The following is a 115375-nucleotide window of genomic DNA, read 5'->3' as shown; positions in this document are numbered from 1 at the left end:
ACATTTAGTGGCCGCTGCCAACTACTGACTCAACTCCAGCCACTTTAATAATGGGAATTTGATGGAAATTTATGTAAAAACGTACCACTAGCCATTAAAACAATGCACTTAATATAATGTTTACATACCCTACATTACTCATCTCATATGTATATACTGTACTCTATACCATCTACTGCATCTTGCCTATGCCGTTCTGTACCATCACTCATTCATATTATCTTTATGTACATATTCTTTATCCCTTTACACTTGTGTGTTAAGGTATTAGTTGTGGAATTGTTAGGTTAGATTACTGTTGGTTACTACTGTACTGCATTGTCGGAACTAGAAGCACAAGCATTTCGCTACACTCGCATTAACATCTGCTAACCATGTATATGTGTGACAAATAGAATTTGATTTGATTTGATTTGAAAAGTTAATTTGTGGAATTTATTTCCTTATTAATGCGTTTGAYCCAATCAGTCGTGTGACAAGGTAGGGGTGGTATACAGAAGATAGCCCTATTTGGTAAAAGACCCAAGTCCATATTATGGCAAGAACAGCTCAAATAAGCAAAGAGAAAAGACAGTCCATCATTACTTTAGGACATGAAGGTCAGTGAATGCGTCAAAAAATTTCAAGAACTTTTCAAATTTCTTCAAGTGCAGTCACAAAAACCATCAAGCACTATGGTGAAACTAGCTCTCATGAGGACCACCACAGGAAAGGAAYATGCAGAGTTACCTCTGCTGCAGAGAATAAGTTCATTAGAGTTACCAGCCTCAAATAAATGTCAAATAAATGTTTCACCCCAAATAAATGCTTCACCGAGGTCAAGTAACAGAAACATTTCAACATCAACTGTTCAGAGGAGACTGCGTGAATCAGGCCTTTATGGTCGAATTGCTACAAACAAACCACTGCTAAAGGAAACCAATAATAAGAAGAAACATGAGCAATGGACATTAGAGCGGTGGAAATCTATCCTTTGGTCTGATGAGTGTACCTTTGAGATTTTTGATTCCAACTYCCGTTGGAACCAAAAAAGAATGTCTGTTTGTTTGGTTACCAAGGCAACAACGGTAACTAATTAACTTGCTAACTACTTCAGTGGATGTTTAACACATTTCTACTGTCAAATTAACACATTTCAAGTGGAAAATMTGTTAAATTATAGCCAAAAGGGATTTGGTTTCTACTGACAATTGAGATGTACAAACTATGGCCTAAGGGGACAACGAGCCGATAAGAGGCAATCCGTAATTTAAATTAAGACATTAATGAGCGAGCTAGGACGGACAAAGTCAATATAATTATTTGTTCAGCACTTTTGAAATATACAGCGACAGAATTCAGAACATGGGCCGTTCTTACAGTATTCTCCCWGTACACCAAGTCAGAACCGTAGGATAAGTAAAGGGGGCAAATAAGCAGACAATGAAAGCTCTTACAATATTCGATGATTACATTTCTCTAAAACAGGTTATAGGCTACATGTGCACCATCAAATCACAACAGTAGGTGAAATTAAGAGAGGAAAGGGACCACATGATTAGGGTGAGGCGCATGGACTACTAACAGATTACTATACAACATACGCTTAGTATTCCTTTCTTAGCGACAGTATACATACAGTACCTTCGGAAAGTATTCATACCCCTTGACTTTTTACACATTTTGTTACGTTACAGCCTTATTCTAAAATTGATTTTWAAAAATCCTCAGCAATCTACACACAATACCCCATAATGACAAAGCGAAAACAGGTTAAAAAACGTATTTACATAAGTATTCAGTCCCTTTGCTATGAGACTCGAAATTGAGCTCAGGTGCATCCTGTTTCCATTCATCATCCTTGAGATGTTTCTACAACTTGATTGGAGTCCACTTGTGGTAAATTCAATTGATTGGACATGATTTGGAAAGACACACACCTGTCTATATAAGGTCCCACAGTTGACAGTGCATGTCAGAGCAAAAACCAATCCTTGAGGTCGAAGGAATTGTCCGTAGCACTCCGAGACAGGATTGTGTCGAGGCACAGATCTGGGGAWGGGTACCAAAACATTTCTGCAGCATTGAAGGTCCCCAAGAACACAGTGCCTCCATCATTTTTAAATGGAAGAAGTTTGGAACCACCAAGACTCTTCCTAGAGCAATCGTGGGAGAAGGGCCTTGGTCAGGGAGGTGACCAAGAACCCAATGGTCACTCTGACAGAGCTCCAGAGTTCCTCTGTGGAGATGGGAGAACCTTCCAGAAGGACAACCATCTCTGCAGCACTCCACCAATCAGGCCTTTATGGTATAGTGGCCAGACGGAAGCCACTCCTCAGTAAAAGGCACATGACAGCCCGGTTGGAGTTTTACAAAAGGCATCTAAAGATTCTCAGACCATGAGAATATTCTCTGATGGAACCAAGATTGAACTCTTTGGCCTGAATGCCAAGTGTCACGTCTGGAGGAAACCTGGCACCATCTCTACGGTGAAGCATGGTGGTGGCAGAATCATGCTGTGGGGATATTTTGTGCTACATTCATCGAGGCAAAGATGAACAATGAACGGAGCAAAGTACAGAGAGATCCTTGATAAAAACCTGCTCCAGAGCTCTCAGGACCTCAGACTGGGGCGAAGGTTCACCTTCCAACAGGACAACGACACTAAGCACACAGCCAAGACAACGCAGGAGTGGCTTCGGGACAAGTCTCTGAATGTACTTGASTGGCCCAGCCAGAACCCGGACTTAAACCTGATCAAACAGGAGAGACCTGAAAATAGCTGTGCAGCAACGCTCCCCATCCAACCTGACAGAGCTTGAGAGGATATGCAGAGAAGAATTGAAGAAACTCCCCAAATACAGGTGTGCCAAGCTTGTAGCGTCATACCCATGAAGACTCAAGGTTGTAATTGCTGCCAAAGGTGCATCAACAAATTACTGAGTAAAGGGTCTGAATACTTATGTAAATGTAATATTTCAGTTATTTATTTTTAATAAATTAGTAAAAATTTCTAAAAACATGTTTTTGCTTTGTCATTATGGGGTATTGTGTGTAGATTGATGAGGGTTAAAAAATATATTTTTTTTTTGAAAAGGCTGTAACCTAACAAAATGTGAAAAAGGTCAAGGGTTCTGAATACTTTCCGAAGGGACTGTATCTCCCTGGCATATTACATCATTTACGCAGCTGCATACAATACATTTTTGGACTCCTCTTATTGTGCTYTGCTCACTTGAACAAGAAGGTGGCGRGGTGGTCCTTTGTGGGCAAAAAACAAGGTTGAATCTTGATGACGTCAGTGATCTTCAGGTCGTAGCTCTAGAAAGAGGCCCGAGTTCCCTAGAAAGAGGCCCGAGTTCCAGATTTACAATTCCGAGTTGGATGAACGTTCAAAACGTATTTTCCCAGTCAGAGCTCGTGTTTCCCCTAGTTCCCAGTTGTCTTGAACTCACTGAAGTCAGAATTCCAGTTCCGAGTTTTCTGTTGTTTTGACCGCGCAGAAGTCATGCTGGATTGACAGCATAGCCAATGTTGATGTTTATCCTTTTAAGCTTGGAAAAGAGACCCTTAAACCCAGATTTGAGACCACCACACCCACTCCACGTAATAGCAGGCTTGTGATTGCTTTGCAATGCTTGCATTTAGCCACTAATTCCTTCCAAACCACTCAGTTGAATTTGCGATTTCCAACTTGTTGTGTAATGTTAATGTCCAATGGCCAATGAGCATCGATATGTTTTATCTATCTATAATTTCTCTTCATTATTCTCTTCTTATGACAAGGATTAAAAAGGATTTGCCACTTGATTCATGATGAATGACTGCCAACTAAGAGTTGAAAGCATGATGTTGACATGATCAGTCCAATCAAAGTTACTGTAGAATAACCTGATTTGACGTTATTTTATCTGTGGCCAACACATTGAGTCTTCTTGGATGGGCACTTCTAATGTAACTCTATGGCAGCACCAAGGGTCTTGAATTGTTGTGCTCTACCCTTAGATTTGGCGGTGACGTAGGTGTCCCCATGATTGACAGAACATTGAGCCAATCATGGTGCAACTAAAGAACATTACCACCCCCTACGTTCCGTGTTTTCCGCTGTCTGCCCCACCACCACAGAAAGCACTGAGCTAGTTGAAACACCTGCATTTTGGAGCGCCTTACTCAAAAAGCAAAAAAAAAAGAGATCAATTTTGTATGCGACTTTATTAACTCAATGATTTAGATATCTTTTTTTTTACATTGTTTGCAAACTGATATGGGACACTTATTATACCAAAATAAATGCAAAACAGGCAACCCCCCCAAAAATGTGGGGCTCAAAACATGAATGACAGGTCGCCACTGTTCTTACTACAAAATACATGTGTGTTGACTGTGATTGGGGTAGGTGTGTCTTGTCTGTTTAATGAACAAAATAATGAACTATTGATTTCATTAATTTGGACYTAACATACTGTAATTAAACTCAAAATATGCCATTCTATTGGTTGAAAACAATTGTTATTAGTCTTATAATGTTTTAGGACCTGCCTAAAATAATGAATAATAGATTTATTTTTGATGGTGTATATTCAATGGATTTATTAAAATAGARGCCTACCCACATCTGCACACCACTACTACCACTCATCACCAGTGATGCATGCGGGAGATATAAAAGGCATATGCAGGCAAGAATCTGGTCAAAATGGGCCTGTTTGTAAGGGGTCATATAAACATTGCCCAATTCTTTCTACAGGCAAAATACCATAAATCCAATGTGAAAGCAGCATTACTGCAATATCTACATTCCGAACATCTCTTTTGTCCTCCACAGAACTAAGGTTAAAGTTGAAGTTTGCCAAGATTAAGTTGATGTAGGTCAGCACTCTCATAACTGTGTTTTCAAGTGTAATACACTCAACCTTTCATTCACATTATCATCTCTTTCCAAATGGCTTCCACAGAACTCTAAGTTCTAAGAGGCAGATCATGTTGAGCCAATCAGCCTGTCTGTAGGAAGTAAAGGAAACAGTGTGACAGGAGAGGTAATGAGAACTAATAGACACTAATCACAGGCTGCATCCCAAATGGTACCTCATCCCTAATTAGTTCACAGAGTCCTATGGGCCCTGGTCAAAAGTGTGCATTAAATAGGGAATAGGGTGCCATTTGGAATGTAGACACTGTTCCTCACGCTGTACATGAAAAATGCATGCTTAWTAGCTTGCACAGTTGTGAAAACAATATTGAAAACTGTTGGCAATTGCGACATGGTGCCACAGTTTGAACATGTTTTTCTCCCCTGACAGTTTACAACCTCAGACATCTCTCTCGGATTGAATCCCAAAGAATTGTGGACTAAAAAACACCCTCCAGTGACACCTGATGAATACAGAAATAGTTGTCAGGTAAAGTAGATTGTGTGATCATGAAACCATGTAGAATATACTCACATTCTCCATGTCAGATCTTAAGAGTAGGGAAATCTTGTAGAGGTACATCTATTAGAACAATTCAGGGACATATGTTTTGCCATAAGAACATGACTCTCCGTCTTTCACACATTTGACTGACAGACATGCAGGCCYGGTGGGGCAGGGACTGAGTGAAGAATGCTTTTGACAGCACTCATGTTTGACAAGACCGTGTGAGACTCAAAGTACAGCATCCAGTCATGGCATGTCAGTCAAAAATGAAACAGGCTAACACAGAACTGAGACGTGCAAGTTAAGTCACTGTTACAAAGAAACTAATGCCCGTTAACTGCAACTAGGCACACATTTTGGCTCAACAGCCCCGCATGTCCCGAGGCTGGGATTGAATGCTTGCCAAAGAACATAAGCTCAAGATATAAAAATAATTACAAGGGGACAAATAAAACATGAGGATTATGTCAGTGTGAGAAATGGAGACTGGGTAATTCTCTGTGTGTACGTTCCTCTCCTGTTACAGTAGCTGCAGGCCTGCAGACTGGAGCCCCGAAGTCCTGCACCTGTGCTCCAAACATCCAGTGGGATTTAGAGACAGGCTTGGAGAGAGGATGACGCTTTGATGTGTGAGAGAAGAGAGGGGGAGGGGGGAGGGAGGATGATTGGGGGGAGGGAGTGAGAGAGAGAGAGAGAGAGAGAGAGAGGGAGAGAGAGAGAGAGAGAGAGAGAGAGAGAGAGAGAGAGAGAGAGAGAGAGAGAGAGAATACGCCAGTATAGGGCACTGAGATGTAAACTTTGCTTGCTTGGATTCCAAAACCCATGAATGTATTTTAAGCATACATTTGGGGAGATTAGCCTAATCTACATACATACAGATTTAGGATCTTAATTTGAGCCTGTTTGCTACAGCAGGAATAATCCTGCAGCAACAGGAAATGTGAATTATTATGTGGATTATAATTAATGCACATTTTTGTAGGGGTTGATATATTTTTCATTATGTCAAATCGAGTCAGAKATTTCAAAGTGGAAATTACAAACTTTAGAACCCTTTTAAAAACTAAAATATACAAAAAGTTTSCATTTCAGGAAAATTCTCATCAACAAAAGAGTGGTCAAATTAAGATCCTACATCTGTACATACATGCACAGAAATTGAATTGGTTAGGTTCAACTCGTACTTGGAGTATCAGTCAAATGCTCAGRCAATCATGTTTGATTATCTCTGAAGTTAATTTGGGTTTGAGGCCTCCTCTCTGCTATTTGCAGATAAGACCTGTCTTGAGTTATAAATGTCTGCACCGCTGCAAACTCCATTATAAGCATTTCATGGGGATGTGATGTTGCTTTCAATTACCACTAATTTAAATCTATTTTACCAGATGATAGAGTGAAAACTGACAATACAGAAGTTAGGATATTTACTAGAAATGTGTTAAGGCTTGACCCTCAAAACCTTTTATTGTATCTTTATGTATTGAGGGATGGGTGACCATTTTTTAATGAAATTATGTCAGGCCAAATCTTCAGAAMTGGAAAGTTTTTTTTCACATGACTTGAAGAGTCCATGTCCTTGACAAATATACACCTGTCATTGGGTCAAGTCACATCGCAATGTCAATGTCACACAAGCAAGGCTATGAAAGTGTGTGTGAGTTTGTTTGTGTGTCTTTTCTGGATAAATCTCTGTAAACATCAATGTTTWACTTTCCCAAGAAGTCTACACATTGAGAAATAGATCCTAACCCTTAGATGTGAGAATGTGTTATTTTGAGTTGGATACATTTATTACTTTAAGTTAGATTAAGTTGTTATTTTGAGTTGGATAAAATTATTACTTTAAATTAGAGGAATGTATTATTTAAAACGTATGACACAATGTCCTAAGAATGTCCTAAAAATGTCCCGGTAATACACTGAGATCCAGATAAAAAGCTCCAGCGGATCATGACACAATGCCCTGACGACTTCAGATGACCATTTCAGGAGGGTCTGAGGACGTCCTGAGGACTCATTTTAGTTTTAGTTTGCAGMGCTTCTGTGTGTCAGGCGGGTAGAATGGGTGTGGACTGGTCAAACCCTGTCTAGTTTTGACGAATTGGTCTGTCTGCCCCCCCCTATCTTCTCTCTCTTCTCTCTCTACGTCTCCCTTTCCTCTCTCTCTACCTCTCTCTCACTCACCCTTTCTTTCTCTCTGCAGTGGCAGATTTGGGGGAGTGGCTGGTTATGGGGACTGAGGGAGGGGGTGGGTGATGAGCTGCTGCAATAATAAGCAGATTTTAATGATTTGCTATAAATCAGCCACAGTGGCGTCTGCTGGAGCAGACTGAGGGGGATGACAGCTCCTGACTCACACACCTCGCAAATGCCTCACTGATGATGTGTGTGTGTTTCAGATCATCAAGCATTGGGCTTAGTGTGCAAGAGTGTTGTACACACACACACACACACACACACACACACACACACACACACACACACACACACACACACACACACACACACACACACACACACACACACACACACACACACACACACACACACACACACACACACACACACACACACACACACACACACACACACACGTACTGTATGCACGAGGCATCGCGCGCACACACACATAAACACATGTATGCACTCACCCACGCACACGCAAGCATGAACACACACCATGCCACATCATGTTTCCTTTCCTGTAATGTCTCCTCTGTTGAGACAGGGGACAAATCAATCATGGGTACATACATTCAAGGGGGTAAGAGATTGTCTGGTCGGTTTCTCACTTATTCTATTGATCCCATTTTACTGGCATCACCACCAAGCTGTCTATCAAACCCTGGGACAAGGATGGATTGAAAGTGGATGATTGAAAAAGGAGAGGAGGGTGACATTCACTGTAATCTCCCGTCTCACTTTGAATGACATCGAAAGTGCCAAGWGTTTTTGGGATGTTCAAACGCTAACACAACAGATTGAACCTAACCTGGCATACGGATGTATTTCAGTATCTGGTACTAAAGAGCTACACATAGTCTTTTTCCTGTCTCTCTGCATAGCTTCACTAGATGTCATGTATCTGACTGAAGGTGTTGGTGCCATCTCTTGTGCCATGGGTTGATGGGAAAAACGTTGAAGTGAACCCTTCTCGACAGCCCACCTATAAGTATTGATGGAGATGTGAGACAATATGTTACTTGTTGCAGTGGAGACAAGGATATTGATGTATGCTCTATTTCCCCCATCCATGTACTTATTGCCATCTTTCTTCTCTTTTCCGAACAAGTGAACGTGATGGTACACTCCTACAAAAAAAGGTGTGACAGTGKCTTCAGAAAGTTTTCACACCCCTTTTTTCATATTTTGTTGTGTTACAAACTGGGATTAAAATTGATTTAGTTATATWTTTTTTTACACAAAAATCTACACAAAATACTCTAATGTCAAAGTGACAGAAAAAATTCTAGCATACTGTATGTAAAAAAAGAAAAGAAAAATACAACACTAATGTATGTTGATTACATAAGTATTCAACRCCCTGAGTRAATACATGTTAGAATCACCTTTGGCAGCGATTACAGCTGTGAGTCTTTCTGGTTAAGTCTCTAAGAGATTTGAACACCTGGATTTGCWAATTATTCTTTAAAAAATMATTCAAACTCTGTCAAGTTGGTTGTTGATTGATTTTTGATTGTTGTTTTGTTTTGTTTGTTCATTGTTGATTGATTGTTGATTGATTACTAGACAGCCATTTTCAAGGTTTTCCATACATTTTCAAAAATGTAACTAGGCCACTCAGGAACATTCAAAGTCGTCATGGTAAGCAACTCCAGTGTATACAGCGCCTTCGGAAAGTACTCAGTCCGCTTGACTTTTTCCAAATCTTTTTACGTTACASRCTTATTCTAAAATGGATTAAATAAGAAAAAATCCTCAGCAATCTACACACAATACTCCATAAAGACAAAGCAAAATGTTTGCTAATTTACTATAAATAAAAAACAGAAATACAGTATTTTAAAAAGTATTCAGACCCTTTGCTATGAGACTCGAAATTGAGCTCAGGTGCATCCTGTTTCCATTGATCATCCTTGAGATGTTTCTACAACTTGATTGGAGTCCACCTGAGGTAAATTCAATTGATTGGACATGATTTGGTTGATTGATTGGACAATCAACTTTTTACGTTACAGCCTTATTCAATCAACTGGACAATCAACTAAATTTGAATTTACCAGCAAAAATCAAGCCATGAGGTCGAAGGAATTGTCCGTAGAGCTCCAAGACAGGATTGTGTCGAGGCACAGATCTGGGGAAGGGTACCAACAAATGTCTGCAGCATTGAAGGTCCCCAAGAACACAGTGGACTACATCATTCTTAAATGGAAGATGTTTGGAACCACCAAGACTCTTCCTAGAGCTGGCCGRCTGGCCAAACTGAGTAATCGGGGAGAAGGGCCTTGGTCAGGGAGGTGACCAAGAACCCGATAGTCATTCTAAGAGAGCTCTAGAGTTCCTCTGTGGAGATGAGAGAACCTTCCAGAAGGACAACCATCTCTGCAGCACTKCACCAGTCAGGCTTTGACATTATGGGGTATTGTGTGTAGGCCAGAGACACAAAATCTCAATTTAAATCATTTTAAATTCAGGCTGTAACACAACAAAATGTGTAAAAAGTCAAGGGGTGTGAATACTTTCTGAAGGCACTGTATCTAGAACCAAAGGGTTATTTGGCTGTCCCCCTTTGTAGAACCCTTGTTGGTACTGAATAGAACCCTTTTGGAACCCTTTTTTCTGAGAGAGTATATTCCCTTATATAATGGATACTCTTTAAAGCTGGAATCCTTAATGGTGAAACAGCCACGTCCATATGCAATATAACAACAATAAATAAGTAACTGCAAACAYCAAACACTGTTGTTTCCTCTCTGATGTCATTGCACGCAGGATAGAAGAGCACAATCTGCACTGCAATTCCATTATACACAGACCCGTTAGTACTTCCTGTAATGAGTATTATTACTGCCTGTTTTGGATTATTACTGTTGTACTTCTTCTTAGAGGTCAGGCTCGTCATTAGTTAAACTGAAATGAAAATATAATTTAATGTATTTATTTATCAGGTCATGAATGACATTAAATCTTAGATAAACAACTTTAATTACATATTGATTGATATGCTATTAATCTTGAGTGCAGTTGATGTAKTTAAAATGATCAAATGTCATATTTAATATAGGTGGGAGCTCATTTTTGTATTTTTCAATGTTCTCCTCTATTATAAACTGTGTGGTTTGAGCCCTAAATGATGATTGGCTGAAAGCCGTGGTATATCAGACCTTATATCACGGGTATGACAAAACATTTATTTTTACTAATTACGTTGGTAACCAGGATATAATAGCAAAAAGGCGCCTCCGGGGTTTGTGATATATGGCCAATATACCACGGCTAAGGGCTGCGTTGTGCTTAAGAACAGTCCCTAGGCGTGGTATATTGGCCTGATACCACACCTCCTCGGGCCTTATTGCTTAAGTCTATATACGTATATAAGTACATTTTGTCTGCATGATGGGTTGGTTCTCTGACTTTGCACCAACTGTAAATAATCTGTGCTTTGCTCTCTCCATAGAGGTCAGGGAGTTTGCACATCTCAATGGGATAAATGTTAACATAAAATAAACCACAAATCATAAAATAAATCTTCACTATTTGAAACCAGGGGATAAAAATCTATCTGAAGATAGATTTGAAAACATGCCKTGTGCATTGGACTGATTTTATCATCATCATGAACCTCATCATAATGTCTCTCTCATCTCTGTGTGGTATCATGGGATCCCTTGTAGTCTTCTCCATTGTGAAATATCTTCTTAATCACTGGCCAAGCATCACATAAAGCCCCGGCTCACACATCATGCATTGTTTATTGTGTTTTCATTGTTCCTTTGCAGTCCCCCAGTCTCAGAGTCACTCCTATAGGCTGGGTCAGTCTCAGGTCAGTCTCAGAGTCACTCCTATAGGCTGGGCCAGTCTCAGGTCAGTCCCAGCGTCACTCCTATAGGCTGGGTCAGTCCCAGCGTCACTCCTCTCTAACACACCATCAGCATCAGCTCTTCTCACTCACCTCCTGTCTCTGACCTGACACGTGTCCACTGTGTGTGTGTGTGTGTGTGTGTGTGTTTCTGTCTCTCTGTGTCTCTGTCTGTATCTACATATACAGTACAGTTTGTTCATTATGTCACTGAGGGGTCGATCAGTTTCACGTCCCAACCCCGGAGACTGGAAGACATTCCTAGTGAGAACAAACCTTTAATTGTTTGCCCTGTCTCCATGTAAGGGAAATGATGCGTTATATTGCATCATCACTCTCCCACCAGTCCCCCAGATGACCCCTGAATCAATGTTCCAACTTAATGGGGCTATTGTTGTATCAAGTTTTAATCTCAAACCTTCAGACAGTTAGCCTGAGTCCCAGATCTGTTTGTGCTGTCTAGCCAATCCCATGACAGCAATGAAGTTGTCAAACAGCACAAACAGATATGGGACTCAGGCAATCAGACAATCATTGTCAAACAGAAGCTACTTTGTCTTGTGTCTAAAYCACCTCCCTCCAATAAGATCTTCAGTTTGACAATCCATGAAGAAGTGTATCTGCTTTTGGGAATTTAGGGTGGACAATCAGAAAAACTTCAAATATCAGAGCTGTAGTACATCATGCTACACATGGTATACCGTCTATGAAGTACTGCATACASTCCACTTTCCTCTCACCTTCAACTCTAACTCAATTACTATTCAACCGCCCAAGAGAGTGCAAGTTTGGATCAGTTACTAGTGACATGCACATCCAGGGAGCTGTGGAATGGGGGTCGGAGAGAGGGTGTAGTGGTGGCATGTTAGTGGTGCTGCTGATTTGGTAGGTGCTATGGCATAGGGATAGATATACAGTACCAGTCAAAAGTTTGGAKATACCTACTCATTCAAGTTTTTTTTTATTTGTACAATTTTCTACATTGTGGAATAATAATGAAGAAATCAAAACAATGAAATAACACATATGGAATCATGTAGTAACCAAAAAAGTGTTAAACATATATTATATATATATTTTATATATATCTAAGTAGCCACCCTTTGCCTTGATGACAGCTTTGCATTCAACCAGCTTCAGGAGGTAGTCACCTGGAATGCCTTTCCAACAGTCTTGAAGGAGTTCCCACATATGTGACCCGTTTCAGTAAACTAGGCGTATGTCGCGGCTCACTACTTGAAAGGAGAGGCGTTTGAACGTAAACTTATTTTTTAAATCAAAATGCGTTTTTTGGCAGAAATGCCTTCTCGAACATGTGAACTTTCATGTGCCTTAATAACAAACTTGTATTCCATCTGTAAATACGAATAAAATTGTTAAATTACGAGCCTAGTTGGTTTAGCCAAAGAAAAAGTGGCAACCTTCCCGTTAGCCATGATTGGCTGAGATAATGAGTGGGCTGTACATGAGATTGGATTGGTCTGCCATATAGCAGGCTTCTGTCTATTTGAGCTGGTCAGTATGTCTAGGTAATCCTGTCTAATGCAGCTTTTTTTTTAAATGTATTGTGTATTAAAACTGCATAAGGGTTACTCTCCACTTTCTGGAGGACTGAGTTTTGAAATCAGTGGAATTCGCGTATGATAGCTTCCGGATTACATCTTCAAACTAAGTGCAACCATGGCATCCGACAGGAGACGCGTCCAACCTGAATGATGTATACAGGTACGATAGTCTGGCTAAATACATTATCAGATATGACATGTTTCTAATTTTGACAGAAAGAGCCATTTACTTGGCTAGCTATAGCACAATGTTAGCAAGCTAATATTGAACCTGGTTGGTTAGCTACCTGCAGATTCATACAGGGTAGTAACGTCATGAGTGGCGATTATGATTCATTGTTTACCTAGCTAGCTAGCTAACGTTAGCTGGCTGGCTCYCTAGCTAACGTTACGTGTATGACCTTGTTATTCATATCTCAGAGCTATTTGCTTAGCTAGCTATAGCCTTATGTTAGCTAGCTAACACTGAATCCGGTTGGTTAGCTTCCTGCAGATTCATGCAGGGTAGTAAAGTCAAGAGTTGTGATTTTGGTTCATTGTTTACCTAGCTAGCTAGCTACATGTCTTAACAAAAGACTCCACTATGCAAGTAACCATTTTGGGTGAGTTCGTAAATTCAGTCTGGCCATCTACTCTGATTTCAGAGCACTCTCGTCTGAGTGTGCCAGAGAGCGCAGAATAACTGATTAATTAACAAAACTCTCAACACCCGTTGAATATAGTGTCAGTAAACATCAGTAAACTCATCGGCCAGAGTGTCCACTGTGCGCTCTGAACGCGAAACGCTCTGAATTTACTAACGGACAATCTGACAGCACAGTTGCAGTCACCAACACTTTGGATAACATAACAGCCTAACCAGCTCTGCTAGGGCGAGTAATGTTCAGTGAGCTGTTCTCTCTCACTTAAAAGTCTGGAAGTAGCTAGCAAGTTAGCTTGGGTGCTTGACTGCTGTTGTTAGTACATTCAGATCAACCCTTGAAGAGATGGGTGGGGCTAAGTCTTAAGAGGGTGTGAACGATGCTGAATGGGTGTAGACAAAGAAGGGCTCTCCAATAGTAGTACCAAAARATTCAAAGGCCATTTTCTCAAAAGTGAGTTTACAAGTTCATCAACTTTCAAAGCAAATTACTTTCTCATTGTTCRTCAACTGTAATGTATGATATACCATTTTATAGCTCTGAGTCTCAACTTTTATCCAATGTAAAAAACACAATTTCAAAATGTTGCTACATAAGACCGATTTGAGCCGGTCGGTCACACATGCTGAGCACTTGTTGGCTGCTTTTCCTTCACTCTGCGGTCCAATTCATCCCAAGCCATCTCAATTGGGTTGAGGTCGGGTGATTGTGGAGGACGGGTCATCTGATGCGGCACTCCATCACTCTCCTTCTTGGTCAAATAGCTCTTACACAGCATGGAGGTGTGTTTTGGGTCATGTCCTGTTGAAAAACAAATGATAGCCCCACTAAGCGCAAACCAGCTGGGATGGCGTATCGCTGCAAAATGCTGTGGTAGCCATGCTGGTTAAGTGTGACTTGAATTGTAAATAAATAACAGGCAGTGTCACTAGCAAAGCACCCCCACACCATCACACCTCCTCCTCCATATTTCATGGTAGGAACCACACATGCGGAGATCATCCGTTCACCTCCTCTGCGTCTCACAAAGACACAGCGGTTGGACCAAAAATCTAAATTTTGGACTCTTTTCCACCGGTCTAATGTCCATTGCTCGTGTTTCTTGACCCAAGCAAATCTCTTKTTATTATTGGTGTCCTTTAGTYGTGGTTTCTTTGCAGCAATTCGATCATGAAGGTCTGATTCCCACAGTCTCCTCTGAACAGTTGATGTTGAGATGTGTCTGTTACCTGAACTCTGTGAGGTGCAATCTGAGGTGCAGTTAATTGCCGATTTCTGAGGCCGGTAACTCTAATGAACTTATCCTCTGCATCAGAGGTAACTCTGGGTCTTCCTTTCTTGTGGCAGTCCTCATGAGCGCCAGTTTCATCATAGTGCTTGATGGTTTTTGCGACTGCACTTAAAGAAACTTTCAAAGTTCTTGACATTTTCTGCCGGATTGACTGACCTTCATGTCTTAAGGTGATGATGGACTGTCYTTTCTCTTTACTTATTTGAGCTGTTCTTGCCATAATATGGACTTGGTATTTTACCAAATAGCCCTATCTTCTGTACCCCTACCTTGTCACAAAAACACAACTGATTGGCTCAAACGTATTAAGAAGGAAAGAAATTCCACAAATTAACTTTTAACAAGGCACACCTGTTAACGTAAATGCATTCCAGGTGACTACCTCATGAAGCTGGTTGAGAGAATGGCAAGAGTGTGTAAAGCTGTCATCAAGGCAAAGGGTGGCTACTTTGAAGAATCTCAAATATAAAATATATTTGGATTTGTTTAACACTTTTTTTGGTTACTACATGATTCCATATGTGTTATWTCATAGTTTTGATGTCTTGCCTATTATTCTATAATGTAGAAAATAGTAAAAATATAGAAAAACTCTTGAATGAGTAGGTGTGTCCAAACTTTTGACTGGTACTGTATACATAATGTTACATATAGTACAGAACAGTAGACATCTAGCACACCATAGGCTATTGGGATAATCTTAATTGAATCAAATAAAATCTAATCTAATGTGTCAGCCAATGACATACTGCCGTAGAGACAGACTATTTCCTCTCTCTTAACATGCTATACATTAGGACAGATATTGGAAGACTAATTAGGCATACAGAAAGACTACCCATTCTTTTCAGAACTCTGAGACATTGTTGAAAGGCAACAACGCGCCAGTGAGTGAAGACATTGCAACATTGCATTCTTCCAAAACAAAATACATTGTTTGGCCGACCTTATTGATTTCACGACCAAAGGCGGAGATCAATGAAAAGAAACAGGCTGAGACAAAGAATGGCATTTAAGGAGGGGGAGAAATAGCTGACATTTTCCCCATCACTGTCATAACCCTCCCCCATAAAGCAGCCGCAAATATTAAAACATTTCTCATCTGCGCGGGAGTATTGGCAGCAGAAATAGTTTTCTTCTCTGTGTGATACTGCGCCTGAACTCCCGGAGCGCTCCCTAGAGACGGCAGATTGGTGCCCGTGACATATCAGCGGCAGCATTTACACACACCTGCCACTCATCCTACTCATCCCTAACAGCTTTAGTTAGAGTCTGGAGAGTCTGTAGAGGGCAGATAGGAGGAGCACAGGATGTGTGTCTGTTGGATGTTGGACCGACTTCAAGATGGTTGGGTGTGGCTGTATTGTACTTGAACCAAGGTACTCTCTGAGGCCGACGTGAGTAAGTATTTTAAATGGGTCAACACTCGTAAGGCCGCAGGGCCAGGCGGTATTCCKGGGCGCGTCCTCAGAGCATGCGCAGAACAACTGGCTGGCATCCTCATGAAAATGTTCAACCTCTCCCTGTCTCTCTGTAATTCCCATGTTTCAAGCTGACTAACCATCATTCCTGTTCCCAAGAACTCTAAGGCAATGTGCCACATTGACTACCACCCTGTAGCATTCACATCAGTGATCATGAAGTGCTTTGAAAGGCTGATCATGGCACACATCAARCCTGGACCCACTTCAATTTGCATACTGCTCCAACAGATCCACAGAAGACACAATCTCAATTGCACTCCACTGCCCTCTCCCACCCAGACAAGAGGGATACATATTTGAGAATGCTGTTCATCGACTACAGCACAGCGTTCAACTGCCAGGTCGCAGTTGTAAATGAGAACTTGTTCTCAACTAGCTTACCTTGTTAAATAAAGGTGAAATAAAAAATAAATAAAAACAATAGTGCTCTCCAAGCTTGTCACCAAGCTCGGGGCCCTGGGACTGAACACATCCCTCTACAACCAGATCCTGGACTTTCTGACGGCTGACCCCAGGTGGTGAGGGTAGGCAACATCACCTCCGTCAAACTGACCCTCAACACGGGAGCCCCACAGGGGTGTGTGATTAGTCCCCCGATGAGACAGCCTACAGGGAGGAAGTCAGAGACCTGGCAGTGTGGTGCCAASACAACAATCTCTCCCTCAATGTCAACAAGACGAAGGAGGTGATCGTGGACTACAGGAGGCTGAAGAGATTTGGCARGGCCCCTCAAGTCCTCAGGAACTTTTACAGGTGCACCATCGAAGCATCCTGAATGGTTGTATCACCGCCTGGTATGYRACTGCTCCACGCTCGACTGCAAGTCCCTACATAGGGCAAGCTCCCAGACATCCAAGACAATCATGCCAGGCAGTGCCTGAGAAAGCCCCKAAAAATTGCCACCCAAGCCATGGAGTGTTCGCTCTGCTCCCGTCCGGTAGGCGGTATCGGAGCATCGGGTCTCAGACCAACAGGCTCTGTGACAGCTTCTTTCTCCAGGCCATAAGACTGTTGAATAGCTAACTACCCCTGCCGTCCTGCTCTCCCACAGACTATCTGCACTGACTACCTCCACGGACTCTATGCCCATCCTCGGGTCTCTACCACTCAGCCACACACACATACACTGACACACTTCACACTCACGCATGCCCACATACACATACACTCATGCACCCACACTCACTACTGACACCTCACACATAGACCCACACTCACTCATTACCATGCACACACAACATATGCTGCTGCTGTAATTGGTTGATTGGATTGATTAATGGGTTGTTCCACCAATTTGTGTAACTTGGTCCAAAAAAACCTCTGATATTACCCAAATTCACCATTCTGCCACAAAGACAACATGACTTCCTCCCTCCAGGCTGTCTCATTGGGGGCCTAAGCACACACTCCTGTGGGGCCCCAATGTTGATGGTCAGTGTGGCGGAGGTGATGTTGCAAACCCCCCCCCCCCAAAAAAAGGTTAAAACATTTCTAGCCTGTCTATCTTTGGGTAACYGGGTTGACGTGTTACACTATATATACAGAAGTATGTGGACACCCCTTCAAATCAGTGGATTCGTCAATTTCAGCCACACCCATGACKGGTGTGTAAAATTGAGCACACAGCCATGCAATCTCCATAGACAAACATTGTCCGTAGCTTGGATTTATTGTAGAGCTCAGTGACTTTCAACGTGGCACATTCATAGAATGCCACCTRTACAACAAGTCAGTTTGTCAAATTTCTGCCCTGCTTGAGCTGCCCCAGTCAACTGTAAGTGCTGTTATTGGGAAATGGAAACGTCTAGGAGCAACAACAGCTCAGCCACAAAGTGGTAGGCCACACAAGCTCACAGAATCGTCTGTCTTCGGTTGCAACACTCACTACCGAGTTCTGCTTCTGGAAGCAACGTCAGCACAATAACTGTTTGTCGGGAGCTTCATGAAATGGGTTTCCATGGCTGAGCAGCCGCACACATGCCTTCAGATCACAATGCGCATTGCCATGCGTCGGCTGYAGTAGTGTAAAGCTCGCCGCCATTGGCCTTTGGAGCAATGGAAARGCGTTCTCTGGAATGATGAATCATGCTTCCCCATCTGGCAGTTCGACGGACGAATCTGGGTTTGGCGGATGCCAGGAGAACACTACCTGCCCCAATGTACAGTGCCAACTGTAAAGTTGGTGAAGGAGGAGTAATGGTCTGGMGCTGRTTTTCATGGTGCAGTCTAGGTCCCTTAGTTCCAGTGAAGGGAAATCTTAACGCTACAGCATACTATGACATTCTAGATGATTCTGTGCTTCCAACTTTGTGGCAACAATTTGGGAAAGGGCCTTTCCTGTTTTAGCATGACAACAGCCCCATGCACAAAGCGAGGTCCATACAGAAATGGTTTGTCGAGATCAATGTGGAAGAACTTGACTGGCCTGCACAAAGCCCTGACCTCAACCCCACCTTTGGGATGAATTGGAACGCCAACTGTGAGCCAGGCCTAATCGCCCAACATCCGTGGTGGACCTCACTAATGCTCTTGTGGCTGAATGGAAGCAAGTCCTTGCAGCAATGTTCCAACATCTGGTGGAAAGCKTTCCCAGAAGAGTGGAGGTTGTTATAGCAGCAAAGGGGMACCAACTCCATATTAAGGGAAAGGGACCCAGTCAGTTGTCAGTTGTACAACTGAAATGTTTCTTCCGCATTTAACCCAACCCCTCTGAATCAGCCCATGATTTTGGAATGAGATGTTCGACGAGCAAAAGATGTCCACATACTTTTGGTCTTGTAGTGTATGCTCCACCACAAATTACCAGAAAATGGCCAAAAAGAGTATGACCAGCTCACCTGATTTTACAAAAAAAAATGTAATATTAGATTATTTAGAAAATATGAATTTAGTTCATGTAACAGGGCCGACCCAAAAATGACTGACAGACGTAAATGAATCACTAATGACATGAAATAAATAATAATCTCCAGAAATGACTTTGTCTAAGCAACAAAATATCTACAGCTTTACAATGATGGTGACATTTTGAGAAATTTGGGGATTAACCTTTTACTGCAGTGGCTGAATCAGGGTCACACAGAGTGATTCTTGGTAGTCTTAAACCAATCTTCTTTGAAACAACCATATACACCTCACACACATGGTTCTGGGCTTAAGAGAGTTGAAATGTATTACATTTTTAGTTTTCATCCCAATACTAAACTTAATATACATCACAGAAGACTGAAATATAACAAAACTGTTTCACATAGAAACACCGGATTTTCTTTTTTCTTATCATCTTTATTAATGATGAAATTAGGAAAAATATTACTAACATTCCAACCATGAGGCCAAAGAGGACGCTTTTGGTCATTGACTGCAGGAAAGGACTACGTGGGTTAAAATCTTACTAGACATGACAAAATGCTTAATTTGGGCACTTTAACAAACGTTTATTCATATTAAAAAATCAAATGTGTTTAATTTACCATGTAGTCTATATTAAAGGTCACTTAATTTAATATAACAGGCTTTAAAATGCAATATTGGTGCACAATTTCTACTTGAAATATCAAAGGGACTCAAAAGGCACTCATTTCATGGAACGACCATTACCCTTCGACCATTACCATTCGATGCTGCTATTTTGATTATTGCGATTATCATGAACATTATTATTACCAGCTACTTTTACCCCTGTTRACGTGTACATTCCTTCCTCAATCACTCCAGTACCCTTGCACATTGTAATAACAGCACTGCACTGACCTCTATATAACTGCATTCATACGTTTCTCTTCTTTTCTTTTTTTTCTTCTGTTGMACATCTTTTTTTCTCCTTATCTGAACAAACATATAAACGCAYCATGCAAGAATTTCAAAGATTTTACTAAGTTACAGTTCATATAAGGAAATCAGTCCATTGAAATAAGTTCATTAGGCCCTCCTAATCTATGGATTTCACGACTGGGAATACAGATATGCATCTGTTGGTAAAAAAAAGGTAGTGGCGTGGATCAGAAAACCAGTCAGTATCTGGTGTGACCACAATTTGCCTCATGCAGCGTGACAACTCCTTCACATAGAGTTGATCAGGCTGCTGATTGTGGCTTGTGGAATGTTATCCCACTCCTCTTCAATGGCTGTGCAAACTTGCTGGAAATTGGTGGGAACTGCAACGCGCTGTCGTACACATCGATCCAGAGTTTCCCAAACATGCTCAATGGGTGACATGTCTGGTGAGTATGCAGGCCATGGAAGAACTGGGACATTTTCAGCTTTCAGGAATTTTGTACAGATCCAGATGCATTATCATGCTGAAATATGAGGTTATGGCAGCGGATGAATGGCACGACAATAGGCCTCAGGATCAAACTGCCATTGATAAAGTGCAATTGTGTTTGTTGTACATAGCTTATGCCTGCCCATACCATAACCCCACCGCCACCATGGGGCCCTCTGTTCACAACGTTGACATCAGCAAACCGCTCGCACACGACGCCATACACGCTGTCTGCCTTCTGCCTGGTACAGTTTAAACCGAGATTCATCTGCGAAGAGCACACTTCTTCAGCATGCCAGTGGCCATCGAAGGTGAGCATTTGCCCACTGAAGTCAGTTACGACACATTTATTGCKCCCCCAGCACAAGGTGCACCTGTGTAATGATAATGCTGTTTAATCAGCTTCTTGATATGTCACACCTGTCAGGTGGATGGATTATCTTTGCAAAGGAGAAATGCTCACTAACAGGAATGTAAGCAAATTTGCCCACAACAGTTTAGAGAAATAAGCTTTTTGTGCCTATTGACATTTTCTGGGATCTTTAATATCAGCTCATGAAACATGAGACCAACACTTTCCATGTTGCGTTTATTTTGTTGTTCAGTGTATATTATTACCTTTATTGCACATTGTTGGGAAAGACCTTGCAAGCATTTCGATGTACTGTTTTACACCTGCTGTATCCTGTGCATGTAACAATAAAACTTGAAATGTGTMTGAACTCGTGCAAATGCCTACACGTGCACATGTGTGTGTGCACAATCCTCTCGTCCTGCACTCTGTCTTGAACTCTGCGTGACACAGGGGTATTGCAGGGTCATTATGTCTATTTGTGAGGATAAATGACGCTGCTCTGCTCTAAGAGAATTACATAGAGGATGTTCCCTGCAGTAGTCCCACTCAGTGATCACTCATAGTTACTCTGTGTTCTTTACAGGCCCTCCATGGCCATCTATGGCCAATTTCTGGTCTATAAGGTGTGTTTAATGGGTCCTAGTCACCATCTCCATTATGGGRCTTTCTTAGATACTGAGAGAAAGGGGAGGAAGGGAATAGGAGTGATGATAAGAGAAGAGAAAAGAGGAGAGGAGMTATATGACTGTTCARCTGGGTTGCAGTTTTTTCTCTCTGCTCTCTGTATCTCTTTCCCTATGTGTAAATGATCAGCCCTCTCTTCCTCTCCCTCCTTCCCTCCCCCTCTCCCTTTCTCTCTTGCCCCTCTCCTTCACTCCCTCCCTCTCCCTCCTTCCTTTCCACCCCTCCACCTCCCCCTATCTCTCAGTGATGTTTGTATAACTCAGGGTGGATGCAGGAGACCACACAGCAGGTGAACCCTGTCTAATACTCCACTGTACCATCTGCTGTTGGACCTCTCCGCCAACCCACTCTGCCTTCCATGACGCCCCATCAAAGTCTGACACACCCATCAGTCAAAACCAGGAGAGAGCAGTCAAAAGAAAAATAAGCATATTAAGGAAAAAATAAACAACTTTCCACCACCCTAASGTCTTGATAGGGAGCGAGGAACACGTTCAATTAGCACGCTGTTAACCACAGGAAATTATTTCTGTCAAAACTGTCCTTACTGCAATTAGGCTATGTTAATCATGTATTTCATTAAGCAAAGTGGATTAGGGGTTGTGTTGGTAAAATCATGCAGGGGCCTGCTGGAGGATCAGCTATAGAGGACAGAGAGGATGGCAGGCATGCAGGGCTGGACMGATGTCTCTGTCACTGGTCAGCCACACTGTTCTACACCCTGTCATGCGCTTACAAATACTGTGGTTTTACCCCATCCGGGGGTCATTGCACTCATTCATAGATACAATTGTTTGTTGTTTGTCTACCTTTTACTACATGATGCTACTGTACTGCAACTGTACTGTATGTACCTATATTGGACTAAATTGAATCGAGGTCAAATTAATTGAGGAGGACATACATCCAAGAGTGAGACGTTTCATGTACATATCCTCTTATTTCAGCCAGTCCAGTTCAGTACCAGGTGAAAACAACAGCACAGAATGCAGAGCATATTTCCCATCTCTATCTCCCAAACACTTTCTCTCCATCCCTTTCTCCCTCATCCCTCTCTCGCTCCATCCCTCTCTCCCCCTCTTTCTCTGATGTTTTATTTGATATCCCACAATAAAGCCTCCCTTTGAACTGCCATCAATTGTGTATGGATTTTCCCTCRAAGGAGGAGAAGCAGAGAGCTGTCTGAAAGGCCTCCAGTCCCCCAGGCTGCCTGCCCGCCTTCATATTGATGCAGAACACCACTGCCATCCTCATTGCTGGATCAATCAGTCACGTCACTGTTGTTTTATGGCAAGGGCCACTTCACAGAGGAGCAGTCTGAGAACATGACCACTGGGGTTACTGAGGGTTGCTGAAAACGCTAGAGGAGGAAAAGGAGGGGGGATTCAGATTCCAAACTTGTCAGTCATCAGCCATACAATTGTCGTCTGTCTCTGTCTGTCTGTCTGTCTGTCTGTCTGTCTGTCTGTCTGTCTGTCTGTCTGTCTGTCTGTCTGTCTGTCTGTCTGTCTGTCTGTCTGTCTGTCTGTCTGTCTCGCTCTCGCTCGCCCAGGCCTGGTTTAGCCTAGCCTACAGCTTGCAATGGTAAAGCACTAAGCGGTAACACATCAGACACCACAGGATGTCCTGACCTTACCTTGTGATACTGCCTACATACATACCCCCTCTCTTTGGTCACATCGCCTGGGGGACTGCAGGCACAGCTGTGGGGGGGCAGCGCACTCACTGTGTGTGTGTGTGCGTTTTCTTTGCCTGGGAGAGTTGCAGTAGAGTGAACATGGCAGAGGAGAGCAGACACCAGAGCCCCTCACTATAGCCATCACTCATCCTCTCTCACTGCTGAACTCTGCGTGACCTTCCCCTTCTCTCCTCTGGAAGGAACAGTTCACTGTTTGGCACCTCAGTGTTTCACCTTAAAGTGACAGAAACCTATTTTCTCTACACTRCCTTTTTTATCAGCTTGAACCCTGTTTAGGGATTGGGATTGAAACAACTACCTGTAAAGATGAACGAACAGTAATTTGGTTCCTTTGTCTAGCTATMTGTTGTCCTTTTCCCCAGTCCCTGTAATTCCTCTCCCTGACAGAAGGCAATAGTTGCCTGGAGTAGGGTCAGGACACCAGTTGGCATGAATAGACACATTTTTGTCCCAGCTCCAACTTTTTCTGCTCTGTGTGCCTGCCTCCCTCCACTCACTCACTGTAACATCTCACTTTCCCCCTCCCTGCTGCCCTCTAAGTCACAGCAGTCATTCTTTACATTTGCTGGCAGCTCTCTGTGACTCAACAATGAATAGAAGACATTATGCCAAAGCACAAACATGTATAAAGCTGTTCTTTAGAGTAACATTTAAAACAACAGATATGTCTATAGATCTATAATTGTATTGATTTGTAAACTCAGAATGACTGGATGCAATGACCTGAGAAAGTAGCTTGAAGCCGTTCTATCTTCATGTGGTCACTTCAGAATATATTACATTTCCATTGGGCTGAGTGAATAAAATTGGCTTATTCTGGTAATAGCTTGAGAAGATATATATATGAGAGAAAGAAAGAGAGAAAGAGAGAAAGAGAGAAAGAGAGAACGAGAGAGAGAGCAGAGAGAGAAGAGAGAGAGAGAGAGAGAGAGAGAGAGAGAGAGAGAGAGAGAGAGAGAGAGAGAGAGAGAGAGAGAGAGAGAGAGAGAGAGAGAGAGAGAGAGAGAGAGAGAGAGAGAGATGAGCAAACTTAACCTGAGGGGACAGAGTTGAATGGAAAACCGAGTCTGGACACATATCACTTTGAATCTGATTTGTATTGGTGAAAGTGACTCATGGCCAGCTGAAGTGTTATTAGGGATACTCAGAAGGAGAAAACAAAGACATTAAAGCAGAGAAGGGTGGAGGGAGAGTGACAAACTTGATCTCCTCTAAAGTTAAAAGCCTTGTCAACACAAACATTAAAATAAACAGTGCCTTCAGAAAGTATTCATACCCCTTGATTTATTCCACATTTTGTTGTGTTACAGCTTGAATTTGAAATTGATTCAATTTAGATATMTTATCACTGGCCTATACACAATACCCCTTTTTGTCAAAGTGGAATAATTTATTAAAGATTAAAAGCTGAAATGTCTTGAGTCAATAAGTATTCAACCTATTTGTTATGGCAGCCTAAATAAGTTCAGGAGTAAAAATGTGCTTAACAAGTCACATAAGTTGCATGGACTCACTCTGTGTGCAATAATAGTSTTTAACATGATTTTTGAATGCCTTCTTTATATAATTATACAATTATCTGTAAGGTCCCTCAGTCGAGCAGTGAATTTCAAACACAGATTCAACCACAAAGACCAATGCCTCGGAATGAAGGGCACCTATTGGAAAGACGGGAAAAATAAAAAATCAGACATTGACTATCCCTTTGAGCGTGGTAAAGTTATTAATTACACTTTGGATGGTGTATCAATACACAAAGATAGTGGCGTCTGTCCTAACTCAGTTGCCGGAGAGGAAGGAAACCGTTCAGGGTTTCACCATGAGGCCAATGGTGACTTTAAAATAGTTACAGAGTTTAATGGCTGAGGATGGGTCAACAGTGTAGTTATTCCACAATACTAACCTAATTGACAGAGTGAAAAGGAAGCTTTTCCAGAATACAAATATTCCAAAACATGCGTCCTGGTTGCAACAAGGCACTAAAGTAATACTGCAAAGAATTTGACAAAGCAATTCACTTTTTGTAATGATTACAAATCCAATACAACACATTATTGAGTACAACTCTCCATATTTTCAAGCATAGTGATGGCTGCATCATGTTATGGGTATGCTTCTAATAATTTAGGACTGGGAAGTTTTTCAGGGGAAAAAACAAACGACATGGAGCTAAGCAGAGGCAAAATCCTAGTGGAAAACCTGGTTCTGTCTGCTTTTCACCAGACACTGGGAGATTAATTCACCTTTCATCAGGACGATAACATAAAACACAGGGTCAAATCTACACTGAAGTTGCTTACCAAGAAGACAGTGAATGTTCCTGAGTGGACGAGTTACAGATTGACTTAAATCTACTTAAGAATATACGGCAAGACCTGAAAATTGTTGTCTAGCAATGATAAACGACCAATTTGACAGAGCTTGAAGAATTTTGAATAGAATAATCATTTAGTCATGACTAAAAAAATGTTTTCACTTCATGGGGGTATTGTGTGTAGATGGGTAAGGTAAATTCTAGCTGTAACACAACAAAATGTGGACTAAGTCAAGAGGTATTATAAGTGTACAAGGCGAGACCCAYATGCAGACACGGGAGGCAGATGGTTTGAGTCTTCAATATTTATTATAATCCGAAAAGGTAGGCAAGAGAATGTTAGTGGACAGGCAAAAGGTCAAAACCAGTTCAGACTCCAGGAGGTACAGTGTGGCAGGCAGGCTTGAGGTCAAAGCAGGCAGAATGGTCAGGCAGGCYGGTACAGAGTCCAGAAACAGGCAGGGGTCAAAACCGGGAGGACTAGCAAAAAGAGGATAYAAAAAGCAGGAGCACGGGAAAAACACGCTGGTTGACTTGAACATACAAGACGAACTGGCACAGAGAGACAGGAAACACAGTGATAAATACACCAGGGAAAATAAGTGACACATGGAGGGGGTGGAGACAATAACGAGGACAGGTGGAACAGATCAGGGCATGACAGTACCCCACCCCCTCTAGTGATGCCACCTGGCGTCCTACCTGGGCGCATACCTGGCTGACCGGGGTGTCGGCGGTGAAAATTGGCGATGAGGGCCGGGTCCAGGATGTCTTTAGTAGGAACCCAGCACCTCTCCTCCGGGCCATAACCCTCCCAGTCAACCAGGTACTGGGAACCCCTGCCCCGTGTTCGAACCCTCAGGAGGCGTCTCACTGTATACGCTGGCTGGCCATCGATGACACGGTGGGAGGGATGGGCCTAGAAACAGAAGACAGAGGACTGTGAGCCAAGSGAAAAYTCCTGGACACATGAAAAGTAGGTTGAACACGGAGGGTACGGGGCAACAGCATACGGACAGCAGTGGGACTAATGACTCTAGYAATGGGGAAAGGACCAATGAAACGGGGGGAAGTTTGCGGGATTCTACCCGGAGGGGTAGGTCCAGAGTGGACAACCATACCCTCTGCCCGACCGGATAGCGAGGAGCCAGAGTCCGGTGGTGGTCCGCTTGTTGACGATACCTGGAGGTGTCTTGAGAAGAGCCGCCRGAGCTCTTTTCCTGGTACGCCAACAGCGGTGGTRGAACATCTGGYCTGAAGGTATGTTGACCTCAACTTCTTGCTCTGGGAAGAGCGGGCGGGGGCTGATACCCCATGGAGCGTTCAAAGGGGGATAGTCCAGTAGCCGAGCAGGGGAGAGTGTTACTGGCATATTTCACCCAGACCAATAGCTGACTCCAGGTGGTGGGGTTACTGGCAACAAGACACCGGAGTGCCGTCTCCATATCTTGATTGGCTCGTCTGACTGGCCGTTAGATTGGGGATGAAACCCAGAGGACAGGCTGGCTGACGACCCGATAAGTGTGCAGAACGCCTTCCAGAATTGGGACGAGAACTGAGGACCTCGTTCCGAGACAATGTCAARCGGGAGTCCATGGATTCAGAAGACGTGCTGCAGCATAAGCTGGGCTGTCTCCTTGGCTGAAGGTATCTTCGGAAGAGGGATGAAATGGGCGGCCTTGGAGAATCTGTCAACCACGGTCAGGATGGTGGTGTTGCCATCTGACTGAGGAAGCCCAGTTACAAAATCCAGGGAAATATGGTGCCAGGGGCGATGAGGGACAGGGAGTGGGTGTAGGAGGCCAGACGGAGCTTGCCATGGAGTCTTGCTTTGCCCGCACACCATGCATGCGGCGACGAAGGCCGAGACATCAGGAAACATGGTGGGCCACCAGAAGCATTGACGGAGGAAAGCCAGGGTTCGACGAGTACCAGGATGACAGGTAAGCCTGGAGGAGTGAGCCCATTCCAGGACCTGAGACCAGACCAAATCAGGAACAAACAGCTGGTTAGCRGGGCCCCAGGGTCCAACTGGGAACGCTGTGCCTTGCGGACCACAGCCCCAAATCCCCAAACAACAGAAGCCGCAAAACAAGAGGCAGGGAGGATGGCCTCAGATTCAGAGGGAGKGGCAGTGGAACTGTACAGACGGAATAGAGAGTCCGGGTTCATGTTTTTTGATCCTGGGCGGTAGGAGATGGTGAAATTGAACCTGAATAACAGAGCCCAACTAGCTTGCCTTGGGTTGAGGTGCTTGGCAGTGCGGAGGTATTCTAAATTCTTATGATCCGTCCATACCAGAAATGGATGTTCCGCCCCTTCCAGCCAGTGTCTCCACTCCTCCAGAGCCATCTCGTGCCCAGAGTAAACTGCTTGCTACTCAGGCCCATAGGCTAGGATATGCATATTATTAGTAGATTTGGATAGAAAACACTCTGAAGTTTCTAAAACTTTTTGAATGATGTCTGTGAGTATAACATAACTCATATAGCAGGCGAAAACCTGAGAAACATCCAACCAGGAAGTGGGAAATCTGAGGTTTGTAGTTTTTCAAGTGATTGCCTATCCAATATACTGTGTCTATGGGGTCAGATTGCACTTCCTAAGGCTTCCACTAGATGTCAACAGTCTCTAGAACTTTGTTTCAGGCATCTACTATGAAGGGGGAGCGAATAAGAGCTGTTTGAACCAGTGGTCTGGTTGAAAGCCTTAAGTTTAGTCACGRGAGCGGCCGTGAGCACGAGTTCCGTTCCTTTTCATTTCTAAAGACAAAGGAATTGTCCGGTTGGAATATTATTGAAGATTTATGATTAAAACATCCTACAGATTGATTCTATACATCGTTTGACATGTTTCTACAAACTGTAATTMAACTTTTTAGACTTTTCGTCTAGACTTTGTGCTCGCGCCTTGTGCATTTTGGATTACTGGACTAAACGCATGAACAAAAAGGAGGTATTTGGACATAAATTATGGACTTTATCGAACAAAACAAACATTTGTTGTCTAACATGAAGTCCTATGAGTGCCATCTGATGAAGATCATCAAAGGTAAGTTATTAATTTAATCGCTATTTTTGACTTTTGTGAGCCCTCTCCTTGGCTGGAAAATGGCTGTATGGTTTTCTGTGACTAGGCGCTGACCTAACATAATCGCATGGTGTGCGCAGTAAAGCCTTTTTGAAATCGGACACTGTGGTTGGATTTACAAGAAGTGTATCTTTAAAATGGTGTATAATACTTGTATGTTTGAGGAATTTTAATTATGGGATTTCTGTTGTTTTGAATTTGGCGCCCTGCAATTTCACTGGCTGTTGTCGAGGTGGGACGCTACCGTCCCACTTGTACCAGAGAGGTTAACTGCTAGGAGTTCCCGGTTCCCAACATCATAGTTCCGCTCCGCAGAGTTGAGACGATGGGACATGAAGGCACAGGGATGAAGCTTTTGGTCCTGGACAGATCACTGGGAAAGTACGGCACCTACTCCCACGTCGAAAGCATCAACCTCAACCACAAATTGATGAGTCGGGTCCAGATGGATGAGGATGGGAGCAGTAGTAAATCGCTGCTTTAGATCCCCAAAAGCCTTGTCCACTGCTGGAGACCATGTGAACAGTACCTTGGGAGAGGTGAGTGCAGAGAGCTGAGCCGCCAGGTTGCTGCAGCCCCGAATGAAACGGCAGTAGAAATGTGCAAATCCCAGAAACCGTTGTAGCTGCACCCTGGCTGTGGGATGGGGCCAATCCACCACCGCTCTCACCTTCTCCGGATCCATCTGAACATACCCCTCAGCAATAATGTATCCCAGAAAGGAGATAGTGGAGRGGTGGAACTCACACTTCTCAGCCTTTACAAACAACTGATTCTCCAGGAGGCGCTGAAGAACCTGTCGAACATGGAGAATGTGTTCCTGGGCAGAACGAGAGAAAACCAGGATGTCGTCGAGATAGACAAAAACAAAACGATTCAACATGTCCCGGAGCACATCGTTGACCAGGGCCTGGAAGACAGCGGGCGTGTTGGTGAATCCAAACGGCATTACCAGGTACTCATAGTGTCCACTGGCAGTGTTGAAAGCTGTCTTCCACTCGTCTCCTTTGCGTATCCGCACAAGGTGGTAGGCATTTTGAAGGTCCAGTTTGGAAAAGATAGTAGCACCCCGGAGAGGGTTGAAAGCTGAGGAGAGGTGTGGTAGAGGGTACCGATTTTTAAACGTAATGTCATTGAGGCCCCGGTAATCAATGCAAGAACACATGGTCTTGTCCTTCTTCCCCACAAAGAAGAATCCTGTGCCGGCAGGAGAGGCAGAAGGGCGAATGCTCCCAACAGCCAGTGAGTCCTCGATGTTGTGACGAATACCACCGAAGGTGGCTCCCCTTCCTGTTCGGGTGGCGCTCGGCGGTCGTCGTCGCCGGTCTACTAGCTGCCACCGATCCCTTTTTCCTTTTCGTTTGTTTCTGTCTAATTGTTTTCACCTGTTCCTTGTTGGTTGTTACGTTTGGTGATGTATCGTGTTTTGTTTTGGGTTTTCGCTGTCCAGTGTTTGTAACAAGGTTTGGGGTTTGTTTAGCGCCAGTGTTTTGGGCATTCACCCATGTTTTGGACCTGTTACGTTTTGAAGGACATTAAAGCGTTTTCCCGTTCATTTCGCTCTCTGCATTTGACTCCTCACTCATTTCACTCACCCNCGCAGTAAAGCCTTTTTGAAATCGGACACTGTGGTTGGATTTACAAGAAGTGTATCTTTAAAATGGTGTATAATACTTGTATGTTTGAGGAATTTTAATTATGGGATTTCTGTTGTTTTGAATTTGGCGCCCTGCAATTTCACTGGCTGTTGTCGAGGTGGGACGCTACCGTCCCACTTGTACCAGAGAGGTTAACTGCTAGGAGTTCCCGGTTCCCAACATCATAGTTCCGCTCCGCAGAGTTGAGACGATGGGACATGAAGGCACAGGGATGAAGCTTTTGGTCCTGGACAGATCACTGGGAAAGTACGGCACCTACTCCCACGTCGAAAGCATCAACCTCAACCACAAATTGATGAGTCGGGTCCAGATGGATGAGGATGGGAGCAGTAGTAAATCGCTGCTTTAGATCCCCAAAAGCCTTGTCCACTGCTGGAGACCATGTGAACAGTACCTTGGGAGAGGTGAGTGCAGAGAGCTGAGCCGCCAGGTTGCTGCAGCCCCGAATGAAACGGCAGTAGAAATGTGCAAATCCCAGAAACCGTTGTAGCTGCACCCTGGCTGTGGGATGGGGCCAATCCACCACCGCTCTCACCTTCTCCGGATCCATCTGAACATACCCCTCAGCAATAATGTATCCCAGAAAGGAGATAGTGGAGRGGTGGAACTCACACTTCTCAGCCTTTACAAACAACTGATTCTCCAGGAGGCGCTGAAGAACCTGTCGAACATGGAGAATGTGTTCCTGGGCAGAACGAGAGAAAACCAGGATGTCGTCGAGATAGACAAAAACAAAACGATTCAACATGTCCCGGAGCACATCGTTGACCAGGGCCTGGAAGACAGCTGGTGAATCCAAACGGCATAACCAGGTACTCATAGTGTCCACTGGCAGTGTTGAAAGCTGTCTTCCACTCGTCTCCTTTGCGTATCCGCACAAGGTGGTAGGCATTTTGAAGCCACCGATCCCTTTTTCCTTTTCGTTTGTTTCTGTCTAATTGTTTTCACCTGTTCCTTGTTACGTTTGGTGATGTATCGTGTTTTGTTTTGGGTTTTCGCTGTCCAGTGTTTGTAACGAGGTTTGGGGTTTGTTTAGCGCCAGTGTTTTGGGCATTCACCCATGTTTTGGACCTGTTACGTTTTGAAGGACATTAAAGCGTTTTCCCGTTCATTTCGCTCTCTGCATTTGACTCCTCACTCATTTCACTCACCCGTCGTTACAGATGTACTCTTCCATGGCCTTGGTRTCAGGACCAGACAGAGAATYTAGCCAGCCTCAAGGCGGTGTGGTGCCAGGAAGGGGGTCAATAGCACAACCGTAAGGACGATGTGGAGGAAGGGTGGTAGCACGAGCCTTGCTGAAAACCTCAAGGAGGTCATGATACTCTGCAGGCATGGCAGAGAGATCRGAGGCCGTACTAAACCCTGGAGGCAGATGTTTCGGAGAAGGCTGTGCCGCCTTTAGGCAGTGTAAATGGCAGAACGAGCTCCAACCCAGCATSGAACCCAAGGTCCAGTRAATATCTGGGTTGTGCTTCTGGAGCCAAGAAAAACCCAAAACATGTATGTGAGGGGACTCAATGAGGAGGAGCTGAATTGACTCACTGTGATTTCAAGATACCTGCATATTAATGAGAACTGTGCTGTGTGTGACTCTACCAATGGAGCGGCCGTCTAGTGCCCTGGCATCCATGGGAACAGAGAGGAGTTGAGTAGGAATACTTAGTTCTGATACCAGGGTAGCGTCCATGAAACTATCATCTGCCCCAAAGTCAATAAGCACCAGGAGAGACTTAGACTGGTCTCCCCACAGCAAGCTCACATAAAAAGGAGTTTGGGTTCCCAGTCAGACTCACCAGAGTACTTGTACCTACTAAGGCTTCAGGTCTCTTTACTGGGCAGGTGGCTATTTAATGCCCTACAGCTCCACATACAGACAACAATTGGAGCATAGCCTGCGAGAACCATTCCCTAGGCGATAACCTAGATCCCTCGATAACCCTTCCCAGTTGCATAGGTTCTGGTGTATCAAGCTCACCCGCCATCAATGGTTCTCGAGGGAGCTCGAGTGGCTACGAATCCTCTCAGAAAAATAGCCTTCGGGGACTTCCGGATTCCTTCGAAGATGAGCAAACCCCTGCGGATGAACGAGTGTGACCTAGGCCAGACCGCCTCTCACTCCTGCGTTCCCTTAGACATCCATCAATTCTAATGGCGAGGGCAATGAGGGAATCGAGGTCCACCGGGTATTCCCGAGCAGGTAGCTCATCTTTTATCACCTCAGATAGTCCGTGAAGGAAGGTATCGAAAAGGGACTCCAGATTCCAGGCACTCTCAGCGGCCAATGTGCGAAAATCAACAACGTAGTCTGCCACACTACGGKAGTCTTGACGTAATTCAAGAGGATTTCGGGCCGCCTCTCTCCCGGGTACCGGAGAATCGAACACCTTCCTCACCTCTGTCATGAAATCCTCCAGATGACGASAAATGGCGGATTGTTGCTCCCAAACTGCCGTAGCCCAAGAGAGCGCCCTTCCCAACATTAGCATAATAATATACGCTATCTTCGATCGGTCCGAAGGAAACGAAGATGGCTGTAGCTCAAAAATCAGGGAGCACTGAGAAAGAAAACCCCGGCAGGTACCAGGATCCCCAGAATATTGCTCCGGAGGATGTAAGCAGGGTTCTCGGGGAGCCGGGGTAGGCTGTACAAACTCATCACTAATAGGGAAAAAGTTACCGAGTGGTTGGYGATTCTCAGATGTGGCAGGCTGCCTATGAGCTAACTCCCTGATTTGCTCCATAATAGCCTTAAACCCTTGGTCYTGGCATTCCGTCAGGGAACAKAGCCCTTCCAGAAGGTCCTGTAGTAGGCCCTCATGCCTCCCAATGTTGGCRCCCRGCAGGGAGACAGTGTGGCGGAGCTGGTKCAAGRCTGCTGGGTCTGTCATGGCCAGTTTGTACTATAACTGCACAAGGCGAGACCCAGATGCAGACACGGGAGGCAGATGGTTTGAGTCTTTGATACTTATAATAATCCAAAAGGGTAGGCAAGAGAATGTTAGTGGACAGGCAAAAGGTCAAAACCAGTTCAGAGTCCAGGAGGTACAGTGTGGCAGGCAGGCTTGAGGTCAAAGCAGGCAGAATGGTCAGGCAGGCGGGTACAGAGTCAGGCAGGGTCAAAACCGMGAGGATTYGCAAAAAGAGAAAAAGCAAAGCAGGAGCATGAGGAAAAACACGCTGGTTGACTTGAACATASAAGACGAACTGGCACAGAGAGACAGGAAACACAGAGATAAATACACCAGGGAAAATAAGCGACACCTGGAGGGGGTGGAGACAATCACAAGGACAGGTTGAACAGATCAGGGCGTGACAGGTATGAATACTTCTTAAGGCAGTCTATGTGTTCAATTTGCCAACTTAAAAGCTACGACCTACTCAGTTGGGCCTCTTGTTTATCTAAGAGGGGATCTGGGTACAAATACATAAAAAATACATTATTTGGTATGTAATTGAAAGGCAATGATGTGAGAGTCCTCCCTTTAATGACTCACTCTCATCTCTCAAATAAAGAGATAAATTAGGCCAAGTAGATAACATACAACCATGTCCAGATAATACACAATGACTGTGGAGGCATAAAATGGAGTTAACATGACAAATAAACAAGTATACATACATGCAGTATTCCCTTCACACTCTGATGATAAGTAGGCATTGGGTTCGTGTGAATGGCTTTTTCTAGCCATCTCTCTCACCCAGACAGGCCCTAGCCCTGGCACTGATCTTGACTGAATGGCTCTGCACTACAGTAATGACAGTCAGAAGGGATGGCTGGACGCGGAGACACATGTCTGTTCTGGGCTCTTCAAACGTCCAGTCTAAACTCCCAGTACGTGTGAATAAAGAGGACAGGAAGTGGCAGTTTGGCAGCTCCAACCAGGAGTGTCACTCTCAATTGCGTCCCCTGCCAACTTCAGACACGTCGCATGGCCGAGGAGGTCACGGCGCTGGCTCCGCTCGCTTGCTGCTTCTTTCAGGCGCTCCGTCTCCTCGAGAGGTTGGCAACGCCAGCTACACGACACCACGCATTCGGGAGGAGACAAACTGACATACGGAAGATGCAGAGGGAGACCGACGGCCCATTTTTGAAAGCTCTGATAAAACATGAGGATGTCTTGTTGGATTAGCCTGACGCACRGTGTCAAAATGTCTGCTGTGTCTAACCACTGTGTCTGGATTGCAGAGGAGAGGAAAGGATGTCCTGAGCTGGCCTTCTTACCTTCTCTGTCCAGAAGCTGAATCCTCATCCTAAAGGACGTTTAAGACGTTTTCAGATGGAAAAAATACATTCTCAGTTTAGCTTTAAGGAGTGACTTGACTTATCCAAATATTGGTCTCTGTATGCTCTCTCTGTCTCTGGTATACATTAATGTCAAGATACTGTAAATGTTAATTTTACAGAATTTGTAAGGCCTCTCTTGTTTATACATGTCTATCTTTGACACATATAAATCTTGTATGCATATGTGCAGTAGGATACAATGTATGTGTGGAGGGAATAAAAGCCACAACATATTGTAAACACATGCCAACAGCATCCCATTGTTGAACTGTGACCCAAACTGTTACCTGCTAAAATGATTCATAATACAGAGGCTCAAGAATGAGGATTTAAAATTCACAGCTCCATGTGTAAATAGTCTCAAACAGCATATGATTCTTGAACGTAATAATCCCTTGGCAAATAGAAGGCTTGATAAATTAAATTAACACTTTATTAGGATAGTCCATCTGTAGCTGCTCTACAGACTATCTACAGTAACATGTCAACTAACTATCTACGAACCCTAACCGTAGCCCTTAACCCTTCTCCTAACCCTAAACTTAACCCTAGTCCTAACCTTTATTTTAAACTTAACCCTAAATGTAACTTTAGCAAGCAGTTGCATATCAACAGATAGTTTGTTGATAGTATGACCATCTGCAGATGGATAATCCGGACTATCCAAATATCATGTGGCCTAAACTAATTTAGATGTGGTCCAAATCATTCATTTGCTTTCCCACTAATGTAACTTCATCAGAGCCTGTCCAAACCATAATGACAGTTGAGATTCATTTTGTCAGCCTTGTAATCATACCTTATTAATGTGGTTGCTCTGAAATGGCACATTGGAAAAAGCAGTCACCACTACAGGCAACAGTTTCATATAGTGGCCATGTCACTGGACATTCAATTCTATTCTGTAATGTGGACCTGTTGCAATAACTGTTTTACACACGCACAATCGCACACACACACACCCACACACAAACAGATGCGCTTGCATTAAGCTGATTTATGGAAGGGTAWTGCAATTATTCCTATGCCTTAGCTGGAGGGTATTTTTATCCACATAAACTCACCAGAAAAACATGATAACAAATCAAAAGTGATTTACCGGATAGTTTAATAAAGGTGGCATCAAAGAGGTATCTATCAGAGGGGTGGCAGAGTGTGGACGTGGTGCCATGTGGGCAGCGTGGTGCCAGCCAGGCGAGGTGCCAGTCGGTCCGAGATGCATCCTCCATGCCAGCGCCCTGAGGGGGTGTCCTCATCACAAGGACAGGGAGGTCGTTAGGACCAGCTGTACTAAATCACAAACACGCACGCACGCACGCACGCACGCACGCACGCACGCACGCACGCACGCACGCACGCACGCACGCACGAAGCAGCCACCACCACAACACACAACACACACAACACACACACACACACACACACACACACACACACACACAGACACCACACATCAGACACACACACACACACACCACAGGCCCACTGACTGTCATAGTCGACAGAGCAGGAGAACACAAAGACAGAGCCTGCATCCCAATAATCTGTAATTTCTCAGTGTTTACTTCCCTTCGTGGATTTGAAAAGAAATGACTGGTATAAGAAATATGGTGGAAAGTCCCTACTGTACCTATTTTTTTAATTGTGGTAAGGAGTGTACAAGAGGACGCTTCAGAAAGCACCGATTATTGGGATGTATGGAGGGAGGGAGAGCTACAGAGCAATGTGAGTCAGTGGACTCGTCAGAGGTTTTGCTCGCATACCTTTGGTTTCTGTTAATCATATTAACTAATCTGACAGGAGACTCTAATATATGATGGTGTCATGACACCTCTCCAAATTTGAAAGCTCATAGTATCAACAAAGATTTAAATCGAGTGACGTATATGCCTTAAATGCATTCTAGGCTTTCGCACATGGTTTACRTTCCAGTGCGAAGTAAACAATGCCAGCCATTATATAGATGTATTGTTCATGTTTCTTCCAGTGCCTCTCTAAAAAAGACAGCATGGTGAGCTGAGGTAGATTTTCCATTCAGTCAGCACTTCTGTACCGCTGGAGAGATTTCTTAAGGTACCACTTAATGTGCTAGGAGACAGGATCTAATGGATTGATACACAGGTTTTGACATGCTATTTGAGCATGGAGCTCACTATAATTGGTAATGTCATTGTGCATTAAACTAACGATATAAAGAGTAGTGCCCTGAGAAGAGTGTCTTTAGTAAATCTGTCAGATATCAGAGCAAAACGCTTCTGACAGCTATCTCAGGATGGAGGTGTCATGCCGGGCCTCACTGCAACTCAGCAGCATGAAACCCTTCCCGCCAGTCACAGGAAATTTGTTACATCTGATTTTTTTTCACCTCTTTGTCTCTTTTCAGCATTCTCCTTTTTCGTTCATCTCCTTGGCTTGTCCTTTAGGATAACTGATGTAATACACTCAATTTTGACTTTTTAACATTTCCTGGTAAAGCAAAGGGTTAGGTGTTACAAAGGGTTAGGTATAGTAAGGGACAGGCCATTGACCATGACACCGGCTGTCATCATAGGATGTGTTGATCCCTTTCTTTCAGAGGACACAGAGGTCAAGGGTCAAAGGTGAAGCCATCTCAGCACTACCCATGATCCCCTCTGTGCTGTCATTAAGCATCATGTCACCTCGGATGGAGCGGCCGCAGTGGGAAGAGACACACTCCTAAGAAGCACGCAAGGGTTCTAAGAAACTCAAAGGTCAGAGTGGAGTATGCAATACAGTTGATAATCAAAGTAATCGGTAATCAGATTGGATATATGACTTGTTGTGTCTTTCTCGTAAATCCATTGTTCTTGTCACCAAGTTAGTAACTAAAAGTTGTTGATTGCTTTTTACAGTAGCCTAGCTATACTCTATATATATATTAAGATGGCGCTGAACGACATGGCTGACGTTTTACAGTCTCCCAACCAATTGTGCTATTTTGTTGTTATTTTTTTTGCGTTTTGTGTAACTTATTTTTTAACTTATTGTGTACATAATGTTGCTGCTACCGTCTCTTATGACCGAAACTAACTTCTGGACATCAGAAAAGCATTTACTCACCACGGACTGGAAGAAACTTTTTCCTTTAACGAGTCCGACGAGAAGGATATCCTGCTTTCACTGGAACAGGCCCAGATKCKCYCCTTTTGCATGAAGAAAAGACGCCMGAAAAGGGGCCGCAGATTGGGCATCCGGAGGCGCGCGAGAAACTCCCACTGCCATTCGTTCGTCTTGCTAACGTGCAATCATTGGAAAATAAAATGTATGACCTACGATTGAGATTATCCTACCAACGGGACATTAAAAACTGTAACATGTTCCCTTGAGACATGGCTGAACGAAGATACGGACAATATAGAGCTAGCGAGATTTTCCATGCACCGGCAGAACAGAGACGCTACCTCTGGTAAGACGAGGGGTGGTGGTGTGTGTCTATTTGTCAATAACAGCTGGTGTGCYATGTCTAATATTAAAGAAGTCTCGAGGTATTGCACGCCTGAGGTAGAGTACCTTATGATAAGCTGTAGACCACACTATCTACCAAGATAATTCTCATCTGTATTATTTGTAGCCGTCTATTTACCACAACAGAACGAAGCTGGCACTAAGACCGCTCTCAACCTACTCTATAAGGCCATAAGCAAAGAAGAAAATGCTCACCCAGAAGTGGCGCTCCTAGTAGCCAGGGATTTTAACGCAGGCAAACTTAAATCAGTTTTACCTCATTTTTACCAGCGTGTCACATGTGCAACCAGGGGGGGGNCCGCTCTCAACCTACTCTATAAGGCCATAAGCAAAGAAGAAAATGCTCACCCAGAAGTGGCGCTCCTAGTAGCCAGGGACTTTAATGCAGGCAAACTTAAATCAGTTTTACCTCATTTTTACCAGCGTGTCACATGTGCAACCAGGGGGGGGGGGAATCCTAGACCACCTTTACTCCACACACAGAGATGTATACAAATCTCTCCCCCGTCGCCCATTTGGAAAATCTAACCATAATTCTATCCTCCTGATTCCTGCTTACAAGCAAAAACTAAAGCAGGAAGTAGCAGTGACTCGCTCAATACGGAAGTTGTCAGATGACTACTCTACAGGACTGTTTTGCTAGCACAGACTGGAATATGTTCCGGGATTCATCCAATGGCATTGAGGAGAACACCACCTCAGTCATCGGCTTCATCAATAAGTGCATTGACGACGTTGTCCCCACAGTGACTGTACGTACATATCCCAACCAGAAGCCATGGATTACAGGCAACATCCGCATCGAGCTAAAGGCTAGAGCTGCCGCTTTCAAGGAGCGGGAGACTAATCCGGACGCTGATAAGAAATCCCACTATGCCCTCAGACTAACCATCAAACAAGCAAAGCGTCAATACAGGATTAAGATTGAATCGTACTACACCGGCTCTGARGCTCGTCGGATGTGGCAGGGCTTGAAAACTATTACGGACAACAAAGGAAAATCCAGACGCGAGCTGCCCAGTGACGAGAGCCTACTAGACGAGCTAAAAGCCTTTTATGCTCGCTTCGAGGTAAGCAACACTGAAYCATGCACGTGAGCACCTGCTGTTCTGGATGACTGTGTGATAATGCTCTCGGTAGCCGATGTGAACAAAACCTTTAAACAGGTCAACATTCACAAAGCCGCTTGGCCAGATGGATTACCAGGACGTGTACTCAAAGCATGCACGGACCAACTGGCAAGTGTCTTATCTGACATTTTCAACCTCCCTCTGACCAAGTCTGTAATACCTACATGGTTCAAGCAGACCACCATAGTCCCTGTGCCCAAGGAAGCGAAGGTAACCTGCCTAAATGATTACCACCCCGTGGCACTCACGTCGGTAGCCATGAAGTGCTTTGAAAGGCTGGTCATGGCTCACATCAACAGCATCCTCCRGGACACCATAGACCCACTCCAATTTGCATACCACCCCAACAGATCCACAGATGACGCAATCTCAATCGCACTCCACACTGCCCTTTCTCACCTGGACAAAAGGAACACCTATGTGAGAATGCTGTTCATTGACTACAGCTCAGCATTCAACACCAGAGTGCCCACTATAGCTCATCACTAAGCTAAGGACTCTGGGACTAAACACCTCCCTCTGCAACTGGATCCTGGACTTCCTGACGGGCCGCCCCCAAGTGGTAAGAGTAGCCATCAACACGTCTGCCACGCTGATCCTTAACACTGGGTAACCTGCCTAAGGGGTGTGTATTTAGTCCCCTCCTGTATTCCCTGTTCACCGACGACTGCGTGGCCAAACACAACTCCAATACCATCATTCAGTTTGCTGACGACAAAACAGTGGTAGGCCTGATCACCGACAGCCTATAGGGAGGAGGTCAGAGAACTGGCAGTGTGGTGCCAGGACAACAACCTCTCCCTCAATGTGAGCAAGACAAAGGAGCTGGTCGTGGACTACAGGAAAAAGCGGGCCAAACAGGCCCCCATTAACATCGACGGGGCTGTAGTGGGTCGAAGAGATTRAAGTACCTTGGTGTCCACAWCACCAACGAACTATCATGGTCCAAACATACCAAGACAGTCATGAAGAGGGCACGACAAAACCTTTTCCTCCTCAGGAGACTGAAAAGATTTGGCATGGGTCCCCAGCATCCTCAAAAGGTTAACAGCTGCACCATCGAGAGCATCCTGACCGGTTGCATCACCACCTGGTATGGCAACTGCTCGGCATCTGACCGTAAGGCGCTACAGAGGGTAGTTTGAATGGCTCAGTACATCACTGGGGCCAAGCTTCCTGCCATCCAGGACCTATATAATAAGCGGTGTCAGAGGAAGCCCATAAAATTGTCAGACACTCCAGTCACCCAAGTTATAGACTGTTCTCTCTGCTACCGCACGGCAAGTGGTACCGGAGCGCCAAGTCTAGGACCAAAAGGCTCCTCAACAGCTTCTACCACCAAGCCATAAGACTGCTGAACAATTCATAAAATAGCCACCGGACAAATTAACATTGACCCCCCCCCCTCCTCTTGTACACTGCTGCTACTCGCTGTTTGTTTGTTACCTATGCATAGTACTTCGCCCCCACCTACATGTACAGATTACCTCAACTAGCCTGTACCCCCGCCCACTGACTCAGTACTGGTGCCCCCTGTATATAGCCTCGTTATTGTTATTCTTATTGTGTTACTTTTAKTTATTACTTTTWATTTTAGTSTACTTGGTAAATATTTTCTTAACTCTTCTTGAACTGCTCTGTTGGTTAAGGGCTTGTAAGTCAGCATTTCAKGGCGCATGTGATTTATATCAGTCCCTCCAGGACTCCTTTTTTTTAACCAACAATCCACTCCATATTATGTGACAGCTTGCAAATTTGACCAARCACTGCACTATTTCCGCATAAAACAGTAAAATCATCGCAATGTTATCACATAAAACGGACCCATCACCGCAATACAAACAGAGGGCTTGCAATTTCAACCAACCACCTCACATTTACAGTTAGTGCCTTTTCGCGATGAATTGGACAAAATCATTGCATATTGCCATGCAAAATGTCAGAATTGCCCAGTAACATCAAGCATTTTTGCTTGCAAATATCACAAACGATCCCTGCAAAATCCTGAAGGGACTGATATAAATATTTTATTGTTACTTGGCCCAGATAATAACAACACATTCATTGAATCAATGGCCCACAATGTAATTGGTTTCAAGAATGATTTAGACATGAATATATACAGAAATATACACCAAGTATTTTACACTATCACTAGCATTTTGAGACCGGTGCAGTGTATCCATGGCTCGATCCAAATCAACCACCTGAAACAATGGCAGCCATTTTGTTTTCCTAAAACACTGAGCTGTCTGCCCTGTCAGTCAGCCTCTCTGTTCAGATTGGTGTGATGGCTCTGATGCTCATCACACTGTCAGCCCGGGCTCTTCTTTCATTAGTCTGGGCCTGTCCGTCGGCCACACGAACACAAATCACATTGACATCCTAACTCGTCAGATACACACAGAGCAATTTAACTGATATTCATTAGAGAGATGACAAGAGCTGATGGGCCTCTCTGGAGGAGGAGAGGGGACTCATTTCTCCCTCTCTATCTCTCCACCCGCCTGCACGACGCTGAGTGACTTTGTTTTGGGATCAGTGAGGCGTGGCATCGCCTATCCCTTTCCTCGGGTATTCTCGAGACAAAGAAGAGACATCTCATCTGAATTACTTTCTACAATATAAAACCATCTAGAAGCATTCTCCTCAATCTCCTGACATCTCCTGAAATGTCGCTTTTCAAGGGCTAAGGCAGTTGCCTAGCCTACCTAACGGTCTGTATTAATGCTCATTCAAACAGAAGTCCAATAATTTAGGACTTTCTCCTCAAGCCCCTCATTAACCCCCATAGTGTCAACTATCTTATCTTCGCCGTGTTCTCCAAGAAGTCAATACAATTCACTCACCCATCAATTGCTAAGGCATTAGCAACAAACACTTAGATTCAGGGCTATACCTTTAAGTCACAGAATACTGTATACATGTTCATGTCCTCGGTCGTATGTTCTGCACCAGTGTTGTCAGTTGAACTATACTATAATCAATGACGTGTTACGCCCCATCTTTCAATGGTCAGTCTTTATTAGCTAGAGGCTTTACTCAGCTAGTCTGAAGTGACTCCTCACAAGGTCCCCATGCAACGTTATCACAACATATTCCAAACGTCTGAGACGGAGCCGTGAGCAGTCTGAGGCGGTAATGAGTTTGTGTGAGAAGACAGGTTCAGGACAGTGTGTGTTAATGAATGTGTTCCCGGATGAGAGGAACTGAAGCGAGAGGAGATTTAAAAGAGTAAATGGTGTGCTGCTTGAGCAGACTGTCCTCTGAGTGAGGAGAGAGAACAGGGGGTTAGTCTGGGAAACTGCATCACTCACCATAGTAACCAAGCCAACTCAAAGCCAGATCACTCAGTTTAGACCAATAAAGAAATATGTTGTGGCTTGTCAAAAAGCATTGTATCGGAATTAAAAAATATATTTAAAAAATCATACAAAAGGCATTTGAGGAAAGCCCAAAAAATTGTCAAACACTCCAGCCACCCAAGTCATAGACTGTTCTCTCTGCTACCCTACCGCACAGCAAGCAGTACCGGAGTGCCAAGTCTAGGACCAAAAGGCTCCTTAACAGCTTCTACCCCCAGGCCATAACACTGCTGAACAATTTATCAAATGCCGCCCGGACTATTTACATTGACCCCTCCCCTTTGTTTTTACACTGCTGCTACTCGCYGTTTATTATCTATGCAGTCACTTTACAAATTGCCTCAACTAACCTGTACCCCCGCACAMTGACTTGTGTTCCGGTACCCCCTGTATATAGCCTCGTTATGTAATTTTCTTGTTACTTTTTGATATTTTTGTAAGTAAGCGGTTCACGGTAAGGTCTACACCTGTTGTATTCTGCGCATGTGACAAATTGTTTTGATACCATAATAACAAACTCTGCATTAATTTGGTAACAGTGTGTGTATATTCACAGCCTCAAGGATGCAGTGTGACCTAGCAGTTAAAGCCTCTGTTGTAAATTACAGTACCTCATGAGACAGAATAGGAGTTTGTTTCATGTCCTAGCTGTTTAGGGATGCAACTGCTAAGTGTAAGTCTGGCTGTGAGGTTCATCTGTATGTCTGCCATGACCATTAACCAGTGATGTCCCAGCTCCTGTGCCCCTAGCTGCCTCATGACGGCATTGACGCCTGGTGGTAATCAGCCCACTCAGCCTGCTGTTGCTCTCTCCTCCAGTGGCTTGTTTCAGGAACATCTGGTGGTTTACATMCAGCACGCACCACCTGGCAGGCTCCTCGGTGCAACACACCCTGCTCTTAGCTCACACATACAGCTTGGTTGGCTTGTGCAGACAATACAGTCTACTACACAGATCTGAAGGCTCTGCCTGCAGTAACTAACAGTGTTGTTGTGGATGCAGACTAGTTTCTGTAGTGCGTTTTGGGACTGGGTAAGAGAATAAATTCAGGTGTAAAAAGCATTTGTGATATTTGAAGAAACAACAGTTGCGTGAAGCAATTTAAGTCAATTTAATAATAAAAGCAWCAGGGCATGAACAACGTTCCATTTTATATATTTTGTTTTATCAAATAACATTTAGAAAACTATTGTGCAAAACATATTCATGTTAGTTTTCTTCAAAGGCTCTGCACCAGTGGATCGTCATAGTCCTCTTAAATGAGGAAATATAACAAGTATGCATAACAGCAAGTGGTAAGCCTTTATACTGTATGTACATTTTTACATAGACCTGGATTGAGGTCCCCTGACTTGATGATAAGCAATGTGGCAGATTTGACAACACAAACTATATATAAAATCATATAAAATGTGATGTAACAGACTACTTACTATGTTGTCAATTCATTTGGCAAATTGTCAGAAACAGCACTCCCACATTCTTGCCAGATATCTTACAGTAAAWATAGACCAACTAAAAACTGACGCACCAAACTTGTTTTGAACTGTTAACTTGTCAATGCATACATGCAGTTCAATAAATGTATATAAACTTCATCAAATAAATACATTGTCATAAATCTGAAATTACTATACTTTCCAAAGGGAGAGTTTACCCAAAACGGCTTTAATGTTTCCTAACCTTCAGCGAAGAAAACAAATCCTAAGTGTGTATCGAGGTCTTTCCTGGTCAAGACAACTTACAGTAAAAGGTAAGGAAACATGTAACTTTGCAATTTGAGAGAACTATCCCTTTGAAAGCAGAATATTCATGACCTATATCTTCAACATATGAAATMAATGTCTTTTGAAATAGAGAAAAATACAGACAAGCAAAGGCCATGGAAGTAAATACCATGTGCTGACACTTAACAGTAGTTAATGGCATCATTGTGCATTTTTGTCACACACTTCATTTGTTTTCTTTTTTCCTTTGTAAATTCTCAATTACATTTTTTTTTTTTTTTTACAGCGTATATTCCAGTATGTCCAATGCTGGCAGCACTCAAGTGTTTCTATAATGTAATGTCAATTCTACTTCTAGTGTTTCTCTATCTCAGAGACATACAGCAGATGGTCCTCCGGGGACATCCCATGGCTCTTGCTGAGGTGGAGCTTGATGGCATGCTTACTGGCAAACTTACGGATACACAGCTGGCASCGGTACACAGTCCCACTGCCCTCCTCCAGTGACTGGGAGGAGGGTGGAGAAGAGAGGAGGAAGGGGTCTGGTTGGGGAGGTTTATCAGACCCACCTTTCAAGGAGTCCCTCAGGGTCTGTTTGGGGGAGAGCTTGGCCAGGTCCTTCAGTCTGAAGCCCAGGTGGGCCTCCAGGTGGCAAATGTAGGCAGTGGGGGTCCGGATCTGTGAAGCACACTCGCTGCAGAAGAACACTGGGTGGCCCGAGTCCAGGTTCTTGAGGAACTTGGTCCGGCCAGTCCTCCTCAGCTGGTACTTGACATTGGCCAGCCAGTGGCTGATGGTGGTCATGGAAAGGCCAGTGAAACGGGACACGTGCATCCTCTCCTGGGGGCTCAGGTCAGACATGATGTACTTCCCCTCGGACGTCTGCCTGAGGCTGGAGGAGAACTGGGCCTGCAGGAGGATCAGGTGCTGGGGGTTCCAGTTAGACTGACGCCCCTTCCTCTTATTGGCCATGGACCCCTCAGCATCCTCTGCGGTGGTGGAGCCCCCCATGTCTGTGACCCGCTCCGTGATCCTGGTCCGTGAGGGGGGCATGGAGATGTGGTGTGCTGATTGTGTCAGGTTCCTCAACATGTCGGAGATGTCCGACAGGGCATTTTCATGGTGAGGGCTGCTGGATGTGAAGGGAGAGACCACGGTCATTTTAGCAGGGGTCACCATTGAGGAAGGGGAGATGGAGGAGGCTGTTGAGGAGGGAGTCAGAGGAGCAGAGCCAATAGAGCCAACTCGATCACTCTTCCCTTTGGTCAGGTCCATGGGCTGGTCATCACTGGACTGACAGACACTACTACGAGCCACGGGCACTGGGTGTTTTTTGTTGTGCGTAGGGGGAGCGGCCACGGCGGCCCTCTCGGCCATACTCTGGCTCAGCCTGGACAGCAGACTGAGAGGGTCCTGGCTGGGCAGGGTGGGCTTGGCTGCTTTCCCCAGGTGGATATTCATCACAGACTGAAGGGCACTTAAAGGGTTAACAAAGGGCTGCTCCAGAGGGGCGTGGCCTGTTATGAAGGCTGTGCTGCAGCTCAAAGCAGAGAAAGGTGATTGGACCATTTCTCTTATGCGCTCTCTCTCGGACGGTGAGACCCTGTCGCTATGGCTATCTCTGTCGCTGCTAGCCAGGGTCACAGACCTCCACTCTCGGGGTGAGTCTGCTCCAGTGGATTCCCACCCCTCACTGCTACAGGGTGAGAGGTTCACCTCTTTCTTGGGGGACACCTCGCTCTTTACCCTCCTCTCCACTTTTGCCACTTTCTCCGTCACCTTCTTCACCAGCTCCTCCATGGCCTGGAAGTTGTTGAGGTGGGGTAGGGCAGAGCTCTGACTATCGGGTGGGGAGATCAGGGACTGGGACTTGCTGAGGGAGGAAAGCCCCCCCTCCCCTCCAGTGAACAGGTACTTGACAGGGGAGCTCTTCTCAGGGCTACCTTGGGGCATTTTCAGGGAGTTGGGGAACTGATAGGCAGCGTGGATACTGGGGTATCCCCCCCAGCTGGGGTTACCACTCTGGGCTTTGTTGATCGCTGATGTCACGGTGTTCTCCAGGGACTTGAGGATGTCGAAGCCGCCCTTGGGGCTCTCTTTCAGGTCCTCCTCAGTCAGATAGTTATACTTGGTGGAGATGTCAAACTTCTCCACCTCATCATCATCATCGTCCCRGTTCAACACCTGCTTGTCATGGCTGACCATGTCCTGGGTAAACTCTTCCTCCATCTCCTCTTTCTTAATGTCTTTGAGAGGAGGGGAGATAGCTGGAGGTGATACGGCAGAGGGTGGAGGAGGGGAGAATGTAGAAGGAGCTAATGGGATAGATTGAACCTGCTCCTCATTGGGGGGCGTGGCCTGTACAGGGCTGGGGGACATGGCCTCTGGGCCTGGCCTACCTCTCTTACTAGGGGGGTTGCCGTTGGTGACCCGGAGGAAGTGACCCGTCACCATCATGTGGGCAGTCAGCTCCTGCAGTGTATTGTGGGAACTCCCGCACTCCATGCACTTGAGGATCTGGGACTTGCGAGATTCGAACTGCCATGCATAGCTGGCGCCGTTCTGGTGGCCAAAGCGGTTGTTGGGAGTGATGTATGGGTTGGAAGCCTTGTTGGATGGGATGTTGTGGTCACTACCTAGGAAGGCTTTGGGGGTCACCTCTCTTGAGCGTGGGGAGCCAGGGAGGTCCAGGCTCCCAGAGAGTGGGCCTCTCTTCCTTGAGATCATTTTGGCTGCCACAGTGGCCATGGGTTCCTTCAGAGGCACTTTCTGGTAGTGTTTGGTCTTGATCATGTGAACGCTCAGGTCCTGCAGGGACTCGAAGGAGTGGCCACAGTACATGCACTTCAGCACCTTCGCGGCATCCTCCTTGCCCTCCATCTCCAGCAGGGAGCGCTTGCGAGGCTTGGACCAGCGCCCCTTGGCCCCATTGGCTCCCCTATCGTGGTTGTCATCGCGGTAGTGACCCGTATCATTCATGTGCACAGTGAGGTCCACCAGGGTGTCGTAAGCAGCGCTACAACCCTTGCAGCGAAACTTGCTGGCCCCGGTGAAGATGTTGCCGTACAGTCTGGGGTTCTGCCTGTGGAGCTGCACTGTGCTGAAGATACTGGGCTCTGAGGGAGGAGGGTTGTGGAGGCTCTGAGAGGCCTGCTGCTGCAGGGATTTAGCCACTGCGGACTGGTGCCAGTCATAACTACTGCTGCTGCAGCTACTGCTAGTGCTGCTAGTCCGCGGTGGCTTCTCCACGGGTGTCGGTGTCTGTGTCAGGGTTGAGTTAAAGTTCAGGGGTGACCAATAGGAGTTTGTCAGGAAGCTGGAGTAGATTGCCTTCATCTGTTCCAGGGTGTCCTGCGCCAAGGGAGTGTCCACGCCCGAGGGGGTCCCTATCCTCACCCCAGCGCCGTTCAGAGGCTCTTTGACAGGCCTCTCGACGGCGTTGACAGAGGTGGTCTCAAAGTCTGACAGGGGGTCGCTGGCCTCGCTCACGTGTGATTCAATGTCCATCTCCTGAGCAGAGAGCTCAGCCCCAGCAATGGAGTCCTGGTCACCCAGTGGCTCTTTGGTGAGAAGGTCATTTTCTGAGCTCTCTCCCTCCTCTGGAAAGTCCACATCCTCTCCTTCCACCTCCTCCTTCATCTCCTCTGGAGAGTAGGCTGGAGGAAAACAGAAAAGAGAGCGAATTATATTAAGGCCAGTGAACACAGTTTGTTAGTAGAACTACTGTAGAGAAAGTTTATCTTCTACGGGTGCCTGAGGTCTCGCAGGAATAAATGAGCCATCTGTGAGGGATCCGAGTTAAAGCCAAGTTGAGAAATGACAGTCATCCCATTTCACCTCATCAACCGTTAAGGTGTTATTTTCCTCCAAAGGCAAGCCAGTGTTTATATACTACCCCAGCCACATGTATAACTTACTGATGCTCCTCTCCCCTGTACTTTGTTTATGGCGGGGAAAAAACTAATCTTGGCAAAAACATAATGTGCCATTTTATTTATCTCAGGGCACAACAGATTGAAATGAAAGCTGAATCTGAAATTAATGAAGCCCAATCGCGCCGTGGCATTCTCCTCTGGGGTAATAAATGAGTTGGATCAACCTCCATCTGTCAGTTAATATGTCTGTCGCCTCTTCATTTGCCTCTGTCTCCTTACATGCACATGCCATCCACATTAACAAGGACGTTTCACTCATTACTAAAAAAGGGAAGCCGGATTTATGACGATAAGGCTATATGGTTACACAATTTTTAGGGTCCACAATAAACCATTTATGAATTCTGTGTTCACTATTTGTTCATAATTACTCTCACATTAAGAAACTAATTACTAATCATTAGTAAAGCATTTTTGCAATCCCTAAAGTGAGTCCCATTTATGGTTAATAAATGTTTTGAATGACCACTGTAATTTCTCACAAAAAAATGGGCATGCCATTGGTAGACATTCCTGTCATTCCTACATACACACGTGAATAACTATCTTACTAACATTTACAAATGTGGGAGTAATGAGTATTAAATGGTGTGTACACTGTTTGTAAATGCCTTATAAATGTTTTATTATGGACCCTTAAAATAAAGTGGGTCCAATCTAGATTGAAGTCAGTCACAACAGATTATCAAGAGTGATGTGGATTATGAGTATTGCAGACAGGGCAGGAATGGTTTTTGTAGCAGTCTCCCTGTATGTCCCTAACAGGTGCTGGTGTTAGGCAAACACAGTATCAGGACATCAGAGACATTTCCTCAGAGAGAAAGAGAGGGAGGGAGAAAGACGGAGGGAGGAAAAGTGTGAGGTTGAGGAGGAGACAGCGGCAACACATAAGCGACCAGTCACTTTGCATGTGTGTGCCTTCAGCTCACCTTAGACAGGTGACATGTTAGTGTGTGTGATGGGTGCCTGGCCCTGACAGATCACAGGGGACACAGACACCGACCCCTCCCTCAGTGCCCTCCTCCCGTCCTCAGAGATGGTCCCCTGTAGTGACAGACTGTCCCCCACCCGGGTCCCCACACACCATCACTGACACAGCTAAGTGGCACAAATGTCTTAGTGAAGGCCGCGTCACCAGCCTCCTCCCTCTGCCCCTTCCCTTTCTGTCCACTTCATTCTGGACTCAACTCCCCCACCCCAAAAAAATACATCTCCAAAACAATGAGCAAAGATACTTGGAACATCTTGTATACTTATGACAGATATAGATGCAGATGAGCATACTGGCTCTGCACACACTGATCCACCATCCAACCCACCACCAGCACACCCACCCATTCAACCACCCCACCCATCCAACAGCGCACCCACCCATCCATCCAACCAACCAACCACCCACCAGCCATCCACCAGCCCAACCAACCACCAGCCCAACCATCCATCCATCCACACAACCATCCATCCAACCACCAGCCCAACCATCCAAACCAACTATCCCAGGCCAAGCCAAGCCATAAGACATTGCTTCTGAACCTACAAGCAGGCCCAACATCCATGGCAACCATGGGCGCATTGCCATCCAGTCCACTACAACCATAACATCAAACCACCAGCCCAACCACCAATCCAAGCACACTCACAACGCACCGAGCCAACCCATCCATCCGGGAGTATGCATCCATCCATCCACACAACCAAGCACCATCCAGAACCATCCATCCAGACGCCCAGACCACATCTCGCACCATGCCACACAACCAATCCAATCCCATGCAACCACAGCCCAACCATCCATCCAACCACCAGCCAACCATGCCCATCCATCCACCAACAGTCACCCACGACCAGCAACCCCCAAACCGCCAATACCATCACCCATCCAACAGCACCCACCACCATCCAACCCAACCCCCACCCACCAGCCAACCAAACACCAGCCCCAATCATCCATCCATCAACCACAAACCAACCATAAAAACAACACACAGCAACCATCCAACCAACCACCAGCTCAACCATCCAACCAACCACCAGCCCAACAACCAACCAACCAACCACCACCCAACCAACCAACAACCCACCAGCCCCAACCATCCATCCAACCACCAGCCCAACCAACCACGCAGCCCAAACATCCAACCACCACTAGGCCAGGCACCCATCTCACACACACACACACACACACACTCCATCCATACAGTATCAGAACATCAAGATTTTCCTCAAGAGAAAGAGAGGAGGGAGAAAGACGGAGGGAAGAAGAGTGTGAGGTTGCATGTGGTGCCTTCAGCTCACCTTAGACAGGTGACTTGTTAGTGTGTGTGTGCGTGTGAGATGGGTGCCTGGCCCTGACAAATCACAGGGACACAGACCCCTATCTCAGTGCCCCTCCCATCCTCATTCATTCATCCTCAACCATCAGCCCACCCAACATCACCCACCGCCCACCCAACCAGCATCTTCCATCCAACCAACCACCAGCCATCTATCCATCCAACCACCACAGCCATCTATCACAACCAACCACCAGCCATCTATCCTCCAACCAACCACCAGCCCATCTATCCATCCAACAACACCAGCCCATCTATCCATCCAACAACCACCACTTATCCATCCAACCAACCACCACCCATCTAATTCCATCCAACCAAACACCACCATCTATCTCATCCAACCAACCACCAGCATCTATCCATCCAACCAACCCAGCCCATCTATCCATCCAACAACCACCAGCCCATCTATCCATCCAACCACCACCAGCCATCTATCCATCCTAACCAACCCAGCCCTCTATCATCAACGAACCACCAGCCCATCTATCCATCCAACCAAACAGCACCACCAGCCATCTATCCATCCAACCAAACACCAGCCCATCTATCCATCATCCAACCACCAGCCATCTATCCATCCATCAACCACCAGCCCATCACCATCCAGCCAAAACCAGCCCATCTATCCATGCCAAACAACCACCAGCCATCTATCATCCAACACACCACCAGCCATCTATTCACCAACAACCACCAGCCCATCTATCCATCCAGCCAAACACCAGCCCATCTATCCATCCAACCAAACACCAGCCCATCTATCCATCCAACCAACCACCAGCCCAATCCACCTCCAACCACACACACCACCATCTATCCATCCAACCACCAACCAACCACCGCCATCTATCCATCCAGCCAACCACCAGCCCATCTATCCATCCCTCCAACCATCAGCCCACCCAACCAACCAACCAGCCCACCCACAAACTGCCATCCACCCACACCACAGCCCATCCACCCACCACCACCCAACAACCCACCCACACAAAAACCACCACCACCACCCACCAACACAGCCACCACCCCGAACCACACCAGCCCACCCACCCACACACCAACACCAGCAAGCCCACCAAACCAAACACCCAACCCCCCACCACCCAACCAACCAAACACTTGCGACATCCAATCCCCTACAACACCAAAAACATCTCGTCTAAACAAAAAAGTAATTGCTGGAATAACTCCCATTTCCAGTGCTAACAGCCAATCTCAGGGCGGGAAGCGGGTGGTGCTGGTCTGATGTGGGCCCTGGGGGTGGTGGGTGTCAGCAGGCAGGCAGCCCCACTGAGAGGGCCAGTCTAATGGGGACCTGACAGGTGTGGCCTAGTCTCCCATCCTGCCCGTAGATTTGGTTTGTCACTGGGTATCCATTAACTGCCAGTCTCTGCTGATCGCCTGCGACAGCTCTGATCAAAAGATGTCACCAGGCGCTGTGTGCCTGGCAGGGCCTGGCACAGCGCTCGTAAAGAGAGCCAAACAGGCTGTAAATAAAATGACATGATCACTTCCTTGGCCTCCCATGTCCTGGACACAATTATGATAATGTGAAAGGAGGAGGTAAATCGCTCACCGCTCGGCAGGCAAACCGGCAGGGAAGATATCTCGGTCGTTGTTTTTTCCCTCTCCTCTTCCGGATGGTGTTTGTGCGAGTGTCTCATTTGAAGGAGGAAATACAGTCAGGATGAGGTAGCTATGTTAATGTGTTTGTATCCAGAGCAGCGGGTCACAGATGTCAGGTTTAATCACGGAGGTTATGACTCTGGCATTAGCAGGCAGGTTGAACGAGTCCTTAAGTCGCTCTTATAGTCTTGACCTATCATGAACATATCTCACGTATTTCTTCAAATCTCTGTTCTATCTTTATATGACCACTTTTGGTGAAAGTGAGCCAGTCATCTAGCCATTCTTTCTTACTGTTGCATAAAAATAAAAAAGGGATCAGAATTGCAAGGTCCTTACATTTTTTTTAAAATAAATAGCTTTTCTGGCTATTTAAATACAGACACATACAACTTACTGTAGGTTACTGTTCATTAGTGTGAAGTCTAGACAGCCAGAGAACGCAAGACTAAAAGGTGGCCAAAAGGGTCTCGCAAAAACAAAACAAAAATGGCCGACCAGCAGTCAACGGTCCCAGGCAATTTAAAATGCCAAACAGCCATTACATCTGAGCACTATCTGTTAATTTGATCCCCAATGACTGATCATCCATCACTGTGGGTGACAACCACCATCCAATTATTCTCCCTGGCTTGACTGACAACAGAGGTGATTTATCACGCTAATAAAATATGATGGGTTTTGTGGGTTCATTCTGAGAAACAGAATYGATTATTAAGAAATAAGAATACACCTGGATGGATAATTAAGATAGCTACACTCTCATGGGCTCTTAAAAGGTTATTTGTGGTGGGGTAGGGTTCTACATGGAAGCTTTGTCATCTGAGGAACCCTTTATGGTTCTAGCTAACACCTGTTTTTTCTAAGAGTGTAAAGTATCTGGGTGGTGTATTTGCTAATAGTGGTTGTGTGGGCTTTATCATGATTAAATCTGCCAAACGCTGCACTTTGGACTTAGTGTGGGAGGCAGTTTCACGTCTCAGTCACGCTTCACACAGAAATAGCAAGACCAGAACACAGAAATAGCAAGACCAGAAGACAGACAGACACACACACACACAGGAATCTTTCACATGTAGAGAAACACATCCTGCACGTACACAAACTCAACCCTACAAATATAGTCTGTCGTTGGTTGCAACACACACACATACAGGCGATGAGAAAAGACAGTGACATCTTTGGCATGCTCACGGCATTCCTGTGGAGTATCAATTTCATAAACATTAGGGCCGCAGACGCGGAAGGATAGATCATTTGATAGAAATGCTGCAGAAACATGGGATAGAAAGGTACAGTAAAAGTAAAAGAAACAAAACCAGGCCCTCTCTGACGGTAGATGGTATAATCAAAGCAGAGGATGTCTCAAAGTAACAGGCACACCCTAGTTCAGTAATCAGTAATCATATAGTCACAGTCTGGAAAGCTTGTCGAGAGAAGGAAGCAAGACACGATTTAGTCTACAACCAGATGTTTTGATGTTGAAAGAAAACAAAACATGCAAACTGAAGTTATCAATTTGTAAGAATCAACCTTTAAGAATGGTATGGGTGTTGGAGGATCTCTGTTGCCCCMCAGTCCCCTGCTCCCTCCACAACTAACCTCCTCAGTCATCCTACACAGCTGGGGAAACAGTAGAGCTGGGGGCCAAATCACACACACAACACCGGGGTAAACAGGATGTGTAATCAAGACACTACTACCCAAGTCTGCACTACAACCACTTCATGACATACTGTAACAGCTTACAGCTAGCTACAGGAGCTGAGCAGAGAGCAGCTGAAATGTGGGAGAGGAGGGAGAAGGAMGAGTATTATATTCATTGGTGGTCCAACCACCGCCTAGCCTAAAGCTGCAGACCATCATCTAGCACCGCAGCAAAATGTGGGTCATGAATATTCATAGGAAAGGGATGCCATCACTAAATGCTCTCGTTCTGCAACTGTACCACATAACAATAACAGCTCCACAGCAAGGAGGCTAGGGTTGTCCAGTTAGAATTGGCTAATGCTAGCTCGAGTTAGGAGTGGCTATTTAAACAAATCCAAACTGTAGATTAATCTATTCTGGCCCATATACTGCTTTCAGGGTAACTGGAAAAAGAGGTAGGTGTGAATTTTTTATTTTATTTAAAAAGGAAAAATCTTTCGAGGATCCTGAGGTGGTAAGGAACAACACTCTACAGTAGAGTTATGATCATAGCTAGATCACAGGGAGGGTACTGAGAGCGCAGAGAGTTAAACGAGGCCTCACTACACGGCGGAGTAGTTTCCTATTCCTGATGTGTTCTTTAACTGGGACCTCTCGCCCTTAATGCAACACAGCCCCTCGGCGGGGGGGCTTACTGACAGGAAGATGCCTTAAAACACTTAGAACCTCCAGGCAGGAAATCACTTCTGCCTCAATCACACAACCACAAGCCACTGACTTCCACTAGCTCGTTTCCCAGCAGTCGACTGAGTAGAGGCTTTAAAAGAGGGGAATACTTTCATACAACAGCCTTGTATGGTTCTGTTAAACTGTCCTGAGATTAGTGGGAAAAGGAGGAGAGTATTATACTCATTGAAATGTCTTTATTCCATTAGCATTTGTCATGCTAGGCTAACCACTCCTTGCTCTAGCAGTGGTGCTCCCCTCGTGGTCTCTGTTGCTAGGAAGGAGGAAGCAGGATGAGGTGAAATGACACTCACTGTCAGAACAAATAGGCTACAGTTGTCATAAGTCATACRCTCAAGAGAAAGATTTACTAATATGTAGGAATGGGAATTACCAGGGACCGCATGATACGATACTATCACGATACCTAGGTGCGATACGATATGTATTGCGATTCTCATGATTCTATATGTATTGCGATTCAATACTGCAATCTTATTGTGATCTGATGTTCCAAACATATTGCTCATTATATGGCTGCTGCAAAGAGACATGAGAGCATGAGAACATTTGTTTTGATCAGTCATAGAAATAAAAGTGCTAATAACAGCTTGGCTCACCATTTAAAAAGAAGATGGAGAATAAACTCCAGTGTTTTTCATCCTATAGTTTTGGCACATGTACAGCAGACTAGCGCTAGCTACCACTGCCTAGCAATTATTGTCATTTTACAAATCGATACTTGGGAGTCAAAGTATCTATATAATATCSTCCAAAATAATTTGCCGATATCTAACTATAGATGTTTTCCCCCATCACTACTAATATGTGCCTGGCAATGGTCGCTCAGAAAGAGATGCTCACGACAGTCTATTGTAACTGTACATCTCTGTTCCTATTTTTTTGCCCCTAATGAACGAGGTAATACACTTTGTKCGCTGATTGTAGTGCAGGATGTGTACTCTGGGAGATGGGAAAATCAGAGATATCCCTCTCGCTCCAGGCAAGCCTTAGGGCTGTACCATGTCAAAGCAGGGGAAGAGAGAGAGAGAGAGAGAGGGAAGAGAGAGAGAGACAGAGGCTGAGCAGGCATATATATTAAACTGTACTGTACTCCCAGAATGCTGCATTGTTGTTTTATGACTGTACCTCCAACAGGCAGCTGTATATACAGACCTTTAGGACCTGAGCTATATTGGTTTCAAACGGGTACAGTTCAAAGACATTTCGATCTTCCACACACAAAAAGATTTGAAGGGAGAGAGACCGTTTCAGATGTTATGTTCTCGCCCTATCAAAGTGTTTAGAACTAGACCCAGTCACAATAACTGATGGATAAATGGAAACAAACAAATGAACACTACCTAAACAGCRTACACAGGTGCAGAATAAAGTGGCAATGGGTTCACAAGTTCAAACATCAGAGTGGAAGAATTCTATGTTACGGGAAAGCTGTGCTTTCAGATCTACCCCAAACCTATCGTCCAAGACCAAGCACTATCACATAGGGTCACATATTATCCCGTACTTGTACAGGTTTCTACCCATATCACCCAGTAATTCCTCTCAGCTCTACATCAATCTTATATCCTTCAAGATCTACCATGTATGATAGGATGATATATTATCCACTCCAGTACACTTGTCTTACAGTTGCTCTACCCACATAACGCCTACTTCCTTGTATTTGTTCTCATCTCTCTTGTCCACCCCACTATAGCTAGCTCCATAGGTCATATGTTAACTGCTCTTTAGATTAATGTTCTGATGGTGTGACTCCAGCACAGGTCACCTGCCTCTGCCTTAGCCTGTACCTAAGCCTCTGCCAGGACATAGGGCCAACTTCACTCCCAACAAACAGCTGTTGCGATGATCGCCTAGCAACGAGGTGGTGATGGACGACCCTAAGATGGATGGCCACCATAAATCACACAACACCCGTGTGTGGGGGGGAGGGGAGAAGAGAGAGAAACTAAAGAAAGGACAAAAACAAAATAACCTTTTCTCTCTTTGTGGAAGAGAGTGGAAGCGGCAGTGGTGTTGGCCTTGCCTTGACCTCTCACTGAGCTCTTATTGGTMATAGTGGTGTAACTGCACGGAGCACGATGGGTCAGATGCCTGACGACCTCCTCAGGAAAGAGTCAAAGAAGGGTTTTGGTCTGACACCTAATGCGTTGTATTTCTAATCTACGCTACACTATCAACTGACTGATTATACATTAAAACGAACCATCACTATTTTTTTTCCGTCTAGGAAGAAAAGCTAATTTCACCCACAAAATGGTTTGCAAGCACATTGTTCGTTTATAAGACTGGGATCTACTCTTTCAAAGGGCAGAACCCTCCCGGCAAAGCAAAGCAACCTGGGTAGTGTAGTTGAAGGATAAACATCATATCATCCACTATAGCTGGGCCATCTGATTCGGCCCAACTGCTGTGGCACGGGTGTCTAGTTACACTCAGGCAGAGAGCATGGTCATCCATCACACAGTGAGTGTCTGTCTAAGGCTTTCCACCCTGCCTCTGCTCGTCCTGCTCTCCAGTTACAGCCCTACACGGCCAGCCTAAATAATATTCTCCATGATAAATGGCACTATAAGCCTGGCATCCATCATTAATCTGCTTTTTAAAGAAGCATCCCCGGTTAGGACCACAGGAGAGCAGAGCAGCTTGGGTTCATTTTGAGGCCAGCCTAGCATGAGTGATACCCGTCAGCCCGCTCATCAGGGAGTTAGGCTACAGATACACCGTCTCCCTCTCTCACGCACAGCCACAGATACACACACATACTCCCATTACACACCGCACACATTACACAAGGTGCAATTACACACAGATAACACACATATCCAAGAAACAGATATTGTTCACATTTGTACAAACATCCAGAGATCGTCTTGGAAAAACATTGTCACTCATCAAAACATAACTCATGTAACTCAATRCTCTGTCATCCAAAAACACGTCCTTGTCCTCCCCCATCCCCTCTCCGACAGTGCTTTGTACAGTCCCACACTGTTGTGAAAAACTTTTAAAAGTGCTCTCTTCTGGCTCTTTCCTTCTTGCTCCTCCTTTTCTCACTACTCACCCTTCCCCTCTTTCTCCATTCCTTCCCTTCTTTCTCTCAGTCCTCTTTGTCTATTTCTCTCCTCTTTCATTATCTCCCTCTCTCTCTCTTTCACCCATTCCCTGTGTGTCTGCTAAAGCCAGTATGATAAATGACACACGTCAGTGTGTCAGGAACGAAGGGTGGGCCAGTGATAAATGACTCTGTTGAAAAGGAAATCGGCTTTTTGGCATGGCCAGGCTATTCTCCTCCTGGATTCAGTTTCAGGACCCCAGAAGACCAGAGTAGGCTCAGTTTCCCGAAAGGAGCACACATCCCACTAGGCTCTGACGCGTTACCCCCAGGGAGGAGGGTTTGAGTGAGCGAAGCTGCTCCAATTGTCACCATAGCACAGCTGCATCTATAACAACAACAAACGGTGGGACGTTTTTTATAAAGTACCCACGTAGGCCTACTCCAGTCCAGACAGAGGGCTCTTACATACAGATGAGGATGGCTAAAGTTTTTATTTCTGTGACAAGGTTGGCTTTTCTTTTCTGGAGCCCGGCCCTATGGTCTGACATATATCAAGTGGGGTTTAAAAGGGAGAGGAGCCCGTACCACCTCTCCTCCCTTTTTCACTGGCAGTTCAGGGTGGCATTGTTATCATTACACTGGGTGGATTTATGGAGTCAGGCCCTATGGCAAAAACAAAAAGGCATCTGTCAATACCAGTYGGAAGCACTCTGTCACCCACCCCTCCATGGCCTGGCAGACAGGCGTGGAGCGCTCATTAGGTATGCACTTATCAGACACATAGATCACAGACATGACTCAACCTCGCCGGAATCTAGCCACAGTAACGTTCATTAGCAATGGGCTGAGTGGTGTAAAAAACAAGACTTCCTCGAGACTCGGACCTGCACGGTCTAGCCCMATCTATTGTTTAGTGGAACAATTACGAGCCCATATGCCCCCTCATTCCCGTAATGACATATACAGAACACACACATAGAAACAACACCCAGTCACCCACAGAGAAAAACAATYTTTTGTTTTGGTGTGATTTCCAATCCAGACGCTATATAAACGTGTCTGTCTAAAATAGCTGTTGGTCTCTGTAATCCATGTCTCTAAGCAAGTTTGAAAGTGAGCGCATGCGTTTTCAATTTCAATGTATATTTTAGTTATTTGTGTAATGTGCGCTAATGATAATCTACAGTATCTGAGCCCATTTCTGTCTAAGTATAAGAGATTCTGCAATGACGACAATGGTTGAGTGATAATGAGGATGGGGTGAGGAGGAGGAATGAGGGGGGGAGGAGCGAGAGAAGGAGCGAGAGAAGAGGGCGAAAAGGGTTCAGAGAAACGATGGCCTATGACTGATCCTCCTCACTGCAGACTTTATGGCTGCCATTCCTTTCATTACCCCTGCCACCCAAACTGCACAAACTGAACACACGACTGATTGCTGCCACTCTGGCACAGCTGACCTGGAAGCCATAGGCCTAACCCTGCAGAAACAGGAGACCTCTAGCCGTAGAGCCCAGTCTAAACCAGAACCCCACCTCCTGTCGCTAGCTCTTCTCACACACGACTGGAGCACAGGCCGGATTTGAGCAGGGGCCTGGATTTCACTACGCTGGCCTGAGTAGGAGACTCGATACCTGGCTGGGACAGAGTAACTCTCACATCCATAGAAAACACCCACACACACCAAATATAGCCACTAACTGTGAGGAGGCTAACCTAGGGGCCATCCTGTTAGGTTCCAGTCACTACACCGAGTACACTCACTACAATGATTTAAAAGCAAAAAGCATAGCCCCMGGGCCTATAGTCTAAGCCAGTCACAAGCCATTTGAATGCATCCTGAGTTTCCTCCCAAGCTGTTTGAGTTTCTCCTGTTAGGTGTCTTCAGAGCACTCAAACCTGACCCATGCAGGTACACTGGGCCATTTGWCACCTGCAGCGGAAAATTGAGTTACAGCACGACCAAATGTGAGTGCTGCGCCGGGAACCGAGGCACTGTGTAATATCAACTTGATTACATCAAAGTGGTGGCAAACCTAGTTGGTTGGGACCGGGCACACCATGGCTTGTCATCTCAAATCATTAAGCCCGTCAAGACTCCATCAGTCCTTCCAACTAATTAGGGTAACTCTAATTAAGCTAGCAAAAAAACGTATCTTTTTCTACCAGCCAAGAACAAGGCAGAGAGAAAAGTGGGGCRGAGAAAGGAGTGGGGTAGAGAGAGAGAGGTTTTTCATGGAAGTCTCAAGGTTGCTTTGGGCAGGCTCTCTCCCGAAGTCCCTAATCAAGACCCACCATCGGTCATCCTTTTCTCTCTCCATCCCCATTTTCTGTGCTGCAATCAATTCATCATCACCCTTTGTGTGTAACTGAACAGTTGACAACTTTATAACTTGCAGCTGCAAGGGACCCACTGACTAAGAGGTAAAAAAAACAAAGAGAATCAATGGATGAATGGATGAACAAAGAAATTAAATAAAAAGTTTCCTAACATTTCCACAACTAACACAGAATGGGTCTATATTACAACGTGCCATGATCCTGCGTCAGAGAGACAACAAAACAAGCGGATAGGAAAGAAAAAAAGGAGAAACAAGATATTCCACTGATCTCAAATCAGAAAGCTTTCAGTCATTCTTTATGTGCTCCCCCCAACCTCTCTCTCTCTGGGAGAGATTGAGGGTGTACATTAGGCAGGGGCATTTTGATGAAATAAAAGCCCAGGCCAGCGTATGGCTAAACAGAATGGGAGCACTCACTCAGCCTGTCTCTGATTGACCATTAAAGCCATTGATYAATGGGGCTGTCAGAGGAGAGAATTAAATCAAACATGAAACAAAGCCGTCCTGACAACCGGTCTGACAGAGCAAACCATTCCTCCCTTCCATTACATAGCGCACGTCTCCTTTTACAACCCCCCCAGTGTGTGTCTGTGTGGTAGGCAATATGTGTGTGTGTGTGTGTGTGTGTGTGTGTGTGTGTGTGAGAGAGATAGAGCCAGTGATGTCTGACTGTGAAACCACTTTACCCCTTTGCTTTTTCGTGAGTCACTTGACCATTGCAGAGGAGAGGGAGGAAAAAGTACACAATGCTTTCAAAGTGGTTTTAATGTGACGTCAAGGGGCTGCATCACATGGTGGAGTGAATTCCTGATGTAGATCGGGAAGGAACAGATCAAAGCCGGATGACAGCCAATCAATCAACCGTCAAATCAGACATGGCAACTGTCGATTATAGCTTCTTCCAGTCCACATAATCCCTTTGTCTGTACCCAATTGTTTATTTTATCCCAAAAAATAGAGGTCATTCTTCCACCTCCCAATTCCAAAGTTAGCCGCTTGGSTCAAATGTTCACAAAGACCCTACTACAGAGACAGTGGGCTCTGGCACCGCCTTGGGCATTCCGTTATAGCAGACTGAGCACCGTTTCCCCATATTCTAATTCGTCCACCACGGTAAGTTAACGTTTACCGGGAAAGTCAGCTATCCATGGGAACAATTGGAAGAGGAAAGTTGACTGTAGCTATCGGATGTGAGTGCTGAGAAAAATAGTATGGCTACTTTGTAACAAGGGGAAACAAATGGCAACATTCGAGGGATAGTTACAGTAGCGTGCTACTCCTGGGATAGTAGGCTCGCATTAGTGTTACAAATCAAGTTAGCCTATACATCGAGTGAAAGCACTAGCACTCCTATGAAYAAATACTGGAAACGGAAATCCAGAGGTTTGAGAACAACAAATCTTGCAGCTGCTATATCTACATATAAAARCATTCCTGTCGTAGTAGCCTACGTACCTGCAGCGCGCTTGGGCGCTTCTTGRTTCCTCCGCGGCATGTTTGGTTTCCCAAAGAAGAGTTCTCTTTGGCCTCACAGAATCAGAGCTACTCCACTACACAGCGATTACGCCTTCATACACGAAACAGTGGGTGTTATCCGTAAAAAAMCTAAGAGCATTGTTTTTCCAAATAGCACAGAAAAACGAAGCAAGTCGGGAAAAAACTGCGAATATCTGTCTTTCGTCCCCTATGCGCGACCACAGGTAATGATCAACAGCYTTAAACGCGATCACCTCGGATCCTCTCTTGTGGAGGCAACAGGCAAACTTCAGCGATAGCGTCATTCAAAGCATGAGACTGGGCAAACCCACTTTACACCTCGAGAGGGGAGGGACATTATAACACGAGGCTGTCTGTCTTATTCTCTTTACTGTCAATAATGTGTGGGCTAACGTTACGTATGTTGACAGTGGGAACACGACTAGTAATTCGAATAGTTTACGTTTTGATAGGGACATAATTTTAGTCTAGTCTACATTAGGCCTATACCTTTATGATCACTACTCTGGACGGTTCTGAATTAGAATATGTGGACAACTATAAATACCTAGGTGTCTGGTTAGACTGTAAACTCTCCTTCCAGACTCACATTAAGCATCTCCAATCCAAAATTAAATCTAGAATCAGCTTCCTATTTCGCAACAAAGGATCCTTAACTCATGCTGCCCAACATACCCTCGTAAAACTGACTATCCTTGACTTCGGGGATGTCATTTACAAAATAGCCTCCAACACTCTAGCAAATTGGATGTAGTCCATCACAGTGCCATCCGTTTTMTCACCAAAGCCCCATATACTACCCACCACTGCGACCTGTATGCTCTCGTTGGCTGGCCCTCGCTTCAAATTCGTAGCCAGACCCACTGGCTCCAGGTCATCTATAAGTCTTTGCTAGGTAAAGCCCCGCCTTATCTCAYCTCACTGGTCACCATAGCAGCACCCACCCGTAGCACGCGCTCCAGCAGGTATATTTCACTGGTCACCCCAAAAGCCAATTCCTCCTTTGGCCGCCTTTCCTRCCAGTTCTCTGCTGCCAATTACTGGAACAAATTGCAAAAATCAATGAAGCTGGAGACTTATATCTCKCWCACTAACTTTAAGCATCAGCTGTCAGAGCAGCTTACCGATCATTGCACCTGTACATAGCCTATCTGTAAATAGCCCACCCAACTACCTCATCCCCATATTGTTTTTTTTTTCTTCTCCTTTGCACCCCAGTATCTCTACTTGCACATTCATCTTCTGCACATCTATCACTCCAGTGTTTAATTGCTAAATTGTAATTATTTCACCACTATGGCCTATTRATTGCCTTAACTCCCTAATCTTACTACATTTGCACACACTGTATATAGACTTTTCTATTGTGTTATTGACTGTACGTTTGTTTATCCTATGTGTAACTCTGTGTTGTTTGTGTCGCACTGCTTTGCTCTATCTTGGCCAGGTCGCAGTTGTAAATGAGAACTTGTTCTCAACTGGCCTACCTGGTTAAATAAAGGTGAAATTAATATATATATATTTTTAAAGTTTACAATGTTCTTAGCGCTTGACCATAACTCTCAGTTCCATTACAAATAAATCATTGGATGAAGTTTGGTTAAGATCCGCGACGTTAGCCTAACACGCATTGCTTGCTGTATGGTTTTGGAAGTATAAGAACCTTATCTTTCATGTCAGCGAGATAATAAAAAAATATATATATATTTTAAATTAATACACACCTTTTATAGGGTTAGGGTTCCCACATTGCCACATATTTTCATGTTACAGTGATTGTTTACAGAAAACAGATGGGAGACAATAGTGGACTGACTACCTGTGCTAATTAGCTATTTGCGTACCTGTGTGTAAACGAAAGAAGAACGCAACAAACGTGTTGACACTGAAATACTCTCGGCTGCAACTGTGTTTAAACAGTGTAAAGTAATTGTGTATTTTGCATTTGTGAAATMATTTTGATGTGATATGAAAGTAGAGGGATTTATGTTTCTAGAACCATACCGCAATTGAGAATCGATTCACTTTTACAGTGGCYACCCWTCATTCAGGTCAGGTGGGGCATTTAATAAAGCCGCATACAAACAGGCAGCTCCAAAATGCAAGTGTTTCAGCCTAGCTCAGTGCTTTCAGTGGTGGTGGGGCAGGCCAGCAGAAAATAAGAGCATTGCACTGTGATTGGCTCAGCATTGCACCGTGATTGGCTCAGTGTTCTGTCACTCATGGGGACACTACGTCACCCGCCTTTAGTAAGGGTAGACATCAAGAATGTGAGCTCTTTGGGTTCTGCCATAGATTTCAAAGTCTTAGCTAGCAGTCATCATCAGTTGTCATCAAGTCGACAATCTACTTACAAATCCTTTTTAATCCCTGTAATATGAAGAGAAATTATAGGTAAAACYTATCGGTGCTCATCGGCCATTGGACATAAAGATTACACAACAAGTTGGAAATCACAAATTCAACAATGACTCATTTGGAAGGAATCAGTGGCTAACTGCAAGCGTTGCAAAGAAACCACTAACGCTAACCTGCTATTCAATGGAGTGGCTGTGTTTTTTTGGTAGCCCATGTGCCTCACCCTAATAATTTGGTCTATTTTCACCAACGCGGTATTGTAAACATATCGTTCGTGGCCGGGTGAGTGCTTGTTTGGCTACTGTTTGGTACAGCTTTGACAGCGCTACTGATAGTAGTGGTGGTGCTTGGCTTGCACGTGCAAATTAGGCACACGCTACATGGCGGCAGGGTAGCCTAGTGGTTAGAGCGTTGGACTAGTAACCGAAAGGTTGCAAGATCYAATCCCCGAGCTGACAAGGTAGAAATCTGTCGTTATGCCCCTGAACAAGGCAGTTAACTCACTGTTCCTAGGACGTCATTGAAAATAAGAATTTCTTCTTAACTGACTTGCCTAGTTAAATAAAGGTTAAAAAAATATATATTCGAAAGATTATTTAACGCTTCAAATAGTGTTATATGACGTGTATCTTTTTTGACACGCAAAGACCCATAAGGCGTTCAATGTGCTTCACCCTAATAATTTGGTCTATTTTCACCTCGTAATTTCGCCTACTGTTCTAACTTGGTGGTGCACATATAGCCTATAACTTGTTTTAGAGAAATGTAATAATTGAATATTGTAAGAGCTTTCATTGTCTGTTTATATGCCACCTTTATTTATCCTACGGTTCTGACTTGGTGTACAGGGAGTACACTGTAAGAACGGCCCATGTTCTGAATTCTGTCGCTGTATATTTCAAAAGTGCTGAACAAATAGTTATATTGACTACATCCGTCGTCGCTTGCTCATCAATGTCTTAATCGAAATTCCGGATTGCTTCTTATCCTCTTGCTGTTCTCTTATGCCATAGTTTGTACATCTCAATTGTCAGTAGAAACCACATTTGTTTTAGCAAGTCTGCCATATCAGCTGTGTTTTTTAAAAAGGCAGTAAATGAGGCTGAATGAACTGTTTCACTGCCATACAAGGTTCAGCTGATAGCCAGGTGTAGCAGTGGCTAGGTGTTGGGACTCTGCCGTTGGGACTCTGCTGTTGGGACAGCTTTTTGTAGGCCCTAACAGTTTGTGGGCACCATTTGTCACCTTTATAGTGCAATTAATGTATTGCTTAGTGTTGTGTAGTGGGTTTGCTGGCATGCACGTGGGAACTCATTCAAGACTGTTGTAGAAGCATTCCAGCTGAAGCCAAGAGAGTGCAAAGTTGTCATCAAGGCAAAGGGTGGCTACTTTGAATAATCTCAAATATAAGATATATTTTGATTTGTTGAACACTTTTTTGGTTACTACATGATTCCATATGTGTTATTTCATAGTTTTGATGTCTTCAATATTATTCTACAATGTAGAAAATAGTCTAAATAAATAAAAACCCAAATATAAAATATATATGTATTTTATATTTTTTTACCTCCAAAATAGTAAAGAAAAAAAAAAAAATACCTTGAATGAGTAAATGTGTCCAAACTTGTGACTGGTATTTTTTTTTTTGTTGCTATAATACCTATAATAAAACATATTTAATTAGAGTATAAAATAATAAAATAAAAGAACTACAATAAAGCATCATTTTCAGATAGAATAGAAGTCAATTCACTAGATATGCAAGTGGTCAGAGGTGACAATATTGCCTGCTCCTCTTTTTATAATAACCTCATAATAATCAAAGTGCATTTGAAAAATAAAAGAAAGTATGGTGCTGCTTTTTTTTCTAGTCAACTACCGGTTATGGCACTGGAAGGATGCAACTGAAAATGGAAGGATGCATTTTTAGTGTTGGAATTAGGATAATGATTACTTGGCCATGTTAATTTCCCCTACCCTTCAAGGGGGGTAAGGTCCTTGGATTCCCCCTTTTCGCCTTTGACCAATGCTGACCCATGTCAACAATAGACACACACACATAATTATTGCCCAAACACACACACAAAATATTGCCTGCACAAGCAAACAAACACACACACGCACACAAATTAAAGCATTAAGCCCCCTGATCTGGCCGTGCCCCCTTCTAACAGCACAGTGGCTGCAGTCTCAGCGTTAGTGTCACTTTAACTACATGAAATTACAACCCAAAAGGGATGTCAGGGGTTAGAATTGTCTAGCTGCAGTATGTGAATATATTTTCTCCCATGGATTCACCCTCATCATGACCTTCCCAAGGAAAAACAAGTAACTGGCTGATTGGCATTTTTATGGCCAAATTAAACTGGCTCAGGGCCTGTCGGAGGCGGGGAAAGCATCCTCTCCAAAATTAGTGAGTCATCATGGTGACAGAAAGTAACAGGAACATGGTGTCATCTCGAAGGTGTATCGATTAACCCATAAATACTGCAGCATCCTATGCGCTTTTCCTCCAATATCTGTGCCATATGTCTTGGTGGGGGAGACTGTAGAACGCCTGCACATAAAATACCTTCTAGCCTATGTACAACCTTGTAGATAACTCATACTGTACACCAATGGYGGGAACATTAGATTTACATATTGTGTTACAGATTCTGTAAATGTCCTTGAATCATGGGCATAAAACATGATGAATTATGAAATAAAACATGCTCCTGATAGTTGTAAAATAAAAAGGATGTAAAATCAACTTGTTTCTTTGATAAGACACAAACAACACTTTTCATTTTAACTGTATTGTTTCACATTGTGTCAAACAATATCATTTACATCAGGGCAGGTTTTTCTGATTTGGAGATGATKATTTCTTAGTTATTTTTGTAGAAGGCTCATGTGCTCCTCTTTGTGCGTGAGGTAGCCTTTCTGTTCTCTCCTTGTTCTCGACACGAGGATTACCATAAAAGAGGATGTCTGTCAGAGATGCATTGATTTGCACACATAAGTTCAACCAATCAATCTAAAAGTTGTGATTAAAACGCACGCGCTGTTTCTTTCTTCTATTGAAATCTTCTGAAAAAAATGGGGAGAGGCCTTTCAATTTCATAGCCTCCAGAACACTCAAGTATTCATTGCGCTCTACTTTTCTCTTTCAACCTCTCCACAGGAGGCAGGACTTATGACATTCTACTGTATGCATGCCGCTCTGTTTCAAGATGCTATTCAGCCTTCAGAGGAGTGCTGCCAGTGATCCCTCAATACCATCAGATCTCTCTTAATGCGTTTGCAACCAGTTGTTGGCCCATCCAGACATACCAGAGTGTACTGCACTATGACTGTGCTCTTCTCCCATAAGAAGAAGGCACATCAGTCCCAACTGGATATAAATAAAAAAGTAGAATTAAACTAAAGTAGTAGAAGAAAAAGAGATTGTATATTCGTTATTGTATACAATTATCTGGTTATTTTCAGAATGTGATTGGAAACACTGAATTAGATTAATATTCAGGAGTTATATTCACACTGTATCTCAATGACATGACATACATACAGATGTGTGTGTGTGTATCATTGTGTGGGTGTGTACTGTGTAATGCATGGTCCTGTAAAGAAGAGTGATTGCTTTATTCCGGCCTTTGAGGACTACAGGGGCCAGGGCTGTGTCTTTGGGCAGCTGTATGGATGACTTGAGGAGGTCTCCATCATTCATAAAGCCCACTCCTACATGTAGAATTGATCTATTAAAGAAGCAGGGTGGCAACAGCACTTCATCAGTCTTGCAGCACCACAAATCACATGGCGGTATCCCCCAGGGGATAGGTGACACCATGGTCAATGCAATGTCCCTCTCAAACACCAGAGGGGGCCAGTCTAGTCATCTGGTAGGGCCTAGTGTCCCCAAACTGTACTGCACCGGTATCACTGTTCAATTTATTTTAACATAAATTCAATCTGTTTTTGTTTAAAATAGTTTGTTAATGTTTTGAGTTATGATAACATTGAAAGACAACAGAATGGCAAGAAAATTGGCCTAAAATAAAATACATACATTTCTAAATTTGTTGTCAATATAGTGAAAAAATGCATGATTTGAAATAGACATACATTTCAGGGTGCATCCGACCATCAGATCATTGGAATCACAAGTTCAGTAACTTGGGAAAACAGACTTATGTCTGCTTGCCAGTCTAGTGTTGTTGTGGGTGAGTAATAATGAATGGCCCAAACCAACCAGTCCCATAGCCTAGCAGTCACTGAAGTTAAACACGTTTCATAATACATACATAATTAAAGCTACCTTTACTCATTTTGTTTAATATATGCATTTCTAYCTATTAATAACTTGATGGTCATAAATCAGCGGTGTATGACGTGGGTATTTMTACTAACTGGTAGAGGGAGCATGAGATGACTGTCTTGCCTTGGGTTACGTATCTCCTTTCATTCCTTAGCTTTCACAGTCACACTTACCTTTCAGGCGTTGTCATTGATCTTCTTGCTAAAATAATCTCTCATCATTGCTCATTGTAAGCCTGCAGAGGAACATTTCCAGAACCAGATTCATTAGTTTCACACTGAAAATAGAAAAGCTTGGGAAAAGCTGGACACCTGATGAGGCTTCAGAATTTGTTAACCTATCCAATCCAATCCCATCCTATCATATCTCATCCTATCATATCCTATCATATCCCCTCCTATCACATCCTATCATATCCGTTCCTGTCATATTCCCATACTTTACTCTCCCATATTCAATTATTTTTCATCAACTGTTTTTGGTCATTTTTCCAGAAGCTACAGTATTCATCAAATTGTTCTTCCCTGTCCCGTTTCATCCCTGTTTTGTTTTTCATAAGGTTGTATAGTTCAGGGACTTCTGCTCATGTCTTCATTAGGAACATTAACATTCGCACACTGTGCTGAGTGTGACAGTTAAAAGGTTTCCCTAATATTTCTCAGTGCAGAAAAATCCTCCCTAGACAACAACAGCTAACTGTCTCAATCAATGTCTCTATCAATTCCCAGACAGATTATTAGATGCATTTGTAATAGCAGAGTAGATTTTAGATTTAGCCTCTTGTGCATTGCTACTAGCCTTTGGACTGCTCACATGTTTGGCATGACAATTTCATAAGGAGTTGACAAGAGAGCAGAAACAGACTGGTGCCCAGGCTATCATGCTACTACTGTAATGTTAAATCTACTGAACACGAGTCTCATCATTACGACATGGTGTTAACATGTGGTAGAATAGATGATACCACAGTTCTAATTAGCACGTTTCTGATTGTGGAGGTGGAACTCAGACAATTGATCAAGTCTTTTCTCTCTCTCGTCGCCCAAAGATCCCATTAAATTTTCAGGCAGATTATGAATGGTTACACGCCTATCTATTTATATCTCTTATATTGACAGAATTACATTTATATGGAGAGTCAAGGTGAAGGATTTAATTTAGGTTCAGGGCACTATTGCTCAGATCCTTTGGGAAGAGACTGATTAAAGGACTACGATGTATATTAATAGCATTTCAGAAAAATTGTGTGGTGTTGTTTAATGACAACACACTATATAAAACAGGCATCAGTTCAGATATCGGTCTACTGTTAGCCATTGCTGTCAGTTTGGATATTGTGAGATGTCAGGTTTCTCTCTTCTTCTTCCTGTCTGAGACWGGTGGGGAACATAAAAGAGAACATGTTTATGATGGACAGGCAGATTTTAAAATAAAAGAATCACAGTGTCGGGTGGGAGAGAGGGAGTGGAGTCAGGACATCTGTGATGTGACGAAACAGGAACATTATTTTTCCCACGTGTCGAGATGTCGGGTTGAGGCCAGGGAATCAGAGCTGAGACAACAGACAGCATCATCACTCCTCCAGAGAGAGGGTGATGGATCCAGAAGACAGGGAAGCAGAGAAGGAGAGAGAGTGACAGAGGGGTAGGAAGGCCATTACAGTTACCATTTCAATCAATGACTGATTTCCATGACTTCTGTCATTTAAAAGCTGTGATGTTTGAAAGTGTAAAAAGTGTACTTTCTTCCCACTCACAATCACATATGGTTTGGATACTGTTAAAGTTTGCATGATAAAATACATCAGCTGTTATTTGACATTGAATAGGCCTACATGGCATCCACAGCATACTGAGTAGGCCTACATGATATATATATATATTTTACCTTTATTTAGCTAGGCAAGTCAGTTAAGAACAAATTCTTATTTTTTATCAATGACGGCCTACCCCGGCCAAACCCTCCCCTAACCCGGACGACGCTGGGCCAATTMTGCGCCACRCTATGGGACTCCCGATCACGGCCAGTTGTGATACAGCCCGGGATRGAACCAGGATCTGTAGTGACACCTCTAGCACTGAGATGCAGTGCCTTAGACCGCTGCGCCAATCAGGAGCTCCTTGACAAGTACAGTACCTTGACAAGTTGAGTTTTTCAGAGTTTTAGGCAAAAGAATGCTGGTTGAACAATCTTGGAAATAATCTCATAAATTCACACCCTCCAAAAAGTATTTCATTCCCCTCCGTATTTCTTATCATATTCACCAATTACCCTTTGATRTTRKTMGGCTTAGAAAYGTGTGAAGATAGTTTAAGAGAGGGATTTGTTGTCGAAATATCTCATCAGCCAGAAATCGGAGGGCAAAGCTACCTGTTAATACATACAGATCATGGAGYACAATTGTACCAACCTCATCTTTCATACCAACTCCATTTTCTGGAATTTGAAAGTTAGCCCCTTGACTTTGCCATGTGTCATAAACCACTCTGTATGTGGCCAGTATCGTAAATCCCCTGTCATTATCAGTAGGGCTGGAAATTGCCAGGGACCTCACGATACAATATTGTTACGATACTTAGGTGCCGTTACGATGTGTATTGCAATTATCACGATTCTATATGTACTGCGATTCAATACTGTGATTTTATTGCGATTCYATGTTCCAAACATATTGCTCACCATACTGTATGTCTGCTGCAGAGYGACAAGAGAGAGCCATGATAAAACGAGTTTTGATCAGTCATGGAAATAAAAGTGCTGAAAACCAACTGGCTCCCTATTTAAAAAGAAGATGGAAAACAATCTTTGAGGGAGAAATACTGGAGTTTAGCACAAAAATAATACTGCGATATTGTCAAAATGATGCGATATATCGCTGAAAATAATATCCCGATACGTAACTGTATCGATTTTTTTTCTCCCATCACTTATTATCAGTGAGTGAACATAATTCAGATTCCCATCTTAACACGCTGATGACATGCAGTCACTCTATATGCCAAGTGGCCTCCTTCGACTTCAGTGCCACACAGACTGGAAACACTGGCTGAGGCCCTCTTCATCTAGTCAGACAGAAACAGAGAAGGCTGTGTTTATGTTACATTGCCCAAAGGCTATAGTAATACTGAAATAAAACCTGATGCTCACATGATGTTTTTCACTGGGTATTTTTGCAGTGCACATAGAGGACTGCATTCTATTAGTCCCCGGATTCAATTGTATTGGATTCTTTGTTCATATCATGAGATTAATGACACTGTCACCCACTTTTGAGGCATCCTTAACTAAGATTCAGTGGTGTAATGTCCACTCCATCTTGGTTCCATTTTCCCCTTCAGAGACATACCAATCAGCATTAGCCCATTTTGAATCCCTCTTCTCCTCCTGTACCTGAGGAGCATGCAGCAATTTTGCCAAACAGATGGAAAAGCATCACAGTATTACAGATCTTAATTTGAGCTCGTTTGCTACAGCAGGAAAATTATGCAGCAACAGGAAATGTGAATTATTATATGGYTTATAATTAATGGACATTTATGTAGAGGTTGATACATTTCTCTTAAGGGAAGATCAAGRCTGAAATTTCAAAGGGGAAATTACAAACTTCAGAAGCCTTTTAAACRTCAAATAACAACTCAATGAAAATGTCCTGCATTGCAGGAAAGTTATCCTGCAACAGGGTGATCAAATTAAGATCCTATATCTGTACACACAGCAGACATACTTTCCTCTTTCTGAATTCAGGGCCTGAATCCTTGTCTGACACCTTGCTCATTGTGAATTCATGTGCAGTAATTACAGTTTCCCTTTCAAAACAGATGCCACCAGAACATCTAGCTAAGTAACATACCATGTTTTTGAGCTCTTTGGTCTGTGRTATTTTGTCTCTCTCTGTACTGTAACTCTAGATACATTTCCACCTAGTCCGACATCTTTCAGAATGAAGCGATATCTCATCTCATCGAGGTGTTTTGACTCTGACCTCACCTCAGCCCCCAATAACTTAAATCACCATTTAAATTATTCACACAATAACGACCTGGCCGGGAGCCCTCCATTATGAAGCGTTAGTGCTGAGAAATGGGCTTGGGTGAGTTGAGGGATGACTCTTATCTTTCCCTGTCAGCTGAGACATTAGTCATGGTGAATGTTCCTTCTGATCTGTGTTCAGGGGCTTCCATTGACGCTTTACATAGCAGATCAATCATGGATCACAGTGTGATGGGGCTGGCTGGGCTGGTTCAGCTAGAGAGAGACACACGACTCTAGGGGTGGTAGAGGTGTGCGATGTCACTCTGTGACACTGAGGTCCTGCTATAGTACATTCAGATGGAGACACTTGATCTGACTTGAGCTCCCTGTCATGCATGCATATGGTCTAGTAGACACACAAACATACTGTATGTGTACACGCACCATATGGGGCGGCAGGGTAGCCTAGTGGTTAGAGCGTTGGACTAGTAACCGAAAGGTTGCAAGTTCAAATCCCCGAGCTGACAAGGTACAAATCTGTCGTTCTGCCCCTGAACAGGCAGTTAACCCACTGTTCCTAGGCCGTCATTGAAAATAAGAATTTGTTCTTAACTGACTTGCCTAGTTAAATAAAGGTAAATAAATAAAAATATCCTCATGCATATACACCAGAGAGGGCTGGTGGAAGGAGCTATAGGAGGAAGGGCTCATTGAATATGCCTGGAATGGAATTGATGGTACGGAGTCAAACATGTGGTTTCCATATGTTTGTTGTGTTTAATACTGTTCCATTAATTCCATTACAATGAGCACATCCTCCTATAGGTCCTCCCCCCAGCCTCTTCTGATGTACACATGGACACGCATGCATGCGCTCACACACACGCACGCATGTGTGCACACACACACATACACATACAAAAATGTCCTCTACATTTACATCTCAATCTCATTTCTTGGCTCAGACAAGAACAAAACCACTGATTGGTAGCAAACTGGATAAAAAAACAACGTTTTTAGCTGAGGCAAAAGCGAAGAAGGACATCAATTGTTTCCTCTGTCATTTCTTTTTTCTCTCTCCAAAAGCCAAACTCAATTTATGTCAACCAAGGTTAAAATGGAATGGAATTAAAGCCGTAAACTGACTGCTGTCAGAGCTAAAGCCCTGCTAACAATTTAGTGCCAAACTGGCGTTGTTCAATATCATTTCATATTATTTCATGTCATGGCGCGGTGACAGCTACACATCAGCCCAGTCACAGCTGGTTTGCCCCGAAGAACTCCTAGTTGTCTGGTGCAATCGAAGCTGACTTCAGTTTGCTCTGATCTCAAATGGGAAATCTATCTGAACTACTCTGCAGGGAGCCCTGGCCAGGCTTTTTGTGTAACGAATGCACTCCCCCGGTCCCTCCAGGTCGATCAGYTAATGAGAAGAGATATTTGGGGGATGGAGGGACTAAAGCTGTAATGGGGTTGCCATGTCTTCACTGGCTCCATTGTAACTACTGGAGAAAGCCTTAATGGACTAGTCACCTAAACAGGGACTGAAATAACGCCAAGCACTGTAATATTGTAGTTTTTCCATATAACTGTCTCAGAATGTAACTTAAAGCTTAGTCAAATGAAACGTCTAAGCCTCCATGAGCCATGTTTTTTGTCTATCCTCAAAAATGTAGTCATATTTGATTTGTATACTGTGTATGTGTTGACATAGCATTTCCCCAGAATCACTATCTCTGCTATTAGAATGTTGACTCAACTGAGCAGCTACATTCAAAGATCTCCTTTTCCTCTGCCTCAGTTCCCCCCCCCCCCCACACTGCTGGTACTTTCCTCAGTGGAAAGATGGTTATGGAAAGCTAGGCGAAGAGGAGGAGTAGAAATGAATGTTAGTGGGTGTAGCCTACAGTACATGTTTTTGATGGTGCTTGGCGACATCACTTAGCACACAACAAGGGTGAGGAACATGACAACAACATCACTGTGTGATGAGTGTATTTGTGAAGGCTGTCCTCACACAGCTGAGTGGCAATTTGAATCATCCTCACCATACACACATGCAGATTTCACTTCACATTTTTCGTCCTAATGTCACTTTAAAGCAACAGAGGAGGTTCAACGAGACAGAGAGCTCTGTGTGTAAAGATGGGCTCATTTTGTCAGTCAGTATAATTAGGATACAACATCAAGATGGTCTCTGTTGTTTTTACAYTAGTGAGTGTAGTCAGTGAGTTGCAATGGTTGAGAAACACACACTTCAGACTTTAACTGAGAAGCAGCAATCACAATAGAGTGACACATAGTAGAGGCAAGATGGCTTCATCGCTGGCACCCAGCCACTATAACAGGAAGATAACACAGAAAGCATTACGTTGTAGAGAACTCTCTCTCCTTATAACTCCCTCTCTCTCTTTCTCCCTCCTCCTCTCTCTCCCCCCACTCTCTTCTCTCTCTTTATCTCAGCAAATATAACTGGTTGATAACTCATTCGTCTATGGCCATTCCACAGCACTATGCTTTCATTATTTGGCTTCTCATTAGGGTAATGTGATTTTACACAGTGAAAGTGGAGATGCTCACACTCTGGGGCAGTGGGGATCCGTGAATTCTGGGTCGTCCTGACCAGCTTAGACAGCAGCAGAGTCTGCCAGCCTGAGAGGCCTGATTGCTGGCTTAAACGGCTACAAGTGAATGGTAAATACTGGCATCATTCTGCAAATCACTGCAAACAACAATAAAATACACCCAATCCCCCATACATGTATGCATCACATGTCCTATGTTTAATGGCCCACTATAAAGTTGTATACTGTAGCTCTAAACAAACATGCCTGGTATGAGTGGCCTAGCCTGGTTCCACGTCTGTTAATACTGTCTTGCCAACATGAATGACACTAGGAGTTGGCAAGACACCACAAACAGATCTGGGCCCAGACTATGACTGTTGCTGAACTTTCCCCAACAACATCCAGTCAAAAGTATTGTGCTTTCAGTGTGGTCTGATACACTGATGCAGACCATCAGTTGTCCAATCCTCTGCATCGCCATCATTTCGTGTTGCCTGGCTAAGAAATGGCTTGTGTCAGGAACAGTGTCAGTCTTTTCCTTCCCCATTCGAGTTTGTCTTGGTTATAGAGAGGGCTTTGCATTCACAGTGGCTCTGCTAGATTGACTTTCAAGATTTTTCTCCTTGGTGCTCTTTGTCAAAATATCAAACCCCAAACCTTACAGACCTTGTCACCTCCTAGACACTCACACATGGCTCTCCATATAGAGGTGGACTCTGCGACTCCGCTCTTTGTTTTTGAAAGAACGAGTAAGATGATTGCAGAATATTGTCCAAAGCCTCAGCACCCCTCTCTCCTCCTCTCTCTCGTCTCTGACATAGAACTGTCACGACTTCTCTCCTTGTTCGGGTGGCGTTCGGCGGTCGACGTCACCGGCTTTCTAGCCATCGCCTCTCCATTTTCTCATTGTTCCATTTGTTTTGTCTTGTTCCCTGCACACCTGGTTTACATTCCCTAATCACACTGCATTTATTTATTCCTCTGTTTCTCCCCATGTCTTTGTGTGAAATTGTTTTGTTAAGTGTTTAGTGTGATGCGCCAGACTGGTTTTTCCCCCCGGGTATCGTATTTTCACCCGTTGTATGTATTTTGTCATACATTTGTATATTTGTGAGTGTTTTCGTGCTGATTGACTTTTACCTGTGGCTGGAGGATTTTTGACGCAGTTGCGTCTATCTTTTGTGCTTTTGCCAAATTAAAGTGTGCCTGATCACAACTCACTGCTCTCCTGCAACTGACTTCGTACCAGTAGCGCACAAGCCTGACAAGAACAAATATTACATGATGACTGGCTCGCGTTGAATCCACATCGTGAATCATTGGCCAAGCAGCTAAATTGCCAAAATACTTCCCAGGACTACGCAGGAGATGTGAAAAATTAAATGTAATTTTGACACAGTGAAAAACTTTCACCTCTCATCGAAGCAGAATAATTTCATGCTACGTTCATTCCTGTCGGGATGTATGATGGCTTCAGGCTATACTTAACCTACTTAGTAATGTCATCTACACGAGAATGTGTTTACTTTTGAAAAATAGCGAGAAAACATCAACTCTATCAGAGCCTGACATCAACACATTCTTCCTACCCGAATAAAGTGGCTTTTTATGTTGATTCAAGGAATCAATTTCCCCCCTCATCAGACTTGTTTGCAGTGTATCATGCGGCAACGCTTGAAGTGTGAAAAAAGGATGTAGGCCAGAGGAGAAGAAAGATGCTATTTGGAAATACTGAGGGATGTCTGTTTGACTTTATACCGCTTAGGGTTGAAGATGGAAATGGAATAGCGATTGTTTCAGATGGCATCATGGCAAAATCTTATCCACCAACTTTAGTAAAGCATTATTATGGAACAGTAAAATACCCAGTAAATAAGATGACAAATTAAAGTGAGAATAAGGGAAGACAATGGGGGAGAAAAGCAAGAGAAAGAAAGGGATGAGGTTTAGAGACAGAAAGAGAAGGGGATAGCAAAACTGGCTGAGCAATAACTGGCTACTTTAGCAATTAAAATGTGGGGCAAAGACACAGCAGCTTGGTTTGACCGAGAGACTGCACCATTCATCATAGCAGCTGCCATAAAGCAGCACTAGATGGAATCTTTGATTTCAGCTTCACAGGAACATAAATCAAAATCCAAACCATGGCTTGTCAGGGGCATCGCCAGAATTACCCATTTGAGAGAGAGAGAGAAAAAGGGAGGGAGGGAGAGGTGAGGTTGGAGAGTAAGTACATTCTCTCATTGTTTCACACTCTCTTACCCCCCCCCCCCCCAACACACACAACGACACAACCGAATCCTGGGATCATTGATCAAGAGGCTGGCTTCTGTCACTGGCCGGTGGTGTACCTGACCTGCCCAGCCCTGCCACGTCCCCCCTCCCTCACACCCTCGCTTACAAGGAAGTGAGGTCACGCCACGTGTACAGCCATCAATCTAAATAGGATGACAACGACAGCTAATAAATCATTCATTCATTGTTTAATCTATTGTCTGGCCGGGCTAAAGTCGGGGGCCTGATATGAAGACAGATTTACCCCATGCAGGTGAGGCACAGCGAGGGAGAGGTTTTAATGTTTCTACTCTGCTCGGGTTTCATTATTAATTAGTTAAGTCTTCATTATACCTGGGTGCAATTAAAGCCTTTAATGATTGAAATAACACGGGGAGTCCTCGATCAAGAAGTGCCATGCCTTGCCAATTGGTTGAACATTTGATTTTCGTTTGAAACACACAAAGCAGACTAATCTGTAGCCTTGTAGTTTTAGTCCGACCACAACAGAGCAGTCACAAACCCTGTTTTTAAATTCACAACTGCCAGTTCTACTAATTTAGCAGTCATTTATGCATCTGGAATGGAAAGACTCCATGTCATGCACCAGAGAGGTCATGTTTCAGAAAAGTTTTGGTTTTTCAAACAAAACCAAGAATATTCAACCTTAATGAACATTACATAGGCTAGCAGGCCTGATTTCCATTAATTACAGCAGGTCTAGCTCTTAAGGTAAAGCATAATGGAAGAGGTAACAACCCTGACATAACCCTATTACAGGGACAGTATTKTTCCCCAGTGTCAAATCAATGAAAAGCTAGTGACCTGAAACAGCTCAGGACAGGTTAATGGGGTCACAGTGGGATGTGCATATCATTACCACAGCCAGCCAGAGGGGAGGTCAGGAAAGGGAAATGCTGATGTTCATGGAACAACAACCACAGCCTTGAACAGAGGCCAAAATGAACCAAATAATATCAAATGAATGAAAAAGGAAATCAGCTGGACCTCTCATGTAATATTCAGCGTTGAAAAGAGGCCAAGATCAACCAAATAATATCTAATAAAAGAGTGAGGAAATTGCCTGTTCAACTCTTGTAATGTTCAGCCTTGAAAAGGAGAAGAAAATCACCTTCACAAATCATTTTGGGCACCATTGTTTTTTTWAAAGAAAATTGTCTGTGTACTCCATATTTAGGCTACAGAACATGCGGTAGAAAAACACTATGGAGGTTTGTACACAACAATATCATCTATATTCTAGAGATCAGAAATCTCAGCTATGTTACGACTGATCTTTAAGAGTATTCATCGCTGAGGTCAATAGAATGAGTCTGGGCTCCAACAAGACCGGTTGCAGGGCAACCCAACCTGTTGTTTGTGTGGTAAGGCAGTGTGTGGCACTCCTGTCTGCCTGCGTACAGAGCTGGCATTAGTCAGTGGGTGTAGGGCCTTGACAGCGAGACGGGGTGAGGGAGATGAATGGGAGGCAGGTTCACTTTATTACTGTCACTCTTCTCTCTCTCTCTCTCTCTCTCTCTCTCTCTCTCTCTCTCTCTCTCTTTCTCTCTCTCTCCACCTCCCCAATACCACCCCAGGATTAATCACCTGCTACAAATGCCTCCCTCCCTCTCRGTCTCTCTCTTTCTCTCTTTCTTTCCTGCTGTCTGTCCCTGTTTGTCTGTATGTATCTACTTCTCTCTCACACTCTACCTCTACCTCTCATACTAACACTCTCCCCTCTTTCCTGTCTTTTGGGTAGGTGTGTGAACAACAAGGCTCTATGTTACACCAGAGCTCACAATGCAATTCCAGTAATGCAGAAAGCTTTTAAAGTGATTCGATCAACAGAACTGAACATTTTGATAACTCCATGCCTTCCTAAAGCCTTCATAACAGCTATGCAATACATTATAATGCCACATTGGGGCTCCCGAGTGGCGCAGCCATCTAAGGCACTGCATCTCAATGCTAGAGGCGTCACTACAGACGATGGTTCGATTCCAGGCTGTATCATAACAGGCCGTGATTGGGAGTCCCATAGGGCGGCGCACAACTGGCCCAGCGTTGTAATTGTAGGCCGTAATTGTAAATAAGAATTTGTAAATAAAGGTTAAATAAAAAATGAAATTCATTTTTTTTCAATACCGGTCTAAAGTAATCCCCTCCTCTTGTACAGATTCAGCTGGCAGTTAGACTGGACCAGACCCTAGAGCCTTCTCTAACAGCATAACAGCTATCCGGCTATCTCTCCCCCTCTCCATGTCCCAATAGTGATCAACTACTCCGAAGCTCCCCTCTCCCATGGGTCCGTGTCAGACAGTTGTGCTGTGTTGATGTTTTTGTCATATGTTATATATAGAGCTAGCTAGCTCTCTGGGGTACTTGGGTACCACTACCTGGATACCAAAGGATACCAGGCGGGCTCCCAGGGCCCTGAGGCAGGCTGAGCCCATCTCCCATAGGCTGGCCGCGCTGCCGCTCCCCGGATCCTTGCGCCTAATGGGTCGGCTGGGATTTGGGGAGGGGGAGAGGCAGATGGCTGCTGACAAACAGCCACTGACAGCCAGTGAGTACAAMGCAGCCTAGCAGAAAGGTCAGAGCAGGGAAGGATAAAGGACCGCTTGACTTTCAAAGTTTCATCCTTTATGGGGGGAGAAATGCATGCACAGGATAGACTGGTTATTCTTGTGGTATAGTGAACATACAAATATCTTGTTAGGAATTGCGTTTTCATCCACCTAAAATGCCTCTGTTAGATTGGTGAAATTAGAAATATAAGCATAATAATGTGTATATGTTGTCACACAACATAAAAGATGCATTCAACAACATAACACACATTTTTATGGATTGCGTCAACGGTTTCGATCATCAAAACATTTTACAAATCACAAGGATGGAATTGATGAAATGGGACAGGATATCTAGATGTTTACTTATTACATTCTTTACCTTCACAAAGACCAACAGTTTCCACCAGATGAATGTGCCCTCCCCTTGGTGGCCAGTTTCACAGTGTAGGTGCTGTGCTTATTGACCCCAGTGGATCAGAGMAGGGCAGCAGTCTGAAGCAGCACTGATCTAGTCAGATGTCACCAGCCCACAGCAAAGCCACACTAATGGAACCTCAGGGACATTGTCTTTGGCCTCTCACTAGGAGGAGGATCTCCATGAGCATACTGCTGCTCCGTGTGGAAGTTAGGGGAGATGCATGTCACAGGTGTGACCTATTTGAATGCAATCTATATGAATAATTCCTATTGGTTAATTGATAGTTCATATGATTTGAACTGCATGTATTTAAACCCCGTATTTGTTTTTTTCCCCCAGGCGGCTGCCCACAGGAAGGGATGCAGTCCGGAGGCATGGTGGAGCCTTGTGTCAGAGAGCTGTGTTTGGTGAGGGAGCACCTGGATAATGGAGTTTTTTCTGTAGTGACTAAGTCTGAGATAATGGATGCCTGCATGCTGGACTGCATCGGTTCCTGTGCCCTTTTTTTGCCAACATGGTCTTTAGTGTAAAAAGAAAGATAAATGATATTGATGGTCAACTATATTTTCAGAGTAWCTTTCCCAACACTGGTTTTATGTAAGATGGCACAGTGTGTGTGTGACAAGGTGGAAAGTGACTGGTTCTATGTCTGAGTTGAGCATGCAGAGGTAGACAAAGGTACAGTTTTCAACTTTTATTCTCTATTATTGGTTTTCTATTATTCCGTTTAAACACACTCCAGTTTTTAATTTCCGTTCTATTGCTTGGTTTCTAAGTTACCAATTGGTTCACGCTGGAAGAAGTTAAGCTACACTGAAGTTACCCTTAAGAAAGACATAGTTTACCTAAATAAAGTTACTTTGAAAAAGTAGTTKGCTTCATCCAAACTACTTTGTGAAAAATTATCATATGTAAATCTGAAATGTCATGAACTCACTTTGGGGTGATAATGTTAACAGAATGACTAGTGGAGCTACATGTACTTCACTACTTCCCAACACTGCATAAAATACAAATCTGCATCTTCACTCACTCTACCATCATACCACTTTGCATTCTGTCTGTCTATTCATTTCTGATAAGTGATGGTGGCTTATTTCACTATGGTGGAATGTTAACTTCAAGCAACTGTTTGTTTCAGACAATTTTTTAGTCCAAAAAGCTATGCAGCTTTTACAGGCAATGTTCCCGCGGAGACTGCATTCATGGTAAATGCTGCAAATGCAMATGTCAATTTAAAATTACCTTTAAATGTCAAGCACGCTACAGTGCCGATCTTCCACGGTCCGGATTGAATCTAGGCCATAGTTCTTTTTAAAAAACACTTGTTTGATATACTTACAGTTGAAGTCAGAAAATTACATACGCCTTAGCCAAATACATTTAAACTCAGTTTTTCACAATTCCTGACATTTAATCACAATAAAAATTCCCTGTCTTAGGTCAGTTAGGATCACCACTTTATTTTAAGAATGTGAAATGTCAGAATAGTAGTAGAGAGAATGATTTATTTCAGCTTTTATTTCTTTCATCACAGTCCCAGTGGGTCAGAAGTTTACATACACTCAATTAGTATTTGGTAGCATTGCCTTTAAATTGTTTATCTTGGGGCAAACGTTTCGGATAGCCTTCCACAAGCTTCCCATAAGTTGGGTGAATTTTGGCCCATTCCTCCTGACAGAGCTGGTGTAACTGAGTCAGGTTTGTAGGCCTCCTTGCTCGCACACGCTTTGTCAGTTCTGCCCACAAATTTTCTATAGAATTGGGGTCAGGGCTTTGTGATGGCCACTCCAATACCTTGACTTTGCTGTCCTTAAGCCATTTTGCCACAACTTTGGGAGTATGCTTGGGTTCATTGTCCATTTGGAAGACCCATTTGCGACTAAGCTTTAATTTCCTGACTGATGTCTTAATGTTACTTSAATATATCCACATAATTTTCCTACCTCAMGATGCCGTCTATTTTGTGAAGTGCACCAGTCCCTCCTGCAGAAAAGCACCCCCACAACATGATGCTGCCACCCCCGGTGCTTCACGGTTGGGATGGTGTTCTTTGGCTTGCTAGCCTCCCCCTTTTTCCTCCAAACATAATGATGGTCATTATGGCCAAACAGTTCTATTTTTGTTTCATCAGACCAGAGGACATTTCTCCAAAAAGTACGATKTTTGTCCGTATGTGCAGTTGCAAACCATAGTCTGTCTTTTTATGGCAGTTTTGGAGCAGTGGCTTCTTCCTTGCTGAGCTGCCTTTCAGGTTATGTTGATACAGGACTCGTTTTACTGTGGATATAGATACTTTTGTACCTGTTTCCTCCAGCATCTTCACAAGGACCTTTGCTGTTGTTCTGGGATTGATTTGCACTTGTCGCACCAAAGTACGTTTATCTCTAGGAGACAGAACACGTCTCCTTCCTGAGTGGTATGACGGCTGCGTGGTCCCATGGTGTTTATACTTGCGTACTATCGTTTGTACAAATGAACGTGGTACCTTCAGGCGTTTGGAAATTGCTCCCAAGGATGAACCAGACTTGTGGAGGTCTACAATATTTTTTATGAGGTCTTGGCTGATTTCTTTTGATTTTCCCATGATGTCAAGCAAAGAGGCACTGAGTTTGAAGGTAGGCCCTGAAATACATCCACAGGTACGTCTCTAATTGACTCAAATGATGTCAATTAGCCTATCAGAAGCTTCTTTTTTACACGCTGTTTAAAGGCACAGTCAACTTAGTGTATGTAAACTTCTGACCCACTGGAATTGTGATACAGTGAATTATAAGTGAAATAATCTGTCTGTAAACAATTGTTGGAAAAATTACTTGTGTCATGCACAAAGTAGATGTCCTAWCCAACTTGCCAAAACTATAGTTTGTTTTCAAGAAATTTGTGGAGTGGTTGAAAAACGAGTTTTAATGACTCCAACTTAAGTGTATGTAAACTTCCCACTTCAACTATATAACTGCACAGGGGACATGCATCTTCAACTAACTGTCTTGATTTCAAAAGTCTTCTTGGTACACTCTATTGTGATGATCATACTTAGCGTGATCCTCATTGTCTCAGTCCAGCTCGGAGGTCGGTTCATCACCCTGGCTGTGAAACCAGAAGGGACACTTCCCAGCAGGATTCCTGTCCTACCCACCGCTCCCAGAAGGCCATGCTCCAGCCATGTGTCCATAAGCACTCTCGGGATGCATCTTGTTTGTGACCCTGCCATCCCGTTTGAAGCGCCACTCGTTGTCCAACCTCCGCTCCGCTCGCTGATGAGCCATGTGACCTTTTTCCCTGTCAAGTGTTGCGCTCCCTTAAGTCAGGGCAGCAGACGTCGTGTCACAACGGCGCCTCTTTTGACTCAGTGAACGTTCCCCAACGTTCCTGTTTGTTCTCATCGAGTGGCTGCTTTAGAGTGAAACGGGACCTGACGTGAGATGTGACACAGCGGTGACACTGACTTGGCGTTCTGGCGCAGATCGAGGCGAGGAGGTTGAGGTTGCCTGGGCACAGTGGGAGGTGTGCCAAGAAGACGGGCCACACATTGTTCATTARCCAGGCGGTGGTGGACAGCTGCCAAGATGAAAGCTGAGAAGAGGCTGTGTGGTGACACCCCCAGACTGCAGGGAGGACAGTGTGGAGGCAGGGCCAGTCAACTCGGTTTAGAGACTTTACTCCACACACTGGACTGAGAAAGAGGGAGGGAGAGAGAAAGAGGGAGCGGGGGAGAGATAGAGAAGACAGGGGGATTGCCCTTATGCCCATATCCCATCTGTACATGAAGTAGCACTGTGCCACTGAGACCAAACACTGAGACTTTTATTAACCAAAGATACAGTATTTGTATGAGTATGTTAATCTGTGTGTGTGTGTTTGTACGTGAGTGCATCCATGTGTGTGTGCGTCTGTGTGTAAGTCAATGTGTGTGAACGTGCGTTTGTGTGTGTGTGTTAGGATGGGTGATGTCACGACTTCCACCGAAGGTGGCTCCCCTCCCTGTTCGGGCGGTGCTCGGCGGTCGTCGTCGCCGGCCTACTAGCTGCCACCGATCCATTTTTCCTTTTCGTTTGTGTCTGTCTGTATTGTTTACACCTGTGTCTTGTTAGTTGATTTCGGTGGGTATATTTACCTCCGCTGCCTGCGAGTCTTTGTGCGGGATTGTTTTCTGTGGTGACGTTATTTAGGGGTGCGTYTCTGCACCACYGGMTTTCTTTTCTCTCGGCAGTTGTGCCGTTTTGGTATTGAGTTTAGTAGTAGAGGTTTCTCCTCCGTGTGTGTTACGCTTTATTCCCTGTGTGTGTGCCAATCTCGTTTTGGGCGTGTTTTAGTCCCATGTTGTAGTTGTGTTGGGACTGCTCATTAAACTTTTGCCACTGGGATTTCCTTGCTCTCCTGCTCCTGATTCCTGCATCTTCCTCTGTTAGGAGGCACCGTAACAGGTGTGTGGGCGTGTATGTGTAACATCTGTATGTGTAACAGGGAGTGTAGGCTATGTCTGCCCACTGTGTTATAACCCTTTCCTTCTCCCTCATTACTTCCCTCATGGTGGGTTGAGCATACAGCACACAGCAGAACACAGCGCTCACACCGTTGCCTCATCTAGTCAGGGCTGACTGGGACACCATAGCAGGCTTCTTCCAGTGGTCTACCCCGGGGCTACTCACCCCCAACTGTCACAGGACTGTATGTACCAGCAGTGCCGGGGTCAGTCCACCCCACACACTAACTCCCTCTGTCCACCACCATAATGTATTTTAGTAAAAACACACCAGAGCTTTCCATAAATTAACTACCCACTGTAGCATTCCTTTCAGAGTACTTTACACTACAGTATGTGGTGGTTTTGCATGATAAGTCATCTTGATAGTTGATAGTCATGATGGCATTAAGGCTTATTTTCAGTGTGCCTTGACTTTTAGTGGGCGTACACAGGGAGAATTGTGTTTGCGTTGTTTTGACTGACATTTTTGAATGCATATTTTAAGGATTTCTATCTATTTCAATGGCCACCAAGCCAATGGTAATATCCTGTCATGCAGGGAAGGACAGAGGGAGTATTTGTGATTGTGAAACAACCCGACTACAGTATAACATCCACACACAGCCAAACGACGGATACCAGCCCAGCAAACAACCACCACACCCACAATCCATTTTTATTGTGTTTGAGCAGCCGTCTTATATTTCCTGGCCTCCCCTAGCACCACACACACAGGGCACTCCAAACAAAAAATCCATACTATCGACCGGCCAATGTCACCACAATTACTCTTCACAAACAGCCATTGAGGACAAATTACATCTGCACTGCCTTTTCACCCGGACACTCCGGCTGAGCAGAGCTATCTCCCTCCACTTCTCTGTCCTACCTCTCTTGTACCCCAGAGTCTCAGGGACAGGATAGCAGAGAGGGGACAGGTGAAAGGGATAAGGGGACAAAGTTCACATGACAAAGTAGTGTATTTGACGAGAGGCTTATAACTGGCTCAATTATTCTTATACTGAATGTATCTAGTATACCTATTCTCTTACTTTCCACCAAATCCCAAAGAAGCAGGAGGTGGAGGATTGGTCCACAGCTAGGCCTATAGTGGTAAGAGGTATAGTCTAATGATGCTCTGAGATGTCAGCGAAACCACTTCCCATGTCGACACGAACACAGCAGCACAACTAACACAAGAAGTCCTCTGGTACGCTGCATTGATTTTGCTGTCTGGATGCAGCGACCCAATCATTTATTCACTATTGGCAGCTGGGCTAGCAGGAGCCTGCTTTTAATGCTCTTAGCTATTACATTTCTTCTTAGGAGAAAGTTGTCCCCCTTCAGTAGCAGACAAGGTGATTGAATTTCCCACTGTAACTGTGACCCAAGAAGACATTTTAAATGACTTCTAGTGCAGGTGGCATGTAACTTTAAATGTCTGGGTCTCAATCTGATCCAGGATCATCAGTCACCACCTACAATCTGCCCAGAACCCCTGTCTAAGCCAATGAGAGGCAGTGTTATACAATTATTACCCAATAATCCCTTCACACACTGGAACATTCTCAGCTCTTAGTTGATCAATATGATGAAACTTTTCATGTTCCCCCTCAGGCTCAGCAGCCTTTGTCAGTAGCAGTCATCTTATCTACAGCCGGGCTAGCCTATCCATAATACTCTTAAATAAAATTAAAGTTAGTGCCCGAAATGTATTCTTGTGCACAAGGACTTCTCTGCATCCAAAGCTATAGTCTTGATCCATCATAAACTCAAACACAGCAGCTCTCTCTCTCTCTCTCTCTTTCTCTCTCCTGTTTGGACTATTCAAAAAGCGTCTCAGTGAGAGTGCTGATCTAGGATCAGCTCCCCCCAGCCCATAAAATTGTATTAATTATGATCTAAAAGCAAAACTGATCCTAGGTCAACTATCCTACTCTGAGACCCAGATGAATAAACCCATCAGGATTAGACTGTAAAGTCATCAGCAGTGTGAGGCTGTGGCATGTGGTCATCAGTCACTGTGTGATTATTCCCCACTGGCACTAATGAGCCACGGCTGCACTCAGAACCTATTGCAGGCAAATTACACCTCCAGGGGGGAGGGGCTACTGGCTGCTGCCTAGCTGCTTATCACCGCAAAATAATCACCTGGTTTTATTCTGGACTTGTAGTCTTAGACCCAGGTGGGAAGTGAGATATTGTCTAATGGGAGATAGGGGATTGGATATTTAATGYTTCAATGATTTAGGCTGTACTGTAGAAGCATAGATCTGCAATAGTTTTAGTGTGCCAATATATGCCATCTGCCTGGCTCAGATTCCTACTCTGCTTGGTGTGAGGGATTGGTTACTGGAGGGGAATGGTAGAAAGAAGGAAAACAGTGATGGGGGAGAGAGAGGAGGTTCAAAAAACTATCGGTAGCTCTTTATTTGAAGTGCCTGTAATTAACCATGTATAAGGCATTTATAAATTGTGTGTTCAGTCTGTTTATTCATTATTACTCTGGTCATCTATGAACGTTTGAACATCTTGAAGAACAATATGGCCTTAATGGCCATGTACTCTTATAATCTCCACCCGGCACAGCCAGAAGAGGACTGGCCACCTCTCAGAGCCTGSTTCCTCTRTAGGTTTCTTCCTTAGGTTCCATGCCTTTCTAGGGAGTTTTTCCTAGCCACCGTTCTTCTACAGTACATCTGTATTGCTTGCTGTTTGAGGTTTTAGGCTGGGTCTCTGCTGATGATTGAAATTTGATTGATACTCCCACATTTATAAACCATTTGTGAGCACAATTTATACTTTATAAATGCTTTATAAATGTTTTGAGTGACTAGTGAAATGTATCACAAAAGATGGGCATGCCATTGCTAGACATTCCTGCAGTACCTGGTAAAAAATTATCACAAACACAGGATGTTTAAGGAAATCAAATCAAATACATGTATATTTGTCACATGCGCCGAATACAACTAGTGTAGACTTTACCGTGAAATGCTTGCTTACGAGCCCTTCCCAACGATGCAGAGTTTAGAAATAAAAGTAAAAATAAAATAGTAACACAAGGAATAAAACAAAATACACATGACTGGAGCTCTATAAAGGACGGACCAGTACCAGATCAATGTGGAGCTATATACAGGAAGTACCAGTACCAGATCAATGTGGAGCAATATACAGGAAGTACCAGTACCAGATCAATGTGGAGCTATATACAGGAAGTACAGTACCGATCAATGTTGGGAGCTATACAGGAAGTACCAGTAAAGATCAATGTGGAGCTATATACAGGAAGTACCAGTACCAGATCAATGTGGAGCAATATACAGGAAGTACCAGTACCAGATCATTGTGGAGCTATATACAGGAAGTACCAGTACAGATCAATGTGGAGCTATATACAGGGAATAGCTAGTACCAGATCAATGTGGAGCTATATACAGGGAATACCAGTACCAGATCAATGTGGAGCTATATACAGGAATACCAGTACCAGATCAATTGGAGTTATATACAGGGAGTACAGTACCAATAATGATGAGCTATTACAGGAGTACAGTACCAGATCAATGTGGAGCTATATACAGGGAGTAGCAGTACCAGATCAATGTCGAGTATATATATACAGCGAGTAAGCAAGTACCAGATCAATGTGGAGCTATATACAGGGAGTACAGTACCAGATCAATGTGGAGCTATATAAGGGAGTACCAGTACCAGATCAATGTGGAGCTATATACAGGTACCAAAGTCCAGATCAATGTGGAGCTATGTACAAGGGAGTACCAGTACCAGATCAATGTGGAGCTATATACAGGGAGTACCAAGTACCCAGATCACATGTGGAGCCTATACAGGGAGTACAGTACAGATCAATGTAGAGTGTATACGGATACAGTACAGATCATGTATCAGGGAGTCCAGTACTGATCATTCTGCAGTGTACAAGTTATTTGAGGTAGATATGTACATGAAAGGCAGGTTTAGGTGACTAGCATCATATTATATGAGGTAGATATGTATTGAGGCAGGTTAAGTGACTAGGCATCAGGATAGACAATAATGGGTAGATATGTACACGAAGGCAGGGTTAAGTGACTAGGCATCAGGATAGACAATAATAAGTATTTGAGGTAGATATGTACATGAAGGCAGGTTAAGTGACTAGGCATCAGGATAGACAATAATGAGGTAGATATGTACACGAAGGCAGGGTTAAATGACTAGGCATCAGGATAGATAATAATGAGGTAGATATGTACATGAAGGCAGGTTAAGTGACTAGGCATCAGGATAGACAATAATGAGATAGATATGTACATGAAGGCAGGGTAAGTGACTAGGCATCAGGATAGACAATAATGAGGTAGATATGTACATGAAGGCAGGGTAAAGTGACTCGCATCAGGATAGACAATAATGAGGTAGATATGTACATGAAGGCAGTGTTAAGTGACTAGGCATCAGGATAGACAATAATGAGATAGATATGTCATGAAGGCAGGGTAAAGTGACTAGGCATCAGGAATAGACAATAATGAGGTAGATATGTACATGAAGGCAGGGTTAAGTGACTAGGCATCAGGATAGATAATATGAGGTATATGTACATGAAGGCAGGGTTAAGTGACTAGGCATCAGGATAGATAATAATGAGGTAGGTATGTACATGAAGGCAGGGTTAAGTGACTAGGCATCAGGAAAGATAATAATGAGGTAGGTATGTACACGAAGGCAGGGTTAAGTGACTAGGCATCAGGATAGACACTAATGAGGTAGATATGTACATGAGGCAGGGTTAAAGTGACTAGGCATCAGGATAGACAATAATGAGGTAGGTATGTACATGAAGGCAGGTTAAGTGACTAGGCATCAAGGATAGACAATAATGAGTAGGTATATACATGGAGGCAGGGTTAAGTGACTAGCATCAGGATAGACAATAATAATGAGGTAGGTATGTACATGAAGGCAGGGTTAAGTGACTAGGCATCAGGATAGATAATGAGGTAGATATGTACATGAAGGCAGGGTTAAGTGACTAGCATCAGGATAGATAATAATAAGAGTCAAATGATGAGTCTAAAAGTGTGTGAGTGTGCGTGTGTAATGTGTATGTATGTTGTTTGTGTCGTGTTTCTACTGTATGTGTGGTGTGTGCGTATGTAGTGTACGTGAATGTGTGTGGGTTTTGTGTGGAGTGTCAATGTAGTGTGTGAGTAAGTGTGTATATGGTGTATATACACTGAGTATACCAAACATTAGGAACACCTTCCTAATATTGAGTTGGTGATGAGTTTAGAGGGGACTATGGCGTTGAATAACATCCTTCTAACATAATGTAGTTATTTCCCCATTTGTCCAGTGTGGAAGAGGGCAGTGTGAAGTGCAATGGAGAGCGTCATCTGTGGATCTGTTGGGGTGGTATGTGAATTGGAGTCTTGTCTAGGGTGTCATGACGTTGCCTGTTTGGGTACATCAAGCCCCATCCCCTCTCCCTGCCACTCCTGCCTCCCCTTTCCTCCTTCAACCATGCTGTGGCCAGAGAGACGTCGTAAATTCCTGAGAATCTCCTCATGGACACACAGTATAGCAGAGGGTAAACTTTCATAGAGAACAAAGGGATTTCTTCCACTTACAGACTTGAGTACGAACAGATTTCATATTCCGGAAAAAGTATAAAAGATCGGTGAAGATTCCAGCTATTAACTAGTCCGTTTGTCACAACTTGGGAAACTCATGGAGACTGTGTGGCTACATTACCATACCACTGTTTATATAATAGCCTCAGATATGAGGTTTACATCTAATTGTTGTATAAGATGAATGAGTGAGTATGATACTGTTTGTATAATTGTGTAATATGATTTTGGACTGTTTATGAAGAAAAATCCAATCCCTTTTGATTTGAACTAAATCCGAGGACCCGCCCTGAGCCCAGTTGGGTCAGACATCCTGGGACAGCCCCTTTCTGCAATCCTAATAAAAACCCAACTCTGAGAAATTATCACTAGACCATGTTTTTCTCCATTAGGAGAGGAACGAAGGTTGTGTACCATTGCTGAATCTTTAACCATACACGTGGTTAAACTCTTAGACTATACCGACAGAATAAGAAACAAGTCTTTGATATTGATTACTAGTCTGCAGCTAGGAATTCGGTATCATTGAACGCGAAGAACGACAACCGCCGAAACATCCATTCTATAACGAATGTCACTCTGAACTATCCACAATAACCAAGATAGAGACGGACGAAACTCTCAACAGAAACAAACTTTCTCCAGCGATCAAGACGACACACTGAGCGTAAATATCTATATATTGATTGCAATTGTTCCTGAATGAGTGAGCGTTCATGTGTAAAGGATTAGCATGTCAATTGTTATAATTATGAACTCTGTAGTGACTTCTTAGTCGACCCCCAACTTCCCTTTGTCTAACAAGCCGCCATGCGGTTCAGCCCACTAGGGCATATTTCTCCTATCATTCATGTAACCATTTTAAGTTTGTTTGTTTGTTTATGCATTTCTGTGAATTACTTAGTTAGTAATAAATAAATGATTTAAGACAATTGATGTATGGATGACTCATAGTGAAGACTGGGTTCGTAGAATAACCAACAATTTACGACGTTGGAATGAGACTAACGTGAGTAAAATAAATAAATCATTATCAGAAGACTTTGATCAGATATGAAAATATCTGAAAGGTTATATTGGGAAATTATACTTTGTAATCTGAAGACTTTCCCTGGTGCCCAACTTCCTAGTTAATTATTACGTTATTATTTAGTTGATCGCGTAATAACTATTACAGAGAATCTTTGATAAAAAGTAGTCCTCAATTTAATGACAGTAAAGACACGACAAGGGTGTCTGGGATGATGGTGTTGATGTGTGTCATGACCAGCCTTTCAAAGCCTTCATAATTACAGATGGAGTGCTACAGGGCGATAGTCATTTAGGCGGCTACCTTGGAACTCTTGGGAAAAGAGACAATGGTGGTCAGCTTGAAACATGTTGGGATTAAAGACTGGACAAGGACAGACGTCTGTGAAGACACTTGCAGCTGGTCTGTGCATGCTTTGAGAACGTGCCCTTGTATTCTGTCTGGCCGACAGCCTTCGTGATTGTTAATGTGTTTAAGCGTTTTGCTCACATCGGCACGGAGAGCGAGATCACAGTCATCCAGAAAAACAGGGCTTTCACGCAAGGCACAGTGTTATATTCCTCAAAGTGAGCATAAAGTATTTAGCTCATTTGGGAGTTATGCATCACGGGCAATGCATGGCTGGGTTTCCCTTTGTAATCTGTTATCGTCTGCAAGCCCTGCCACATACGACGAGCGTCGGAGCCAGTGTAATAGGATTCCACTTCTCCCTATATTTTCCTTTTGCTGTTTGATGTCTCGTCGTAGGTCGTAGTGGCTTTCTTGTACTGTGTGTCCCGTTCCTTGTAAGCGGTAGCTCTAGCCTTTAGCTTAGCGTGGATATCACCTGTAATGTATGGTTTTTCATTTGGATATGTTCTTATAGTCACTGTGGGGATGACATCGTCTATGCACTTACTGATACGCTGTGACTTTATGAATGAATCCCAGAACAATCCCAGTCTGTACTAGCAAAACAGTCTTGTAGCCTCGTCTGCTTCATCCGACCACTTCCATATTGAGCTCATCACTGGTGCTTCCTGTTTGAGCTTTTTTTGTAAATAGGAAGAATGAGAATGGAGTCATGGTCCAGGTGTGCTGAAGGGAGGACAAGGGAGGGTCTTGTATGCCTTTATGTGGGTAGAATAAATTTGGTCTAGAGTTTTTGTGCCCCTAGTGGTGCAGTAGACGTGTTGGTAAGAGTGAGGTAGATGGCAAAGTATTAAAACATATATCCAGTGGGGAGAACAAGTATTTGATACACTGACAATTTTGCAGGTTTTCCTACTTACAAAGCATGTAGAGGTCTGTAATTTTTATCATAGGTACACTTCAACTGTGAGAGACGGAATCTAAAACAAAAATCCAGAAAATCACATTGTATGATTTTTAAGTAATTAATTTGCATTTTATTGCATGACATAAGTATTTGATACATCAGAAAAGCAGAACTGAATATTTGGTACAGAAACCTTAGTTTGCAATTACAGAGATCATACGTTTCCTGTAGTTCTTGACCAGGTTTTGCACACACTGCAGCAGGGATTTTGGCCACTCCTCCATACAGACTCTCCAGATCCTTCAGGTTTGGGCTGTCGCTGGGCATACGGACTTTCGGCTCCCTCCAAAGATTTTCTATTGGGTTCAGGTCTGGAGACTGGCTAGGCCACTCCAGGACCTTGAGATGCTTCTTACGGAGCCACTCCTTAGTTGCCCTGGCTGTGTGTTTCAGTCGTTGTCATGCTGGAAGACCCAGCCACGACCCATCTTCAATGCTCTTACTGAGGGAAGGAGGTTGTTGGTCAAGATCTCGCGATACATGGCCCCATCCATCCTCCCTAAATACGGTGCAGTCGTCCTGTCCCCTTTGCAGAAAAGCATCCCCAAAGAATGATGTTTCCACCTCATGCTTCACGGTTGGGATGGTTTCTTGGGGTTGACTCATCCTTCTATTCCTCCAAACACGCGAGTGGAGTTTAGAGCAAAAAGCTCTATTTTTGTCTCATCAGACCACATGACTTCTCCCATTCCTCCTCTGGATCATCCAGATGGTCATTGGCAAACTTCAGAGGGCCTGGACATGCGCTGGCTTGAGCAGGGGACCTTGCGTGCGCTGCGGATTTTAATCCATGACGGCGTAGTGTGTTACTAATGGTTTCTTTGAGACTGTGGTCCCAGCTCTCTTCAGGTCATTGACCAGGTCCTGCCGTGTAGTTCTGGGTGATCCCTCACATTCCTCATGATCATTGATGCCCACGAGGTGAGATCTTGCATGGAGCCCAGACGAGGGTGATTGACCGTCATCTTGAACTTCTTCATTTTCTAATAATTGTGCCAACAGTTGTTGCCTTCTCACCAAGCTGCTTGGCTATTGTCCTGTAGCCCATCCCAGCCTGTACAGGTCTACAATTTATCCCTGATGTCCTTACACAGCTCTCTGGTCTTGGCCATTGTGGAGAGGTTGGAGTCTGTTTGATTGAGTGTGTGGACAGGTGTCTTTTATACAGTGTACGAGTTCAAACAGGTGCAGTTAATACAGGTAATGAGTGGAGAACAGGAGGGCTTCTTAAAGAAAAACAACAGGTCTGTGAGAGCCGGAATTCTTACTGGTTGGTAGGTGATCAAATACTTATGTCATGCAATAAAATGCAAATTAATTACTTAAAAATCATACAATGATTTTCTGGATTTTTGTTTTAGATTCCGTCTCTCACAGTTGAAGTGTACCTATGATAAAAAATTACAGACCTCTACATGCTTTGTAAGTAGGAAAACCTGCAAAATCGGCAGTGTATCAAATACTTGTTCTCCCCACTGTATATAATAGTAATAATTCATAAATGGTGAGCAAACGGTTTGTAATTGCCTTATAAATGCCTTATAAAAGGTTTATTATGAACCCTTAAAATAACGTGTTCCCAAACTCTCTACATCCAATGCTTGGTTTATAACAGACAACTATGTCAGCACTTTCCATAATGACACTGAGAAACCCAGGGAGGGAAGTACAGGGGAGAATTAGATCCTTTGATTTAGTGTGTGTGTGTGTMTMTGTGTGTGTGTGCGTACGTTTGTGCCTTCATGCATGCGTGTGTGTATGTATGTGTGCGTGTCTGCGTCATGCACACTAATCACCTTAATTATAACCTCTAATTACCTGTAAACAACTAATGAATTCTTCAGGAATCCCATCATGTTGTGTGCAGTGTGCACTCACAGCATCATTTGTTTTGCATCCCTGACGTTCATTTGCTCATAAACAAATACAATTAGCATAAAATGTTTGATTACAGGCTCATATATCTGGGTGATATTCTAATGATGTTACAGCACTGATGAACTTCCGACAGGGGGGAAAATAGAAAACATTTTGCCTTGTCTCAAATTTTTTGACAAATGTAGTGATGTGTGTGTGTGTGTGTGTGTGTGTGTGTGTGTGTGTGTGTGTGTGTGTGTGTGTGTGTGTGTGTGTGTGTGTCCATGTTTATATAATTGTTAACTTTGTAAAAGCTACACCCAAGGTCATGCTGTAAAGCAGGACAACAGACTTGTTCTTGGGTGGATTTATGATGAATGTGTACTTTCCACAACAACAAAAGCATAATGACCTCATTCCATAATGAATATATTCATGAAAATACTGCAGCAAAGTATTTTTTTGTTTTTGCATATTCTGTTGTCATGTTCCATCTCTCCGGTACCTCACAAACCTCTCTAGTTAGAGCTGAGCAGACGATAGGCCTCCACAACATTGGCATACATCACTGGGCTTTAACACAGACATTAGCTTACAGGCTGGTGTTCAATCAGTCCTGCCACAGCAGTGTCTATGCAGTGCCTATGTTTACTACATCATGCTGCCTGGTCTGCACTGTAATGTATGTGTCTCTTTGTGAAAGTACAGTATCTTCTTCTAAGGGGATTATTTTTATAATGCTACCCTCTTTGAAAAAAAGGTACTACCTAGAACTATGAAGGGATCTTCAGTTACAGATAGCAAGATGGTGCCGACAGAGATGGTCGTCTCGCTTCAAGTCCTTAGGAYACTATGCAGTAATTTGTTTTTATGTATTATTTCTTACATTGTTAGCCCAGAAAATCTTAAGTGTTATTACAGACAGCCGGGAAGAACTATTAGATATAAGAGCAACGTCAACTTACCAACATTACGACCAGGAATACGAATTTCTCGAAGCAGATCCTTTGTTTGGACCTCCACCCTGGACATTGGATCTAATCCCAGAGGTCGACCCAAAACAATGTCGTCGCCGCAGGAGAGGCAGACGGACAGCTCTCCTGACTTAGAAGGCGAGCACACCATCCACCGCAGCATATTATTCGCCAATGTCCAGTCTCTAGACCACAAGGTGGATGAAATTAGGGCACGAGTTGCCTTCCAGAGAGACATCCGAGATTGTAACATTCTCTGTTTCACGGAAACATGGCTCACCCGGGATATGTTGTCAGAGTCGGTACAGCCACCGGGTTTCTTCATGCTTTGCACCGACAGAAACAAACATCTCTCTGGTAAGAAGAAGGGCGGGGGTGTATGCCTCATGATTGATGACTCATGGTGTAATCATAACAACATACAGGAACTCAAGTCCTTCTGTTCACCTGACCTAGAATTCTTCACAATCAAATGCCGACCGTATTATCTCCCAAGAGAATTCTCTTCGATTATAGTCACAGCCGGTTATATCCCCCCCAAGCAGATACCTCGACAGCCCTGAAAAAACTTCACTGGACTCTATGTAAACTGGAAACCATATATCTTGAGGCTGCATTTATTGTAGCTGCGGATTTTAACAAAGCTAATTTGAGAACAAGGCTACCTAAATTCTACCAGGACATTGATTGTAGTACCCACTCGAGCAAAACACTGGACCACTGCTACTCTAACTTCCGCAATGCATACAAGGCCCTCCCCCGCCCTCCGTTTGGCAAATCTGACCATGACTCCCATCTTTTTGCTCCCCTCCTATAGGCAGAAACTTAAACATTAAGCGCCCGTGCTTAGGTCTATCCAATGCTGGTCTGACCAATCGGATTCCACGCTTCAAGATTGCTTCGATCACGTGGACTGGGATATGTTCTGGGTAGCCTCAGACAATAACATTGACGTATACCCTGACTCGTGAGTTTATTAGGAAGTGCATTGGAGATGTTMTACCCACTGTGACTATTAAAACCTTCCCTAACCAGAAACCGTGGATTGATGGCAGCATTTGCGCAAAACTGAAAGCGCGAACCATCGCATTTAATCTAAGTTGACTGTGCCTTTAAACAGCGTGAAGAATTCCAGAAAATTATGACATGGCTTTAGAAGCTTCTGATAGGCTAATTGACATCATCTGAGTCAATAGGAGGTGTTCCTTGTGGATGTATTTCAAGGCCTACCTTCAAACTCAGTTCCTATTTGCTTGACATCATGGGAAAATCAAAAGAAATCTGCCAAGACCTCAGAAAACAAATTGTAGACCTCCACAAGTCTGGTTCATCATTGGGAGCAATTTCCAAATGCCTGAAGGTACTACGTTCATCTGTATAAACAATAGTACGCAAGTATAAACACCATGGGACCACGCAGCCATCATGCCGCTCAGGAAGGAGACGCGTTCTGTCTCCTAGAGATTAACGTATGTTGGTGCGAAAGGTGCAAATCAAACCCAGAACAACAGCAAAGGTCCTTGTGAAGATGCTGGAGGAAACAGGTACAAAAGTATCTATATCCATAGTAAAATAAGTCCTATATCGACATAACCTGAAAGGCAGCTCAGCAAGGAAGAAGCCACTGCTCCAAAACCGCCATAAAAAAGCCAGACTACGGTTTGCAACTGCACATGGGGACAAAGATCGTACTTTTTAGGAGAAATATCCTCTGGTCTGATGAAACAAAAATAGAACTGTTTGACCATAATGACCGTTGTTATGTTTGGAGGAAAAAGGGGGAGGCTTGCAAGCCGAAGAACACCATCCCAGCCGTGAAGCACGGGTGTGGCAGCATTATGTTGTTGGGGTGCCTTGCTGCAGGAGGGACTGGTGTACTTCACAAAATAGATAGCTTCATGAGGATGGAAAATTATGTGGATATATTGAAGCAACATCTCAAGACATCAGTCAGGAAGTTAAAGCTAGGTCGCAAATGGTTCTTCCAAATGGACAATGACCCCAAGCATACTTCCAAAGTTGTGGCAAAATGGCTTAAGGACAGCAAAGTCAAGGTATTTGAGTGGCCATCACAAAGAAAATTTGTGGGCAGAACTGAAAAAGCGTGTGCGATCAAGGAGGCCTACAAACCTTTCTGACGGGCCACCCCAGTTGGTGAAGGTAGGAAACAACATATCCACCCCGCTGATCCTCAACACTGGGGCCCCACAAGGGTGCATTCTCAGCCCTCTCCTGTACTCCCTGTTCACCCATAATTACATAGCCATGCACGCCTCCAAGTCAATCATCACGTTTGCAGACGACATTACAGTGTTAGGCTTGATTACCAACAACAACGAGACATCCTGCAGGGAGGAGGTGAGGGCCCTCAGAGTGTGGTGTCAGGAAAACAACCTCTCACTCAACGTCAACAAAACAAAGGAAATGATCGTGGACTTCAGGAAACAGCAGAGGCAGCACCCCCCCATCCACATCGACGGACAGTAGTGGAGAAGATGGAAAGTTTTAAGTTCCTCGGCGTACACATCACACCCACACAGACAGTGTGTTGAAGAAGGCGCAACAGCTCAGGAGGCTGAAGAAATTTGACATGTCACCTAAAACCCTCACAAACTTTTACAGATGCACAATCGAGAGCATCCTGTCGGGCTGTGTCACCGCCTGGTACGGCAACTGCACCACCCTCAACCGCAAGGCTCTCCAGAGGGTAGTGAGGTCTGCACAACGCATCACCATTGGCAAACTACCTGCCCTCCAGGACACTTACAGCACCCGATGTCACAGGAAGGCCAAAAAGATCATCAAGAACAACAACCACCCGATCCACTGCCTGTTCACCCCGCTATCTTCCAAAAGGCGAGGTCAGTACAGGTGTATCAAAGCTGTGACCGAGAGACTGAAAAACAGCTTCTATCTCAAGACCATCAGACTGTTAAACAGCCATCACTAACATAGAGAGGCTGCTTCCAACATACAGACTCAAATCACTGGCCACTTRAATAAATGGATTTAATGAAAGTATCACTAGTCACTTTAAATAATGTCACTTTTATAATGTTTACATATCCTACATTACCCATCTCATATGTATATGCTGTTTTATTTTTTATACCATCTATTGCATCTTGCCTATGCCGCACGTCAATCACGCATCCATATATTTATATGTGCATATTTTTATTCCATCCCCATACATTGTGTGTGTATTAGGTAGTCGTTGTGAATTTGTTAGATTACTTGTTAGATATTACTGCACTGTCGYAACTAGAAGCGCAACCATTTCGCTACACTCGCATTTCGCTACACTCGCATTAACAATCTGCTAACCATGTGTATGTGACCAATACAATTTGATTTGATTTGATTGTTGTTCCTGTAGGTAGACAAAACCTTTCTTGGTTTAGGGTAGAATACTTTCGCTTGCAGTTTGAGCATTTTAACCAACAAAGAATTCACAAAGAACCCTTGGTGTTAAGATTCTACTTGGAACCAGAAAGGGTTCACCTACAGGGACAGCCAGGGACCTTTTTTATGATTCTAGGTAGCTACTTGTTTTCTAAGAGTATGTTATGTAGCTTTGATTGAACTGAGTCACTTTGGTGAAGGTTGTGTTTACAAATCTCCAACCTCACCCACCCTGCTTGTTTGTCCAGCGTGGAGACACACAGTAAAGGGCAGATAATGACCACATGACAAACACAATGGATTGACAGCAGCCAATGACCTATCTCTGTAGATCTGTGTCCTGTATTGATCTGATTGGATATTGTTTTCTCTCTGTGTCCCTTCCTCCAACAGTTCATACTGCAGTKTGTGACCCTGCCAGCATTACAATTGGCAACATACATCTCCTGTGGAACTCAAAATGTCACATGAAGTGATGTGGGTGCAGGGGGGTTGTGTTGGGATAACTAGACAGACAAATGACCTTAAAAGGTACATAGCTATGTTTGAAACAATACGTGTAACATGTAACATGATGACAGTGACAKCCATTTTATCTCATGTTGAAAGAATTGAAATGATGGACTGAATTGGAGTTAAATTACACCCTGATTCCCTGGTGCCAATAGGGCAGTTTAAAACTCTGTTAAATGAGTTCACTGAAGTGTGCAATTGTTTCAATTGATTATTATAACTTGTTGTAATAACCTCATGTAATTTATAACTGTCTTTTAGTTTTTTATATTTTTGTTGTTGTGTTTTTGTCCTCAGGGCACCATTGCATTACATTTACATTTACATTTAAGTCATTTAGCAGACGCTCTTATCCAGAGCGACTTACAAATTGGTGCATTCACCTTATGACATCCAGTGGAACAGCCACTTTACAATAGTGCATCTAAATCTTTTAAGGGGGGGGAGGGGGGTGAGAGGATTACTTTATTCCTATCCTATGTATTCCTTAAAGAGGTGGGGTTTCAGGTGTTCCGGAAGGTGGTGATTGACTCCGCTGTCCTGGCGTCGTGAGGGAGTTGTTTCACATTGGGGGGCCAGAGCAGCGGAACAGTTTTTGACTGGGCTGAGCGGGCTGTACTTCCTCAGTGGTAGGGAGGCGAGCAGGCAGAGGTGGATGAACAGTGCCTTGTTTGGGTGTAGGGCCTGATCAAGCCTGGAGGTACTGGGTCCGTTCCCCTCAAGCTCCGTAAGGCAGCACCATGGTCTTGTAGCGGATGCGAGCTTCAACTGGAAGCCAGTGGAGAGAGCGGAGGAGCGGGGTGACGTGAGAGAACTTGGGAAGGTTGAACACCAGAGGGCTGGGCGTTTGGATGAGTTTTAGGGGTTTAATGGCACAGGCAGGGAGCCCAGCCAACAGCGAGTTGCAGTAATCAGACGGGAGATGACAAGTCCTGGATTAGGACCTGCGCGCTTCCTGTGTGAGGCAGGGTCGTACTCTGCGGATGTTGGTAGAGCATGAACCTACAGGAACGGGCACGCTTGATGTTAGTTGAGAACGACAGGGTGTTGTCCAGGATCACGCCAAGGTTCTTAGCGCTCTGGGAGGAGGACACATGGAGTTGTCACCGTGATGGCGAGATCATGGAATGGGCAGTCCTTCCCGGGAGGAAGAGCAGCTCCGTCTTGCCGAGGTTCAGCTTGAGGTAGTGATCGTCTCCCCAACTGATATGTCTGCCAGACATGCAGAGATGCGATCGCCCACCTGGTCATCAGAAGGGGGAAAGGAGAAGATTAGTTGTGTGTCGTCTGCTAGCAATGATAGGAGAGACATGTGGTTATGACAGAGCCAAGTGACTTGGTGTATAGCGAGATAGGAGAGGGCTAGAAAGAGCCCTGGGGGACACCAGTGGTGAGAGCACGTGGTGAGGAGACAGATTTTGCCGCCACCTGGTGAGGACCTGTCAGGTAGGACGAACTCAAGCGTGGGCGCGCGCCGGAGATGCCCAACTCGGAGAGGGTGGAGGAGGATTGATGGTTCAACAGTATCGAAGGCAGCCGATAAGGTCTAGAAGGATGAGAGCAGAGGAGAGAGAGTTAGCTTTAGCAGTGCGGAGCGCCTCGTGATACAGAGAAGAGCAGTCTCAGTTGAATGACTAGTCTTGAAACCTGACTGATTTGGATAAAGAAGGTCATTCTGAGAGAGATAGCGGGAGAGCTGGCCAGGACGGCACGGTTCAGGAGTTTTGGAGAGAAAAGAAGAGGGATATCTGGTTGTAGTTGTTGACATCGGAGGGATCGAGTGTAGGTTTTTTTCAGAAGGGTGAACTCTCGCTCTCTTGAAGACGGAAGGGACGTAGCCAGCGTCAGGGATGAGTTGATGAGCGAGGTGAGGTAAGGGAGAGGTCTCGGAATGGTCTGGAAGAAGAGAGGAGGGGATAGGGTCAAGCGGGAGTTGTTGGGCGGCCGCCGTAACGACGCGAGAATTTCATCTGGGAGAGAGGGGAGAAGAGGTCAGAGCACAGGGTAGGGCAGTGTGAGCAGAACAGGGTGTCGTTTGACTTAGCACCGAGGATCGGATGTCGTCGACCTTTTTTCAAATGGTTGAAGAGTCATCTGCAGAGAGGGAGGAGGGGGGGGGGGGAGGAGGATTCAGGAGGGAGGAGAAGGTGGAAAGAGCTCTTAGGGTTAGAGGCAGATGCTTGGAATTTAGAGTGGTAGAAAGTGGCTTTAGCAGCAGAGACGAAGAAAATGTAGAGAGGAGGGAGTGAAGGGATGCAGGTCCGCAGGGAGGCAGTTTTTCTCATTTTCGTGCTGCCCGGAGGCCCTGTTTCTGTGAGCTCGCAATGAGTCGTCGAGCACGGAGGGGAGGGGGAGGAGCCGGCTGGAGGTAGGGGACGAGAGAGTAAAGGATGCAGAAAGGGAGGGAGGAGGGTTGAGGAGGCAGAATCAGGAGATAGGTTGGAGAAGGTTTGAGCAGAGGGAAGAGATGATAGGTGGAAGAGGAGAGAGTAGCGGGGGAGAGAGAGCGAAGGTTGGGACGGCGGATACATCCGAGTAGGGGCAGTTGTGGGTGTTTTGGATGAGAGCGAGAGGGAAAAGGATACAAGGTAGTGGTGGAGCCTTGGAGGGGAGTTGCAATGACGGTTTAGTGGAAGACAGCATTAGTAAAGATGAGGTGAGCGTCATTTGCCTGCCTTTGGAGTAGGGGGGGAGGTGAGAAGGGTGAGGTCAAAAGAGGAGAGAGAGTGGAAAGAAGGAGGCGAGAGGATGAGTCAAAGGTAGACGTGGGGAGTTTAAAGTCGCCCAGAACTGTGAGAGGTGAGCCGTCCTCAGGAAGGAGCTTATCAAGGATCAGCTCATTGATGAACTCCCGAGGAACCTGAGGGGCGATAAATGAAGGATGTTAAGCTTGAAAGGGCTGGTAAACTGTGACAGCATGGAATTCAAAAGGAGGCGATAGACAGATGGGTAAGGGGAGAAAGAGAGAATGACACTTGGGAGGATGAAGGATCCGGTGAACACGCTGAAGAAGCTCTCGGGGGTGCGAGAACACGTGGGCGGACGAGAGAGAGCAGTAGGAGTAGCAGTGTTATCTGTGGTGATCCATGTTTCGTCGTGCAAGAAGTCGAGGGACTGGAAGGGAGGAATAGGCTGAGATGAACTCTGCTTGTTTGGCCGCAGATCGAGTTTCCAGCGAGGATACGGAGACCTGGAACTCCACGTGGGTCGTGCGCGCTGGGACACCAGATTAGGGTGGCGCGGCAGGCGGGTGTTGGAGCGTTTGTATGGTCTGCTGCAGAGAGGAGAGAACAGGGATAGACAGACATAGTTGACAGGCTACAGAGAGGCTACGTAATGAAGGAGATTGGAATGACAAGTGGACTACACGTTCTCGAATGTTCAGAAAGTTTAAGCTTACGTAGCAAAATCTTATTGACTAAATGATTAAAATGATACAGTTACTGTGAAGTAGGCTAGCTGGAAGTGCTGCGTGTTGACTTGTGCTGCTGGCGTGGTGCTTGTTGACACTAATAATCAAGTCGTTCCGTTGAGTGTAATAGTTTCTACAGTGCTGCTATTCGGGGGCTAGCTGGCTAGCTAGAGTGTTGAATTAGTTACGTTGCGTTAAAGAACGACAATGCTGGCTAGCTAACCTAGAAAATGCTTCTGACTACACATTATCTTTGATACAAGGACGCTATGTAGCTAGCTATGTGCTAGCTAGATAACAATAAAGCGTTGTACTGTAATGAAATGAAATGAAAATGTGATACTACCTGTGGAGCGAAGCGGAATGCGACCGGGTTGTTGAGTGCGGAAGTTCTATTCGGTAGACGTTGGCTAGCTGTTGGCTAGCTAGCAGTGTCTCCTACGTTAAGGACGACAAATAGCTGGCTAGCTAACCTCGGTAAATTAAGATAATCACTCTAAAACTACACACTCTAAACTACACAATTATCTTGGATACGAAGACAGCAAAGACAACTATGTAGCTAGCTAACACTACACTAATCAAGTCGTTCAGTTGAGTGTAATAGTTTCTACAGTGAGGTGAGCACAGACCAGTGCAAATGAGAGAATGGTCTCATTTGGGCTCCCCTGAATAAATACAAGTAAATACAGTAAATAATGTTGAATACTTAAACAAGTTTTTGCATTAATGCAGAGGTGGCCCCCTGTCGTCAGATGAGGTGGGCTGACAGACAGACATACTCTGACAGRCTGTTACTGGGAGATCCCTTCCACATGTCTGTCTGTCTGTCTGCATGTCTGTAACACTTGACGCTGCTGACCGGTCCTCCACAGCCCCCGGCCCACCGGTCATGCCATCCCTGTCTGCAGCCGGCTGTTTCTGACAGGTGAGAAAACACCTGGGACACGGAAGGGCCAGCACACAGCACACAGCACACAGACGTTCAGTGAGATTCATAAAGCATCCACATAGAGACATTGCTTAAAAATGCACAATTAATAATTTTTTCGCAACTTGTAATATCAATGAAATACAAGACTGGAGTTTGCCATAGACATATTATTGGGACTTTAGCTAATGTCTGTGTGATTGTGTTATGTCACCATGTAACTCCCTCTTGATGTTGAAACAAAAGAGGCTGCAGGCAGGCTTGTAGTCTGGGCAGGGCTCCCTCAGTAGTAGTCTGGAGAGAGGATGCTGCTGAGACATATGGACCATGTCATTTATCCAAGTCATCTCTTGAAGGAATGAGACACTCACTCTGAGTGAATTGGCATTGATCCCTGTAGGGCCAGAGCCATTGTTTATCCCTGAACGTGGTGTAGCACTGGCTTGTAATGAAGAGAGAGGAAACACCGTGCAGAACACTCTGAAGGATGAGGAACAAGGAGAGACAAAGGTCAGGAAGCGTGAAGAGAGATTTAGTAGAAGGGGCTTTCTACCTCTCTTTTTAGGAACAGAATTAGGATTGCGATGTTTCATTCTATTTCATTAGATATGAATGAATAATGCCCTCTCTAATGCCCCTCGCACACACATACACACTCCTTCCTGTTTTGTTTTTTACAAAATGAATAATTTGCACCACAAGTTAGACTCTACCAACTAAGAACAGGTGAGATCAGTACCACCGTTGTCTTTCTCTCTCGCTCCCTCAGTCTTCTTCCAATGAAGCTGTAATATTTAGCCTGACTTTGTTAAAATCACATTTGCTCAGTCAGCATTGTTTGTCTGCAGTAATTCATCACGGGGGCTTTGAGTTGTTGATGGGCACAGCATCCGTTAGCATGACCCTGTCAATGATTCACACACTAAGCCCATCTGTCAGGCCCAACTGCCTGTCCTCTCCTCCTCTCRTCCTCTCCTTTCCTCCCTCCTCTTCTTCCATGACCGTTGGCTGTGCTGCGTATCCACCAAATGGTAAGTTACATGAGACAACAGACTGTCTCACATTCGATGCCAATGTGTTCTTATGAAACTTGACAACAGAGTCTCTCACATTCTCACAGACAGATAGACAGAGACATGGCACTTAGACTGCACCACTTTCATAGTAATGAAGGAATCTGGAGGAATCAAGAAGCGTTGGAAAAGGAGACAATGCTAAACTCTTGAGAATGGTGGGGAAATCCAGAGGTGGTTTACAACAGAGGTGAATGCTAACTCATGGATTATTCACGGCTAGGAGATGTAATCAATACAACCTTTCTTCTAGAATCAATCAGGTTTGTGTCATTAGACAATCCCAATAACTCCAACGGTAGACAGCACATTTCTACAGACAACACAGACAACATTTCTACAACATTCTGATATCGTTGGTACAACATTGCAGAGCAGAGTGAATGTTAGAGCTGAACCACACAGGTAAAGTATTGGAGATTAAAGAAAATTGAGGACATTGAGGTGAGCACAGACCAGTGGTGTGACACTCCTCAGATGTGGATTAGACTGCCATCTGTAGACGTAGTCCAGAATTACACAGAGGTACAGTATAAAAATTAAGAATTACAATCTCTATAGATTACCTCTGTCTGTCCTCTTATACATTCCATACAAAGAAAACACCCTAAATTATTATGTCTCATTATATGTTACCCAGCATTCACAAATTGTATTTTGTAAAAACTTGTTGATAATGGGCTTGTCCTATGGGAACAAAGGGATGTCAGTAAGGTGCAGCYATAGCTGTGTAGCACAATATCTCCAGCTGTGTTGACATCAGAGGGCTTTCACTCACCCTCCCGTCTCTTGTCTGTGACCCCCTCACATCCCACCTGACTGCTCGTGTTCTGTTTGTCCGCTGTGATGTCACTGTGTTGTTGTGTCGCTGTGTCGATCTGTCAGAAGACATGTCCCGCACTTGCAGCCGGGATGGTGGGCAGGAGGATGAGTCCGTTTGTGGAGCTGACACGCATCCCACTTTTTGGCACGACTGACAGAGGGGTCCTCCATAATGTCCCATCCCTGGATCCATAGCCTGGGGATATATGTAAACATTTGCAGGCACAAACATGCAGGCGCACACACAAACACACACACACACACACACACACAAACAGACACAGACACACACGCAGTGTGATGACACAGGGGTGAGTAGGGGGCACACCGTCTGTGGGAGTGATGATTGACTGACTGGCTGGGGTTAGTACTCTGGTTCTGTCACTCCTCATTCCAACAATCTCCAGCTTTCACATCAAGCAGCCGCCCCCATACCCTACCTCCCCACTTCCCCTCTCGCACATCTCTCTCTTCTCCCTATCCATTCTTCACTGAGATCTCATTAGCTTGATAGTTTCGCTGCATCACTTGAGAGACCAAGATATTGCCCCTTTCTGATGGATCAATTGAACTGTTTTAAGAGACATCCTGGCATGCATCTAGAGGCCTAGAGTATGGAACACCACCAATTGGTGTTGACATAAACATTTTGAATGAAACAATTTGGATCTGATAAGATGGCTTTAAATTAAAAAATATGCTTTTGTGTAGCCATTTCTTTCTGTACATGCATAACTTAAACATTTCGGGAAACATGTATTTTGTTCCTGTTCCAAGCTCTTTCCTGACCCAGCTGTCTAGTTTATGGACTAGCACTGCCCTGTAGTGTTCAATTGGAGAGCTATGTGTATGGAGAAAAAAAAAATCATGAGGAAATGCAATTCTAGGACGTTACCACTAGATGGGGATGTGGTAATAGGTATATACAAGACTGAGATCAAGACAGAAGACTGCTTGGTACAGAAATACAGATTCCAATGTGTTGGAGTAGCAAGGCTTATGTTAGTGATAATAAGCCATTGCTATTTTTGAGGTTCATTTTTGTGATGCATTTTTTGTTTCAGATTTTTACCAACCCATTTTCTTTATCAAAAGCTAAATTGGGTAAATGCATGCCTCTATTTCTCAGCAAGTTAAGTATGTCAGTGCACTACCTCTTATTTACTGATTCATAATAGCACCTAAATATTATATGCAATTAAAACCCACTTGTCTAGACTGGAAAGTGTGTGGGTTGAGAACCAGGACCAGTATGTACCAATATCCTAACCATGACTACTTCACTCCCCTGAGTATTGTCTCTCAAGCTCCTCATCAACCATGTGCGCACACAGGTGCTGTTGACCTGGTTAGAACTCTGAAATTCAGTTGAAAAAGTTGTAAAAAATGCTACAAAAAGGTAGCATAGCATCCAACTCAAGATGGACAACGTAAGAAACAAGAGAACATACGTCCACCACACAACGTTGCTTCATTTTAAAATGACTCCAATGTCCAACGTGTGACTCGAGCAGTTAGCAACAGACATTTAAATATGATGATGATGATCAGTTAATTCCTGCTCCAGAATGAATCATTCATATCCTGTACCCAAACCTTGCTGACCCTTTTGGAGTTCTCCGACATGTACTTAAAGAATATGTAGCTCCCGCAGACTGACCTCTTCAATACTTAATTGCACTGCGTGACTTCAGTTAAATGGCAGTGAAATTGGAGCTTTCATAGGGGAAGGAAGCAGTGCTGCTTTTATAGAAATATAATTACTGTGTGCCATCTAGACATGTAACACATGCTTATCCATGTGCCGTCTAGACATGTAACACGTGCTTATCCATGACAGTGATGTCACACATAATGGCCTTGTGTTGAAACATGTATAGACCCATAAGTCTTGGAGCCAGACAAATATAAATAGCATCTTCAAGTTCAAACATCAAATCAAATCAAATTGTATTTTTCACATGCCCTGAATACAACAGGTGTAGTAGACCTTACCGTGAAATGCTTATTTACAAGCCCTTAACCAACAATACAGTTTTAAGAAAATATTTACTAAATAAACTAAAGTTAAAAAAAGATTTAAAATGTAACAATAAAATAAAAATAACGAGGCTATATAGACATCAATTTCTAAATGTTTTTCTGATTTCTTTATCAAAGATTTTCATTTATTTAAAAGGCATTGAATCAAAACAAAACAAACAAAATATTACTTTTTTCTCACAGAAATTATATTACGATAATTATCAACAACAAAAAAGGAACCCTATTTAAAATCGAGATTACTTTTGCCTTCTTTTACATATATTTCAAATCAAATCAAATCAYATTTTATTTGTCACACATATACATGGTTAGCAGATGTTAATGTGAGCGTAGCGAAATGCTTGTGCTTCTAGTTCCGACAATGCAGTAATAACCAACGAGTAATCTAACCTAACAATTCCACAACTACTACCTTATACACACAAGTGTAAAGGGATAAAGAATATGTACATAAAGATATATGAATGAGTGATGGCATAGGCAAGATGCAGTAGATGGTATCGAGTACAGTATATACATATGAGATGAGTAATGTAGGGTATGTAAACATTTTGTGGGGTATAGACAGGGCATTGCCAAGAAAATGGTGCTGCTTTTCCAGATTGGTTGTAAAATATGTCACATCAGAGATGCATCACATTTTTGCCACAATCCACCCATAGAATACTTTACAAAGGGATTACAAATCAGAAATGTACATTTCTTAAATATTTGTTCTCATTTGTTTTTTTCCCCAACACCATCTTTGGATCAATCGATTTCAAAATGTCACAACTCCAGTCTTATGCTCTCTTCTCACAGTTGGGCCCCCTGGCCTCCCTCTCCTTCACTTTGTGTCCATCTGTCCCTCTGTGCTCTTGGTGGCAGCAGAGTCTACAGCAGCGTCCACTCTGAGCTCACTGACTACAGCTCGCAGGGCTTTGAGCCTGTCCAGCCGTGGGCTCTGGGCTCTCTGACGCTCCAGGCTCTCCTGACTCCCCTGAACCCTAACCTCTGACCCCTGACCTCCAGCACCGAGGGAGCTAAGTGAGCGCACGGCTAGACCACCATGCTGCCCCCTATTGGACAGGAGACGCGGTGAGGTCATGTAGCCAGGGTTGTCCCCCAGGGGATGGTCCGTGTCCCTTATGACCTCACACAGGTAGCGGGCCAGGTCCTGACTGGAGAAGGACAGGGACTTATGGGATCGCCGCATGGCGAGGGGAGAGGGGAGGGTAGCCGACCCGGACGGAGGGTGGGCCAGACGCAGGGCGATCGCCGTGCTGCCGTTTTTGGGTCCGTTTGATCCTTTTGGTTTGGTCCCATTCTTGGTGTCCGGTGGCTTGGTCGTCTGAGGGTAGGAGATTATGCATTGTGGGTAGCTGTATCTCAGTGACTGGGCTGGGCTGGGCTGCAGAGACCTCTGTAACTCCACCATGTTGAAGACATTCTGGAGGGAGGGAGAGAGAGATACAGAGACACAGAGAGAGACACACACAGAGACACACAGAGAGAGACACACAGAGACACACAGAGAGAGCGAGATACAGAGACACATAGAAAGAGAGAGAGATACAGAGACACACAGAGAGAGATACAGAGACACACAGAGAGAGAGATACAGAGACACACAGAGAGGGAGAGATACAGAGACACACAGAGAGGGAGAGATACAGAGAACAACAGAGAGAGAGAGAGATACGAAGACATAGAGCAGAAAGAGAGAGATATACAGAGACGCAACAAAGAGAGGGAGAGATACAGAGACACAGAGAGAGAGAGAGATACAGAGACATAGAGAGAAAGAGAGAATTACAGAGACGCAAGAGGAGGGGAGAGATACAGCAGACCACACAGAGAGGAGAGAGAACAGAGACACACAGAGAGAGAGAGATACAGAGACAATAGAGAGAGAAGAGAGATACAGAAACACACCAGAGAGAGATACAGAGACACTCAGAGAGGAGAAGAGATACAGAGACAAGCAGAGAGAGAGAGAGATACAGAGACACGAAGAAGAGAGAGAGAGATACAGAGAACAGAGAGAGGAGAACACAGAGAGGAGAGAGAGATACAGAACACAGAGAGGAAAGAGAGAGAGCGAGAGACAGAGAGAGGGAGATAAACACACAGAGAGAGAGGGAGGGAAGACGGATGATAGAGAAGAAGAGGGGGAGGGAGACAGAAACACACAGGAGAGAGGGAGGGAGATAAGAAACACACAGAGAGAGAGGGAGGGAGAGAGATGAAGAAGAAGATAGATAGTTTGATAGAGATGACCTGTTTATAATGTGGAAGGAACCACCAGAGGGCAGGCTGGGCTCACGGATGACCACAAGGCATGGGAGACAAGGTACCAGAGGCAATTGAGCACAGCTGACCACTGCTAATGAGATATTCTCCTTCCCCTATAAGAGAGAGTAATGGAACCAACAGGAGGGGGGGAAAGAACTAACTCTGGAAGATGGTCACCCGAGAAGAGGGAGCTATCTATGAAAGAACCATTAAGACGGTGACAATCCGGTACTTTTGTTATAGTTTAAAAGACAATCATATTGTGTTCCTGTTTAATCTGGAAAGAAGATTTTCATTGATTATGTTGGAGTGTTTGTGTTGACCAAATGCCCTCAATATAGAATTGTGTTCAATCAAGAAACACTACTCCTGACTCGTTTGTTCCCACTTCCCACTTTAGAGTGAACCCCACTAGTTGGTCCGCTCACATTGGTGGAGAAGTGTGGCATTAGGTGGACGAGTGTACACAAGGATAAGTGAGTAACTTCAAAGATTCTTCCAGTAGACCCGGAGGAACCATTCAAGAACGATGGATAACGCCCTACACAGACAATTGATCACGGCACAGCAATACAACCATAGAACTCCTTGCAAAACAGCTGAGCCGGCGAGAAGAACCTAGAGTTAAGCCAGAAGCGGCTGTCACGCCCATCTTACCCTCGTCTACTCCAAAGGAGGATGATATTGGAGGCCTTCCTCATGCCTTCGAAAGGACGGCCAAACCTTGGAAGAGTGGGCCGCCCACAGAATGGGCGAGCGCAATTAGCCCTCTTTTGACCGGGGTGGCTCAGGAAGCCTATTTTGACTTGGATGCCCGCGAAGCTGCGGACTATGGGCGACTAAAAACCGAGATCCTATCCCGGTACCAGCTGAACTGCAGAGATAGGGGCGTAAAGTTCCATCAATGGACCTATACAGCTGACCAACCCGTCCGGCCCAGAATCTTTTGCATTAATACGACTGACGAAACAGTGGCTAGAACCTGAGAAGGGAGTAGGACAGGTGATAGAGACTCTCGTAGTGGACAAGATATTGAGGGAATTACCCAGTGACTTAAAAAGGGTTGTGGGGCAAGCCAACCCGTTGTCAGCCGACGACATAGCACAGCGGTGGAAACAATATCGGTCTACAGGGGAGTTGTTAAAAAAGTGACAAGGAGGAACGGAAGGATTCTTGCCAATCCCGTACCACGACACACCCCGGCGCTCCCACCCCGAAACGTACAAATCCCCTACGGAGGTGGGAGAAGTCATCCCGCACACAGCAGGGTCGGTGTTATAAATGTCAGTCTCCCGACCATTATGCCCCACAATGTCCTAGCAAGGACGAGCCAATGGTCACAAGAGTTCATCACGGTCCACCCCCACACATCTCGGTTTGAGGGGGCAGGATCAACACTGTTGGTTAGCAGAAATAGTCCCCAGCCCCAGAGATTCCAGTTCGAGTCGAAGGACAAGATGTGGTAGCCATTTCGACTCGGGAAATATGGTTACGTTAGTAGAGGAGCGGCTGGTGACCTCCGCAACACTGCTACCAGATAAAGTAGCCGTATCCGGTATCCATGGAGACACCCACTATACCCACGTGTGAATCTACCTATTCTCACTCCAAAAGGAAGGTGTACAGTCAGGGCAGGGAAAGTGCCCAGCTGAAGTACCATTATTGATCGGGAGAGACTGTCCCTATATAAGGAGCTTCGGCAGATGACGTTATGCACGGGAAGAAGGGGGACAGGAAAGAAGAGAAAACCCAAAGCCCGAGTAGTAGTCCTACAGGAGACGTAGCTGCGTCCTCCGTCCTCTGCAGCAGAGGAAGAAATAGCGACCCAACGTTTACGAACAGATTATCCAGAAACCACCGAGAAGAACACCTGTGAAGGGTTATACACAACAGAGGGAAGGAAGAAAGCAACCAGGCCGCTAAGGGATATATTTGAAGCTCCATCCGAGGAGGAACCTGGAAGGGATTCTCATCGGTCACCCCTGAGGGGGATGGGGAACAACCTCCCAATCCCTCTACCGAGGGTTGATCTGCACAGAGGAATTAAAGGGACAGTTCGGCACCTCGCAGATATAGAGACACCAGACCTAAGGGAGGCCATGAGGAAGGTGAAGGTGATCGACGGGAGGAACGTCGACGGATAGGTGAGCCCCCTCTTCCTTACTATTGCAATCAGGCGGGTCTCTTATACTGGGTCCGTACGACGAAGGGGGGAAAACCAGGAATTACTAATGTTGCCTAGACGATACAGGGATAAACAGTTTCTACAGTTAAGCCCATTCCCACGTCCTAGGAGGACACCTGGCACGAGACAAGACTATTGACAGAATCATGCAGAAGATTCTATTGGCCCCGGGTACCCGGGATGTGGCCAGGTATTTGTAGGACGGGTGATCAATGTCAACGTACAGCTCCCACGGCCCACACCTACGTAACCCTTTGATTCCTCTCCATCATAGAGACCTCCCTTTGAACGCATAGCTATGGACCTCGTAGAACCCCTCCCAAAATCCGCCAGAGGACACGAGTAACATCCTAGTGGTCATAGATTACGCTACCAAGTTCCCGGAGGCCATACCCCTGCGTAACATGTCGTCAAAGGGAATTGCCAAGGAATTATTCATGATGTTCTCTCGGGTGGGCCTCCCCAAGACGATCTTAACTGATCAGGGACCCCATTCATGTCCAACGGTTGATGAAAGACTTGTGTCGGGTTGTATCAGGTTCAACAGAATCGAGCAATGTCATTATTTTTCCATCCTTTCTCTTAATACAGTATCTGGGTTTGTGTGAACGCTTGATACAAGAACGCATAAAAGCTATGTTGAGAAGAGTGGTGTTCTCCGCGATGCGGGAAAAACTGGTGACATCTTCTCTCCACAGCTGTAATGTTTGCCTGCGAGAAAGTCCCAAGCATCCACTTGAGATTTTCTCCGTTTGAATTTGCTCTATGGCAAGAGCCCTGTCGGGGATCCTCGATTTCTTTAGCCAAGGAGACCTGGGTATTGACCCAACCATGCCCTCTTTCGATCCAGCACATAGAACATATTACCCTGAATGAGGAGACGCCTGTAGCAGTGTGGCCCATAGTCAAGGAGCATATGGGAGAAGGCAACATAAGGACCAAGGCCGGGCCTATGAAGTCTCTGCGACCGCCGTGAGTTACCGGGTGGGCCGAGAAAGTGAGGTGCTCGTGCCCACGGCCGAACAATCGCTTCTTGGAACAGTGGGGGCAATATCGAGGTAATGAAAAGGGTCTGCACCCGGTCAAACTTAACCTCATCAAGCAACCTGATAAGAAGGAAGAAGGTCCAACGTTATCAAGTAAAACCTGTTTGAATGACCGTCACATGGAAGAGAGGAGGAGGTGGCTTTTGATGGCCCTGGAGGGAAAAGGAAAAGAGGGAGGCTCTATAGCACAGGTGCGCCGTGGTAAACTCTCCTGCCGGGCAGTCAAGACGCTAGACAAGCTGATTATGAACTGTCGGCGAATATTCTCCATTCCAGGACAAAACAGATTGTCCTGTTTCCACCATATCCACACTGACCCGGCAAGAAGGTGGCATATCCACCCTTAAGGATCCTGAGGCTCGCGAGTCTGGCTAAGACGAGGTAAGGGTAGATGTTGAGGGAGGGTGTGATTCGGAGCCATCGATGAGTGGAGTGGTCCAGTCCCATAGTCCTGGTCCCAAATCCGATGGTAGTATGAGAACTCGCAACGACTTAGGGCCGTGATGCCAATTCTTACAATTCGATGCGTATCCCATGCCCGCGTGGATGAACTCTTGGGAGCGCTTAGGAAGGCCAAGTTCATCACTCAGACCCTGGATTTGACGAAGGGATAATTGGCAAGTGTCCGGTGGCTCCGGAGGATCCCCAAGAGACTGCCTTCGCCACACCAGAGGGGCTTTTCCCAGTATGTGAGGATCGCCCTTGCGGACTGGCAATGGTGCCGGCTGCAACTTTCCAACGCCTCATGGATGCCATTCTATCGCCCCATCAAAGAGTATGCAGCGGCGTACATAGACGAGTGTGGTTATCCACAGCGAGGACTGGGATAGTCCACCTCCTGCGATTACGGGCGGTGCTGTTTCGTGAGTTGGAAGCCACAGGGTGACGGCCATCCAAATAAATGCGCCTGGGCCTGGTCCCGAAGCGGATATACTTGGGTACACCGTTGGGAATGGGAAATACGCCCACGGGCAGAGAAGACCAGTGGCAATCTCGGGACGGCCGCGAGCCCGCCGCGACGTCTAGCGTCGGGCTTTCTTAGGATAACGGAGATATTTATCCCGTTTTAATCCCGGGATATGCAACCATTGCCAATCCCTTCTCACCAAACCTCATGCAAGAAAACTTTGGCCAAACCAGGTAGAAGGTGGAAGACGGAGACGGAAGAGGCCTTTTCAATTGCTAAAACGAATGGCCTGTGTTCTGATTCCGTCCTACAGGCTCCGGACTTCTTCACGAAGAGTGTCATTGTGGCAGGTCGACGCCTCGGATACGGGGCCTGGGCCGTACTAATGCTCAGGGTAAGGCGAAGCAGACGAAGCCGATTCTCTTCATAAGTAGGAAGCTCAGCGATCGGGAACAGAGGTATGCTACTAGAGAAAGAGCCTTAGCCATTAAGTGGCCCTCGATTATCTCGCGGTACTACCACTGGTCGGAGGTTGCATTAGTACGGACCATGCGCCCCTCAACGTGGGATGGCTGGTAATGAGAAACAGTACACAGAATAGCCAGATGGTTTTTGTCTTAACATACAACCGTTCTCTTTCGCATGTATCCATCAGGGCCGGATCGAGGCCATGTGGAAATGCATGTCGCGCTGTCGCCGACGCGACAAGACGGTGGCGTCTGGCGCCCGAAACCCTCCGGTTCGGTCCTGAGGGGGAAGGTATGTGGAAGGACCACCAGAAGGGGCAGCTGGGCTCACGGATGGTAACCCACAAGGCTGGGAAGACAAGGTAACAGAGGCATTGGAGCACAGTGACATTGCTAAATGAGATATTCTCCTTCCTATAAGAGAGAGTATGGAACCCAACAGGAGGGGGGGAAGAACTAACTCTGGAAGATGGTCACCGAGAGAGAGGAGCTATCTATGAAGACCATTAAGACGGTGGACAATCCGGTGACTTTTGTTAATAGTTTAAAAAGAGCTAATCATATTGTGTTCTGTTTAATCTGGGAAGAAGAAGATTTTCATTGATTATGTTGGAGTGTTTGTGTTGACCAATGCCCCAATATAGATGTGTTCAATTCAAGAAACCTAGCCTCCTGACCTCGTTTTGTTTCCATCACCTTCCCACTTTAGATGTGAACGCGCCCACATTAGTTGGTTCCCTCACAATAAGACCAATAGACTAATAGAAAACACTCAACAGCAGGACATGCATGGTTATAATCATTTTGTTCTATGAAATGCTGCGGATCCTTTTTATTTCTACTAAGAAAACAGCCCACATGGCGG

General features: G+C 44.5%; 1 protein-coding gene and 1 pseudogene across 1 annotated transcript; both read right to left on the bottom strand.

Moving 5' to 3' along the window:
• Window positions 1-43850: 43850 nt before the first annotated feature.
• On the bottom strand, window positions 43851-61986 carry LOC111962515 (teashirt homolog 3-like). Its single transcript, XM_023985657.2, has 2 exons — window positions 61634-61986; window positions 43851-48137 (listed from the first exon to the last, which is right to left on the bottom strand). The coding sequence occupies exons 1-2, from the start codon at window positions 61671-61673 to the stop codon at window positions 44836-44838; spliced, it is 3342 nt and encodes a 1113-aa protein (XP_023841425.1). The 5' UTR covers window positions 61674-61986; the 3' UTR covers window positions 43851-44835.
• A 45793-nt stretch (window positions 61987-107779) lies between these two features.
• Window positions 107780-115375, bottom strand: part of LOC111960997 (neural-cadherin-like) — a 140038-nt pseudogene continuing 132442 nt past the window's right edge.

The sequence above is a fragment of the Salvelinus sp. IW2-2015 genome, linkage group LG4q.1:29, assembly GCF_002910315.2.
Source record: "Salvelinus sp. IW2-2015 linkage group LG4q.1:29, ASM291031v2, whole genome shotgun sequence".
NCBI lineage: Eukaryota > Metazoa > Chordata > Actinopteri > Salmoniformes > Salmonidae > Salvelinus > Salvelinus sp. IW2-2015.
This window is presented reverse-complemented; position numbering and strand designations above follow the sequence as displayed.